The 144179-nt window shown below is 33.9% G+C and overlaps 1 protein-coding gene across 1 annotated transcript; it reads right to left on the reverse strand.

Moving 5' to 3' along the window:
* Nucleotides 1–20392: 20392 nt before the first annotated feature.
* LOC139874384 (uncharacterized) lies at nt 20393–20860 on the reverse strand. The gene has a single exon (XM_071861827.1). The coding sequence runs from the start codon at nt 20858–20860 to the stop codon at nt 20393–20395; it is 468 nt and encodes a 155-aa protein (XP_071717928.1).
* Nucleotides 20861–144179: the final 123319 nt, after the last annotated feature.

Genomic DNA, 144179 nt, shown 5'->3' on the forward strand with positions numbered 1-144179 from the left:
GAACTCGTTTATTTGGTTCTTTCCCCTTTTATTATAGTTTTGTTGGAGGTTTCATATGTTTGTTTAGATTCTTTTGTGCATTTTCTTTTTGTTTTATTGTGTTGGTTGGTATTTGATCTCGTAGTGTTTCTGTTTAGTTAGTGTTTTTTGTATGCTTTGGTGTTCTTTCATCTTTTGGTGAAAGGCTCCTTTGTGATATATATATACATATATTGTAGGATTAATGTGCAAGGTACAACATATAACTATATGGCTAAATTTATTTGAGCCTTCGGGGTCACACACATATACACCTAGACGTCAAATGAAATATATATATATGATGTATATATATATTACTCAAGTAACGAAACAAGTTAAAATAATTAATTATGAATTGATTAATCAATATGAATTAATTATTAATTAAATTAGAGATTTAATATCTTAATCGATAAAATCATACTCCATATCCTATTTGTTTTTAAAATGCAACATGACCATCTAGAGATAATATAACATATATGTATTTATTACTTTCTGCCTATTGCACTTGTTTTAGTCACAAAAAGAAAGAAACTTCTTGAGTGGGTGTGCACTTGTAAAGAAAAAGAATAAGAAATAATTATTTATACGCATTTTCTTTCTTCACTTTTTAGTGAGTCAGTTTATTAAGCATTATATATATTGAGCTAGAGTTGAGAGTTGCATACTACTGAAAAGAACTTAAAAGGAATTCTTTCATGTTTACGCACGAATACCAAAAACAGTCCATGTTCTCTTAGGAGAACAAACATAAAACATATCGGGAGTATTATTAATTACTTCACTCAATTAATCAAGGGTTGATTAATTTGTTACTTGGGTATTGGACTAGCATCCATTGGCGGTCGTTTGAAGTGTAGTGTGGACTATCCAAAGAGACGGTCATACCTTTGATCGTAGGTTTCTCTCTGTTCATCAGTTTCTTCAAGAAAGGTATATCGTTAACTCACTTTGTGAATTTATATATTTTGACAATTATTAGTGGTGTAATTGGATCTAATGGAACCGTTAATCGTGTGTATGTTTTGTAATGTAAAATAAGTTTATTTTAACTATCCGCTGCGTTAATCTCCGTTAATCTCATTGAAAAGTACACACGGTTTTCCATCAGTGGTATCCGAGCCGCTTTTACACCATTTTAATTGTCACGTGATTTTCTCAGATCTAGTTTTGTGAGATGGTAAAAAGTAAAAACTTTTTTTTTATAATTTCAACATGTTTGTTTTAAATTAAATCTCATGACGCACAAATAAGATCTGAAAAATATCACTGTTATAAATTTTGAATTTATTTATTATGGCTTGAATAATTGTTGTTTATTTCATTCCATGGTTGTACACATGCATTGTAACCATGGACAAGCCATATGTAGTTTTTAATAATGTAGTTATTAGAATTGTGATTGCACACATAGCCCATAATGCCCCGGCCTATGTATGATTGTTGTGATTGTTGATTACAGCAATATTGTGTCATGTTGATTATTTGTATTATAAGGCCATTTTGAAGCCAAAATTGTATTATATTTATTTTCCATTTTCATAGTATTGTATTTAAGTTTATTTCAATTTGTAAAAGTACTAGTTTAGTTGTATTTTCAAATTTAAATAAATGTAACAAGATGAAGATTGAAGATAAAATACAACATGCTTTTGGCTTAGAAGATGGCGAACAGGTCAAGTTGACAACAATGGCGTTTGTCAAGTTTTCACTTGATTCTTGAATCAAGTGGGAGCTACGATATTACCCTTAGTTTGACCTCTTGATCCCATGTCGGCTCATGGGATCAAGCATAGGATTTTTGGACTAGGCTATGTGTGTGTGATGCATGGTATGGTTGTGTTTTATTTTTACGCATTTATATTTAATTGTTGATTATAATATATGCTAAATGTTTTTTGATGAAAACATCAAATAAAACTAGTAACGAGTTTCAAAGGTTAAAATTGATGATTTTAAAAAGTTAAACTCTAACGAGTTTAAAGTTAAATATTTTTTGAAACTCAAATAATATATATGAGCAACATCTTTTAAAAATGTTTTAAAATGATACACAGTGTGTATTTGTTATTTTTTTTATATAAAATAAAATAACAAACTTGACGCATAAACACGATCGACATATATAAAATTGGTTAAAATGTTTTTTAACAAATTGTAGCGAATCTTGTGTGCATGCATTATTCGTTAACACAAACATTTTTAAAATACCCGTCAAATTTAAGTCATGCCATCCAATGAGCTTGCAAACACTCCTCGTTATTTTTTGATTACGGTGAGACCTAATCGAATTATAGCCACGAGGTGAATTTTCAGTTACGAGTGAGACTAGGCTGAATTTCCACTGTTTCCAAATTGGACGACTTAATCGTATTCACGGTGAGACCTGAGATCGAGGCAAGGATGGGACAAACATGCCAATAGATAATAGTGGTTTGTTAGACTACACATATCTTAGGGTCCCATAAAGATCTAAGAGTTGCATCAGTGATGCAATTGGTACTCGCTACCTACCAGTAGACTCTATAACTGCTAGCTGATCAACAGATGTAGTTATGGAACCTCTATGTGGATCTTAGACTTTCGTAAATTAATTGTTTTTAAATATATTAAAACTTGGGTAATTAATTTATTAAAGTACAATATCGAAAATACTAAAATTGAATCTTGTTCTCTTGTAGATGTCAAACAATCAAAACGTAAACCAAATCAACCTCCGTTCTTTGTTGGAGAAGGAGAAACTTAATGGTTCAAACTTTCTCGATTGGCACCGCAACCTGAGAATTGTTCTCAAATTTGAAGGGAAGTTGAACAAAATTGAAGAACCCTTACCCGAAGCTCCTCCTGAGACAGCTACTGCTGCTCAAAAGAATGCTTATCAGAAGTTGTTTGATGAGCAAGAGAAGATAGCTTTAATCATGCTTGCTAGTATGACTTCTGACCTCCAAAAGGAAATGGAAGATCGTACAGCATATGATATGATGACTGAGCTGAAAAATATGTTTCAGAAACAGGCTAGTCAAGAGTTATATGAAACTTATAAGCTTCTTCAAACATGCAAAATGGAGGAGGGTCAATCAGTGAGTTCTCATGTCTTAAAAATGAAAAGCTACATTAACCGATTGGAAAAACTTGGAACTACCTTGCCGCCTAACTTGGCCGTGAACACGGTTTTGGTTTCACTACCAAAATCGTATCACCAATTTGTGAGGAATTACAATATGCAAGGTTGGGAGAAATCTCTGGCAGAGGTGCACTCGATGCTCAAAACTGCTGAACAGGATATTCCATATAAGGTTTCCAATCCAGGTGTCCTTATGATTAGGGAAGGTAGAGTGAGAAAGAATAAGCCAAAAACTTGGGGAAAAGGAAAAGGTAAGTCAATTGCTAAGAAAAAGATTCCACCACCTCCCAAGAAAGAAAACCCAGCGAAAGACGCCGAATGTTTCCACTGTGGAAAAGTTGGCCAATGGAGGAGGAACTGTCCTTCCTACCTATCTGAGTTGAGAAAAGGCAAAGATGGCCAGACTAGCAAATCAGGTATATTTCATATACAGTTATATACTTTTTCTAGTGATTCCTGGATTTTTGATACTGGTTGTGGTACTCACATCTGTAACAATATGCAGGGAATGAGAAGAAGTAAGAGACTGAAGAACAACACACTAGACTTAAGAGTGGGCAATGGGGCTCGAGCTGCAGTCGAAGCTATTGGCACCTATGAGCTTACTCTACCTAGTGGTCTTATTGTTTTGTTGGAACAATGTCATTATGCTCCTAGTATTACGAGCAATGTAATTTCAGTTTCTCTTTTGAAAAATGTTGGTTTTGAACTTACATTTACGCACTTTGGTATTTCAGTTTCTAAGAATAATGTATTTTATTTTAATGCTATTCCACGTGATGGTATTTTTGAAATTGATATGCATGGTGTAATTTCAAATAATAATTCTGTATATACATGTACTGCCAAACGAGTCAAGAAAGACTTGAATAATACCTATCTATGGCATTGTCGTCTTGGTCATATAAACAAACAACGCATTTCAAAACTCCAATCTGATGGGATTTTGGAATCAACTGGCTCTGGGTCATTTGATGTATGCGAGTCATGTTTATGTGGAAAGATGACAAAGGCTCCTTTCTCCGGTTTAGGTGAAAGAGCTAAAGATCTTTTAGGACTAATACATACTGATGTATGTGGCCCTTTTAGAACTATGTCTAGAAATGGTGAAACATACTTCGTTACATTTACTGATGATTATAGTAGATATGGTTATGTTTACTTGCTGAAACATAAACATGAAGTTTTTGAAACGTTCAAAATCTTCCAAAATGAAGTAGAGAATCAACTTGGAAAGACCATTAAAGCCCTTCGTTCTGATCGGGGAGGGGAATATATGAGTCAAGAGTTTTTGGACCACCTGAAGAATTGTGGGATTGTCTCACAATTCACTCCACCTTATACACCACAGCACAATGGTGTGTCGGAGCGGAGGAATCGAACTTTACTTGATATGGTTCGATCTATGATGAGTCTAACTACTCTACCGATGTCTTTTTGGGGTTATGCATTAGAGTCTGCTGCACGCATACTCAATATGGTTCCAACCAAGAAGGTAGATAAGACACCATATGAGTTATGGCATGGAAAGAGTCCTAAGTTGTCTTATTTGAAAGTCTGGGGTTGTGAAGCGTATGTGAAACGTGACACTTCAAACAAGTTAGAACCCAGAGGTATCAAATGTCACTTTGTGGGATACCCAAAGGAAACAATGGGTTACTACTTTTACTACCAAGCTGAAAACAAAGTGTTTACTGCTCGGTTTGCTGAATTTTTTGAAAGAGATCTTCTCTTACAAGAAGTCAGTGGGAGTAAAGTAGATCTTGAAGAAATTCAAGAATCACAAGGTAACATACCTTTTGAAGGCACTAGTTATCCATACGTTGAAGCTGAGCACATTGTTGATGAGCCAGAACGTGTTGCACCTATAATTCGTAGATCTAGTAGAACTCCTCATCGACCTGAGAAGTTAAATCTTCTGATTAATTCAGATGAATCTCATCTAGGGGATTATGATGAACCCTCTAGCTACCGTGAGGCCATATCAGGTTTAGAATCTGAAAAATGGGGAGATGCTATGAATACAGAGATGCAGTCCATGAAAGAAAATCAAGTATGGGACTTGATTGATCTTCCACCCAATTGTAAACCAGTTGGGTGTAAATGGGTCTACAAGAAGAAGGCTGACATGGACGGTAATGTAAACACTTTTAAGGCTCGATTGGTGGCAAAAGGTTATACTCAAACTCAAGGAATTGATTATGAGGAAACTTATTGACCAGTTGCGAGCATTAAGTCAATTAGGATACTTATTGCCATAGCAGCTTTTCATAATTATGAAATATGGCAAATGGATGTGAAAACCGCTTTCCTAAATGGCGACCTAAGTGAGGACGTATATATGGTTCAGCCGGAAGGGTTTATAAATCCAAAGCATCCTAATAAAGTATGCAAGCTTCTAAAATCCATTTATGGATTAAAGCAAGCATCCAGGAGCTGGAATCTTAAGTTTGATCAGAAAATCAAAGAGTTTGGTTTTTCTCAAAACCAAGATGAGCCCTGTGTTTACATTAGAGCTAGTGGGAGCAAAGTTGTCTTCTTGATCTTGTATGTTGATGACATACTACTTATTGGAAATGACATTCCAACTTTGCAAGATGTCAAATCTTGGCTTGGAAAATGTTTTGCCATGAAAGATCTTGGAGAAGCTAAGTATATTTTAGGAATCAGGATCTATAGAAATAGATCCAAAAGGCTTATTGGTTTGAGTCAAAGTACATACATTGACAAAATCTTACGAAGATTTAACATGCAAAACTCCAAGCGCGGAGCATTGCCCATGCAAAAGGGCATAACCTTGAGCAAGTCTCAAAGTCCTATCACACCTGATGAGATAAGACGAATGAAATGTGTTCCTTATGCTTCGGCTATAGGATCCATTATGTATGCTATGTTATATACTAGACCTGATGTCTCGTTAGCTTTGAGTTTGACGAGTCGTTATCAACAGAATCCAGGTGAAGAACATTGGATTGCTGTTAAGAGCATTCTTAAGTATTTGCGGAGAACTAAAGATATGTTCTTGGTTTACGGTGGTTTGGAAGAAGAGTTGAGTATTAGATGTTATACAGATGCTAGCTTCCAAACTGATCGAGATGATTCCCGATCCCAGTCAGGGTATGTCTTTGTCATGAATGGCGGGGCAGTTGATTGGAGAAGCTCAAAGCAGACCACAGTTGCACAGTCTACAACGGAAGCAGAATACATTGCTGCCTCAGAAGCTGCTCAAGAAGCTGTCTGGATTAGGAAGTTTATTGCTGAACTCGGAGTAGTTCCCAGCATTGAATCCCCTATGAAAATGTACCGTGATAATTCAAGTGCTATTATACTTGCGAAAGAATCACGTGTACGTAAAGGTAGCAGACATATTCTTCGAAAGTTTGACTACATTCAAGAAGTCGTTGAGAGGAATGATATTAGTATTCTTAAGGTTCATACAGATGATAATGTGGCTGACCCGTTCACGAAGCCCATGACACACAACAAGCATGATGATCATGCTAGTAGTATTGGACTTCGTTATGCTGCTGATCTTTTTAATTTGTAATTTAGTATTTGGATATTTTTGGAACATTAAACAGTTTTATCATAATGAATTGATATATTGATGGTATGATCATTTTCATTTATATCACTATGTTCTATATTAGCATGTTTAATCCATGAGTAATTGTTGATTATTCAAAATCTCCATAATCGATCATGTTATGGGAATAACATGAATTAAGATTAATATGAAGTTTTGGTTTATATTTATTGATGATAAATAGTTAACTTGTAGAGACCAAAATTCATATGTATTCATTGATGATGAATATTGGAATGACCCAACCGAGATATCACTACATGGATGGTTGTCAGTAGTGAATCTTTTAGTGATTATGTTTTTATGTCCTTAGACTTGAGATGCACGCCGGTTTTGATGTGTGAAATATTGTACTTTGATATGGTTAAATGCTGTCCTGAATAAGGCTGTAATAAAGGCCATTATTGGGTATAATGTAAAGCTCGTGAGAGACACGTGTATGCAATATAGGATTTGTTCCTCCAAAATATTTGGAGTTAGATACTTTTGAGCTCCTCGATGAATGAATAAGATATTTGTGTGGCCGCACCCAGATATAATTAAGATGATAATTAATTAATTTGGTGATCTAATTCAGTTCTAAGATCGAGAAATAAAATTGTTAAATGAATGAGAATGACCGATGATCCATATCTCAAGTTTAACTAAAGTATCTGAAACAAAAGGACGAATGACATTTAACACTTACTATAAGCAGTTCTGAGAAACTATCCTCACGTGAATTTAGGGACAATGGCGTGTTGCTAGACGCCATCCATTGTTTGTATAGTTACCTGGGGTTGTACCATGCACAAGTGGGAGTCTGTAGGATTAATGTGCAAGGTACAACATATAACTATATGGCTAAATTTATTTGAGCCTTCGGGGTCACACACATATACACCTAGACGTCAAATGAAATATATATATATGATGTATATATATATTACTCAAGTAACGAAACAAGTTAAAATAATTAATTATGAATTGATTAATCAATATGAATTAATTATTAATTAAATTAGAGATTTAATATCTTAATCGATAAAATCATACTCCATATCCTATTTGTTTTTAAAATGCAACATGACCATCTAGAGATAATATAACATATATGTATTTATTACTTTCTGCCTATTGCACTTGTTTTAGTCACAAAAAGAAAGAAACTTCTTGAGTGGGTGTGCACTTGTAAAGAAAAAGAATAAGAAATAATTATTTATACGCATTTTCTTTCTTCACTTTTTAGTGAGTCAGTTTATTAAGCATTATATATATTGAGCTAGAGTTGAGAGTTGCATACTACTGAAAAGAACTTAAAAGGAATTCTTTCATGTTTACGCACGAATACCAAAAACAGTCCATGTTCTCTTAGGAGAACAAACATAAAACATATCGGGAGTATTATTAATTACTTCACTCAATTAATCAAAGGTTGATTAATTTGTTACTTGGGTATTGGACTAGCATCCATTGGCGGTCGTTTGAAGTGTAGTGTGGACTATCCAAAGAGACGGTCATACCTTTGATCTTAGGTTTCTCTCTGTTCATCAGTTTCTTCAAGAAAGGTATATCGTTAACTCACTTTGTGAATTTATATATTTTGACAATTATTAGTGGTGTAATTGGATCTAATGGAACCGTTAATCGTGTGTATGTTTTGTAATGTAAAATAAGTTTATTTTAACTATCCGCTGCGTTAATCTCCGTTAATCTCATTGAAAAGTACACACGGTTTTTCATCATATATATATATATATATATATACACACACACATACACACACACACACACACACGTGTAAGAAGTGATTCACATCAGTTTCACATCGATTTATACATGTTTGTTACGTGTGTAAGGGTGCGTTTGTTTTTCTTTTAATTGAAAGGTTCAACATTGAATGATGAACCATTTAGAGGTGAAATTCTCTCTTAACTATTAGGCACTTGAATTTTATGTAATATTTTTTTTAAATTTTATCAATAACACTTATTAAACAATTAGGTTGTAGTTTTTATTGATTTTAAAGGTTAATAAGATAATTTTATATCACTCATATTATTCGTTCAAAATAATTATCAAACATGTTATTGTCATTTAGAAACAACTTTATTCGTGACTTTTCAATTATTTAGATTATGCATCATTCAACGTTGAATCGTTCAATTTATTAAACGCACTCTAATAATACTCTGTATGGATATAGTGAGTTATCTCGGTAGAAAGTTGTGTAAATATGTATTTAATATTTGTACGTACACTTGCACCAACACAAACCTTATTTAATTTATTGCTCTTTTAGCGTACCTGAAGTTCGTCTTTTTTATATTGAAACCGGTTTTCAAACATTTGTTTACATCATGTCTTACAACCAATACCACAGTTCCTTTGTAATACTAAATTTCAACATTAAATTTACCTGGCTGTATTATATTGACAGGTTCAACTACTTGAATCACATTTAACATTTTATTTGACATTTTTTCTTTCCAAAACTACGAGAATTAACTTAAATAGTACGTACTCCCTAAAAGACTTCATCCAAAAAATAAAGAATTCAAGGTTACAGATACACTCATAAGACATTTTCAGGTTACATTGTTTGGTAGGAAAAAAGCTTAATTACAGAACATAACAAAGAAAATATTAGTATAAAATTAGAGTAATACTTTATACTTATCGACTCTTTTTGAATCCCCTATATTTATGCACTATTATTTGTAAAATATATAAACTATTAATGCATAAATATGAGTAGATCCATAAAATAACACGAGTGTCAGTTCCAATATTTTATTTTTGAATTTCCTCACTCAATTTTCTTATCATTACCAAATTTATAATTATCATTTATCAATATTTTTTGTTGGTGATTTTAGTATCATCCAACATGCATTTTAGTTAGTTGCGATATACTTGAATGCAAGAGTTAACTAGTTTTACTTAACAACGGGATCGGAGAGTGTGGAGTACACGTCCGTAAGAGTTGACTACTAACTGATGCGTAAATGCGGGGGTCAAGGGGGTTGCGCCCCCTGGCGGGGCCCAAGGGGCAGCGCCCCTGGCTGGGGACCGAAATTGCACTATTTGTTACTTAGAAAAGTTGCATTCCAAAAGTTTCAGCGAATAGTTATACATTTTCGGTATAACAGATTTTCCCGTAAAAAATGAAGGGATTCACCCTTTTATTTCATAACTGTTTTCTATAACAGTTTTATGAACGTTTTTGTTCATTTCTGCATTCATTTCTAACCAACAGAAAACACATAATCTCTGAGATAATTTGATTAGTAATTTCATTGTCAAAAACACTAATTGCGTTCTTTTCTTATCCCTATAAAGATTTCATGAAATCGAGGCAATCATTGGGTCGCAATACTTTATAGAGAAAGTGAACACACGATTCAAGAATCAATCCGGACAGTCAATTCATACCCATTTTCTAACATTTTTACTCCTGAAATCCACTTTAATGGTTCAGTGGTTCACCCATTTGCACTTATGCATTAGAATGGGGGTGCGAAGGTCTCAAGTTCGAGTCCCTTTCCTGAAAAATGTCCGTGAGATTTATTTTTGAAAGTCTGATTGCCCCGAGATGGTTTTACCGACCCGTATTCAGGACCAGGTCCGACCACCTGCCCCTCGGGATGGTTTAAGGTTCGGATCTCTGTAATGTGGTTCGGTTTTCCTGCCTGAAAGCATGTGCATGCATGACAAATGAGAGTATTAGATGTCAATAAATTATGTTTAAAAAAATATTTTTTTACTCCTCTGAAGCGGGACCCACCATGCTTTTCTAAGGAGTACCAAATTTAACAAAAGATAGAAAATAAAAAAAGTTAATTAATGTGCTAAATAGGTCTTGTAGATCTAAGTTAATTTAGGGTTTGACTAAAGGTTAATAGGTCAGCTGGTGAAGGATCTTTAGGCTTCTTACCATATCTTATTTACAGACTTCTCAGATTCTTTTGTCATATCACCACTCTGTTTTACAACTGTCCTTTTCAACCCGTTTATTCTTCATATAATTATCTCATTATTGAATTTTAATTCTTTAATCATTTCTAGTAGTAAAATATTACTCCGTACTACCCAGTTTTGTTTTACAAATACGGAGTACTACAATTTAAATGGATTTAATTTCACACATACAAACAATCAATAATCAATTAGCAATGAAAATATGAGATATTTAAATGGATTTAACTTTACACATACATATAATCAATTAGCAATGAAAATATGAAATACATGTCTTTTAAAGTCAGTAGAGCGACGTTAAACTCAGAGTTAATTCAATCTTAACAAAATATATACAATATTAATTTAAATAATTTGAAGTGGTTGCAAATTAATTATGAGTAATTAACCAATTTGTCCAAATTTTTTGATGTTAAAGACAAATTTGCCAAAAAATGAAATTACTAATTTGCCCACACTTGTGCATGGGCGTTCACAAGGGATTTGCGACCGGGTGTATGGGGATTAGCAACAAATTTTCAACTCGAGCGGATAACCTGAATCAAGTCAACATTTGAACTTTGAAACGTCATACTTTTTATCTGTAGTTTCAATTTAGTCAACATTTTTCTTTCTTTCTGAAACCATATATTTATGTTTGAAATCTATCTGTTGATAAGTCCCAATTTGTTTGAACACAAATCGCGACTTTTATATGTCTTGCGCTCATGGTACAAATGTACAACTTGTGAATATGTATTTTATGGTAAAGAAAATAGTTAGTAAATAAATGTGGTTGAGTTGTATGCAACAAATAATGGAATAAAGTGTATGCAACAAAATATGTAGGTAACCAAACAAGATCAAAGATACTTCCCGGACATAAAGTAGTTATTGACCTAACATGTAAACTCGTAATAGTACAAGAAGATTAAACAAATATTCTTATACGGAGTAATATTATATACTCCGTAACATATACTGTATTATAAGAAAAATAATGTGAGTAACAGCCAAATAGAGTAAAACATTACTCCGTACCTTTTAGGAGTGAAGAGTTAGTATATAGGGCTTTAATTAAATAGATAAACAGAGAAACAAAAAGGACAACAGTTGAGAAGGAAAGGGACAACACCATATGAGTTATGACCATATCTCCAATATCTTTACATGCTTCAATGAATTTGATATTTATACAAGTTACTAATAAATTATTCAGTTCAGTATATTATATCCTTTAGAAGGTACTTTTTATATTAATAGAAGTATGTAACTGTTAAAAGGTATGTTTGATATCCAATCTTTTCCTTGGAATTGCTATGGTTTAGTTTGTTTCTTTGTGCTGGAAGGTTTGGTTGGTTTAGCATGTTGGTGGAAGATCAGGGGATATTTGTGTCATATAATTTTTTCTTGGAGGTCTCTAGTGTAACTTCTATTTTACTTTTCTTTTTATGTAGTTTTATTTAGGTTTTTTTGTATTTTTATCTTTTTCTGTTTTTTTCCTTCGTTCAATAGATCAAATCAGGGTTTCATTCTTAAATTTTATTTTGTTCATTCTTGAATAAAATTATGAAAAATAAAAAGATACTACTGTTTTGATGTGTACTGTATTTAGATTTATAAATAAATAAAATATACTCGTAATTATTTAGTCCGTAGTACAGTGTTTGGTATTTTAGTATTTTGATGATAGGAAAGGGTTATGGGCGCGAGGGCAATGATAGGATAGGAGTAGAGGGGGTCATGTGTTAAACAGAAAGGGAAAAGAGGGTGCACCACTACAAGGGGACAAATTCCGCCGATACAATCATTCCCACCAATCCCATCAATTTACTACACCACCCCCTCTCACGTGATTTCCCCCCTCTTCATCTATTTTTTTTTTTAAATAAAATTATATTACAATATACTATTTATTCTACCACTACTACACTCTACTTCTCATTACAAGTGTCTATCTACATATTACACAAAATATTTGAAAATTTTAATTGGCTATATTAATCGGGTGAACAACAAAGCGTCGATTTATTGTGACTTGACTGTCGTGTAGACCGTTTTTAACCCTGAGGGGCGTGTTGACGTGTTGCTGCGTGGGGGTGGGATGCTTGATGAGCGTGCTGCCAGACTGCTATGTAATGGGTGGCGTGCTGAGTGGCGTGTTGGGATATTTTTTATTTCTTTTTCATTTTTTCTTTCATTTTTATTGATTTTAATTGCTTTTATATTATTATTTTGTAAATTATAAAAACAAAAATAAATTTAATAAAATACACTAAAATTCAAATTAAAAAAAAAGGCGATTACCTTAAAAATTAAAGAGCCCTAAATTACTTTTTTTAAAATATCTAAAAATAAAAAATACATTAATAAAGACGATACGATTAAAAAAAGTCCTAAACTAATAAATAGAATTCTGACTCACGTAACTTTCTTCAAGGCTACTCGAATCGGAGGGTTCCGGATTAACCGGAGAATACGTATGGTGTTTCTTTTTCGAGAAACTTTGACAGATTCGTCCAATCTTCAATATCGGAAACGTCGACATCTTCAAATGATTTTTTTCCCCGTTTACGTACGACTTCCAGTCGTACTTAGCTCGGCCCCCGTGGTGAACGTCAAGAGAAACTTTGTTCGAATTCATTGTGTTTAAAAATGCAGAGGTGTATGTGTGTATTGTGTGTGTGATTGTGTATGTGTATATGTCTGTATATATAGAAGAAATAGAAAAGAAACGTTGCAATATATCTGTTGATTATCATGCAACGTACACAAACTCGAACAACACGCGGCTTGATCTCCGGTGCTAGCTTGAAGCACGCCTGCCAAATCACCACCCAACACGCCGCGTTAGGCCGTGCCCGGAGGCGTGTTGGTTCCAAAACCGGCCCAGCACGCCGGCGTTAAAGAAGGTCTTAGAGCCTAAATTGAATTCAAGACAGGATTTAAAACCATGAAAATTTGATTCTATCATTTTCATGGCGTCTCATTTTTTATTTTATTTTTATTTTTCAAAAATTTTCATACTTATAGGCCGGAGGTCCTTTTGAAAGCAATTGCTCTATCCAAATTCCATAGAACATTGAGAGGGATGACTTTCTCTACTCTTGGGAGTGTTTCACTTCGGGTAGTGAAATGACTTGTCTTTATTCTAGGATAGAGGAAGGATAGTCTACATCTCACCTCCCTCATACCTCGCATATGCGAGATTGAGTTTTGTTGTTCTTGTATTTGAAAATTTCACTAGCTTTATTCTTTATCAATCAGAAACCTTCTCTCTAACATAACCTCTTTAAATTGGTTAGCGTATAACGTGAACATTTCAAATAAAATGGTCGAAATATTTATGTGAAGATGTTTGGTGGGACAGATAGGGTATGGCTATACCATGAGACGAAAAACTTGATCAACTAGCGTGGTTCCAATTAAGAATGAGCAATGCTACTAGAATTCTTGTTATTGTACGCGTACCTTACGGATAACGAATCGTCTTTGTATCTCTTCGATCACTAAGATATTCAGTACTTATATATTCAAAATTTATGAATTATAAATGCGTATTTTCAGTAAGGTACCCGCAGTATTTACCTGTTATTGGATACCGCATTAGATATAATAGTCACATATTATATTCACCCTTTTGAATTACAACTTGTTAACTAAGCTTATACATTTGTTGCAAAACATGTTACCTTGTGTTGTATTCCATCCGACTCATATTAATAGTCCACATACAAAAAATACACAGTATAAGAAATATCATCATTACACTGTAATTTTTTTTACTTTACAGTTTTACACATTACTTTTTACTTAAGGCATAAATGAACTTCACCTTATTATTCGTATCTATTTATGAAAGTAGACTGTTAATTCGAGACAAGTCAAAATTAAAATATTGAACTATCAATATGAGACGGAAGGAATATTGATTTCGTAGGTTGGCGTAAACTTTACTTACTTGATATCTCCCCTGTTCATTATTTGAGTTCGCATTAACATTTCCCATTACCACTGTTAAATAACGCCCTCTTTTCTTACTAAAGTAAGCTGGCGGGCTTCTCGTCTTCACTCCAAGCTTCAGACGCCTATGGAGAACTATGATACAGGGTTAGACTAGAATGACATGTTTTAGGATGCGAATCACCCTTACAATAATCGGCTTAACACGTGAGGGAGAGGTTGAAATTAATTGAGCTAAGGTAAGAAAAAAAAAAAAGAGTGTAAAGATGGAGGCATTACACTAATTATGTCGTAATTTTGTTCTATGATCAAACCAAACGGAGGACAACAGAAAAATAGAGCCGTATTGTTTCCGGTACAGTCTATAATACCAATTTTGTTTGGTACTGCTCTTTTTCTTTACCTTAAGTTAATTAATAATACCGTAGCGATAAAATTGATTTGGTACCAGTACGATTTATTAATTTGAATCTGAGTGGGGTTATACAACTACGTTACTGAAATATTATGTATTAATAGTTTGAATTCGGTTTTTTTTTTTTTTTTTTACGGCAAAGAAAGTATGTATTATATATATCAACATGAAAATTACAATAATGTCACACTTACAAAAACGGAACTACATCTAGGAAAACAAAACGACAAATATATAACTGAGATAGTAAGAATCCACAAGTGTGCAGGAAAACGCCGTAGTCCGTTCGTTATCATTAAGGTCGAGATTGGACTTGAGAAGAATTAACTAAACAAGCTGGAGTGGGGACAGAGCACAGTGTTGGCAATTCAACGACAAAGCACCCTGATCCACCCCAAATTCTCTCGACCAAAACGACTACTCCAGGAGTGGGGCAAAAAACCTGCGTGGAGAACAATTAATTAACCTATCCCGGATCTCCTAGACGATAAAGCTAGCGAATCATAAACTCGTGGATTTGCAAGCCAGACATCCCATTCAATATTGGTACCTTTGATCCTATTAGAGAACCATTCGAAGCACTTAAGTTGGATGTCTTTGAAAACCATTGCGCATGTCGGTTTTATCTTAGTGAAAGTGAAAGCGTTCTTACTTTTCCAAATCATGTATCCCGTAACCCATTCCGTAGCTTGTCATAACTATTTTCCCAAGTCGGAGGTGAAGTTATATCCATTCCCAAGAAAAGATTCATTAATACCCAAGTTTGTAAAAGGGCCGAGCTTCCACCAATCATAGACTCGATTCCAAATGTCAGAAGCAAACGTGCATGAGATGATGGAGTGCTCTACTGATTCCAAACCATTGTCACAAACCGGACAACGTACCGTACCCAGGTCCATACCTCTCTTATCAAGTTCAACTCTTGTGGGTAACCTTTTGTGTCGAGTACGCCAAATAAACAACTCAACTTTGAGGGGGACCAGTTTGTTGCGGAGCGACTTTATGCTCACGGGTGCGATGTCAGGGCTGCTCTGGACCAGAATATCTGTAAGCTTATGAACCGAAAACGAGCCATCCTTACTCCAAGGCCATGACCATTCTTCTCGACCTGAGCTGCACGGGACAAAACTGAATAAAAGATTAGTAAGAGTGGTGAGGTCCCCGGCCAATCTCCCCAAGATATCGCGGGACCAACACCACGTGGCATGAAAGTTCCCACCCTCCCATCGAGCTTGGTCAAGAATTGTGGCAAATTTATTTGTGTCAAGTCTATAAAGCCTATTAAATTTGTCTTTAAGAACCATTTCCCCAAGCCATAATTCATCCCAAAAACGTGTACTAGACCCATCTACGACTCTTTTTTTTGAAAGAATTAGCGAAAACGGAGTTTGCATTAAAGATATTTTTACCCACCTTAAGGATACCCGCCCACGTGGAAGAAGCTCGTGAGGAAGGTGGAGAAAAAGAAGTGCTAAGACCCCCGTCCTCACCGTATATATTTTTAATAATAGACACCCAAAGTGAGTCATTCTCATGTTTAAACCGCCACCACCATTTTGCAAGTAAGGCACAATTTTTAAAAGCAAGAGGGGCAATATCTAACCCACAAAATTCACGAGGCTTAAGACAAGTATCCCATTTAACGCATGCCATTTTTGAGACCTCGGAAGATCCTCCCCAAAAAAACTGACGTCTCAAACCCTCAAGTTTATCAATAACACAAGACGGGGATAAGTAAAGCGAAAAGAAATAAAGAGGTAGACTAGATAATACCGATTTAATTAGTGTAAGTCTACCACCATACGAGAGGGATCTAGCTTTCCAATCCGCCAGCTTCTTACCAAACTTGTCAAATACCGGATCCCATGACTTCGAGAGTTTCATCGACGATCCAAGTGGAAGCCCAAGGTAGGTAATAGGGAGTGTACCTGCTGCGCACCCAAGCCAGGCCGCCATATTTTCCGTTTCTACTTTTGAGACCCCAAGTCCATAAACACAATTTTTATGAAAATTGATTTTTAATCCCGATGTCAATTCAAAGCACTTAAGAATTTTAGTAAGATTTTGCACATTACGCCTATCCCATTCACCAAAAAATATAGTGTCGTATGCGTATTTCAAATGCGTGACCCGTAAGTCCCTCCGCCCAATTGGGATCCCAGAAAAGCGGCTATGAAGTGCAGCAGATTTAATTAGATGGTTCAAACCTTCGGCTACCATGATAAAAAGATAAGGGGAGAGGGGATCCCCTTGCCTCACGCCTTTCTGAAGAGAAAATTCTTTAGTTGGGGAACCGTTGACCAAAATTGAAATGGAAGCGGATGAAAGACATGCGAGGATCCATTGTCTCCATCGGAGACCGAATCCCATTAACTCCATGATTTCCATTAGAAAGTCTCAACTAATGCTATCAAAAGCCTTCTCAAAGTCAACTTTAAATAGGAAGCCTTTTCTTTTGGTTACTTTGATATCATGAAGGACTTCATTCGCAATTAACACGCCATCAAGAATATATCGATTCTTAATATATGCACTTTGTTCGAAATCGATAACCGAAGAAATAACCCTTTGTAGCCTTTTGGTCAAAACTTTAGATAGAATTTTATAAAGGCTCCCAATTAGACTGATAGGACGATAATCCCCAAATCCTTGTGGGTCATTATTTTTCGAGAGTAATGCAACAAAAGAGGAATTACAACCTTTAGAGATCTCACCAACCTCCCAAAAACGAGTGAATACCGCGAGAAGGTCTTCTTTGACAATGACCCAGTATTTTGAAAAAAATTCATGTTAAAACCGTCGGGTCCTGGGGCCTTTTCACCACCACATTCTAATATGGCATCATGGATTTCGGAGAGTGTAAAAGGAGATTCAAGGTTCGACGCCTCCACATTATTAAGTCGTTTGCTCAGGGGGCCACGAATTTTGAAGGTACGAGAATTATGTTCACTAAAACGATTTTTGAAGTATGTGAATGCAGCCATTTTGATGTCCTCTGGGTTCTCGATCCATAAGCCATTTGAATTTATACCCCTTATGTTGTTTTTGTTTTGCCTCCTTTTAATACACGAATGAAAAAATTTGCTATTTTCATCCCCTTCCGTAACCCATTTAATCCTTGCCTTTTGTTTCAATATATCGACTTTTTCCCTATCTTTTTCAAACCACTTTTTTTTCGAATCTAACTAGGATGCAATTTTGACTTTCGAAAGGTCACGAGTACCGATGATGTTTTCCCACTCAGAAATTTCTTTATGAAGTGAGTCGATTTCGGCATTTAGACTATTATATTTAGGATTGCATTTTTCCTTCAACACCCCTTTTACGTTCTTAAGTTTATCACGAAATACACAATCGGCCCTTGGTGTAACACTCGCGTTTTGGGCCTAGTTGAAATGACCATTTTACCCTTGAGTATGGCGTAATTAGTGATTTTAGTAATTATATGTTTATAATTATTTGGTGTTTTAGTTGAGACCAGTTTGTGATAAGGGTCACAGAACAGGTTTGTTTATTTAATTTGGACTCTGTTAGGGCCGCCTAACGAGGTACGAAAGATTTTAGATAACTGGTAAATACCCGTGTGTTGTGGGGTATGGGGTTTTAACCCTAAATAAGTGTATTGTGCTGCCCTTTCCTCTCATTTTCTCCATCTCTCTAGAAATTTCCCAAAAAAACACACACCGTACCTTCATCCCTCCCATCTACCAAACCCTAATCCTTAAACATTGATCTTGAGCTCATATTGGTGTTAGAATCGTGTTTGTTATCGTTTACTGAGTCTATCAAGGTAAGTAACATGTGTTTTTGTGTTCAATTCGTTGTTAAATTCATGGTTTTGTGTGAGTTTTGTACAAAGCTTGAATTTGTGTCAAAACAAGTGATTTAAGTGTTGTTATGGTCAAATTGTTGTGGGTTTTGAGTCTATAATAAGTAGTGAACAAGTTGTGGTCGATTTTGATGTTTAAAACGAGCTCTAGATCGAGATTTGAGGATTTCATCGTGAAGTCCGTAGCCTTTGTTCAGTTTCTGAGGAAGATACCGACTGAGGGTGAACCGACCGATTGTTGAGTGAACCGACTTTCTGAGATTTACCTTCGGCCGATTGATGTAATACCAAGTGAATCGACCGACTGGTAAGGTCAGTCGACCGGTTGTGTCGACAGTCGACCAACTGTCAGTGTCAGTCGATCGACTGAGTGTCCAGGGCAGAATATTTTACTAAGTGTTGAATTTTCTAGCTGTTATGCTGCCCGTTTGTATTTTGGTGTTCATAATGTAAATTTTGAAAGTGCATAAGTGTTAAGTAGAATTTTTTGTGGCGCTTTTGATACTGATTTGCTGTATTGTGTTGTTTTGTGTTAACGGATGGAAACTAACTTGATTTGCCTTAGGTTCAGGTAATAAGGATAAGGAAGAAGCTCAGTGATAGTTTAACTGAGCTAGTTGCTGGTAATCGGTGAGTGGGATTATCTCTGGGTGTAGAATAGAGTAGCAAGTTGCGCTACTATGTTTATATTGTTGATAGTTGCCATGATTAGTAGTTATGTTGTATAGTTGATCGCAGTTAAGGTTGCCATGCTTTTAGTAGTATTAGTTGCCTGTAGTAGTAGTAGTAGTAGTAGTAGTAGTAGTAGTAGTAGTAGTAGTTGACTGGTTGTATGTGCACAAGTTGTTGTTGTTGTTGTTGTTGTTGTTGTTGTTGTTGTTGGAACCTATTGTTGTTAGGTTCAGCTCAAAGAGGTCAACCTAGTTGTGGTTGGGTCTAGTTGGCTACTGTTTGTTGAGTATAGTGCTGAATGACGCATCACCTGCGTGTGGATGACTATACTGGGAATTCAGTAGTAAAGACTATCGGTAGACGCTAGACTGATCAGCTAGTGGTCGTGTGCCCGTACAAGCCGCCGATACTCTAGTTGGAGCACAGTTGCTAGTTGTTGTTTGTTGTACGTGGTTGCATATAGCTGTTGATATAGGAGTACAAGTTGGTACTGTATGCTAGACCTTTTGATAGTTCCATTCACTTAGCCTTGTGCTAACCCCCTCACCTCCTCCCTTGCAGGTTTTGGATCTTAGTGCTGGTAGGGACGGGAGTCGGGCTGACGATATGTTTGACAGGACGAACTCTGATGTTTTAAGTTTTGTAAATATGTAACTAGTCGTTTAACGTAACACCTATGGTTTGTAATAAATTATTTAACTTATGATTTGTGATAATCATGTTTGTAACTAACTAAGGGTATTTATGTAAATTAAGTCTTCCGCTGTATTGTATAAAAAAAAAATAAATCTAGGGTGTTACACTTGGATTACAAATGGTAACTTTCCAAGCATCTTTTATCTAATCGTCACATTTTTCATCTTCGAACCAATTGTTGAAAATCCTAATAGGTTTCGGCCCGAAGTCATTATTCTTGTCCTTCAAAATGATGGGGCAATGGTCGGAGTAATCCCTATCGAGAGTACATGCAGAAATTCCATCCCATGATGCATAACACGCTTCCGAGATTAAGAACCTGTCAAGTTTACTATATTTCAAACCGTCGTCACTAATCCTAGTAAACTTCATTCCCCCCAATGGAATTTCAATGAGATTAACCTTCTCAATGAAATTGTTGAACATCTTTGCTCTACTTTCGATATATTCGCAATTTTTCCTTTCCGCTCTTCGCCTTACTTCATTAAAATCGCCACAGATAACCCAATCGTCAATATCCACCTGCATAATATTGTCAAGACTATCCCAAAATTTGTGTTTCAATTGATCATTATGTGGCCCATAAACGTTTAATATAATAGAGTCCACCATTTTGCCCACCCATCGACCACGTATTCCCAAAAAAAATCTCTTTCAATCGCACCGGACACACAAAATCTAGTAGGGTTCCAAATTAAAATTGACCCGCCCGATAACCCCACCAATGGTTTAAAGATATATTCAAAATTTTTATTACCCTATAACAACTCAATCATAAAATCAGTAACACGTTTTATTTTGGATTCTTGAAATGCAAAAATGTCCGGATTATGAAAACGAATTAATTTTTAAATCCAATTAAATTTTTCTTTTTCAAGTTTCCCGAGCCCGCATACGTTTAACGATATTATCTTCATTTTAAATACATAAATAAAGAGAAAACGAAAGAAGGGTAAAGTTACTTCCCTGACGGAGCTCCGATCCACTCAAGCCCAATATCGTGGCTAAATTCTTTTAAGCCCAAGCTACAATTCGATAGCGATTGTTCGTTACTAGAAGCAAGATTGTTTGGAGCTCTGATCTTTGAAACCTTACATTCCTTCTCAGAATTAATTGAACCGGTCCTATTGGAACACCCATTACAGTCCTTTGCTAGATTTTGATCAACAGGACCCATGACAGAAACATTCGGCTTAGCCTGGGCTGGAACACAATTAATATCAGTTGGAGTGTTGGTATCGACATCTTTATTATTCATGGTGTCAATGATCTCGTTGTCACTTTCTTTATCTCGTTGCGCCGGGAGCAACTTATGTAATTCGTGCGTATATCGCGGGGTCGGTTGAAAACCCGGAGGTCAGTCAACATCCACATGTCCCACAGCATTACCATGAATGTTATCGTTATCACCTGTAGGATTAGGAATAGAAGTGTCCTTTTTTTCAACGTACGACACATATGGTGAGTCGGGTGTGAACTTAGGAATGGGAGAAGGCCCGTCTTTAAGTTCAGGCTCGTGTGAACTGTTGGGCTGGACAGTTGCGATATTCTCACCACCTTTTGGAACATTATCGAATATTATTTTTTCCAACACAAAATTATCGTTGACAGTAACATTACCCGAACCTGTAACATCACCGCAAGCCCTCTGGGCCAGCCCTTCAGCAGACATTTGGGCTAATCCAATATCATTCATTTTTTGATCCACCTCATTTAAATGTTCATTAACAGAATCCTTTACATGATTATCGATATTGTTAACAGAAGATGTACCATTCACCTTTTCTTTATTAGAACCAACAAATGAGCTTTCAGTCACCCAACATTTTGAATTGTTGTCACCTGGTTCAACCTCATTAGACTTTAAATTCGGGTTATGACCAAAGAAGTCATCGGAGAAATCAGATTTTGAATCATCATCTAAATTTGCATATTCGACATTACCCGGTAACTCAGACTCCGATATCCCGTCACTCCCATCACTTTCCACGTGATCTGGGTTAACATTAACTTCGAAAATCCCATTGGTTTCTTCCATTACATAAGTAAAAAAGATGGAACTATCGGATGTGACACGCACAATGTCATGTACCAAATGTGCATCACGTAACTTAACTAATACTTTTGCTACAACGAGATTTTGGTTACCTTTTAAAGAGAAATTTGAGAAGTCAATAGGTTCGCCCCACCATTTTGCGATGGCAGTAAATGTGTTTTCGTTCCAAAACTGGACAGGAATACCCGTGATATTTAACCATGTAATTCGACCTTGGTATGAGTGGTTTTCATCTCATTTACGAATGTTGGACATCCATTTGTGGATACAATGGTGTTTTTATGCAAGTTTCTTGAAATTTTTTTGTTTGTTAATTACTTTCAGCAACATTAATTTTTATGACAACCCATTTTATATCTCGAACAAAAGTTTTTAAAGTTAACATCAGGAGGAAAGCACTTTTTGGACGGAAGAGGGAAATATTTTTTTTTCCGTATTTAAAAAAAAATCACAAAGATTAAGATTATGCGAAAATATGAACATTTAGAAAAGACACTTTTGGATAAATGTTATTATTTTAACCAGAAAACGCTCGAAGAAATAACATTCATCGTTAAATGTTATTCTTGATAACATTCATCGTAATGCATGTTATTTTCTTCGAGTATTTTTCTTACATCTTCTGTGAAGTTATTTTTTTAAAATTTAGCCCGATTTTAAGTTTAGGGTTTAGGGTTTTTTGTTTTGGGTTTAGTCCCTAACTCAAAATCCCAAACCCTAAACTCTAAACCGTTCGTGTTAAAAACTCAATCTAAACCCTAAACCTTAATTTATAAACCCTAAAAAGTGTTTTTCATTAGTCATTAATCATTTTTTCATTAATTTTGGTTATCATACATGAATGTTATTATCCAAGCGTTTTTCTCATAAAAATAATATAATTAATCACAAAGTGTCTTTTTTAAATGTTCATATTTTTTTCTGATATTAATGCTTGTGAAAAAATATTTCAAAAAAGAAAAAAAAATTATTTCCTCTTTCTCGCCTAAAGACTTATGGTTCGAATGGAATTAGATAAGCGTGGTTTGGACTTACGATCTATAAGATGTCCTAGTTGTAATGACGGTCTAGAAAGTGTGGATCATGCACTTATCTTTTGTAAAGCGGCCTATGATGTTTTGACACGAGTATATAATTGGTGGCATCTTGGTGCTCCAGCTAATTTAAGGTTTGCCGAATCTTCCCTAGGTAATGGATATCCGTTCTCCTCACCACTTGGTAAAAGATTATTGCAAGCGGTTGAATGGGTAACCATGTAGTCAATTTGAAAATTAGGAACGAGTTCGTCTTTGGAAACAAAATTTATCTAGTGCAATGATTGTTAACGAAATACAGTTGAAGAGTTTTGAGTGGATTTCCAATAGAATGAAAAGTTCTACTATCGATTGGCATTCTTTGGATCATTAATCCCATATCCTTTGATGTATCTGTAGCTATCAGACAAGGCATTGATTGACCACCTTTGACTCTATTTGCTTCTCATCAAATGGAAACGGTCCATAATTATAACCTATGTGCTATTAATACTGTTGATATACTTTTAGTTGTCACTGTTTTGATAGGTTTTTCTCGTGCCTCAAATGGTCTTCTCGGTTAGGGGTTAATTGGGGCAATTCAGGCTACTTTGTCGCTGAAAATCAGCAATGTGTCAACTTCTGTGCTAGCTTGTTTCATCAAATTTCGCCTCTAGCTAGGTCCCTATTTGTGTGCACCGAGTTTTCTCTTTTATTGTTTGGCCCTCGTGTAGTCACACTAGTAGATATTTGTATAGTCCATATATGTTCTTGTAATGGTTTCTGGTCTTCCTTTGGAGCCATGTACTTTGTAATGTTTGAGTTATTTTAATAAAATTATATGGCTTTTAATATATTCCATAGTCCCAATCTAAAAGTCTTTAGACAAAAAACACACATTTTAAGAAATGTCATTATCACCTTATGTTTTTTTGTTTTTTTTTGTTTTTTTGTTTTCATGTTTTACCCTTTACGTTTTATCTATTTTTTATTTTATATACATGAAGCAAGAATATAAATTTTTTTTTACCTTAATATTTTCATTACTTTTAGAAATTAAGTATTAAACTGGGACTACCTAAAAAAAGATAAACAAAAATTGAGATGGAGGGAATATATATGTACATAAAATACCATAAATATCATATTGTAATTAGTTAGACCATACACTATGGGTAACAACAACGGACAATTGTTGTGCTACAACAATGACAATAGCCCCTATGCTACAACAATGGACTTCATTGTTATGGTGTGGTGATGAAAAACCACGAAGGCCACAACGCTACAACAATGGACTTCATTGTTGTGGTGTGGTGATGAAAAACCACGAAGGCCACAACGGATATTAAACCAATCACTTTTTTTTTCTTCTTTTAAATATAATATATTAATTAACTAATATTAATTATATTTTACCTACAACATCAAAACACCACGACAATACCTTTAACATAGCGTTTTCTTCATTTTACAACAATGTCACGTCAGAAAAAAAAATATTTTCACAACACCATAACACAACAACAATAATCCCCCTGCGTAGAGAATCGTCTTATACGAGAAATTTTGTTACACGAGAAATTTTGGTATAGTAAGGCCGTAAGGGTGAGGAGGTACGTGGTTGGTGGTGGCGTCAATGTTTGGTTTGCTTTTGGTTTGTATGATACTTGCCTCATCATTAAAGCAAGCATGACTTCAATTATTGCAATGATCCCAAAAGCGTGACATATCTGACCACCATTCCCCTTTCAATATTTCATTTTCAAACACAACCCTTCTCTCTTTTAATTTTATCCCATGCGTGTGGGTCCCTTGTTTTTTCACTCATTTAACAATTATCTATCTCCTCTCAAAACAAACTACTTCGTAAAAGTCTACTGGTGTCCTTATTCGGTTTTCCATATATTTGTAGTTCTCAAGTATAATAAAATATTGTTAATTAATTTCATACTCATATATATATATATATATATATATATATATATATATATATATATATATATATATATATATATATATATATATATATATATATATATATATATATATATATATATTGTTGAAAAGCAAGCTTTATTACTGAATAATGAAATACAGTACACACGAAACATGGAGCATGTTTACAGACTAAAGCTCCTTATACACTATATCAATACTCGTATTTTTCGTGACACGAATTATATTACCATTTCGACTATAAGATGTGCTGATAGTAATTTTTAAATATAATATCTCTTATTAGAATAAAACAAAGTCTATTCTAACAAAGTCTTCTTCTCAGGGCCGTCTTGTTACTTTTGAAGACCATGTACGAGATATAAAACGAGCATTCATAAAAATTAAAATTTTCAACATCCTCATTATCACGTTCTATCAAATGCCCCAGTTTTCGTGTCCGTTTAATAGAAAACAGTGATTACACGCCCCAGTTTTTTTTATCCCGTTTTACAAAACAGTATGTTTTCCAAAATTTTGGCCCCTTTCGAAATTTTGTGCCCTGTACGATTGTCCCACTCGCACGCCCTCTGAGACGCCCCTGCTTCTTGTGAAGATTTCCCTTTCTGGAGAAGTCAATGTGTGATGTGCTTTTGTGGATCTTTGTTGCGATTTTTACACCGAAGGTTATCATTATGAAATACGAGTCTTTTTGTTAAAATGTACAGAGTTTAATGACAGCAACAACAACAAAACTCAATCCCACAAAAGTGGGGTACAGGGAGGTAACATTTAGACAATCATTTTTCTATCCTAGAATAAAGAAAAATCATTTCTCCACCTAGAGTGAAACACCCCAAAAGTAGAGAAAGTTCTCCCTCTAAATGTTATACGGATAGAGAGATTGCTTCCGAATGGACCTCCAACCAATAAGTAGGTTAAAAAAAGAAAAAAAAAGTGTTGGACGTCATGAAAATAGTAGAATCAAATTGTTTTTATTTTCCTCTCCTTCACGGCTCAAGATCTCCAACCGCACTCCGACGAATCTGCTCCTTCTCATCCTTAATCTTCAATCTTGGTAAGATTAATCCATGAATCCCTTTCATTCAATTGTGTTGGTATGATGAATTCTTCAAACATTGCTTGAAGAAACCCTAATTCGAAAATCCTACTCAAATTGATGCTAATAGTGTTCATGAAAACATCTAAAACCTTTGAAATCATGATTAACATTGCATCAATTTAAGATTAAGAATTCTAGGGTTCATCATACAACTAAATTAGGTTTTCATAAGTTCATTGTTCACATAATTCAAACACATTGTCACTAATGAAGAGTAATAATGTAGAAATTGGTAACATCAAAACATTTGTGTTGATGAAAATCAAGTTTACAATTGTGTATTGATGAGACTCAAATTTGCAAAACACGAATCCATGTGAACATTATGAAAACCACGAATAATCTAAAGTGCAAATGCTTTGTCACCAAAAGAGGGTGACAATGTGAAGAATGTTAACATTAAAATACTAGGTATTGATGATAACTAAGGTTGCAAATCATTGTGTTATATGAATATTGTGAGAACAAAAGCAAAAGCATGGAGCTTCGAAATGTTAATGAAAATATAAGCACGAAAACAACATAAAAATTACAAACAATGTATATCAATGCGTATAGCAATGTAAAGACACGAAAGAATGATAAATACAATAATCTCTAGAGCATAGTAGAAGTAAACAGATTCCTCTGGTGGTAGTTGAAAATGAAGGATGATTGTGGCAATAGTCAGGATAATGTCAAGAACCATAGCTGGATTGAGAATTTTCACAATCTTTTGAATAATAATCGAGGAAGAGAATAAAGGAGTTGAGAAAAATAAGGAAACGAAGGAGGTGAATTTATAGTGAAATATCAGACATAGCAATCGAGGCAGATTACTGCATTTAATTAAAGAGGATCCTAATTTCCTTAATTACCGAAGAATTAAATCTTATATAGATTACGAAGATTTTCTTTAAATTCGTTGAATTTCGAAATCAACCGTGACTACGTCAAAAGTTAAGACAAACCTTTATTTTCCTCATTTCACTCTTTTGCGATAGCTTCACTCATACCTTTCGCGTAATCGAATTGTTTTATTCATATTACCCAATGATGATAAACTCTATTTTTATTCCACTCGTATTTTTATGAAAATATTCACGAACAGTAGTTTATAATTAGATGTATGTATATATAGATAGATATCTATCGAAAAACTATTGAGTTTTCTTGCTTGAATCACATGATTTCGTTTTGTACAACTTTAGTTATGCTCGTTTGAAGTTTCGGTATGTAATTATGCTATATTTCAAAAACTGCAATTTTTGTAATTTGAATTAGCTTATGAACTGATGCTAGATGGATAAATAATTGAAAAACACATAAAATGGACTAGGATATCATAGTAATTGGATTTGTAAAAGTCGTTTTATGTCTACTTGAATGTTTGCAGTAAAACGTGTTGACTAGCAATTTGTTCATGAACCAAACGACCATTTAACATGCTTTTTACTAACCAAGCTTTTGTATACTGTAAAGTGCATGATTATTACTTGATGTTTCATGTAGACTTCACATGCTAATTGTTTCTAGATGTTTGTATTTTCGACCCCGAAAATGACTACTTAAATTGGATCGAATCTGTCTAGTTTTCACAAATAATTGTCTAGCATGAAGTAGAAGTGGAATTGGACCTTGTGTTTTTGGTATGATGTTAAATGTATCTTTCTTAGCATATCTTGTTTATATGTCTAGCCCTGAATGCTTTGTTTGCTATGTGTTGTATGCATTCCAAAACCGAAGGTCTGAATTCTGTCTAAATCAGAAAATCTGACTTGTTGGTCAAAACTGTACAAATTGGTTACATGGTTTTCTTTGATATTTTTACCACTGATATTTTGAGGTGTTAATAACCATCTCCGATTAGCCGTTTGTTAATTTCTATTTTCTAGATTAAATGAGAATTAAAATGAAACTGATGCGCAACCAGAAACTGAACTTGAATGTTTTGCATGCTACGTGAGTTCTAGGAATCGTATGATAGTGTGCTTTGTCTTTTTAGAAATCTTATGACATGAAATTATGATATGGATCTTATCATATCTGTTTGATGTGTCATTGTGAAATATGCTTCTTCGATTGCATGACCGATGCGAAAACGTACGATAGCTAAACTAGTAAATGTTAATTGGCTAAACGAATGTGTGAAACTCATGAGTTGGCCTTGGTTTGAATTTTTGACATCATTGACATGATCTACTTATCTAGTTCACTTAGGTTGACCAAATTGACTAAGTTTGACTTTTGTTGACTTTCTTGACTAGTTGACTTCTGTGTTGACTTTTACTATACAATGGCATCGGTCTGAGCAATAGGACAACTGTACAGTGAGTCTGTATTTTAAAACAAAAGTGTGTAACTATATAATGGTACATTTAGGTTCCATTACTCGGTCGTTGTAATTCGACTACTCTTTGCTTGTGAATTGTCAAGTGCACTCAAGGTGAGTTTATAGTCTCCCTTTTTAATTGCTTTTACAATATATATTTTTGAGTTGAGAATACCCGAAATGTTTTATAAGTGTTTTACAAAATAGACACAAGTACTAAACTTAATTCTACATGGGTTAGAATCACAAATATTCCCCTAGCTTGGTAACATTAATCTATTGGTTTATGAACTGGTAGGCACGAATCTTAAAGATAAATCTATCAGGTTTAACATCCCCACCCAAGATGCTGCACTAGACATTAGAGCTAGTGTACGGGTATTTAGTACTTCGAGGTTAACGGAACGCACTTGATTTGGTGCAGATATTATTATACATCGGGGGTATTCATCATTATTATTGTTAAGGCTTGTTACCTGGTGCCCATGGTTGTAGAATATTTTTATTACAGTGCAGTGTAAGGATATTTATGGAAATTTTGTGGTCTATTACTATTACTGAAATCATTATTTATGATAAACCTATGAACTCACCAACCTTTGTGTTGACGCTTTAGCATGTTTATTCTCAGGTCCTAGAAGTCTTCCGTTGTGTATTTGCTAATTGAAAAAGACATTACATGGACTCATTCATGGCATATTATCAAAAGACGTTTCATTCAAAATCATCACCACGTATCATATTTAGATTGTAATGGGTGTATTATTGTAAATTATTATTTACGGTGATTGTCTATACGTAGAAATCATCAGATGTCAAAACCTTAGATTTATATATTTGTTGACGTTGTGTCTTTTAAAAGAATGCAATATTTACAAAACGTATCATATAGAGGTCAATACCTCGCAGTGGGACCGATGAATAACGTACCTAGACAATGGAGATTTTGGTGAGTCGTTATAACAATCCTCCTCCAAACACAAAGAGATTGGTGTATAATCGTGAATTCATAAGCACATGAAAAATTGCATAAGGAAGAATGATCAAATGTGAAGATTTTCCTGAAACAGTTCATGCATTTACAAATCTGGTTTGGAATGCATTCCTCAATCTAGAAGGTCTCGTATGCACCTCCTTGATTCGTGAATTATATGCTTCCTTCACCTTTGATGAAGGATTAATTTCATTCAGAATTGGAGACCAACAATATACACTTTCACTTGAAGACTTTGGAAACATACTGGAAGTTCCAACGGATGGAAAGTGTTTCTTTCACACAGCCCACAGTCTTGCTCATCTTCCATTCTTCATAATTGTCGATCAAGCAATTAAGAAACTATGTTTAAGGAACGTGTCAAGAAGTAACTTACTTGAGCATGGGGTTCTTGGGAGACATTTACGTCAAAAGTATGACATTTAGAACAAAGTGATTGATTACAACATCTACTGTAAACTAGGAAATCACTCAAATGTTCATGCCACTCAATTTACTCTTCTCTGGTGTCTAGAAAAAGGAGTACGTGTTAACATGGCTTATCTCATGGCAACGAGAATGATCGATGTTCCCAAAGATACTTCTAGAGCACTTCCGTATGGAATGCATCTCAACAAGTTATTTGATTACTTTGAGATCACCAATAATGATCAACATCCTCCATCTCTTCAGCCACTTAGCATAAGTACAATCACATAAATGGGGTATGAATCAGAAGGACACATTGAATATAATGATTCTGATATAATTGAACAAGTGTATGAAGAAATGGTGAATGCTCGTGTTAACTTAAACAATATGTCAGACAGTGATGAAGAAAAATCTTAGAAGAATCAAGAGATCCTTTCTATGGTTTAGACCCCGATTCAAAAATGGAGAGAATTTATTTGAATCAACTCAAGGGTGAAAGATACCAATCCAAGATCAAGAAGTTGATAAAGAAGGTCATGAAAGCTATATCATGCCAAAGGAATGATGATGTAAGCTATTCAAGGCATGTTGGAGAGGGAAGCCGAAAACGTAGATAGTAAAATCATGATGTAGTGACTAATTGTTTCTTTAAACATTCAGTGGTTTGTCTTAATAAATAGTTGTTACTTAAATGGGTGATTTAAAAAATTAACAGATATTGTGTGTTTAACCCAGCGGTCGACCGCAGTCTCGACCGCAGACTATCTGTCATTTTACTTTGGAAGAGAATTTAATGCATAATAAATTTTTTAAACAAAGATTTGTGTGCATTCAGTAGGCAGAATCATAATGAACATAATCTATCATTCTTAACTATGACTCATTTTCTTAAAAGATTCAATTACTTCAAAATGGAAAAATGCTTGAATGACTCTTCTCTTTATAAAGAAGGTATCAACATGCAAGTTCTTCACATTTCTATCATTTACAATGAATCATTCAAACAAATCACCCAATGATCATTTTCTAATCGACTTAACCTCGTCGATTTCCGATTCATTCGACAACCTTCCTTTGTCTTCTCCCGAAGATGTTAAGAATTTGGTTAACCAAAATAGGCTATTAGTTTGCTCATCACCAATAACCGAAGGTAGCCACGTCATAGTTGACCACTTTCCTGAAGTTCTCATCGAAAACTTCGCAACAATTCAATGGATGTATTCTTAACCCTCAATGGTCCCGTTAACTCTATCATTGTTCGCGAATTTTATGCTAACTATGAACTAACTCCTACAAACGAAATCAAGTTTCTTTTGTTTCATAGGTAATACTCCATGATTCTTCAAGAGTTTGGAAAAATAATGTGTGTTCCCTGTGAAGGAGTTGAATTCTTTAACCATAGCCCAAACCTTAATCTTCTTCCCATATTTGTGTCAAAAGGTGACATCGTAAGAACCTTTTGCCAACCTCCCATCAACCACATCTCAATTCAAAATGAGGGTCTTCAAGCTTACCATCTTGCACCCAAATATGACATCTGGTTACAAGTCATAAGCAAGAATGTGTACTGTAAAGCCGAAAGTCTCTTTCCTCAAATACATGCCGGTGAAGCTACTCTCCTATGGTGTCTCAAGCACCATATTCCTGTCAATATGGCATTCTTCATTACAAGTAGGATAAATGGACTTGTGCATGATGATTCTCTTCCTCTTCCGTATGGAGCTCATCTCAACAAATTCTTCAGGTACTTGAAAGTTCAAGCACTACACTTTGACGGTCTAATCACCTCTCCAATCAACTATGATTCGCTTAGACCATTCAATGAAGTGACGTAGGACGAAAACACACCGACATGGAGCACAACCGGGTCTGAATAAAGCATGAAAGAAGATGAGTTCATCTCCCATTGATATGGCCGAAACAGACGATTTTATTTGTGCGGTGTCGTTAGGTCGCAACACGTCATAATCAACCACCAAGAGGGGGTACTGTTTTAAATTTATATTTAGCGGAGCCTAAATCGTACTACTCCTTAGTATGAGTAAGGAAAGTATGACCTAGAGTCGTATTTTTGAGATATTAGTAGAATCGAACCTATATTTAAGCCTAAGATAGTTATGAAGGAGTAGTGGTTACTTAATTTTTGGGATTTTCTAATTTATAAGACAGATAAAGTAAATGCGATAAAATTTGTAATTCAGATAAGGTTAAAGTAAGTGCATACTATGATTTCATCAGTTACTTTGCAGAGATTATGGAATGCTGGCTCATGAATAGGCAGAGGCCTTGTATTCATTACACTGGTCCTATACGCCCCTGTCATAAGACATGTCACTGGGTAGTGCGCTAGGCTTGAAGATTCTGAATAGACAGCAACGTCCCTTACCCTCGACGCCAGTGCAGTCTGACTACAGGCATACACGTTCAGACGACTCATCCAATTGAGCGACTCGGTTGGGTGACGTATTAACATTCCACAAAGGTCTAAACTTTCTTAAGCATAATAGAATACATGGTTTACCATATCCGAGAGACGTGATGTGTTTCAATGGTTTCGTTAATGATTGGTTTTAAAAGATAGTTAGGCCCTTAAAAAGAGTTAAACCATAAAGAACACCATGGCCAAGTCAAGCTGACTTCCATGAACACGTTTAGTTATCCTAACGGTCCAATCCTTTATGTGTCTAAACAAACAGTTCCTTAATTAACTAAGAATCCCTCAAGCAGGGTGCAATGCTTGAGATCGTGTTATGGTGCAGTGTACTAATCAACACTGACCGGGTTCCATGGCCTTACTTAGCAGAGGTACAACTTACAACAACCGCTTTGCTTCAGCGTGTACGTACAAAGTTTATATGCTTGGTGACTACACTAGCATGGTCTGGGACCGACAATGTATTAAGGGTCTAGTCAGATGTTTCACTACGAAAGAGTCCTCAGTTGGAATCCAAAGCTCGATAGATTTACTACAACCAGTGTGACTCAGTCGATCTTACGTTGTATCCGATAGACTTCTCTTACCAAGGGGTGACACAGATAGTGTACTCTGAATCGGGGTTCGCGACTTCCCAATAACAGAGCCAATAACTACGTTCTATTAGTTGGAAAAGCGATTGAGTTTAAAGCATAATCGAAAAGCATTGCAACGACATACACAAACCATAACATTATTTCGGCATTATAACTGCTTACATCATAGCATACACTAAAGATAACTACTCGCTAATCATGACAACAATATCACAGAACATAATGATATTATACATTATATAAAGATAAAGGATAGAAGTACCAGTAGATTAAACGAGTTCCGAATACAAAAGTGACAACTTCAAGACTCCAGACCGCTCCTAATACAATCTTCAGCGTTCTTCTCCGGGTACTAGGTTTCCCTCACGGAGTCGAAGACCTTGAAAGTATGACTAATATTGTACAAGAGAGAGAAAGAAGTGAGTTGAAGTGTGTGTTGGAATGAATGACCAAGATGAAATGTCCCGTTCTTATTGATTAAAAACGTTCCATATTAATTGATTTCGTTGCGAGGTTTTGACCTCTATATGAGACGCTTTTCAAAGACTGCATTCATTTTTAAAACAAACCATAACCTTTATTTCATAAATAAAGGTTTAAAAAGCTTTACGTAGATTATCAAATAATGATAATCTAAAATATCCTGTTTACACACGACCATTACATAATGGTTTACAATACAAATATGTTACATCGAAATCAGTTTCTTTAATGCAGTTTTTACACAATATCATACAAACATGGACTCCAAATCTTGTCCTTATTTTAGTATGCAACAGCGGAAGCTCTTAGTATTCACCTGAGAATAAACATGCTTTAAACGTCAACAAAAATGTTGGTGAGTTATAGGTTTAACCTATATATATCAAATCGTAACAATAGACCACAAGATTTCATATTTCAATACACATCCCATACAAAGAGATAAAAATCATTCATATGGTGAACACCTAGTAACCGACATTAATAAGATGCATATATAAGAATATCCCCATCATTCCGGGACACCCTTCGGATATGATATAAATTTCGAAGTACGAAAGCATCCGGTACTTTAGATGGGGTTTGTTAGGCCCAATAGATCTATCTTTAGGATTCGCGTCAATTAGGGTGTCTGTTCCCTAATTCTTAGATTACCAGACTTAATAAAAAGGGGTATATTCGATTTCAATAATTCAACTATAGAATGTAGTTTCACGTACTTGTGTCTATTTTGTAAATCATTTATAAAACCTGCATGTATTCTCATCCCAAAATATTAGATTTTAAAAGTGGGACTGTAACTCACTTTCACAGATTTTTACTTCGTCGGGAAGTAAGACTTGGCCACTGGTTGATTCACGAACCTATAACAATATATACATATATATCAAAGTATGTTCAAAATATATTTACGACACTTTTAATATATTTTAATGTTTTAAGTTTATTAAGTCAGCTGTCCTCGTTAGTAACCTACAACTAGTTGTCCACAATTAGATGTACAGAAATAAATCTATAAATATTATCTTGAATCAATCCACGACCCAGTGTATACGTATCTCAGTATTGATCACAACTCAAACTATATATATTTTGGAATCAACCTCAACCCTGTATAGCTAACTCCAACATTCACATATAGAGTGTCTATGGTTGTTCCGAAATATATATAGATGTGTTGACATGATAGGTCGAAACATTGTATACGTGTCTATGGTATCTCAAGATTACATAATATACAATACAATTTGATTAAGTTATGGTTGGAATAGATTTGTTACCAATTTTCACGTAGCTAAAATGAGAAAAATTATCCAATCTTGTTTTACCCATAACTTCTTCATTTTAAATCCGTTTTGAGTGAATCAAATTGCTATGGTTTCATATTGAACTCTATTTTATGAATCTAAACAGAAAAAGTATAGGTTTATAGTTGGAAAAATAAGTTACAAGTCATTTTTGTAAAGGTAGTCATTTCAGTCGAAAGAACGACGTCTGGATGACCATTTTAGAAAACATACTTCCACTTTGAGTTTAAACATAATTTTTGGATATAGTTTCATGTTCATAATAAAAATCATTTTCCCAGAATAACAACTTTTAAATCAAAGTTTATCATAGTTTTTAATTAACTAACCCAAAACAGCCCGCGGTGTTACTACGACGGCGTAAATCCGGTTTTACGGTGTTTTTCGTGTTTCCAGGTTTTAAATCATTAAGTTAGCATATCATATAGATATAGAACATGTGTTTAGTTGATTTTAAAAGTCAAGTTAGAAGGATTAACTTTTATTTGCGAACAAGTTTAGAATTAACTAAACTATGTTCTAGTGATTACAAGTTTAAACCTTCGAATAAGATAGCTTTATATGTATGAATAGAATGATGTTATGAACATCATTACTACCTCAAGTTCCTTGGATAAACCTACCGGAAATGAGAAAAATAGATCTAGCTTCAAAGGATCCTTGGATGGCTTGAAAGTTCTTGAAGCAGAATCATGACACGAAAACAATTTCAAGTAAGATTTCCACTCGAAATAAGATTGTTATAGTTATAGAAATTGAATTAAAGTTTGAATATGATTATTACCTTGTATTATAAAGATAACCTACTGTAAGTAACAAAGGTTTCTTGATCTTGGATGATTACTTGGAATGGATTTGGAAAACTTGGAAGTAAACTTGCAATCTTGGAAGTATTCTTGATTTTATGAAACTAGAACTTTTGGAATTTATGAAGAACACTTAGAACTTGAAGATAGAACTTGAGAGAGATTAATTAGATGAAGAAAATTGAAGAATGAAAGTGTTTGTAGGTTTTTTTGGTCGTTGGTTTATGGATTAGATATAAAGGATATGTAATTTTGTTTTCATGTAAATAAGTCATGAATGATTACTCATATTTTTGTAATTTTATGAGATATTTTATGCTAGTTGCCAAATGATGGTTCCCACATGTATTAGGTGACTCACATGGGCTGCTAAGAGCTGATCATTGGAGTGTATATACCAATAGTACATACATCTAAAAGCTGTGTATTGTACGAGTACGAATACGGGTGCATACGAGTAGAATTGTTGATGAAACTGAACGAGGATGTAATTGTAAGCATTTTTGTTAAGTAGAAGTATTTTGATAAGTGTCTTGAAGTCTTTCAAAAGTGTATGAATACATATTAAAACACTACATGTATATACATTTTAACTGAGTCGTTAAGTCATCGTTAGTCGTTACATGTAAATGTTGTTTTGAAACCTTTAGGTTAACGATCTTGTTGAATGTTGTTAACCCATTATTTATTATAAAAAATGAGATGTTAAATTGTTATATTATCATGATATTATGATATATAATATATCTTAGTATGATATATATACAGTTAAATGTCGTTACAACGATAATCGTTACATATATGTCTCGTTTCGAAATCATTAAGTTAGTAGTCTTATTTTTACATATGTATTTCATTGTTAATACACTTAATAATATATTTACTTATAATTTAACATAATTAACCAAGTGTATCAATATCTTAATATGATTCATATGTACCTAGTAAGACGTTGTTATAACGATAATCGTTATATATATCGTTTTCGAGTTTCTTAAATTAATAGTCTCATTTTTATGTATGTAACTCATTGTTAAAATACCTAATGAGATACATACTTATAATAAAATCATGTTAACTATATATATAACCATATATATGTCATCGTATAGTTTTTACAAGTTTTAACGTTCGTGAATCACCGGTCAACTTGGGTGGTCAATTGTCTATATGAAACCTATTTCAATTAATCAAGTCTTAACAAGTTTGATTGCTTAACATGTTGGAAACACTTAATCATGTAAATAATAATTTCATTTAATATATATATAAACATGGAAAAGTTCGGGTCACTACACAAGACCCTTTAAATAAGCTAAATTTTTCCCTGCAAACGGCTGGTAGGCCGTTTGGCAGGCCGTTTGCAGGGGCCGTTTGCAGGGGCCGTTTGCCAAGCCAAGCCGTTTGCAAGGGCCGTTTGCCCTGGACACTTGGCAGTCCGTTTGTGAGCCAGGAAAGCCGTTTGGCAGGCCATTTGGCAGGCCGTTTGGCAGGCCTGGTCAGCTTGATTCCCTAGATCATAACTTTATTTCTTGTCTTTGACTGTTTTCGCTCTAGAATCTTCGGAGACCTGCACTTTCTACCATAAAGTGATTCAAACGGCGCCATCTCAATGCTTGAATGGTAGCTGTTGTTGTAGGAAAATTCTGCTAATGGTAGATGTCGATCCCAACTGTTTCCGAAATCAATAACACAAGCTCGTAGCATGTCTTCAAACGTTTGTATCGTCCTTTCGCTCTGCCCATCAGTTTGTGGATGATAGAAAGTACTCATGTCTAGACGAGTTCCCAATGCTTGCTGTAATGTCTGCCAGAATCTTGAAATAAATCTGCCATCCCTATCAGAGATAATAGAGATTGGTATTCCATGTCTGGAGAAAACTTCCTTCAAATACAGTCGTGCTAACTTCTCCATCTTGTCATCTTCTCTTATTGGCAGGAAGTGTGCTGACTTGGTGAGACGATCAACTATTACCCAAATAGTATCATAACCACTTGCAGTCCTTGGCAATTTAGTAATGAAATCCATGGTAATGTTTTCCCATTTCCATTCCGGGATTTCAGGTTGTTGTAGTAGACCTGATGGTTTCTGATGTTCAGCTTTGACCTTAGAACACGTCAAACATTCTCCTACATATTTAGCAATATCGGCTTTCATACCTGGCCACCAAAAATGTTTCTTAAGATCCTTGTACATCTTCCCCGTTCCAGGATGTATTGAGTATCTGGTTTTATGAGCTTCTCTAAGTACCATTTCTCTCATATCTCCAAATTTTGGTACCCAAATTCTTTCAGCCCTATACTGGGTTCCGTCTTCCCGAATATTAAGATGCTTCTCCGATCCTTTGGGTATTTCATCCTTTAAATTTCCCTTTTTTAAAACTCCTTGTTGCGCCTCCTTTATTTGAGTAGTAAGGTTAGTGTGAATCATTATATTCATAGATTTTACTCGAATGGGTTCTCTGTCCTTTCTGCTCAAGGTGTCGGCTACCACATTTGCCTTCCCCGGATGGTAACGAATCTCAAAGTTGTACTCATTCAACAATTCAATCCACCTACGCTGCCTCATATTCAGTTGTTTCTGATTAAATATGTGTTGAAGACTTTTGTGGTCGGTATATATAATACTTTTGACCCCATATAAGTATTGCCTCCAAGTCTTTAATGCAAAAACAACCGCGCCTAATTCCAAATCATGCGTCGTATAATTTTGCTCGTGAATCTTCAATTGTCTAGACGCATAAGCAATCACCTTCGTCCGTTGCATTAATACACAACCGAGACCTTGCTTTGATGCGTCACAATAAATCACAAAATCATCATTCCCTTCAGGCAATGACAATATAGGTGCCGTAGTTAGCTTTTTCTTCAATAATTGAAACGCCTTCTCTTGTTCATCCTTCTATTCAAATTTCTTCCCTTTATGCGTTAATGCAGTCAAGGGTTTTGCTATTTTGGAGAAATCTTGGATGAATCTTCTGTAGTAACCAGCCAATCCTAAAAATTGACATATATGCTTCAGAGTTTTTGGGGTTTCCCACTTTTCATCGGTTTCGATCTTTGCCGGGTCCACCAGGATACCTTCTTTGTTCACTATGTGACCGAGGAATTGAACTTCTTCCAACCAAAATGCACACTTTGAAATCTTAGCGTACAATTTTTCTTTCCTTAATACTTCTAGCACTTTTCTCAAATGTTCTTCGTGCTCTTGATCATTCTTTGAGTAAATAAGTATGTCATCGATGAAAACAATGACAAACTTGTCAAGATATGGCCCACACACTCGGTTCATAAGGTCCATGAACACAGCTGGTGCGTTAGTCAATCCAAATGGCATAACCATAAACTCGTAATGACCATAACGCGTCCTAAAAGCAGTTTTTGGAATATCATCCTCCTTTACTCGCATTTGATGATATCCAGAACGTAAATCGATCTTCGAATAAACCGATGAGCCTTGTAGTTGATCAAATAAGTCGTCAATTCTCGGCAGTGGATAACGGTTTTTGATGGTAAGTTTGTTCAACTCTCTGTAGTCAATACACAACCTAAATGTACCATCCTTCTTCTTGACAAACAAAACAGGAACTCCCCATGGTGATGTGCTTGGTCGAATGAAACCACATTCTAATAGTTCTTGCAGTTGGCTTTGCAGTTCTTTCATCTCGCTGGGTACGAGTCTATAAGGAGCACGAGCTATTGGTTCAGCTCCTGGTACAAGATCTATTTGAAATTCAACAGATCGATGTGGAGGTAGTCCCGGTAATTCTTTCGAAAATACATCGGGAAATTCTTTTGCGACGGGAACATCATTGATGCTCTTTTCTTCAGTTTTTACTTTCTCGACGTGTGCTAGAACAGCATAGCAACCTTTTCTTATTAGTTTTTGTGCCTTCAAATTACTAATAAGATGTAGCTTCATGTTGCCCTTTTCTCCGTACACCATTAATGGTTCTCCTTCTTCTCGTACAATGCGAATTGCATTTTTATAACATACGATCTCTGCTTTCACCTTCTTCAGCCAGTCCATGCCAACTATTACATCAAAACTCCCTAACTCTACTGGTATCAAATCAATCTTAAATATTTCGCTACCTAGTTTAATTTCTCGATTCCGGCATATATTATCTGCTGAAATTAATTTACCGTTTGCTAATTCGAGTAAAAATTTACTATCCAACGGCATCAATGGATAACTTAATTTAGCACAAAAATCTCTACTCATATAGCTTCTATCCGCACCCGAATCAAATAAAACGTAAGCAGATTTATTGTCAATAAGAAACGTACCCGTAACAAGCTCTGGGTCTTCCTGTGCCTCTGTCGCATTAATATTGAAAACTCTTCCGCGGCCTTGTCCATTCGTGTTCTCCTGGTTCGGGCAATTTCTAATAATGTGGCCCGGTTTTCCACATTTATAACAAACTACATTGGCATAACTTGCTCCGACACTACTTGCTCCGCCATTACTCGTTCCGACACCATTTGTTCCATTCGTTCTGTTAACCCCTGGTCCGTAGACCTCACACTTCGCCACGCTATGACCATTTCTTTTACGCTTGTTGCAAAATTTGGTGCAGAACCCCGAGTGATACTTTTCACACCTTTGGCATAGCTGCTTCTGATTGTTGTTGTTGTTGTTGTTGTTGTTGCGGTTGTTATTGTTGTTGGGATGATTGTTGTAGTTGTTGTTGTTGTTGTTGTTGTTGTTGTTGTTGTTGTTGTTGTTGTTGTTGTTGTTGTTGTTGTTGTTGTTGTTGTTGTTGTTGTTGTTGTTGTTGTTGTTTTTGTTGTTGTTGTTGGGCCATTTGTTGTAGTTACGATTGATGTTGCGATTGTTGGGATAATTGTTGCGATTATTATTGTAATTGCTGTTGTTGTTGTATTGGTGATTCTTATCACCGTTTTCCTCCCACTTTCTTTTGACTTGCTTCACATTGGCCTCTTCAGCCGTCTGTTCTTTAATTCTTTCCTCAATCTGGTTCACTAGTTTGTGAGCCATTCTACATGCCTGTTGTATGGAGGCGGGCTCGTGTGAACTTATATCTTCTTGGATTCTTTCCGCTAATCCTTTCACAAACGCGTTGATCTTCTCTTCCTCATCTTCGAACGCTCCCGGACACAATAGGCACAATTCTGTGAATCGCCTTTCGTACGTGGTAATATCAAATCCTTGGGTTCGTAACCCTCTAAGTTCTGTCTTGAGCTTATTGACCTCGGTTCTGGGACGGTACTTCTCGTTCATTAAGTGCTTGAATGCTGACCACGGTAGTGCGTACGCATCATCTTGTCCCACTTGCTCTAGATAGGTATTCCACCATGTTAACGCAGAACCTGTGAAGGTATGCGTAGCGTACTTCACTTTGTCCTCTTCAGTACACTTACTTATGGCAAACACCGATTCGACCTTCTCGGTCCACCGTTTCAATCCGATCGGTCCTTCGGTTCCATCAAATTCCAAAGGTTTGCAGGCAGTGAATTCTTTGTAGGTGCATCCTACACGATTTCCTGTACTGCTAGATCCAAGGTTATTGTTGGTATGTAGCGTAGCCTGTACTGCGGCTATGTTTGAAGCTAGAAAAGTACGGAATTCCTCTTCATTCATATTCACGGTGTGTCGAGTAGTCGGTGCCATTTCCTTCAAAATAGTCAAATGGAACAAGTTAATCATACAGAATATTAAGAGTAGTTAATAGTATTTCGTAGCATAATATGAACTCATTTATAAAAGCTTTTTCTTCATATTAGCATTTTATAAGTTTAAATTCGGGTAGTACCTACCCGTTAAGTTCATACTTAGTAGCTAATATACAATTCAACTACTACAATTCTATATGAAAAACTGATTATAATAATATTTCGCGTTCAAACTTTTATACAATATTTTACAAACTTACAATACCGCTTATTTTACATAAAGCATGAAATATAGCACACAATAACTTTGATACAAGATAGTTGTGAAGATAATTCTAGCTAGTACACAAGTCGTTCAGCAAAGGCAATAAAGACACGTAATTCATACGTCCAGAAACAAGTCATGCATTCTGGTTTTACTAGGACTACTTCCCATCCTTGGTCTTGTGGAACATAACCGTTATGGCAGTTGATAAGACAGCGTGTTGTAACGTCGTCAAAGGGAAGAGGGTTACGTAATGACCAACAGTCTCGTAATAACCTAAAAACCTCATTTCTTACCCCAATTACCGACTCCGTCACTTGTGGGAACGTTTTGTTTAATAGTTGTAGCCCGATGTTCTTTTTCTCACTTTGGTGAGAAGCGAACATTACTAACCCGTAAGCATAGCATGCTTCTTTATGTTGCATGTTAGCCGCTTTTTCTAAATCATGAAGTCCTATATTCGGATACATTGAGTCAAAATAATTTCTTAACCCGTTGCGTAAAATAGCATTTGGGTTCCCCGCAATATATGCGTCAAAGTAAACACATCGTAACCTATGGGTTTCCCAATGTGATATCCCCCATCTTTCAAACGAAAGTCTCTTATAAACCAAGACATTCTTGGAACGTTCTTCGAATGTCTTACAAACTGATTTTGCCGTAAAGTTGTGCCGAAGAATTCTGACCGACTCTAGACAAGATTTCATCAATCATGTCTCCGGGTAGGTCTCTTAAAATATTGGATTGTCTATCCATTTTGTGTTTTTATACTGTAAAATAGACAAGAGTTAGATTCATAAAAAAAATACTTATTAATACAAGCAATTTTTACATATATCATAAAGCATAAGCACACTATATTACATATATTACACCACACGAATACAACTATCTTATTCCGACTCGCTCGTTTCTTCTTCTTCGGTTTTGGTTCGTTTTGAAAAGTTTCTAGGGATATATGATGTTCCCCTAATACGAGCTGTCGTTTTCCACAACGGTTTAGAAAAACCTGGTGGTTTAGAGGTTCCCGGGTCATTGTTACAACTTAAGGGCTTCGGGGGTTGACGATACATATAAAGTTCATCGGGGTTGGAATTAGATTTCTCTATTTTTATGCCCTTTCCCTTATTATTTTCTTTTGCCTTTTTAAATTCTGTGATGACCCGAAAATTTCTGACCAAATTTAAACTTAATCTTGTATAATTAACGTTTCCGACACGATAAACAAAGTCTATGAAGTTAAATCTCAAACTTTTGAAATATTCAATTACCCTTCGTTTATTCACGATGATGCACAAACAATTATATGTAAATAGATATATATACTATAACTTGAAAACGTAACAAAGTGTTATGAAAATGATACTGTGCATTAACCTTATTGGTTTGATTATCTGATTGATATATTTAACTACGGAGTAAAAGATTATGCCAAACGATTGAATGAAAAGATATTTATTAAGTCTCTTAATGATTATGATATTGTTACGGGTCTCTGTTGTGAGGACCACGCTGATTTGAGAAATTATTCCTTTTTAATGGTATTCGGAATAAATGATAAAGTGTTTGTTTAAATAACGTAATTTTGACACATACAATAATTAGAATATTAATTGTTAAGAATTAATTATATGAATAACTTGCGATATGTATTTTAAAACGTGTTTATAAATATTGAGAATAGATATTAACTTGGTTATGAAACGTTTGATAAATATTATTATATTAATAAATAACGAGACACTGATTTATAGAAGTAAATGACCAAAACACTCAAATGTATAAATTATATTTCGAGTGATATAGTTTAGGGATAATTTAAGGCTATATTTTGACAAAGGTACGTATCCCAAAACGTAAAATGCAAGTTTTCTCAGCGTATGAAAGGACGTTCGAAAAACCGGAAACGGGACATAAGTCGAGTGACGACATACGACTTATCGAAACAAAAATTACAAGTCAACTATGCACATGAATTTAATATAATATATAATTAATTATTTAAATTATATATATTATATATATTATTATTATTTATGTCGACAAACAAAACAACAAAAATTTGTGAGCTGCATTTTGGGGCCATGCGATCGCATGAGAAATAGGCATAAAACCCATGCGATCGCATGGCACTCAGGATTCAGAAAGATTCTATAAATTGGCCAGTTTGCTCGACACTCTCACACACTTCCACATTTCTTTTTCTTTTCTCTGTAACTTATAATTTATATTATTATTATTATTATTATTATTATTATTATTATTATTATTATTATTACTATTATTATTTATATTATTAAGATTAATATTATTATTAATCCTAATATTATTATTAGTAGTATATATACATAAAATACTACGACGAGGTCATGAGCGTGTCATTTTAAAAATGAGTTTTACGAGCGGGATAGAGCTAAGGAAATTATGGGTTATTGCCAAGGAGGTTATGGGTAATGTTCGGGGGTATATTTATGAATCAAACCTAGTGTTTATCATCTCCGTTATGTCTACGTACTTTCCTACAATATTGAATCTCAATATTAATACGTAAGTACTTATATTTTATCTATTATATATTAATAGTGTATCCATGTCTAGTACTCGAGTATATATATTTATACATGCTTGTATGCTAAATTTCGTCGTTAAACAGTTTATAATGAATCACGAATTAAATCCATATATTACTGGTAAAAGGTATATGATATACATGTTTTTGGAAAGCTGGCGAAAAATCGATAACTTTTCATTTAGACACCGAATAGTTTCGATGAACGGATTAAAAGATATGATCAACTGAATTATGATTGACGTTAATTGAAATTGCTTTTGAATCTACAATTAAGATTTAAACAACTTGTTTACGAGATTTATAAAGTGAATTTTTAAATATTACCAACCGAGTAAATGAATCTTTATATAAGGCACGTCTCATTTTGTTAAACTATTGTCAAAATTGACTTTTTGAAACGACTTTGGATAACTTTTATATGTCGATCTCGAGCATTAGGATTGTGATACACTATGACCTGACCTAGCTTGATAGACATTTATTGACCAACATATGTTCTCTAGGTTGAGATCTACGATTCTTTGATATACCGAGTTTCGGTCACATTACGATGAACAACTGTATGTGCTGCTGATAATGCTAAAAACGAACATATATTTCATAGCATTATTCCTCAAGAAAGACAAGCTTTTAGTTGCAATTGTTCTATTTACAAGAGATATTCGTTTAAATAATAAAAGGTGAAGACAAAAGACAGATTCGACGATTTGAAGACGCAAACGACCAAAAAGCTCAAAAGAACAAAAGACAATCAAAAAGGTTCCAATTATTGATAAGAAACGTCTCGAAATCACAAGAGTACAAGATTCAAAACGCAAAGTACAAGATATTAAATTGTACGCGAGGACGTTCGAAAATCCGGAACCGGGACCAGAGTCAACTCTTAACGCTCGACGCAACGGACTAAAAATTACAAGTTAACTATGTATATAAATATAATATAATATATAATTAATTATATTAATTATATATATATTATATATATATATTATTAAAACCGTCGGCAGCCAGAAACTCCAAGGGTGTGAAATGAAAATACCTCTCCGCGACTCGCGGAGTTTGAAGGGCTTTTTGCCGCGAGTCGCGGAGCCCCAAAATTCATTTCTGGCTATAAAGCCAACCGAATTCTGATCGAATTGATATCCTTTTTTCTCAATCTCTCTCTCAATATATACGAAGTAATATATATTTATATTTATAATTTATATTTTAATTTTAATTATAATTCTAATAATAAGGGTATGTTAGCGAATGTTGTAAGGGTGTAAGTCGAAATTCTGTCCGTGTAACGCTACGCTATTTTTAATCATTGTAAGTTATGTTCAACCTTTTTATATTAATGTCTCGTAGCTAAGTTATTATTATGCTTATTTAAAACGAAGTAATCATGATGTTGGGCTAATTACTAAAATTGGGTAATTGGGCTTTGTACCATAATTGGGGTTTGGATAAAAGAACGACACTTGTGGAAACTAGACTATGGGCTATTAATGGGCTTTATATTTGTTTAACTAAATGAAAGTTTGTTAATGTTAATATAAAGATTTACAATTGGGCGTCCCTATAAATTACCATATACACTCGATCGGACACGATGGGCGGGGTATTTATATGTACGAATAATCGTTCATTTAACCGGACACGGGAATGGATTAATAGCCACTAGAATAATTAAAACAGGGGTGAAATTACATTCAAGGGTAATTGGTGTAATTGTTAACAAAGTAGTAAAACCTTGGTTTACACGCAGTCGATAACCTGGTGTATTCATTAAACAAAGTATTAAAACCTTGTTACAATTCGAATCCCCAATTAGTTGGAATATTTATCTTCGGGTATAATAATAATTTGACAAGGACACTTGCAATTTATATAAATGACTGATGGACTGTTATGGACAAAAACCAGACGGACATATTGAATAATCCAGGACAAAGGACAATTAACCCAAGGGCATAAAACTAAAATCAACACGTCAAACATCATGATTACGGAAGTTTAAATAAGCATAATTCTTTTATTTCATATTTAATTTCCTTTATTTTATATTTAATTGCACTTCTAATTATCGCACTTTTATTTATTGTTATTTCATTTTATCGTACTTTTAATTATCGTACTTTTTAATTATCGCAATTTAATTTTTATCGCATTTTTATTATTCGCAATTTCATTATCGTTATTTACTTTACGCTTTAATTTAAAGTCTTGTATTTATTTTATATTTTACATTAGGTTTTAACTGCGACTAAAGTTTTAAAATCGACAAACCGGTCATTAAACGGTAAAAACCCCCTTTATAATAATAATATTACTTATATATATATTTGTATTTTTATAAAAATAAACTAATATAGCGTTGAGCTTTGCTTAAAGATCTCCCTGTGGAACGAACCGGACTTACTAAAAACTACACTACTGTACGATTAGGTACACTGCCTATAAGTGTTGTAGCAAGGTTTAAGTATATCCATTCTATAAATAAATAAATATCTTGTGTAAAATTGTATCGTATTTAATAGTATTTTCTGCTAAAATTTAATAACTATTTTATATACACCTCGCGAAACATCAAGTATTTTTGGCGCCGCTGCCGGGGAATATCTTAAAAGCCGGAAGCGCAACGCTAATATAAAAAAAAAAAAAAGATTTTTTTTTTTTAGTTTAATTTTATTAAAATTCGTTTTTGTAAAAATACGTTTTAATTATTGAAAAATATAAAAAGAAAAACAAAAATATTAGTATTTTTAGGATTTTGTTAAATATTTAAGTTTTATAAGTTTCTTTATCTTTATTTTAATTTATAAAAATATAAATTTTATTAAAAATCGTTTATTTAAATTAAAAACAGAAAATAAGAAAAAAAAAAAAAAAATAAATAAAGAAAACGCGTAAAAGTGAAACCTGTCAACTGTTTTTCTGAACCCCGCGACTCGCGGGGTTTTCCTCTTTATTCACCGCAACTCGCGGAGGTCTTCTGACACACGGACAAAACCCTAATCACGGGTTTTAATTTATTATTATTATTATTAATTACTTAATTATTATTATTATTATTAATTTTAGTTTTATTTTTACTTTTTACTTTATATTTATGTATTTTGTTTAATTAGTTTTATTAAAATTGTAAAATTAGTAGTTTTAATTAAATAAATAATATAAAAATAATATTTTTATAAAAATTGTACTTTTTACAACTTTTTGTATATTTTTATATTTTGTACCTTTTTAATCGTTGTAGCGTAACTTTTGTATTTTTAGCTCATATTTAATTTTAAACTTAGTTTTTGCTATAGTTATTTTTACTCCTAGATTTTTAGGCTTTGCCGTAGAATTCCTTAAGTGCTTTTTCTTTAGACTAAGATTTAGGTGCTTTAGAATTTTGCGACGCCTTTTTAAGTTTTAGTTTCTTTTTAAGTTATTTCCATTTGGGATTTAGTTTTTCCCTGTAAGCTTTAATATTTTTAGACCTTATACTATGTATCAATTATCATTCCAATTAGTAATTTCAATTTGCGATTATAATTTTAAGTTAGTTGTAGTAATAAGGTTAAATTAGTTAAGTATTTTTAAGTTTTTATAAGTTTCTTTTATTTTTCCGTCACCTTTTATTTTTCAACCATTTTTCTTTTTCGACCTTTTGCGACGCGCAATCTTTTTCTTTCTTATTTCTCGCCATTCTAGTTTTTAGGACTTAGAATTTTATTCTACTTCTTATCTAAATTTCTTAAAATTACGAAAATTTATTTTAAGTGGTTAAATTAATAGACATCAAAATTTTCTGGTTCGTAGTAATAGTTGGATTTGTACGTGGACCGGGTTATTGGAGCCAAACAGTCCTCAATTATATTGAGACCAAACGAATCCTGCCCCTCTGCTGCATCTTTTGGCTATTCGAAACGTGGGCAAAATCAGAAAAGTCTATTGATTGGATAACTTATTATAATTTTTCTTTCCTTTTTAAAACTAATAGGATATTCTGTGAATGCACCGAGCAAGACGTTCATCACCTTTTGTACGTTCACCACCTGTAACTCGATCAAGACATCGTTTAACAAATATAACCGCCGTTGATTTTTCTTTAGAATCGTCATCCAGTCGACCAAGTACTTCAGTTCAAATTTCCGATAATCCATTTTTTGAACCCGACCTCACAATTGAGAATCCAGAAAATATTCAGGAACGGTTCATAGATCCTGAACCATTAAACTTTCCTCCGGAACCACCAATCATTCAAACAGAGATTGTTGAGGAACGAACTATTAAATCAGAATCATCTAGTGATACCGAGTCAACAAATTCAATTATGGAGAATCTGGAACCTTTAAGTATGGAAGACCGAATGAGAGCTAAACGCACTGGCCAAGGTCACGCAATTACTCATCCAGACATTAATGCGCCAGATTATGAAATCAAAGGACAAATTCTACACATGGTGACTAATCAATGCCAATTTAGTGGTGCGCCGAAGGAAGATCCAAATGAACATCTACGTACCTTTAATAGGATCTGCACACTATTTAAAATCCGAGAAGTGGAGGATGAACAGATATATCTCATGTTATTTCCCTGGACTTTAAAGGGAGAAGCAAAAGATTGGTTGGAATCGTTACCTGAAGGGGCGATTGATACATGGGATGTTTTAATTGATAAATTTCTTAAACAATTTTTTCCTGCATCTAAAGCAGTAAGACTTCAAGCAGAAATTGTTACGTTCACACAAAAGCCAAATGAAACTCTATATGAGGCGTGGACAAGATATGGAAAGTTATTACGAGGATGTCCGCAACATGGTTTAGACACCTGTCAAATAGTACAAATATTCTACCAAGGATGCGACATCACTACAAGAAAAGATATAGATATAGCAGCTGGTGGTTCTATTATGAAGAAAACCGAAACTGATGCTTACAAAATTATTGATAATACTGCTTCCCACTCGCATGAGTGGCACCAAGAAAAAGACATCATTAGATCATCTAAAGCAGCTAGAGCCGATTCTAGCCATGACTTAGATTCCATTTCCGCAAAGATAGATGCTGTGGAGAGACGAATGGAAAAGATGACTAAGGATATTCATGCTATACGAATTAGTTGTGAGCAGTGTGGAGGACCACATTTGACAAAAGATTGTCTCAGTATTGAATTAACAATGGAACAAAGAGAGAATATTTCATACATAAACCAAAGGCCTGGAAATAATTATCAGAATAATTATCAACCGCCAAGACCGATTTACAATCAAAACCAGAATTATAACCGAAATATTCCATACAACAACCAACAAGGTCCTAGCAATCCACAATTATCCAATAATACTTACAATCAGCAAAGACCGAATTTTCAAAACAAACCACCACAACAAACCGATGATAAAAAGCCGAATTTAGAAGATATGATGACGAAGCTAGTTGAAACTCAAACGCAGTTTTTCACATCTCAAAAACAAACAAATGAACAAAATGCTCAAGCATTTAGAAATCAACAAGCTTCTATTCAAAATCTGGAACAAGAAGTAAGTAACCTAGCAAGGTTAATAGGTGAAAGAAAACCGGGAAGTCTACCAAGCGATACAAATGCTAACCCCCGGAATGAAACAGCTAAAGCTATTACCACAAGAAGTGGTACAACACTTAAACCACCTGAAATACCTGTAACTTCTGATAAAACTATTCCTACTCCACAAGAACCACAACCTGATCAAGATAAGGAAAAAGAACCGGTAGTTGAAAAGGTTAATGAAGATAATAAAGTTAAGGATAAACCTTATGTTAAACCATACCAACCACCACTTCCTTACCCGAGTAAAATGAAGAAAGAAAAACTTGAAGCCGAGCAATCCAAATTCTTGGATATGTTTAAACAGATAAATGTAAATCTTCCTTTCATTGATGTGATTTCAGGAATGCCAAGATATGCTAAATTCTTGAAAGATCTAATCACGAATAGAAAGAAAATGGAAGAACTCTCGGCTGTTACTATGAATGCTAATTGTTCAGCAGTGCTGTTGAATAAGATACCAGAAAAACTATCTGATCCAGGAAGTTTCACAATTCCATGTTTTCTGGGTAGTCTTAGTTCAATAGAAGCATTAGCAGATTTAGGTGCTAGTATAAATCTAATGCCGTATTCACTATACGCTAAACTAGACCTTGGAGAATTGAAACCAACCAGAATAAGCATACAACTAGCCGATAGATCAATAAAATATCCTAGAGGGATAATGGAGAACATGCTAGTTAAAGTTGGTACTTTAGTATTTCCAGTAGATTTTGTTGTTTTGGACATGGAAGAAGATTCTCAAGTTCCTCTCATATTAGGAAGACCATTCTTAAACACGGCTAAAGCAATGATAGACGTGTTCGGTAAGAAACTGACCCTAAGTATAGAGGATGAGAGTGTTACCTTTTCAGTGGATAGAGCCATGCAACAACCACAATCTGCAGATGATACGTGTTATTATATTCAAACTATAGATGCACATGCAGAATTATTAGAAGAATTTCCAGAATTACAAGGAACAGGAGAATGTTCTTTAGGAGAAAGTAATGAACCAATTGATGAAGCTGAAATGTTAGCTACACTTATAGCTAATGGATATGAACCAACAACAGAAGAAATTCAAATGCTAAAAGAAGAAGACAGATATCGATATAAATCATCGATAGAAGAACCTCCGAAATTAGAATTAAAGCCACTTCCAAACCATTTGGAATACGCTTATTTACATGGTGAATCTGAATTACCTGTAATAATATCATCTTCTCTTACTGAAAATGAGAAATCACAACTCATTTCTGTGTTGAAAGCTCATAAACCAGCCATTGCATGGAAGATTCATGATATTAAAGGAATAAGTCCTTCGTATTGCACACATAAAATCCTTATGGAAGAAGGTCATAAAACGTATGTGCAACGCCAACGAAGACTAAATCCTAATATGCAAGATGTAGTTAAGAAAGAGATTATTAAGCTGCTAGATGCAGGTTTGATATATCCAATTTCCGATAGTCCATGGGTAAGCCCAGTTCAATGCGTACCTAAAAAGGGTGGTATGACTGTCATTACAAATGAGAAAAATGAGCTTATTCCTACTAGGACTGTAACAGGATGGCGTGTATGTATTGATTATAGAAAATTAAATGACGCCACCAGAAAAGATCACTTTCCCTTACCTTTCATAGATCAAATGTTGGAAAGATTAGCCGGAAATAGTTACTATTGTTTTCTAGATGGATTTTCCGGATATTTTCAAATTCCAATAGCACCCGAGGATCAAGAGAAAACCACATTCACGTGCCCTTATGGTACTTTTGCTTACAAACGCATGCCATTTGGACTTTGTAACGCCCCTGCAACCTTTCAAAGGTGTATGATGGCGATTTTTCACGACATGATAGAAGAATGCATGGAAGTATTCATGGATGACTTTTCAGTCTTCGGTGATACATTTAAATCATGTCTAGTTAATCTGGAACGAATGCTAATTAGATGCGAAAAATCAAATCTAGTACTTAATTGGGAGAAATGCCATTTCATGGTTAAAGAAGGCATCGTTCTTGGACATAAAATTTCAAAAGAAGGAATTGAAGTGGATAGAGCTAAAGTAGATGTAATTGCTAAACTTCCACATCCCACCAATGTTAGAGGAATTAGGAGTTTTCTAGGGCATGCCGGTTTTTACCGACGTTTCATAAAAGATTTTTCTAAAATTGCCACTCCTATGAATAAACTCCTAGAAAAGGATGCGCCATTCATCTTTTCAGATGAATGTATCAAATCTTTTAATATTCTTAAAGAAAAACTCACTAATGCGCCGATCATGATAACACCAAATTGGAATCTACCATTTGAACTAATGTGCGATGCAAGTGATTTTGCAATGGGAGCCGTTTTAGGACAAAGGATTGAAAAACGATTTCAACCTATATATTATGCTAGTAAGACATTACAAGGAGCACAAACGAACTATACAACTACTGAAAAAGAACTCCTTGCTATTGTCTTTGCTTTTGACAAATTTCGATCATATCTAGTTCTAGCAAAAACGGTGGTCTATACCGACCATTCTGCTCTTAGATACCTATTTTCAAAACAAGATGCTAAACCAAGATTAATCCGTTGGATTTTACTCTTACAAGAGTTTGATATTGAAATCCGAGATAAAAAAGGAGCAGAAAATCTCGCCGCTGATCATCTTTCTCGTCTTGAAAATCCCGAATTAGAAGTTCTGAATGAATCGGCCATACAAGACAACTTTCCTGATGAATATCTATTGAAAATAGATTATAAAGAAATCCCATGGTTTGCAGACTATGCAAACTACTTAGTTTGTGGATTCCTTGAAAAAGGATTATCGTACCAAAGACGAAAGAAATTCTTCAGTGATATAAAACACTATTTCTGGGAAGATCCACATCTGTTTAAAAGTTGTCCCGATGGAATAATACGCCGATGTGTATTTGGAAATGAAGCTAGTAAAATTTTAAACCATTGTCACACAGGACCAACAGGAGGGCATTATGGGCCTCAACTAACAGCAAGAAAAGTTTATGAAGCTGGATTCTATTGGCCTACAATTTACAAAGACGCACACCTTCTTTGCAAATCCTGTGATGCATGTCAAAAGGCCGGAAAAATAAGTCAACGTGATGAAATGCCACAAAATGTCATCCAAGTATGTGAAGTATTTGACATTTGGGGTATTGACTTTATGGGTCCATTTCCAAAATCTCATAATAATCTATATATACTCGTAGCCATTGATTATGTATCTAAATGGGCGGAAGCACAAGCTCTCCCAACTAACGATGCACGAGTTGTAGTCAACTTTTTAAAACGTCTTTTTGCAAGGTTTGGAACACCGAAAGCTTTAATAAGTGATCGGGGTACTCATTTCTGTAATAATCAACTTGAGAAAGTTCTTAAAAGATATGGAGTAACTCATAAAATCTCCACCGCATATCATCCACAAACAAGTGGACAAGTTGAAAATACAAACCGAGCTTTAAAACGTATTCTAGAGAAAACTGTAGGATCAAATCCGAAGGAATGGTCCATTAAATTGGAGGATGCACTCTGGGCTTTTAGAACAGCCTACAAAACTCCAATTGGAACCACACCTTTTAGACTTGTGTATGGAAAAGCATGTCATCTTCCAGTAGAAATTGAACACAAAGCATTTTGGGCTTTGAAGACATGTAATCTTGATTTACATGAAGCCGGACGTCTACGATTAAGTCAACTAAACGAATTAGAAGAATTAAGACATGAAGCATACGAAAATTCGTTAATCTATAAAGAAAGAACGAAGAAATGGCATGATAAAAGAATCAGAAGTTCAAAAGAATTTAAAGAAGGAGACAAAGTTCTTCTTTTCAATTCACGATTCAAGCTATTTCCTGGAAAATTAAAATCAAGATGGTCTGGACCATTCATAGTCAAAAGAGTTTTCCCATACGGAACGATAGAATTAATAAATTCAAATGGGATTGAATTTAAAGTTAATGGTCACAGAGTTAAACATTACATACAGGGTCCGATGGAAGTCGACAACGAAGTTAATCACAATTTCGACACCACAGCTAACTAAGTGTGGGGAGAATCAAGTCTTTAAAGGATAATATGTATTTCTGTTAGAGTTAGATTGTCTGTTTTCGTGTAGTTCTCGAAAATGGAACACGTATGGTCTTTCCCTAGCAGACCCTAAAGAACTAGTCTTCTCCCCCCATTCTGAATTTTTATTTTTTTTAGGTTTTTACGAAATGAAGACTGCCTGTGAACTAAACCATGGTCTAATGCTACACGCTTTGATCACTAAACGTAATAATGACATACTCCCGAGTGAATTAGTATCAGTAATCAGAGAAAGAATGGACGGAGTTAGAAAAGGATCCAGATGCGAAGATAATAAGTTACAATTTGGTAAAGGAAAATCAAAATCCGCAGCAAAAAGAAGAGCACGACACCTAGAAAAATGTCACAAATGCGGAAAATGGTCACATGGAGGTAAATGTTCAAATAATCAAACCTATTCAAATACCGAATTTGTTACTTTATGCAGAGACGGACCGTTCATATGTTTAGAAGAAAAGACAATGAATGCTCGAGGTTACGCCTATGCAGCCATGGAAAACCAATTAAACCGACTATCTTATGAATATAATAGATCATATAACTAAGAAATCTATTTCACAGGTATGTCTGTATAGTTTTTATTTTTATTTTTATTTTTAACCTTTTGATAATAAACGCTACTTTGTTCGCTAAAAAGTATTAAATTGGTATTAAATAAAATTAGGTTTGGCGACCGAAATTATTGATATCGTCCAAAAATTTATTACATCACTGCGAAATTTAACGTTTATTCTTAAGGTATAAATATCTTTAAACAATCAACCCAAAATATTTCAAAAATTCGTCATGAGTTAAATTAGGTCTTGGAACCGAAATTACTTTACCGAAAAGAGGGGCGCATATTTTTGATAATATTTGATTGATTAAAGTGGGATAAAAAGACAAAAAGATTTTTAATTTTATTTTTTACCATGTTTTTAAAATTAATATTTAAATCTTAAATTAATATTGTAAACTTTGTAAAAACAATATTTTTAATATAAGTTTGGTATGAATTTATGAATTTTTAAATTAAGTTTGGTGTGAATTTTTAATTTTTAAAATATGAAATTTTAATTTTATGCATTTTAAATTTTGAGTTTGGTGTGAATTTTTAATTTTAATTTTGAATTTTATATTTAAGTTGTGTGAATTTAAAAACAAAAATTTACTTTATCTCATTAAGTTAAGAATATGATTTTTAAAATTCGTCGTAAGTTGAAGACTAGGTCTCTGAACCGAAATTGCTTTACCCGAGGGAGGGACGAGAACTTTTATTATCATTATTTTTAATCTTATTGATTTAAAGTATGCCAAAAAACATTAAAAAACCCAAAAATCTTAGCTTTTAAAACAATCGCTACAAAAAGACAAATTTTAAAATTTTGTCGAGGGACGGACTAGGACATCGATCCGAAACGACCTCGTCCTAAATAACAAGGGAAACAAAATTTTAAAATTAATTTCTTAATTGTTTTATAAGTTAATGGTTAAAAAAAAAAAAAAAAAAAAAAAAAAAAAAAAAAAAAAAAAAAAAATAACTCCGCGACTCGCGGAGTTTTAAGTGAAAACCTCCGCGACTCGCGGAGGGACCAAATTACAGAAAAAAAAAATATAACCAGCTGCACGATCTGTACACACCACACACAAAAACACTGCAATTTTAACAGCGAAAAAACCCCCGAAAACCCACGAATTTCACCCCCAAAAATCTCAATTTTTAACCGTTAATCACCAAATTTTTTGCTAAAATCATGTTGAGAAGGATGATATCTAGGAACTACTCAAGAAAACAGGTACAATTACACCCCAAATCACCTTTAAATCCGAATTTTAGTGTGTTCTTGAGCATATTTTCATAATTTGAATTTTGTTAATTTTTAGTGTAATTAGTGTTAAATTGTTAGTATATTATGCATGTATAACCTAGATTGATGCTTGTTAACATGATTTGAAGCCAAAAACTTCAAAATCTTTAGAATCTAGGATTTGTGTTCTTGAGCAATTTGGGGCTTTTTGATATAAACAGGTTATGGCCGATTTTTGTCATGAATTGTTGCTAAATTGAGTAGTGTAACATGTCTAGGTAGTTAAATGATCCAAACTTTGAGCCTAAACATGATTTTGAGAATTAAAGTGGACTTTTTCAAGTCCAAAATTCATGAACTTGATTTTTGAAAGATAATGCCATTTGAGACTTGTTTATTTGCTAGTAATGATTATTTTGACATGTTATTTGAGTTGAATGCTTATGAACTTGGCGAAAATTTTCGTATATGCTTATTTGAAAAAGTGTAGATTTGATAAAAATGTGAAAATAAGCTTAAGTTTGATATAAATTGATAATGTCATTGTAATTATTTTGATTGATGATTTTGCTGACACTAATGCATATTTGGATGCACAAAATTTGTGTTTGATGTGTTTTGCAGACTGAAAGGGGTGAATCTTCATCCCAAGCCCGCCATGCTCCTGCTGAGAACTTGGAACAACAGGAGGTAGATAACTACTACAAGCAGGATGTACCTCATCCAGTCATGACCTTTTCAGATATGCACTTGGAACAGTTGCACCCGAACCTGCGATTTGACAGACTTTGGATAGATTATCCAAAATATCAACGGGGTTTGCATACTCTTCACTCTAAGGTTGTTGAGGTACCGAGGGTCATAGAATGGGGACCCTTGGAAGCTGTAGAATTGGCCGGGCCAATTAGGGAATTACTGGTACAGAGGTATGGTAATTCTTCTTTTAATGACTGGATATGTTTATTCACCATACGCAGACCTGTATATAAAGTATGGTGTGAAGAGTTGTTATGTAGTATAGAGTTGAATGATCGGGTAGCTAGTTTAACCGATCGTTCTTTTATTAGATTTTTGTTAGGCGGTTCGATGCGCCACATGTCTTTACTGGACATGGCTCAGGCTTTACGTATATATACGCCTGAGGAATTAGCGTCTGCCGATTGTAGAGGATTGATACTAAACGGTAGGAAAATAGATGAGAATTTTGATACACACGGTGTGTGGAGTCAAATGACAAGCCACCACCGTTTTAAAGGGGGAAACTACTCTTATTTGGATATAGATAGAGCCGAATTAAGAGTAATACATAGATTTTTAGCTAACTCGATTACACAAAGGGGTAAAAACAAAGAAAAGGTAAATGAACAAGATTTGTTTTACCATATGTGTATTCGAGACCCACACAGCGCTGTAAGTATACCATATTGTGTGGGTTATTATTTATCAGCTATGGTTCGAGGGATGCGTCCACATAGCATAATAGGGGGTGGTATTTTTATTACTTTGATTGGTGAATATCTCGGTGTGGATATAAGTCGGGGGGGATTATTAGTAGAAGAGCCGGAACCCCGCGACACTATAGGTTTAAATGTGTACCATGGTGCGAAAGTTTTGAAGCGGCGAAATAACGCCGCAGTACGATACAATGGTAGACATCCACAGGTAGAGAGAAACCAGGAACAAGGTAATGTAGGAGGGGGGAACCAGATGCAAGAAATGCAAAGGTTTATAGCTTCTCAGGAATACGAAAATGCTAGACAGAGAGCATTTGAAGATTGGCAAGTTCATCAGAACCAGATCATAGCGCATTGCCAACACATAGGTAGAAACTATATTCCTACACCGAAACCCGTCTTCCCTCCTTGGTCGATAGAGATGCAGCCACCATATCCTACGTATGACCCTGCCGAGGCATTCTATAGCACTTATGGTTATGCGTGGAACCCCTATTGGTACCAATATCATCCTTAGTTTACTTATTTTTATTTTTATTTTGTAATTTGTAATTATTGATATGTTTAATATTTTTTGTTAATATTGTAATCATTTTTATATTTATCTAACTTTTATTCTTAGATTTTAATAATTTTTGAATGTGGGGTAATAAACCAAACTTCAAAAACATGTATATATGTTTGCAGTTTATCTTATGTACACAACAGGGTAAAACAACGCATTTTCAAAGACTGGCATTAAGTTCAGCAAAAGCAAGTAATTTTGACGACAATGATGCAAAATACATGTGAAATAACAACAAGACGGAATGAACAAATGACGTGCACCATTTATCATTCAGCAAACAAACGCCAATATATTTGGAAACTTTGGTAAAAATTTAATCATTTTCACACAAATCACCCTCAATAATTTAAATTGTTACTGATTTCTTGCAAATGAGGACATTGCAAGATCTTAAGTGTGGGAAGGGATTAAATTCTTTCGGATTTTAAAATTTTTATATTAAACACTTGGTTACCATTAAAAATACTAGTAAAGCAGTAGTTGTATTAGAATCTAGTGCTCTCTGATAATAAAGAACAGCCCTAGTCTTATATACTGACTACCCAATTCTAGTAAAATTTTTCGAAATTTTCAATTAAATGAATTAAAATCATGTTTATACATATTTATGAACGATAAAACTAGGTTTTAACACCGAAATTATTGTTACCTCGGAAAGGACATAAATTGAGAAACAAACTAAAATGTTAAAATTCATTTAAAATGGAATAGAGGACGATAAAAAGAAAAATAAAAAGCCAAGTGTGGGAAAATTTACCAAGTTATTTTAAACATATGCCACATATATTTGTAACAAATAACTGAAAATACTTTTGCTTTGAACTAAACTAAACTGTTTTACCCAATGAAAGAAAAGAAGAGATGGATCTACACGATGAATCAATTCCATCATTAAAAGGAAGTAAAGTCTTCCGAAAAAGACACGCGCTTTTTGATTTAGGTCATGAAGTTGTCGTCCAGACCAGCTGTAGGTTGACGAAAAATCTAGAAAAGTCATCACTAAAATCAGCAGGAAATCCACGGACCTCAGCATTAAACAGGGTCGCCAAGTGGTCAGATTTATCCTAACCATGAGAAGGATTTATCAAGTACAATGGGGGGGCACCGTGCAAATTAGCTGGATAAGACTAATGAATCAGATCCCCAGAAAGGATAATCTCCTTAAAGATTAAAAATCAGCTTTTAAGACTGATATTACTCAATCCTTGAGATTGACCTTAAAGATTGAGAATTACAAACTCATGGAATTCAATGATATCTAAACTCGAGCTTAAACGAGAAAATATTTTGATCAAAATTACAAACCGATTTGTTTTCTGAAAACCCTATTTTCAATGCGTTCATTACCATTGAACGTAAAATCCTAGGAATTCACCTGGAATTCATTAGGTCACCTGAACTAAATCGGGTGTCAACCGTAAGAACGGTGGTTGCATAGCATGGTCAAAGACAGGACCTTGTGCCAGACCGACAAATTATAAGGGTGAGCTTTACTATTGCTCCTACCAAGGATAGTAATTGCGTCCGACACGTTATAGACCATAATCAAAAGCATGTCACGGGACATTGCCTTAAACAGTTGCTTGTTCAACGCTTTCCTTTACAACCGGACGGTAGTTTGCCGAAAGGTAATATACGGAACAAGTAAACTGGACGTGTTGCTTTCCAAATACAAGGTTAGCAAGTGGGTGACACAAAACCGCAAGTTTTGAGCTAAAATTTTCAAATCTGAAACCCACCAAACCCACAAAAATATTTTGCAAACACCGGTAAAGGGTTATTCCGGAAAACTTATCTAGGGTAAAAACTAGATTTAATTTTCAAAAGATCAAATGTTTTCATAAAGATCCAATTTCCTTAATGGATCTAAATTTTTATAGTCATGTGGGACTGTAAACCATATCGTTACTACCATTGTTTATACCGCCGTATAGAAATCACTGATGTACAAAGTGTGAAGAATAAAAAAGTGATTCTAGTATTTCAAGACGATATTGCTTGAGGACAAGCAACGCTCAAGTGTGGGAATATTTGATAATGCTAAAAACGAACATATATTTCATAGCATTATTCCTCAAGAAAGACAAGCTTTTAGTTGCAATTGTTCTATTTACAAGAGATATTCGTTTAAATAATAAAAGGTGAAGACAAAAGACAGATTCGACGATTTGAAGACGCAAACGACCAAAAAGCTCAAAAGAACAAAAGACAATCAAAAAGGTTCCAATTATTGATAAGAAACGTCTCGAAATCACAAGAGTACAAGATTCAAAACGCAAAGTACAAGATATTAAATTGTACGCGAGGACGTTCGAAAATCCGGAACCGGGACCAGAGTCAACTCTTAACGCTCGACGCAACGGACTAAAAATTACAAGTTAACTATGTATATAAATATAATATAATATATAATTAATTATATTAATTATATATATATTATATATATATATTATTAAAACCGTCGGCAGCCAGAAACTCCAAGGGTGTGAAATGAAAATACCTCTCCGCGACTCGCGGAGTTTGAAGGGCTTTTTGCCGCGAGTCGCGGAGCCCCAAAATTCATTTCTGGCTATAAAGCCAACCGAATTCTGATCGAATTGATATCCTTTTTTCTCAATCTCTCTCTCAATATATACGAAGTAATATATATTTATATTTATAATTTATATTTTAATTTTAATTATAATTCTAATAATAAGGGTATGTTAGCGAATGTTGTAAGGGTGTAAGTCGAAATTCTGTCCGTGTAACGCTACGCTATTTTTAATCATTGTAAGTTATGTTCAACCTTTTTATATTAATGTCTCGTAGCTAAGTTATTATTATGCTTATTTAAAACGAAGTAATCATGATGTTGGGCTAATTACTAAAATTGGGTAATTGGGCTTTGTACCATAATTGGGGTTTGGATAAAAGAACGACACTTGTGGAAACTAGACTATGGGCTATTAATGGGCTTTATATTTGTTTAACTAAATGAAAGTTTGTTAATGTTAATATAAAGATTTACAATTGGGCGTCCCTATAAATTACCATATACACTCGATCGGACACGATGGGCGGGGTATTTATATGTACGAATAATCGTTCATTTAACCGGACACGGGAATGGATTAATAGCCACTAGAATAATTAAAACAGGGGTGAAATTACATTCAAGGGTAATTGGTGTAATTGTTAACAAAGTAGTAAAACCTTGGTTTACACGCAGTCGATAACCTGGTGTATTCATTAAACAAAGTATTAAAACCTTGTTACAATTCGAATCCCCAATTAGTTGGAATATTTATCTTCGGGTATAATAATAATTTGACAAGGACACTTGCAATTTATATAAATGACTGATGGACTGTTATGGACAAAAACCAGACGGACATATTGAATAATCCAGGACAAAGGACAATTAACCCAAGGGCATAAAACTAAAATCAACACGTCAAACATCATGATTACGGAAGTTTAAATAAGCATAATTCTTTTATTTCATATTTAATTTCCTTTATTTTATATTTAATTGCACTTCTAATTATCGCACTTTTATTTATTGTTATTTCATTTTATCGTACTTTTAATTATCGTACTTTTTAATTATCGCAATTTAATTTTTATCGCATTTTTATTATTCGCAATTTCATTATCGTTATTTACTTTACGCTTTAATTTAAAGTCTTGTATTTATTTTATATTTTACATTAGGTTTTAACTGCGACTAAAGTTTTAAAATCGACAAACCGGTCATTAAACGGTAAAAACCCCCCTTTATAATAATAATATTACTTATATATATATTTGTATTTTTATAAAAATAAACTAATATAGCGTTGAGCTTTGCTTAAAGATCTCCCTGTGGAACGAACCGGACTTACTAAAAACTACACTACTGTACGATTAGGTACACTGCCTATAAGTGTTGTAGCAAGGTTTAAGTATATCCATTCTATAAATAAATAAATATCTTGTGTAAAATTGTATCGTATTTAATAGTATTTTCTGCTAAAATTTAATAACTATTTTATATACACCTCGCGAAACATCAGCTGCTAAGGTGAGTTTCATATGATCCCTTTTACTCAATATATTTTTGGGCTGAGAATACATGCAACTGTTTATACATACTGAAAATACTAGATTTATATGCGTGAGTTTCATATGCTCCCATTTTAATTGCTTTTGCAATATATATTTTTGGGCTGAGAATACATGCACTTTATTTTAAAAACGCAATGGATACAAGTACATACTTAATTCTACACTGAGTTTGAACCGAAAATCCCTTAGCTTTGGTAACTAGTAACTGCCAGTTATAAGAACTGGTGGGCGCGAGTAGTAGTATATGGATCCATAGGGCTTGATATCCCCGTCCGAGCTAGAGCACTAGCCTTTTAACGGACGTATGCTATTTGAGAAGCGTACACGTTGGTTTGCGTGTATTATTAAGATGATTATACAAAGGGTATAAATTATATATACGTTAAGTTTAGTTACCAGGGTGCTCAATTTCGTAGAATATTCTGATAAACGTTTCTGGATGAAACAACTGAAATCTTGTGATCCACCTTTATATACAGATTATGCGCAACATTAAAACTATGAACTCACCAACTTTTGTGTTGACACTTGTTAGCATGTTTATTCTCAGGTTTCCTAGAAGTCTTCCGCTGTTTGCTTATATGATAGACAAGCTATGTGCATGGAGTCTTATATGGCATATTTTTCAAGAAAACGTTGCATTCACCAATTCATCATCATGTACCTTATTTTGACTGCATTGTCAACGGAAGTATTATTGTAAACTATTATATACGGTGATTGTCTATATGTAGAAATCATCAAATGTCGAAAACCTTTGATTTAAATATTCATTTATGGTGTGCCTTTTCAAAAGAATGCAATGTTTACAAAACGTATCATATAGAGGTCAAATACCTCGCAATGAAATCAATGAATGACGTGTTCGTCCATATAGATTTGGAGCGATCGTCACAGTTGGTATCAGAGCGTTGGTCCTAGCGAACCAGGTCTTGCATGAGTGTGTCTAACTGATAGTTGTTAGGATGCATTAGTAAGTCTGGACTTCGACCGTGTTTGCATGTCAAAAGTTTTGCTTATCATTTTTGTCGAAAATTGCCTGCTTATCATTCCTAGTCTAGACATGTTTTACTGCATTGATTGCATGAATAGTGTATAGACAAAATTCATATCTTAGCGTATCTTTTACTGTAAACTTTTCCTGACATCTTCTCAAAATTTCTCCGTGATTTATGGAATTTGGTATTATGTATACATATGTAAATTATGTATTGAAGAATACCAAACTAAATTCTATAATCTAATTCATATAAAAAAAATCATCTCCCTAATTATACAAGATGGATCCCGTATCTAGTTCAAACTCTGACAGCTATTCCGATATGGATATTCACCTGAATTCCGAAGACAGTGTAACCGGAATGGATCAACCAATTAGCCATCATCTATTCTGGATGAATTGGGGATGGGTTCGTAGCCTACTTAATTATTGGAGACAAGAAGAAGGCGATCCCTTTCACCCACCACATTGCCCTCTTGGCGAAGAACCTGAAGCACTTACCGGCGAACCTGTTCGAGATACTATTTTCTCTCTCATTTCCAGAGTATCTCGTCACGATAATATATTATCTCAAATTCTGGATCTTATTCATCCGCTCATCCGAACCGCCAATCATCCCGGTGTAGTAGAAGAAGTCAACGAGCTTCGTGCTCGGGTAGTGGCTTTGGAGAATATGGTGCAAAGGTTACAAACACCAGCAGCATCACCGACATCAACAGTACCACCGACAACAACACCAACAGTACCATTACCACCACCAACAACATCCGCATCGCAAACTTCAACTTCACAATCTGTTCCACGAGCATCAACGTCATACGCACCGTAGTTACCAAGAAATACCAGCAACAATAATCGATGAAGTATTAACTCATTTCCCCTGAAGAAATTTTATGTATATTTAATATATATGAATTTTGAAATCAAAATAAATATTTTCCTACTAAGCTATTACGTGTGAATCTTAACTGGTAGGTACTACTCGGTTAGTTCATATTACTAATATGCAATGATGTACATCCTTCGTTAACGGCTTAATCATCGATAACTACAATCTCTGTTTCAATTCAATGAATTTCATTTCATAATAAACCAAGTGTATTATTCAATAACATGGTTGATTTTACACTTTCATCTTCGATGCACTCGAAACTTTCTAGAAAACATCATTTGCACCTTGCGAAGTTTGCAAGAATTCCACGAATATCAACACCCTTCACCAAGGAATATCAATAAGAATAAATAATGAAGTATTGATTTTATTAGTGAAACACTCCTCGAAGATTATGTGATCTCTAATGTTTTAGAGATTATTCATTTCTAATTCAAGTTAAAAATCAAATGAGCTTAATATGATATTAACTCATTAACTATGTATTACATCTGAAGAAATATACATACATATAATTTCATAAAGACTGTAATGAAAATTCTTTTGTACAAAATATTAATTGTGAAATCTTTAACGGGTAGGTAATACTCGGGAATATATAAGTTCACAATTAATATGTTACACTGTACATTCTTCAACTTTGATTCAAAAATCATTAACTATACTCACTATCTTCACAATGATACACAATCATTCTCATACAAAATCAATTACATATTCTGATATTGACAGATCAGAATCCAAGTCATAACTCTGAATCAGTGACATCATCCATAGATCTCTACATCTTTCAAAGCTATACTTTGACTTCAAAACTGTGAAAGATCTTTTAGCGTTGTTAATATCGAAAATAATCTTGCCATCCTTTTCAAAGTATCCAGTTTTATCACACTTTCAACCAGTCAACTTCGACTTTTCAGATTAACCTTATTGTAACCTTGACATATACGTTTTTGTTACCGGGGAACCTTTTATGTTCCACCACATTAGCAGTAAATTTACCAACAACTTCATTAATCCTTGACCTTCTGAAAAATCATTATACTCATTAAAACCCTATCATGTACTCATCCACATCTTCTAACAATAATTGCCATACCAACTACCGGGAATTAGCAACCAGTATTTTGAATTTCGCAGCAATTCTACGCCAACAGTTATATATATACATATAATGTCTATCTTCTAGACTTACATACTTCGAATGTGAAGTTTCTGAAAAACACCCCAAACTACGAAACTAGTTCTACGAATTTTAGAAAAATGCTGATGAAGCAACAAAAACTATAAATGACTTTAACAGTCAAAAGTTTGATGATAAAGAGTAGTGTGTTGGAAAAGCACAGAAAAAGAGAAGGTTTGAAACTGGAAAACGGGTTGAGCAAAGTATGAAGGAAGCTGTAGACAAATCACAAGGACGAAATCTACCTTCAAAGAATCCAAATGATTCAGTGTCTGCTGAAACCATTAGTAAGAATCTCACTTCTTATTCTAAACCTTCACAGACAGATTTTCCGCATCATCCTCTGATATTAGAAATTCTAAGATATCATCGTATCTTCCATTATAAATATCCTCCATATTTCTGAAGATATTTTCATAACTATTCTTATCTGAAATCATTTATCTCTTCACGCTATCTGTGTTACATCATAAAAGAAACTATTTTAGTTTCTAATTTCTGAAAATTTCAAAAAATGGATGTTTTTGAAGTAGTGTTAGGAATTGAAGCACGAGTTAGTATAACATAATGACACTTGATCAACGTGATTATATTACAGTAAGTCATGCTGAGTTTCTAATGGAACGTGATAAAGGTTCACAGATCATACCCTAATCATGAACCATGTTACATAACTCTTTCATTCTATATAATCTCTAAAAATATCAAGAAAATATTTTTCTTGATGATTCGGTCTTTTCTAGATATTATGGTAATTTGACAAATAAAATCTTGTTATTACCTTTCCTTTCTACTTTGTATATTATGATCATTCGAAACTCCATACCTACGAATTCTGGACCATTATTCGCTTGACTTGAAGTCGGGAAGAGAAAACGAAAACATGAAGCTCCGAAATATAAAGGAGAATATAGGCCCAATAACAACCCCGAAATTTACAAACCGTGTATATCAATACGTATTGCAATGTAAAGACACGGGAAAATTAATAACACTATAACCCCAAGATAAAAGTAAAAGTAAATAAAATCCTCCGGTGGTAAATAAAAGAGAAGAATAACAGATATGAATGTTAGGAGTATATCAAGAATTAGAACTGGATGAAGCATTTCATAATCTTTTGAAGGTATGAAATGAGGAAGAAGATGTAGGAGTGGTGAAAATAATGAAACGGAAGTGGTTAATTTATAACAAAATATCAGACATAGCAATCGAGGCAGATTACGCATTTAATCAAAGGAAATCTTAATTTCCTTAATTCCCGAAGAATCAAATATTATTTGGATTATGAAGATTTTCTATTCCTTAAATTCCAGAAACCAATTGTTACTACGTCAAAAGATAAGACGAATCTCCATTTCACTTTATTACGATTGCTTCCCTCATACGCTTCAAGTAACTGGATTTTTTTATCCATATTATTCAACGATGATAAAATTCTATTTATCAACTTACATACGTCATGAAAACATTTTTATTGTTAGCCATGACGACCTCACTCAAATTTCGGGACAAAATTTCTTTAACGGGTAGGTACTGTGATGACCCGAAAATTTCTGACCAAATTTAAACTTAATCTTGTATGATTAACGTTTCCGACACGATAAACAAAGTCTATGAAGTTAAATCTCAAACTTTTGAAATATTCAATTACCCTTCGTTTATTCACGATGATGCACGAACAATTATATGTAAATAGATATATATACTATAACTTGAAAACGTAACAAAGTGTTATGAAAACGATACTGTGCATTAACCTTATTGGTTTGATTATCTGATTGATATATTTAACTACGGAGTAAAAGATTATGCCAAACGATTGAATGAAAAGATATTTATTAAGTCTCTTAATGTTTATGATATTGTTACGGGTCTCTGTTGTGAGGACCACACTGATTTGAGAAATTATTCCTTTTTAACGGTATTCGGAATAAATGATAAAGTGTTTGTTTAAATAACGTAATTTTGACACATACAATAATTAGAATATTAATTGTTAAGAATTAATTATATGAATAACTTGCGATATGTATTTTAAAACGTGTTTATAAATATTGAGAATAGATATTAACTTGGTTATGAAACGTTTGATAAATATTATTATATTAATAAATAACGAGACACTGATTTATAGAAGTAAATGACCAAAACACTCAAATGTATAAATTATATTTCGAGTGATATAGTTTAGGGATAATTTAAGGCTATATTTTGACAAAGGTACGTATCCCAAAACGTAAAATGCAAGTTTTCTCAGCGTATGAAAGGACGTTCGAAAAACCGGAAATGGGACATAAGTCGAGTGACGACATACGAATTATCGGAACAAAAATTACAAGTCAACTATGCACATGAATTTAATATAATATATAATTAATTATTTAAATTATATACATTATATATATTATTATTAATTATGTCGACAAACAAAACAACAAAAATTTGTGAGCTGGATTTTGAGGCCATGCGATCGCATGAGAAATAGGCATAAAACCCATGCGATCGCATGGCAGTCAGGATTCAGAAAGATTCTATAAATTGGCCAATTTGCTCGACACTCTCACACACTTCCACATTTCTTTTTCTTTTCTCTGTAACTTATAATTTATATTATTATTATTATTATTATTATTATTATTATTATTATTATTATTATTATTATTATTATTATTATTATTATTATTATTATTATTATTATTATTATTATTATTACTATTATTATTTATATTATTAAGATTAATATTATTATTAATCCTAATATTATTATTAGTAGTATATATACATAAAATACTACGACGAGGTCATGAGCGTGTCATTTTAAAAATGAGTTTTACGAGCGGGATAGAGCTAAGGAAATTATGGGTTATTGCCAAGGAGGTTATGGGTAACGTTCGGGGGTATATTTATGAATCAAACCTAGAGTTTATCATCTCCGTTACGTCTACGTACTTTCCTACAATATTGAATCTCAATATTAATACGTAAGTACTTATATTTTATCTATTATATATTAATAGTGTATCCATGTCTAGTACTCGAGTATATATATTTATACATGCTTGTATGCTAAATTTCGTCATTAAACAGTTTATAATGAATCACGAATTAAATCCATATATTACTGGTAAAAGGTATATGATATACATGTTTTTGGAAAGCTGGCGAAAAATCGATAACTTTTCATTTAGACACCGAATAGTTTCGATGAACGGATTAAAAGATATGATCAACTGAATTATGATTGACGTTAATTGAAATTGCTTTTGAATCTACAATTAAGATTTAAACAACTTGTTTACGAGATTGATAAAGTGAATTTTTAAATATTACCAACCGAGTAAATGAATCTTTATATAAGGCACGTCCCATTTTGTTAAACTATTGTCAAAATTGACTTTTTGAAACGACTTTGGATAACTTTTATATGTCGATCTCGAGCATTAGGATTGTGATACACTATGACCTGACCTAGCTTGATAGACATTTATTGACCAACATATGTTCTCTAGGTTGAGATCTACGATTCTTTGATATACCGAGTTTCGGTCACATTACGATGAACAACTGTATGTGCTGCTAAGGTGAGTTTCATATGATCCCTTTTACTCAATATATTTTTGGGCTGAGAATACATGCAACTGTTTATACATACTGAAAATACTAGATTTATATGCGTGAGTTTCATATGCTCCCTTTTTAATTGTTTTTGCAATATATATTTTTGGGCTGAGAATACATGCACTTTATTTTAAAAACGCAATGGATACAAGTACATACTTAATTCTACACTGAGTTTAAACCGAAAATCCCTTAGCTTTGGTAACTAGTAACTGCCAGTTATAAGAACTGGTGGGCGCGAGTAGTAGTATATGGATCCATAGGGCTTGATATCCCCGTCCGAGCTAGAGCACTAGCCTTTTAACGGACGTATGCTATTTGAGAAGCGTACACGTTGGTTTGCGTGTATTATTAAGATGATTATACAAAGGGTATAAATTATATATATGTTAAGTTTAGTTACCAGGGTGCTCAATTTCGTAGAATATTCTGATAAACGTTTCTGGATGAAACAACTGAAATCTTGTGATCCACCTTTATATACAGATTATGCGCAACATTAAAACTATGAACTCACCAACTTTTGTGTTGACACTTGTTAGCATGTTTATTCTCAGGTTTCCTAGAATTCTTCCGCTGTTTGCTTATATGATAGACAAGCTATGTGCATGGAGTCTTATATGGCATATTTTTCAAGAAAACGTTGCATTCACCAATTCATCATCATGTACCTTATTTTGACTGCATTGTCAACGGAAGTATTATTGTAAACTATTATATACGGTGATTGTCTATATGTAGAAATCATCAAATGTCGAAAACCTTTGATTTAAATATTCATTTATGGTGTGCCTTTTCAAAAGAATGCAATGTTTACAAAACGTATCATATAGAGGTTAAATACCTCGCAATGAAATCAATGAATGACGTGTTCGTCCATATAGATTTGGAGCGATCGTCACAGTTGGTATCAGAGCGTTGGTACTAGCGAACCAGGTCTTGCATGAGTGTGTCTAACTGATAGTTGTTAGGATGCATTAGTAAGTCTGGACTTCGACCGTGTTTGCATGTCAAAAGTTTTGCTTATCATTTTTGTCGAAAATTACCTGTTTATCATTCCTAGTCTAGACATGTTTTACTGCATTGATTGCATGAAGAGTGTATAGACAAAATTCATATCTTAGCGTATCTTTTACTGTAAACTTTTCCTGACATCTTCTGAAAATTTCTCCGTGATTTATGGAATTTGGTATTATGTATACATATGTAAATTATGTATTGAAGAATACCAAACTAAATTCTATAATCTAATTCATATAAAAAAAATCATCTCCCTAATTATACAAGATGGATCCCGTATCTAGTTCAAACTCTGACAGCTATTCCGATATGGATATTCACCTGAATTCCGAAGACAGTGTAACCGGAATGGATCAACCAATTAGCCATCATCTATTCTGGATGAATTGGGGATGGGTTCGTAGCCTACTTAATTATTGGAGATAAGAAGAAGGCGATACCTTTCACCCACCACATTGCCCTCTTGGCGAAGAACCTGAAGCACTTACCGGCGAACCTGTTCGAGATACTATTTTCTCTCTCATTTCCAGAGTATCTCGTCATGATAATATATTATCTCAAATTCTGGATCTTATTCATCCGCTCATCCGAACCTCCAATCATCTCGGTGTAGTAGAAGAAGTCAACGAGCTTCGTGCTCGGGTAGTGGCTTTGGAGAATATGGTGCAAAGGTTACAAACACCAGCAGCATCACCGACATCAACAGTACCACCGACAACAACACCAACAGTACCATTACCACCACCAACAACATCCGCATCGCAAACTTCAACTTCACAATCTGTTCCACGAGCATCAACGTCATACGCACCGTAGTTACCAAGAAATACCAGCAACAATAATCGATGAAGTATTAACTCATTTCCCCTGAAGAAATTTTATGTATATTTAATATATATGAATTTTGAAATCAAAATAAATATTTTCCTACTAAGCTATTACGTGTGAATCTTAACTGGTAGGTACTACTCGGTTAGTTCATATTACTAATATGCAATGATGTACATCCTTCGTTAACGGCTTAATCATCGATAACTACAATCTCTGTTTCAATTCAATGAATTTCATTTCATAATAAACCAAGTGTATTATTCAATAACATGGTTGATTTTACACTTTCATCTTCGATGCACTCGAAACTTTCTAGAAAACATCATTTGCACCTTGCGAAGTTTGCAAGAATTCCACGAATATCAACACCCTTCACCAAGGAATATCAATAAGAATAAATAATGAAGTATTGATTTTATTAGTGAAATACTCCTCGAAGATTATGTGATCTCTAATGTTTTAGAGATTATTCATTTCTAATTCAAGTTAAAAATCAAATGAGCTTAATATGATATTAACTCATTAACTATGTATTACATCTGAAGAAATATACATACATATAATTTCATAAAGACTGTAATGAAAATTCTTTTGTACAAAATATTAATTGTGAAATCTTTAACGGGTAGGTAATACTCGGGAATATATAAGTTCACAATTAATATGTTACACTGTACATTCTTCAACTTTGATTCAAAAATCATTAACTATACTCACTATCTTCACAATGATACACAATCATTCTCATACAAAATCAATTACACATTCTGATATTGACAGATCAGAATCCAAGTCATAACTCTGAATCAGTGACATCATCCATAGATCTCTACATCTTTCAAAGCTATACTTTGACTTCAAAACTGTGAAAGATCTTTTAGCGTTGTTAATATCGAAAATAATCTTGCCATCCTTTTCAAAGTATCCAGTTTTATCACACTTTCAACCAGTCAACTTCGACTTTTCAGATTAACCTTATTGTAACCTTGACATATACGTTTTTGTTACCGGGGAACCTTTTATGTTCCACCACATTAGCAGTAAATTTACCAATAACTTCATTAATCCTTGACCTTCTGAAAAATCATTATACTCATTAAAACCCTATCATGTACTCATCCACATCTTGTAACAATAATTGCCATACCAACTACCGGGAATTAGCAACCAGTATTTTGAATTTCGCAGCAATTCTACGCCAACAGTTATATATATACATATAATGTCTATCTTCTAGACTTACATACTTCGAATGTGAAGTTTCTGAAAAACACCCCAAACTACGAAACTAGTTCTACGAATTTTAGAAAAATGCTGATGAAGCAACAAAAACTATAAATGACTTTAACAGTCAAAAGTTTGATGATAAAGAGTAGTGTGTTGGAAAAGCACAGAAAAAGAGAAGGTTTGAAACTGGAAAACGGGTTGAGCAAAGTATGAAGGAAGCTGTAGACAAATCACAAGGACGAAATCTACCTTCAAAGAATCCAAATAATTCAGTGTCTGCTGAAACCATTAGTAAGAATCTCACTTCTTATTCTAAACCCTCACAGACAGATTTTCCGCATCATCCTCTGATATTAGAAATTCTAAGATATCATCGTATCTTCCATTATAAATATCCTCCATATTTCTGAAGATATTTTCATAACTATTCTTATCTGAAATCATTTATCTCTTCACGCTATCTGTGTTACATCATAAAAGAAACTATTTTAGTTTCTAATTTCTAAAAATTTCGAAAAATGGATGTTTTTGAAGTAGTGTTAGGAATTGAAGCATGAGTTAGTATAATATAATGACACCTGATCAACGTGATTATATTACAGTAAGTCATGCTGAGTTTCTAATGGAACGTGATAAAGGTTCACAGATCATACCCTCATCATGAACCATGTTACATAACTCTTTCATTCTATATAATCTCTAAAAATATCAAGAAAATATTTTTCTTGATGATTCGGTTTTTTCTAGATATTATGGTAATTTGACAAATCAAATCTTGTTATTACCTTTCCTTTCTACTTTGTATATTATGATCATTCGAAACTCCATACCTACGAATTCTGGACCATTATTCGCTTGACTTGAAGTCGGGAAGAGAAAACGAAAACATGAAGCTCCGAAATATAAAGGAGAATATAGGCCCAATAACAACCCCGAAATTTACAAACCGTGTATATCAATACGTATTGCAATGTAAAGACACGGGAAAATTAATAACACTATAACCCCAAGATAAAAGTAAAAGTAAATAAAATCCTCCGGTGGTAAATGAAAGAGAAGAATAACAGATATGAATGTTAGGAGTATATCAAGAATTAGAACTGGATGAAGCATTTCATAATCTTTTGAAGGTATGAAATGAGGAAGAAGATGTAGGAGTGGTGAAAATAATGAAACGGAAGTGGTTAATTTATAACAAAATATCAGACATAGCAACCGAGGCAGATTACGCATTTAATCAAAGGAAATCTTAATTTCCTTAATTCCCGAAGAATCAAATCTTATTTGGATTATGAAGATTTTCTATTCCTTAAATTCCAGAAACCAATTGTTACTACGTCAAAAGATAAGACGAATCTCCATTTCACTTTATTACGATTGCTTCCCTCATACGCTTCAAGTAACTGGATTTTTTTATCCATATTATTCAACGATGATAAAATTCTATTTATCAACTTACATACGTCATGAAAACATTTTTATTGTTAGCCATGACGACCTCACTCAAATTTCGGGACGAAATTTCTTTAACGGGTAGGTACTGTGATGACCCGAAAATTTCTGACCAAATTTAAACTTAATCTTGTATGATTAACGTTTCCGACACGATAAACAAAGTCTATGAAGTTAAATCTCAATCTTTTGAAATATTCAATTACCCTTCGTTTATTCACGATGATGCACGAACAATTATATGTAAATAGATATATATACTATAACTTGAAAATGTAACAAAGTGTTATGAAAACGATACTGTGCATTAACCTTATTGGTTTGATTATCTGATTGATATATTTAACTACGGAGTAAAAGATTATGCCAAACGATTGAATGAAAAGATATTTATTAAGTCTCTTAATGATTATGATATTGTTACGGGTCTCTGTTGTGAGGACCACACTGATTTGAGAAATTATTCCTTTTTAACTGTATTCGGAATAAATGATAAAGTGTTTGTTTAAATAACGTAATTTTGACACATACAATAATTAGAATATTAATTGTTAAGAATTAATTATATGAATAACTTGCGATATGTATTTTAAAACGTGTTTATAAATATTGAGAATATATATTAACTTGGTTATGAAATGTTTGATAAATATTATTATATTAATAAATAACGAGACACTGATTTATAGAAGTAAATGACCAAAACACTCAAATGTATAAATTATATTTCGAGTGATATAGTTTAGGGATAATTTAAGACTATATTTTGACAAAGGTACGTATCTTAAAACGTAAAATGCAAGTTTTCTCAGCGTATGAAAGGACGTTCGAAAAACCGGAAACGGGACATAAGTCGAGTGATGACATACGACTTATCGGAACAAAAATTACAAGTCAACTATGCACATGAATTTAATATAATATATAATTAATTATTTAAATTATATATATTATTATTAATTATGTCGACAAACAAAACAACAAAAATTTGTGAGCTGGATTTTGGGGCCATGCGATCGCATGAGAAATAGGCATAAAACCCATGCGATCGCATGGCAGTCAGGATTCAGAAAGATTCTATAAATTGGCCAGTTTGCTCGACACTCTCACACACTTCCACATTTCTTTTTCTTTTCTCTGTAACTTATAATTTATATTATTATTATTATTATTATTATTATTATTATTATTATTATTATTATTATTATTATTATTATTATTATTATTATTATTATTACTATTATTATTTATATTATTAAGATTAATATTATTATTAATCCTAATATTATTATTAGTAGTATATATACATAAAATACTACGACGAGGTCATGAGCGTGTCATTTTAAAAATGAGTTTTACGAGCGGGATAGAGCTAAGGAAATTATGAGTTATTGCCAAGGAGGTTATGGGTAATGTTCGGGGGTATATTTATGAATCAAACCTAGTGTTTATCATCTCCGTTACGTCTACGTACTTTCCTACAATATTGAATCTCAATATTAATACGTAAGTACTTATATTTTATCTATTATATATTAATAGTGTATCCATGTCTAGTACTCGAGTATATATATTTATACATGCTTGTATGCTAAATTTTGTCGTTAAACAGTTTATAATGAATCACGAATTAAATCCATATATTACTGGTAAAAGGTATATGATATACATGTTTTTACAAAGCTGGCAAAAAATCGATAACTTTTCATTTAGACACCGAATAGTTTCGATGAACGGATTAAAAGATATGATCAACTGAATTATGATTGATGTTAATTGAAATTGCTTTTGAATCTACAATTAAGATTTAAACAACTTGTTTACGAGATTGATAAAGTGAATTTTTAAATATTACCAACCGAGTAAATGAATCTTTATATAAGGCACGTCCCATTTTGTTAAACTATTGTCAAAATTGACTTTTTGAAACGACTTTGGATAACTTTTATATGTCGATCTCGAGCATTAGGATTGTGATAGACTATGACCTGACCTAGCTTGATAGACATTTATTGACCAACATATGTTCTCTAGGTTGAGATCTACGATTCTTTGATATACCGAGTTTCGGTCACATTACGATGAACAACTGTATGTGCTGCTAAGGTGAGTTTCATATGATCCCTTTTACTCAATATATTTTTGGGCTGAGAATACATGCAACTGTTTATACATACTGAAAATACTAGATTTATATGCGTGAGTTTCATATGCTCCCTTTTTAATTGTTTTTGCAATATATATTTTTGGGCTGAGAATACATGCACTTTATTTTAAAAACGCAATGGATACAAGTACATACTTAATTCTACACTGAGTTTGAACCGAAAATCCCTTAGCTTTGGTAACTAGTAACTGCCAGTTATAAGAACTGGTGGGCGCGAGTAGTAGTATATGGATCCATAGGGCTTGATATCCCCGTCCGAGCTAGAGCACTAGCCTTTTAACGGACGTATGCTATTTGAGAAGCGTACACATTGGTTTGCATGTATTATTAAGATGATTATACAAAGGGTATAAATTATATATACGTTAAGTTTAGTTACCAGGGTGCTCAATTTCGTAGAATATTCTGATAAACGTTTCTGGATGAAACAACTGAAATCTTGTGATCCACCTTTTTATACAGATTATGCGCAACATTAAAACTATGAACTCACCAACTTTTGTGTTGACACTTGTTAGCATGTTTATTCTCAGGTTTCCTAGAAGTCTTCCGCTGTTTGCTTATATGATAGACAAGCTATGTGCATGGAGTCTTATATGGCATATTTTTCAAGAAAACGTTGCATTCACCAATTCATCATCATGTACCTTATTTTGACTGCATTGTCAACGGAAGTACTATTGTAAACTATTATATACGGTGATTGTCTATATGTAGAAATCATCAAATGTCGAAAACCTTTGATTTAAATATTCATTTATGGTGTGCCTTTTCAAAAGAATGCAATGTTTACAAAACGTATCATATAGAGGTCAAATACCTCGCAATGAAATCAATGAATGACGTGTTCGTCCATATAGATTTGGAGCGATCGTCACAAATTCAGTTGGGGTAATTTCTATAACATCATCGGAATTCTCGTCGGAATCCGATTCATCGGAGAATTGGTAATCCTCCCAATATTTTGCTTCCTTGGCGGAAACACCATTGACCATAATTAACCTTGGTCGGTTGGTTGAGGATTTTCTTTTACTTAACTGTTTTATTATTTCCCCCACCGGTTCTATTTCCTCCTCCAGTTCCTCCTCTTCCGGTTCTGATTCTTCTTCCGGTTCTGATTCTTCTTCCGGTTCTTCTTCGAGAACTTGTGAATCAGTCCAATATATATTCGACTCTTCGTTATTATTAGGTGAGTCAATGGGATTTGTGCTAGAGGTAGACATCTATCACACAATATCAAACATGTTAAGAGATTAATATATCACATAATATATACATGTTAATAATATATAGTTTCCAACAAAAATGTTAAGCAATCAATTTTAAAGAAAACACGGTCGAAGTCCAGACTCACTAATGCATCCTAACAAACTCGATAAGACACACTAATGCAAATTTTCTAGTTCTCTAAGACCAACGCTCGGATACCAACTGAAATGTCCCGTTCTTATTGATTAAAAACGTTCCATATTAATTGATTTCGTTGCGAGGTTTTGACCTCTATATGAGACGTTTTTCAAAGACTGCATTCATTTTTAAAACAAACCATAATCTTTATTTCATAAATAAAGGTTTAAAAAGCTTTACGTGGATTATCAAATAATGATAATCTAAAATATCCTGTTTACACACGACCATTACATAATGGTTTACAATACAAATATGTTACATCGAAATCAGTTTCTTTAATGCAGTTTTTACACAATATCATACAAACATGGACTCCAAATCTTGTCCTTATATTAGTATGCAACAGCGGAAGCTCTTAGTATTCACCTGAGAATAAACATGCTTTAAACGTCAACAAAAATGTTGGTGAGTTATAGGTTTAACCTATATATATCAAATCGTAACAATAGACCACAAGATTTCATATTTCAATACACATCCCATACAAAGAGATAAAAATCATTCATATGGTGAACACCTGGTAACCGACATTAATAAGATGCATATATAAGAATATCCCCATCATTCCGGGACACCCTTCGGATATGATATAAATTTCGAAGTACTAAAGCATCCGGTACTTTGGATGGGGTTTGTTAGGCCCAATAGATCTATCTTTAGGATTCGCGTCAATTAGGGTGTCTGTTCCCTAATTCTTAGATTACCAGACTTAATAAAAAGGGGCATATTCGATTTCGATAATTCAACCATAGAATGTAGTTTCACGTACTTGTGTCTATTTTGTAAATCATTTATAAAACCTGCATGTATTCTCATCCCAAAAATATTAGATTTTAAAAGTGGGACTATAACTCACTTTCACAGATTTTTACTTCGTCGGGAAGTAAGACTTGGCCACTGGTTGATTCACGAACCTATAACAATATATACATATATATCAAAGTATGTTCAAAATATATTTACAACACTTTTAATATATTTTGATGTTTTAAGTTTATTAAGTCAGCTGTCCTCGTTAGTAACCTACAACTAGTTGTCCACAGTTAGATGTACAGAAATAAATCGATAAATATTATCTTGAATAAATCCACAACCCAGTGTATACGTATCTCAGTATTGATCACAACTCAAACTATATATATTTTGGAATCAACCTCAACCCTGTATAGCTAACTCCAACATTCACATATAGAGTGTCTATGGTTGTTCCGAAATATATATAGATGTGCCGACATGATAGGTCGAAACATTGTATACGTGTCTATGGTATCTCAAGATTACATAATATACAATACAAGTTGATTAAGTTATGGTTGGAGTAGATTTGTTACCAATTTTCACGTAGCTAAAATGAGAAAAATTATCCAATCTTGTTTTACCCATAACTTCTTCATTTTAAATTCGTTTTGAGTGAATCAAATTGTTATGGTTTCATATTGAACTATATTTTATGAATCTGAACAGAAAAAGTATAGGTTTATAGTCAGAAAAATAAGTTACAAGTCGTTTTTGTAAAGGTAGTCATTTCAGTCGAAAGAACGACGTCTAGATGACCATTTTAGAAAACATACTTCCACTTTGAGTTTAACCATAATTTTTGGATATAGTTTCATGTTCATAATAAAAATAATTTTCCCAGAATAAAAAATTTTAAATCAAAGTTTATCATAGTTTTTAATTAACTAACCCAAAACAGCCCGCGGTGTTACTACGACGGCGTAAATCCGATTTTACGGTGTTTTCGTGTTTCCAGGTTTTAAATCATCAAGTTAGCATATCATATAGATATAGAACATGTATTTAGTTGATTTTAAAAGTCAAGTTAGAAGGATTAACTTTTATTTGCGAACAAGTTTAGAATTAACTAAACTATGTTCTAGTGATTACAAGTTTAAACCTTCGAATAAGATAGCTTTATATGTATGAATAGAATGATGTTATAAACATAATTACTACCTCAAGTTCCTTGGATAAACCTAATGGAAATGAGAAAAATAGATCTAGCTTCAAAGGATCCTTGGATGGCTTGAAAGTTCTTGAAGCAGAATCATGACACGAAAACAATTTCAAGTAAGATTTCCACTCGAAATAAGATTGTTATAGTTATAGAAATTGAATTAAAGTTTGAATATGATTATTACCTTGTATTAGAAAGATAACCTACTATAATTAACAAAGGTTTCTTGATCTTGGATGATTACTTGGAATGGATTTGGAAAACTTGGAAGTAAACTTGCAATCTTGGAAGTATTCTTGATTTTATGAAACTAGAACTTTTGGAATTTATGAAGAACACTTAGAACTTGAAGATAGAACTTGAGAGAGATTAATTAGATGAAGAAAATTGAAGAATGAAAGTGTTTGTAGGTGTTTTTGGTCGTTGGTGTATGGATTAGATATAAAGGATATGTAATTTTGTTTTCATGTAAATAAGTCATGAATGATTACTCATATTTTTGTAATTTTATGAGATATTTTATGCTAGTTGCCAAATGATGGTTCCCACATGTATTAGGTGACTCACATGGGCTGCTAAGAGCTGATCATTAGAGTGTATATACCAATAGTACATACATCTAAAAGCTGTGTATTGTACGAGTACGAATACGGGTGCATACGAGTAGAATTGTTGATGAAACTGAACGAGGATGTAATTGTAAGCATTTTTGTTAAGTAGAAGTATTTTGATAAGTGTCTTGAAGTCTTTCAAAAGTGTATGAATACATATTAAAACACTACATGTATATACATTTTAACTGAGTCGTTAAGTCATCGTTAGTCGTTACATGTAAATGTTGTTTTGAAACCTTTAGGTTAACGATCTTGTTGAATGTTGTTAACCCATTATTTATTATAACAAATGAGATGTTAAATTGTTATATTATCATGATATTATGATATATAATATATCTTAGTATGATATATATACAGTTAAATGTCGTTACAACGATAATCGTTACATATGTGTCTCGTTTCGAAATCATTAAGTTAGTAGTCTTATTTTTACATATGTATTTCATTGTTAATACACTTAATAATATATTTACTTATCATTTAACATAATTAACCAAGTGTATCAATATCTTAATATGATTCATATGTACCTAGTAAGACGTTGTTATAACGATAATCGTTATATATATTGTTTTCGAGTTTCTTAAATTAATAGTCTCATTTTTATGTATGTAACTCATTGTTAAAATACCTAATGAGATACATACTTATAATAAAATCCTGTTAACTATATATATAACCATATATATGTCATCGTATAGTTTTTACAAGTTTTAACGTTCGTGAATCACCGGTCAACTTGGGTGGTCAATTGTCTATATGAAACCTATTTCAATTAATCAAGTCTTAACAAGTTTGATTGCTTAACATGTTGGAAACACTTAATCATGTAAATAACAATTTCATTTAATATATATATAAACATGGAAAAGTTCGGGTCACTACACAAGACCCTTTAAATAAGCTAAATTTTTCCCTGCAAACGGCTGGTAGGCCGTTTGGCAGGCCGTTTGCAGGGGCCGTTTTCCAAGCCAAGCCGTTTGCAAGGGCCGTTTGCCCTGGCCGCTTGGCAGTCCATTTGTGAGCCAGGAAAGCCATTTGGCAGGCCGTTTGGCTTGCCTGGTCAGCTGGATTCCCTGGATCATAACTTGATTTCTTGTCTTTGACTGTTTTCGCTCTAGAATCTTCGTTTTAGCTCCAATTCTTTGATTCTTTTTGCACCGTCTTCGTAATTACTTGCTCTTCAATTCTAACTGATGAAGTGGGTATTTTGCCTACAAAGTTCGAATCTTTCTTGTTTTTGAGCCTTAATACCGGGGTGAAAATGTGACTTTTTAGCCAATATCACCCTTCCATCGCCAATCCAACGGGCCATGCATCATCGTCATAATCGGCGAACCCACAAGCTACTAAGAAAGTTCTTAGCAAAATTCACTTGTGGAGGAAGCACTTCGCATCCTTATGATCGACCCTAAAACAATCTTTATGTACTTCTCATGCATATCTCATGTGAGATATTACGCATGTATCATATGTTTTTTTGAATAAGAGTACTTGCTCTATGTGTTCTTCTTTATTTGTTCCCACCATGTTTGGTGCTTGTGTGTGCACTCTTATGAATGAATAAAATTTGTGTGTTGTGTGTTATGTTGTGGTTGTTATTCTTTCCACCATGTACGATTCAAGGGGGAACATTTGTCTTAGGGCGGGCTTAGTTTCAGGGGGAGCTAACCTTTTTGCTTTGACAAAAGGGGGAGAAAGGTGGATAAGCGATGTTAACACTTGAGCATATTTATAGATAAATGTCCACCATCACTTATGTGTTTGTCATTATAAAAAAGGGGGAGAATGTTGGTGGAGAATGTGGGTTAACATGGGATTATGCTTGATCGAACATAAATCTGTCGCAGAGGACTGATCATATGTTGAGTGCCATGTGGGAGTGTTTAAGAACATTATAGTGTTAATCTTCGGTCAATGGTTACCGTGGATAACCCTTATTGAGATGTTGATCTTCGAAAGGGTGATTAACGACTTAGTTCACCATTAATGGCTTAGCCGCAATAATGGCCACTTGGGTAGTTTCGTAGGGTTACATTTCATAATGAACATACCTGTTACCGAAAAGTGTTTTCTGGATGCAATCGTTAATCGAGTAATACAGAAAACGGTGATTGTTATTCGATTCTGCTGAGCTAGCTTTAGGGTTATATTTATAGCTAAACCCTAACCCTAGATGTATCCTTAAACGACTCTAGATCCTCCCATATCAATCCCATAAATATAGGTATTATAGTTAGGAACAAGATTTCAGTTATTTTTGGATAAGATATGCTTCGTTGGCCGTCTTACTTATTTGCTAAGCAAGAGTTTACCGAATGCGCGCAATAGACACAATGCGGGACATGTTATACTTGCAACCAACACGTGATATGCACGATGCGCTAGGCGCAGGGGTACACGTATCATTAATGCTTAATGACTATACTATTCTTAACCCATAACAATAAGTGTTTTGATGATGACATAAGCACATAACTAAAGGTGATGGTAGACATCTTGACATAAATATACAAGTTCACTAATCCACACTTACTCTAGTAAAAGACCAAACCAAATAAAGCTTAAAACGGAAAACGTAAACTACACGGCTAGGACCACGGTCGACCGTAGGTCAGACTGTGGAGACTTGCACCCAGATTTATGAAATCAGGGTTGCACGGTCGACTCCACGGCCGACCGTGGATCGACCGTAGAAGCTTTTGTCCCAAAATCCATCGATTTTGGTTCGACTACTTTGGGGTATATATAATTCATGAAAACTGTTCGAACATGCTTAGGATAGTTTCCTCCTTCATTCCCAAAGGAGTTTTGGTCACTAGAACACTAATATTGGTTAATAACGCCTAATGACACCTTAATGACGATTAATCCTTGATTAAGGAAAGCACATAAGTGTTTTAGGAAAACATGTACATCTAAAATGTATCTAGACATTCTTAGGGTGGTCACCAAGTCCCAATCAAGAATTGCTCTTTCCTTGTACATGTGTTGGATATTAATGTATACTTATACATTAATCTTGCAAATGCCAATTTGCAAGTAAAACTTACATAGCCTTAGTTTAATGCTATGTTATCACTATATGCTTAATTCTAAGATTATTTAGTAATCTCTTGCTAGTTATTACATGAATATTACTTGACTACTTGCTATTAGTACATGTGTATTATTTGACTACGTGTTAAGTGCTAAATGATAAGTAGTTATTTAATATATGTATGTATGAACCATGTCTTGCTATGTGTTACAAGTTGGATTCTATCAACTAGTATTTGGACTACTTCGTTATATGCTTGTGCTACTTGGATAATGCTTAAAATGTTATAGTCTAATTATCTTAAAAGACAATGAATAATTAACACACATAGGTTTGCCTAAGTCTAAAATTAAGTTTATAACTTAATTTAACTTGATGTCATGCAACATGCTTAATTGTTATTACTTACTTAAATTGTCAAGACATCACAAGTTCAAATTTTAATACTAGCATACTTTGTGATTAAAGTGGGCTTGTGTCATCAATGACATGTTGACCAACCAACAGAGATTTAGCAATTGTGTTAATTACAAATAAAGATTTATGACAAAACTGAGATTGTCACAAATGATTATCATGACTTGTATCCAAGAATGTTAGACTTTCCACTTTGAGCATGATAAGTCACTATCAAGGCAATACAACCAAGGTAAATGGACATTTAATGCAGATAGTACTTGTATAGGATGTTGGGTATCTTTTGCAAATATTAAATGAAGTAAAGTGTCCAAAGAGTGATGTCCAAAACTGATTTAAATGGTTATACAATGGATACATATATTGGACTGAACCGTGTGCGTTCGACACACGGTCAACCGTAGGTCAACCCGCATACATGGCTGACTTTTTTATCTCTTCATATAAATAGCAAGGCTTGGAGAACTTTGAAGACTTGGACCTCTTATATGCTACAACTCAAAATCTTCAGAGAATCACAAGAACATAACATTTATACATATATTTGTGATTAGCAAGAGAAGTTTTATAATCTCGTAGATTATAAAATGGGAGCTTGTAAACTTACTTTCAAATTCTTATCTTTGTGAGTTTACATAGTGTTGTATTAATCCTTAGAATTGTCTTAGGATTGTCATCACTGAAAAGGGTGAGTCTTTGTACTTTGTAATTAAAAGCATATGCTAGCTTAGCTATCATCTTCCTTAAAGGAAACTAGGGAGTTGATTAATCTCATTGGGGATTAATTGTTATCCAAGGTGAAGACAAGTTGATCCAAGTTGGAGGTAATCTTTCAAAGGGATAGAAGGATTAGGTTTGTTGTCTAAGGAGAAGTACAAGTCTTGTAAATCAGATCTCCACTGGATTTGGAGAAAAGTGCTTAGTGAAGCAAAAATCCCGATTAGCGAATCGGGGAGTGGATTAAGGTGGATTAGTTAACATCTACCCGAACCACTATAAATCTATGTGTTTATATTCTTTACTTTTCGCATTATTACAAACATAAACGCACCACACATTGGTTTGAGTTGATTGACGTGATCAAGTATTGTTCAAATCTTATTGATCATCGAAAAAAATTTAAAATTCGTGTTAAGTAACTATTCACCCCCTCTAGTTACTTACAGTGTTAGATGGTGATTTTTGGTATTATGAGGTGTTCATAGGTGTTTAAAGGGTTGTGATTTGTGTTAAACAAATTATGTAAACTTGTTGTCTCGATGTCTTGACATAAAGTGTAATTAAATCTTGAGCTTTTGTAATTGGAAATGGGTAAGAAGAGGTTTAATGTATGTCATGTGTCTTCGTCATTGTTAGAAATTGATGAACATATGAATATGTGATTTGGGGCTATTGAATTTGATGAGTTAAACTTGTCAAATGAGGTTTGTGTTAATTAAAAGACTTTTAGTTGATTGTATTTGCAAGTATTATGTATGATAGTGAAAGACTTTTAGTTGATTGTATTTGCAAGTATTATGTATGATAGTGTGGGTTTGAATTACCACTCAAAGCAGTAATGGGTTGTATCCATTTGGTGTCTAATGGGCTTGTTTTGGTGAACGAGGCGACATCCTCGGTTAAGGGATTGCGGTGATGAATTCTCTCATAGAGAATGGTCTTGATGTTTGTATATGTGTTATATAGGTTGATTACTTGCCCGGATATGTTGACGGAGGTCGTGCTTTCATGTCACTTATTGCGCATTATTGATGTGATTGTAATAATTGCATGTATGTGTGCATAGATTGTATGTGTAATAATTGCTTCGGTTCACTGAACGTCGTTCGCCAACGGTTCCTGGTGATTATGGTTAACCATAGGTGTCGTGATTGAACTAACATTTAATTAGCGTGATATTGCGTGCTTGTAATGTATTTCATGTTCATGGCGGCATTACATGATGGCTTGATTGCATGCTTGGTGATATAGGTGACATGTATGGTTTATGTGCACACATATACGATTATTATTCTCAATAAGCTTTGGCTTATTTTTTCGTTGTTTAGTTTTTTTTAGGTACCAGATGTGATGAGATGTGAAGATATCTAGTTTTTAGGCTAGATGCTTAGAAGTTGTTTGAGCTCATGGCGGGATTGCTCTTTGCTTAATGGACTTGGGTAGGGGATGGATAGTCTCCGGGATCATGCTCTTGATATTGGTTTGGGGTATTGAGTCTTAAACCAGTTGATTGTAATTTTGGGTCATAATTACGCATCATTTCTAGTAACGGGTCATGGATCACCCGAGAGATATTTAAACTCGTTCACGTGATTTGTCATGTTACTTTGTTGTAAGTTTGATTTTAAACAAGTTGCAAATGGATGAAAATGGATGACAGTATTCTGGGTTAAATTTTGAGATGTTTTAGAATGGGTCAAAGTGTTTTTAAAGTGCAGGAATTGGTGCAAGGTTATTGTGCGCCGTACAGTATTGTTGTGCGCTGCGCAGTAAAGTGCAAAGTGGAAGCATTCGAGATTCTTTTGTGTTGTGCACTGTGTAAGTGTATTGCGCGTCGTGTTGTAAGCTGTAAAAATTTCATTTTCTGAAAACGGGTCGAGGTCGTCAGAATAATAAAATGTATGATGTTTACAATATTTTTGAATTAAGAGAGTGTGAATAAATAATACTGTAGTTTCTAAGAGAGTGTGAATTAAGAGAATGTTGATGAAAGTTTCGAGTTTCACAACAAGTATGGTCTATGAGATATTTAATAAAGTATAATTATCTTAAAAATAATCTTAAACATCATGTTTTTTATTACTTTTTTATAAAGAGTTTTACCCGATAAATATAATCAAAAAATAATAAAAAAAATAATGATCACAAACGCACCGTCCAGCATCACAAAGAGCCAAATAACCTACCTAAACCCTAAACACAAAAAACAAGCCTTGCCAACCAAGCACACCTGCCACACACACACTTCCTAACTACAGCCATCTCGTTTTCATACCAAACGGAGATGTTTTCGTAGAAGCGTTTTTCTTTGCTATAAACTTGGCAGTTTCATCTTCACCCGGTTCTACATCACCCAGCTCATCCACCAAGTTAAAATCATTAAGCCCTCCAGATGATTTTTGAACCTTCATTTAGAAGCCCTAACACCCAAGTTATCCTTCTTCACATTACCATCAAAAATTGGATTAGGGATAAACCTTCAAAGAAAACATTTCCATGACCTCTGTTATTATTACTTTTACAAAACCGATATTCATATCCATCGTTTGACTGTTAGTGTTGATAAAAGCGACACCGAATTATAGCAAACCTGCTAGTAATACTTGAAATAATGACAATAAAGAAACACCAAGATTTAACGTGGAAAACCCCAATAGGGTAAAAACCACGGGAAAGGAAAGAAACGTTTCACTAATATGAATAATAGGAATTACACTTCGCTCTAATTACAAGGATAAGTACCAAGTTTTATATCTCTTGTAATTAGGAGATATATCTCACAAACTCTCTATTAGACTACTAGAACACATGAAGGAAGAATGTGTTGGGATGCATTTTGAAGCTTGCAAGATCATGTATTTATAGTAGAAGAGAATGGCATCATGGTAAATAATTTGTGCACAAAAGTCTTCAAAACACAACTTTGCATGTGTTTGTTGACTATAGAACTCACCTAATATTGCCTCCCATATTTGACCTTATTATTTCAACAATCTCCCACTTGAAGATTTGATTGAAGCTCAATCAATCTTCACACGATAATCCTTCCTTGCCAATGATGTTGCTTACGTTTCCGCTAGGCCGCATGAGGAACGGCACCAAATAAACTTGTCACGATTGATTGACTTTGTTAGAAAATCAGCCACATTTTTATCAGTATGAATTTTCTGCATATCCACGGTTCCTTCTTCCACTTTCTCACGAACGAAGTGATACTGAACTCGTATATGCTTTGTCTTTGAATGAAATGCCGGATTCCTTGCAAGATGCAAGGCACTCTGGTTGTCATAGAATAGAGTGATATTCTCTTGTTTGTGCCCGAGTTCCTCCAACAACATTTTCAACCATACTTCCTCTTTAGTAGCTTGAGTAGCTGCTACATATTCTGCCTCTGTTGTTGACGTCGCCACAACTGACTGCAGTTTTGAAACCCAGCTTACTATTCCACCACAAATTGTAAAAACATATGCAGTGGTAGATTTACTTTTATCGATATCACCTGCATAATCTGAATCAACATACCCTTTGACAATAAATTTCGGTTCCCCATAACATAATGCAACATCTAAGGTTCCCTTGATGTATTTAAGGATCCTCTTTACCGCATTCCAATGCTCTTTACCAGGATTCGCCATGTACCGACTAACTACTCCCACTGCATGTGCAATGTCTGGTCTTGTACATATCATTGCGAACATTAAACTTTCCACTGCTGATGCATACGGTACTCGAGACATCTCCTTCCTCTCTTCTTCACTGCTAGGACACATAACGGAGGATAACTTGAGATTAGTAGGAAGTGGGGTTGAGATTGGCTTACTATCTTGCATATTGAAACGCTCCAAGATTTTCCTCAAATAATTCTTTTGAGAAAGCCAAATCTTCCTATTATCTCTGTCTCGGTGAATTTGCATCCCTAGAATCTTGTTTGCGGCACCCAAGTCTTTCATTTCAAAATCCCTAGCCAATTGAGCCTTCAGCTTATTAATACGATCTTTGTTGGGGCCTGCAACCAACATGTCGTCTACATATAACAGCAAAATGACAAAATCTTTGTCCCCAAACCTCTTGAAATATGCACAAGGGTCTGCATAAAGTCTGTTATATTCAAGGCTTATTATGAAAGAATCAAATCTCTTGTACCAACATCTCGGCGCCTGTTTGAGACCATACAGAGATTTCTTTAACCTGCAAACCAAGTTCTTTTTTCCTTGTAGTTCAAAACCTTCTGGTTGAAGCATATAAATTTCTTCTTCAAGATTTCCATGAAGAAATGCAGTTTTCACATCTAGCTGCTCTAGATGCAAATCAAACGTAGCACACATCGCTAGAACTACTCAAATTGTTGTAAGTCGAACCACAGGAGAAAATATTTCATTAAAGTCCGTACCTTCTTTCTGAGCATATCCTTTAACCACCAGTCTTGCACGATACCGCTCCACTTGATCATCGCCATTTCGCTTGATCTTATACACCCATTTATTTCCAATAGGTTTTCTACCTTTTGGCAATGGCATAAGTTCCCATGTTTTATTTTTATGAAGAGCTTCAATTTCTTCCTGCATAACCGTCATCCACTGAGATGCATCTGAATGATTCAGTGCCTCGCGAAGAGTTGTTGGCTCTCCTTCCTCTGTTAGAAGACAATATGCAACATTGCTTTCCATAATAAAATCCGAGTGCCACCCTGGACGTTTCCTTTCCCGATTAGAAATACGAGTCACTGGAGCTTCATCAACGACTACTTGATTTTCATCGTGCTCTGGTACTGCTTCAGAAGAATCTTTATGAAATTCATTACTCACTTGTATCGGTATAGTTTCTTTTGAAGTGCTAACATCTTCAAGATCTTTGCCTTCTGTAAAGACAACATCTCTGCTGATGACTACTTTGTAGGCAGTGGGGTCCCACAAGCGATACCCCTTAACTCCATCAGCATACCCCAAGAACAAACACTTTCTGGACTTCGGATCCAACTTTGTCGTTTCTTGAGAATTGTACATTGCGTACACAGGACTTCCAAATATATGAAGCTCTGAATAATCAACTGGTTTTCCAGTCCACATCTCCATCGGTGACTTCAACTCAATTGCAGTTGACGGTGACCGATTTATCACGTAACAGGCAGTATTGACCGCTTCTGCCCAGAATGATTTCTCCAAGCTTGCAGTTGCCAACATCGCCCTTGTTCTATCTAACAAGGTTCTGTTCATCCGCTCTGCCACTCCGTTTTGTTGAGGAGTGTATGCCGTTGTGAACTGTCTTTTGATACCTTCTTGTTTGCAGAACTTATCAAATTCATCACCAGTGTATTCTCCTCCATTATCCGTCCTTAAACACTTGATCTTTTTACCAGAATCAAGTTCAACCCGCGCTTTGTAAACTTTAAAAACTTCAAACACATCTGCTTTCCTCTTAATTGGGTACACCCAACATCTCCTAGTGTAATCATCAATAAATGATACAAAATACTTTGCTCCTCCTAGGGATTGAACTGGTGCTTGCCACACATCAGAATGAACCAATTCTAGAATCAATTTACTTCTAGAATTTGATGTGTTAAACTTCAGGCGATGTTGCTTGCTGATTACACAATGCTCACAGAAAGGTAGCGATACCTTTGTAAGACCAGGAATAAGATTTCTTTCAACAAGAATCTTCATACCTTGCTCAGACATGTGTCCAAACTTTTGATGCCATGTCATAGCAACTTTATCACTTGAACTATTCGAAGCAACAGATGCTTCCGATTCCTGTACCGTCTCGCCTTTCAGAATGTATAAATTAGCACCCACCTTTTCTCCTTTCATAAGTACAACCGCGCCTTTCTTGATTATCATGATCTTCTCATGTATCACCATTTTACAACCAAGATCATCCAATTGTCCTAAAGACAATAAGTTCTTCTTCAAACCCTCCACGTGTCGTACACCTTGAATAGTACGAACTGTACCATCGTGCATCTTCAGAATGATATCTCCAATTCCAATGATCTTTAGTTCATGATCATTGCAACTGTATACAGATCCTCCTGAAATACGTTCATATTGTTTGAACCATTCTCTTCTAGGGGTCATGTGAAAAGTAGCTCCCGAGTCAAATAACCAGACATCAACAAATGTCTTTCTGCCTTCATTTGCTACACTGCTTCACTAACCAAAGCAGTCCCATCATCTGAAGTGCTTACAATATTTCCTTGAGGATTTGAGTTATTTAAACTCCTGCAATCCTTCTTTAGGTGACCTTTCTTGCCACAATTGTAGCATGTATAGGTCTTCTTCTTTTTAGACTTCAGTTTACCATGATTGTGACTCCCACTTGGGCCACGTTCCGTTGATCTCCCTCCTGACATCACCAAGGCCTCCACTTGTCGTGAACCGGCCTGTTTGTCCTCCTTGTTATTGCGCCTATTTTCTTCTTCTAGAATAGCAGCCGCAACTTCATCATAGACTAGATACTCCGAGAGAAAATTATTGGTTAAGTTAATAATGAGTTGATCATACGAGTCAGGTAGACTCTGAAGTAAAAGTTCAGCACGTTTTTTTGGCTCTATATTGCAACTTAACGAAGCGAGTTGAGAAAATAGAGTATTCAAAGAATTAATGTGCTCATTAACTGAAGTAGATTCATTCATGCGTAGCGCATAAAGTTTCCTCTTAAGAAATATCTTGTTGTGGAGTGATTTGGTCTCGTACAATTTTACGAGGTGATCCCAAATCTCTTTCGCCGTCTTCTTTTCTTCTATGCTAGACAAAACGCCATCTGCTAGTGCCAGATGAAGATTTGCGATAGCCTGGCCGTCTATCTCTTCCCATTTTTCATCAGTAACTTCAGCGGAACGTCCACTGATGGCCGCCAAACACTTATCCTTTCTCAGGATAGCTTTCATCTTTAATTTCCATAACGAGAAATTACTCCCGTTAAATTTTTCAATTTCAAATTTCGTAGACATTGCTATAACTACAATCTTCTTTTCGACAATACTATTTTTCTTGAAATAACACCCAAGGACTTTTACCGAGTGAAAATAATCTTACTTATTTTCTGATGTGGACGATCCACTCCCGTGGCAACCACAGAGCATACGATAAGTAGATTAATACACACTAGATATTAGACCTTAGCTCTTGATACCACTTGTTGATAAAAGCGACACCGAATTATAGCAAACCTGCTAGTAATACTTGAAATAATGACAATAAAGAAACACCAAGATTTAATGTGGAAAACCCCAATAGGGTAAAAACCACGGGCAAGGAAAGAAACGTTTCACTAATATGAATAATAGGAATTACACTTCGCTCTAATTACAAGGATAAGTACCAAGTTTTATATCTCTTGTAATTAGGAGATATATCTCACAAACTCTCTATTAGACTACTAGAACACATGAAGGAAGAATGTGTTGGGATGCATTTTGAAGCTTGCAAGATCATGTATTTATAGTAGAAGAGAATGGCATCATGGTAAATAATTTGTGCACAAAAGTCTTCAAAACACAACTTTGCATGTGTTTGTTGACTATAGAACTCATTTAATATTGCCTCCCATATTTGACCTTATTATTTCAACAATCTCCCACTTGAAGATTTGATTGAAGCTCAATCAATCTTCACACGATAATCCTTCCTTGCCAATGATGTTGCTTACGTTTCCGCTAGGCCGCATGAGGAACGACACCAAATAAACTTGTCATGATTGATTGACTTTGTTAGAAAATCAGCCACATTTTTATCAGTATGAATTTTCTGCATATCCACGGTTCCTTCTTCCACTTTCTCACGAACGAAGTGATACTGAACTCGTATATGCTTTGTCTTTGAATGAAATGCCGGATTCCTTGCAAGATGCAAGGCACTCTGGTTGTCACAGAATAGAGTGATATTCTCTTGTTTGTGCCCGAGTTCCTCCAACAACATTTTCAACCATACTTCCTCTTTAGTAGCTTGAGTAGCTGCTACATATTCTGCCTCTGTTGTTGACGTCGCCACAACTGACTGCAGTTTTGAAACCCAGCTTACTATTCCACCACAAAGTGTAAAAACATATGCAGTGGTAGATTTACTTTTATCGATATCACCTGCATAATCTGAATCAACATACCCTTTGACAATAAATTTCGGTTCCCCATAACATAATGCAACATCTAAGGTTCCCTTGATGTATTTAAGGATCCTCTTTACCGCATTCCAATGCTCTTTACCAGGATTCGCCATGTACCGACTAACTACTCCCACTGCATGTGCAATGTCTGGTCTTGTACATATCATTGCGAACATTAAACTTTCCACTGCTGATGCATACGGTACTCGAGACATCTCCTTCCTCTCTTCTTCACTGCTAGGACACATAACGGAGGATAACTTGAGATTAGTAGGAAGTGGGGTTGAGATTGGCTTACTATCTTGCATATTGAAACGCTCCAAGATTTTCCTCAAATAATTCTTTTGAGAAAGCCAAATCTTCCTATTATCTCTGTCTCGGTGAATTTGCATCCCTAGAATCTTGTTTGCGGCACCCAAGTCTTTCATTTCAAACTCCCTAGCCAATTGAGCCTTCAGCTTATTAATACGATCTTTGTTGGGGCCTGCAACCAACATGTCGTCTACATATAACAGCAAAATGACAAAATCATTGTCCCCAAACCTCTTGAAATATGCACAAGGGTCTGCATAAAGTCTGTTATATTCAAGGCTTATTATGAAAGAATCAAATCTCTTGTACCAACATCTCGGCGCCTGTTTGAGACCATACAGAGATTTCTTTAACCTGCAAACCAAGTTCTTTTTTCCTTGTAGTTCAAAACCTTCTGGTTGAAGCATATAAATTTCTTCTTCAAGATTTCCATGAAGAAATGCAGTTTTCACATCTAGCTGCTCTAGATGCAAATCAAACGTAGCACACATCGCTAGAACTACTCGAATTGTTGTAAGTCGAACCACGGGAGAAAATATTTCATTAAAGTCCGTACCTTCTTTCTGAGCATATCCTTTAACCACCAGTCTTGCACGATACCGCTCCACTTGATCATCGCCATTTCGCTTGATCTTATACACCCATTTATTTCCAATAGGTTTTCTACCTTTTGACAATGGCACAAGTTCCCATGTTTTATTTTTATGAAGAGCTTCAATTTCTTCCTGCATAACCGTCATCCACTGAGATGCATCTGAATGATTCAGTGCCTCTCGAAGAGTTGTTGGCTCTCCTTCCTCTGTTAGAAGACAATATGCAACATTGCTTTCCATAATAAAATCCGAGTGCCACCCTGGAAGTTTCCTTTCCCGATTAGAAATACGAGTCGCTGGAGCTTCATCAACAACTACTTGATTTTCATCGTGCTCTGGTACTGCTTCAGAAGAATCTTTATGAAATTCATTACTCACTTGTATCGGTATAGTTTCTTTTGAAGTGCTAACATCTTCAAGATCTTTGTCTTCTGTAAAGACAACATCTCTGCTGATGACTACTTTGTAGGCAGTGGGGTCCCACAAGCGATACCCCTTAACTCCATCAGCATACCCCAAGAACAAACACTTTCTGGACTTCGGATTCAACTTTGTCGTTTCTTGAGAATTGTACATTGCGTACACAGGACTTCCAAATATATGAAGGTCTGAATAATCAACTGGTTTTCCAGTCCACATCTCCATCGGTGACTTCAACTCAATTGCAGTTGACGGTGACCGATTTATCACGTAACAGGCAGTATTGACCGCTTCTGCCCAGAATGATTTCTCCAAACTATTCATTCTCTTAACATTCCACATCAGCACCACATCAACACTCAAATCCTATAGCTAACTCATAAAATTCTATAACTACACACTGCCTATAATGGCTAAAATATCTTCCTCTTAACTGCCACGTCATTAATTGTACATATAATCACATTTTTTTTAAAACAACACTTTTGTTAATAAACACAAATACGGTTAAATATATATGAATGCTTGTACAATATGGATTAATGCTTGTACAATGCTCATTAAAAAAAGTTGTATAATATGCATTAATGCTTGTACATATCTTGAATGGGGTATTTTGTTACAAAAAGGTACTAGTAGACCCCACTAATGCCTATAATGAATTAAGAGGCACTAGTTAAATCCATGATGAAAGCGCTATAACTAATGTCTATAATGAATTGGTGTCTATGACATTATGCGGGTAATGAACAGGTGGTGATGGGTAACTACCGATAATGCTCCCATAGGGAGTGGTCTAATAGTAATTTGTTTGATCTAATGGTGGAGATTAAAAGCCAAATTTAGAGATATTTTCATTATCAATTTCTTGGATGTATTCGGGATGAAGTGAGCGATAGATTATGTTTAGACACCTAACTTCCTTATCTAATATTTATGCAAAAATTCCATTTCTGTTATAAAATATCTAGATTGTGTTATAAAATATCTAGATTGGATGTTAATTTTATTATTATTATATTTTTTGCATAGTAATATTTTATACTATAAATAGACATGTATGGTAACCATTTAAGGTGCACCATTTCTCTTGAAATATCAATATCAATATTTCTTCTCTCCTTCTTCTCTCTTTCTCTCTCTTTGTTCTTATAACCATTAAAGGTAGTTATAAGCCTACTGAATTATAACACGTTATCAGCACGAAAAGCTTAGTGTAATTAAAAGATATCTCAAACGATCACGAATCACTAATCAAGGTATGAAATTATTAATTATTTTCAGACTCGAATATATCAAATTTTGGACTACTAACATTTATATTTATGTTATTTAAGTTATATATGATCGGTTATACCACCTGAATATATATTTCTGTAATCTAACTTTTACTAACTTCACTAACATTTATATTTATGTTATTTAAGTTATATATGGTCGGTTATACCACCTGAATTATATTTCTGTAATCTAACTTTTACTAACTTCACTAACATTTATATTTATGTTATTTAAGTTATATATGGTCGGTTATACCACCTGAATTATATTTTCTGTAATCTAACTCTTATTAACTTCACTAACATTTATATTTATGTTAATAAGACCTCATGATTGTACGCAACACGTCATTTGACAACACGGTACTTTATGTACGCAACACGTCATTTGACAACACAGTACCATGGGTCGAGATTAATTCCGATCAATACGAATACGACGGGGTCTTTATATGTTATCTAACATTTATGATTACTTATGCAATTAATCATTATTTATTTCATGCATACTAATGTTTATTCTTAAATTTATAATTTTAAAAGTTAAAATAAAAAAATAGTTTGTATTTTTATTAAAAGTAAATCTTAAAAGTTAAAATAAGAAAAAGTAGTTTGTACTTTTATTAAAAGTAAATCTTAAAAGTTAAAATACAAAAAGTAGTTTGTATTTTTATTAAAAGTAAATCTTAAAAGTTAAAATAAGAAAAAGTAGTTTGTATTTTTATTAAAAGTATATCTTAAAAGTTAAAGTAAGAAAAAAAAGGGGATGGTAAAATGGAATAGTTTTTTTGTCAAAAATGAAGTGTTGAAAATGAAGTGGTCTCCTTCTATAACTAAAAAAAAATATATACTTTTATCAAATGAATTTTTTTGTGGCCGACAATTTCAAACACGAGTCCGTGTTTAGTTTATCAAGAATATCTCTTGCTTTGGTGAAAGGTCACGATCACGATATCAGGTGTTGTGAAAGAATTAAAAAATTGGTCAAGTGGCCTTTTAAAAACTAGAAAAAAAATTTAAACAAAAAGTTTTTTTTATATATTTATAATTTACGGGTAACGTAAAAAAAAGGAAGTTTTTTTTAAAAAAAAAAACAAAGAAAGTGTTTAAATGAGTTTTACAGAAAGGGGGAAAGCAAAGTAAAAAAAAAACTTTTTTCCAAACAAAGGTAAATGAAAGTAGGACTTAATACAAGAAAAAAGTAAACATCTCCTAGACGTGATAAAATCTATCAATGATAAGTATTAGACTTGATGAGCTAAATGTGACAAAAATGTTTCAACATGTCTTATGTTAATTTTCTAAAATAAGTTATTATTATTCCGAGTTTAACACATATACATATGTTAATTAAAAACAACCTTTTTGTTCTTATGTAGTGTTGGGTTGCAATTTTGGTTGTATGCCATAATTCCATCCAGTAGAGTGACAATAGAAAACTTTTGATGATAATCAATAAAAAACTTTTTCCAAACTTGTCAAATGTTTTGTTAAAAACGTGACTGTTGAAAAAAGGAGGTTGAATAATAAAACTTAAAAAACAAATTATTTTTTTAAGAGTGTGCATCAAAATGGCCCGTTTAATAATGGGGAGTAAAAATATAGTCAAATTGTTTCAACGAACAAGGGTTCAATTGGATGTCTCTTAAAAAAAAATCCGCGGGTACGGGTGATGGATCCAATGGATCCGCATCCACGACCCGCGGGTGCTATCCCTAATTGTGACAAGTACAAATCAACTAAAAGTCTAAAAAATAAATACTCTTATAGGGACCAAATGTTCACAATAATTGCCTAAGCTAGATATGAAACAAATAGTTCATAAAAAAAAAAAAAGGTCGTTGTGCGTTTTCGGGATGATAGCCGAAATATACTTACAAAAGTAGGTCAGCCGTCAATTCTTTATGGCCATATCAACGTAGATCAATAAAATCATTTATGGTTTTGATAAAAGATTAATTAAAAATTAATTGTTTTTTGGTCTTGGATTCTCGGTAACAAAAGCAAAGGTTGTTTTTGGTTGCCACAACAAACAAGACAGAGGTTGTTGACTTTTGTTGTTAAACATGGCACAAGTGAACAATAACAATAGATTATTGTTTTTGAAAAGAATAATGATGCGTTAATTTTATTGTATAAAATAAAATTAAAGAAAATGGTTTTCATTGATGACTATGAACAAACGCAAACAAAGTGTTTGTGGTATTTGGTGATTAAAAAAAAAAGTGCATCTAAAGCTTCTACTGAAAATAATATGCATCTAAAGCTTCTACTGAAAATTAATGTGCAAGGTACAACGTATAACTATATGGTCAAATTCATTTGAGCCTTCGGAGTCACAAGTATATGATGTATATATATATTACTCAATTAACAAAATAGTAAATCTAAATTAATTCATATGAATAGTAAAACGAAATTAATTAATTTACTATTCACATAAAAAAGCGCATATGATAAAAAGCGCATCGCATATGATAAGCGCATATGATAAAAAGCGAATATGATGAAAAGCACAACGCATATGATGAAAATCGCATATGATTAAAAGCGCATATGGTGAAAAACACAGCGCATATGATTAAAAGCGTATATGGTGAAAAGGATATATGATAAAAAAAAAACACATATGGTGATTTATAAAAAAAAAAAAAAAAAACACATATGGTGATTAATAGAAAGCACATATGGTGATTAATGAAAAGTATATTGTGAAAAAGAATCACAAATGTTTCTTGAAAGAATTCAAGGTAAGATATATGAACCAATTCATCCATCATGTGAACCATTTTGATATTTCATGGTTCTAATAGACGCATCTAGCGGATGGTCTCATATTTGTATGTTATCAAGCCGTAATATGGCATTTGCAAAGTTTCTTGCACAAATTATTAAATTGAGAACACATTATTCTGATTACACCATTAAAAGGATGAGACTTGATAATGCTGGTGAGTTAACATCTCAAGCATTTAATGATCATTATATATCTACAGGGATTGTTGTTGAACATCCAGTTGCTCATGTGCATACACAAAATTGGTTTAGCTGAATCAATAGATAAACGCTTACAGGTAATAACTAGACAATTGATAATGAGTACAAATCTCTCAATATTTATATGTGGACATGTAAATTTACATGCTGCGACATTAATTCGCATTATACCATGTGGAAGTCGTAAATATTTTCACTTAATACTTGATTTTGGCCAAGAGCCAAATATTTTCTACCTTAAAACATTGGTTGTGCAGTGTATGTTCCAATTGTATCACCACAACACAATAAAATGGTTCTTCAAAGAAAGATGATAATATATTTTGGATATAAAACATCTTCAATCATAAGATATATTGAATCCATGATGGGTGATGTTTTTACAGCACGTTTTGCTGATTGTCATTTTAATAAAACATTGTTCCCTAGATTAGGGGGAGAAATAAAAATAAAAAATAAAATGATGCTTCATGATGTGAACATCAATTAAGGTATATTGAACTCGCACAAAAGAATGTGAAACGAAAGTTCAAAAATAATGCATATGCAAGAACTTGCAAATTAATTACTTTATGCATTTACAGATATAAAAAAGTGACTAAATCATATATACCAGCGATAAATGATCCAGCTCGAACTGAAATTCCAAAAGCTGGCAATAATGTCACTGTTGAGTCTTTGCCACGCATCAAACGTGGAAGATCAATTGGTTCCGAAGATAAAAATCCTCGAAAAAGAAAATCAGCTGATAATGAGGTAAGAGAAAGTGTTCAAGAAGAACCACAAATCAATATTCCTTCTGCAGAGGATATTGATAAATGTAAATACTAAAATTGCGATAAATTATGCAATATTATGGAACTGAAATGAAACTAAAATCTCTATGAGATATTTTCATATAATGTTACAATGACATCATGGATAAAGATGATGATCTGGAACTAAAATCTGTCATTGAATATACAAAATGGACATGATTGAGCTCAATGGAAAGGAGCAATAAGAGCTGAATTAGAATCGCTCGATAAAAGAAAAGTTTTCGGATCAATCGTTATCACTTTTAAAGATGTGAAACGTATAGGATACAAATGAATTTTTATCCGAAAAGAAATGTGCAAATGAAGTTACAAGGCAAAACTAGACTTGTAACTCAATATTTTCCACAAAGACCAGAAATGAATTAGGAGGAAAAATTATCCTCCTGTAATGGATACAATTACTTATTAGATACTTAATCAACCTGGTAGTTATTTAAATGCATCTCATGAATGTTGTTACTACTTATCTGTATGGATCACTTAATAGTGATATATATGAATATACCTAAAGGGTTAAGGTATCATAAGCATCTAATGTAAAACCCAAGGGAATATATTCCATTAAATCACAAAGATTTCTAAGTGGGTTTATACAAACGGGACGTATGTGGTATAACCGATTAAATGACTACTTGATAAAAAAAAGGGTATAAATATAAACTTATTTTGCACGTATGTTTTATAAAAACAATGTTCGAATATGAGATCGTAGTTGTTTATGTCAATGTTCTTAACATCATATGAACAAATAAAGAGATCTATGAAATCATTCAACTTCTAAAGAATTATTTTGAAATGAAAGATCTTGAAAAAACCAAGTATTACCTTGGATTGCAAATTGAGCATATGCCTAATGGTTTACTTGTACATCAAACAACTTATACCGAAAAGATTTTAAAACATTTTTTTAAAGACAAACTCATTGTTGTTAGATCACTCAATATTGACACTGATCTATTTCATCCCTGCGAAGATCATGAAAATTTTAACAGATCGGAAGTTCTATATTTTAGTGCAATTGAGGTTCTTATGTATCTTATAGATTATACAAGATCTGACATTTCTTTTGCAGTTAATTTGTTGACAAGGTTCAGCTCAGCCCCTACCAAAAGACATTGGAATGGGATCAAACAAATAGTTTGATACCTTCGGGGAACTACTGATTTATAATTATTTTATTCTAACAACTCGAAACAAGATTTGTTTGGTTATACAGATGCAGATTATTTATCCGATCTACATAAAGCTAAATCTCAAACTGGATATGTATTCCTAAATGGAGGCACCGCAATATCATGACGTTCTCAAAATAAACACTTGTTGCAACATCATCAAATCATGCCGAAGTGATTGCATTACATGAAGCTACTCGGGAATGATTTTAGTTAAGATCAATGATACAAATCATTATTGATTCTTGTGGACTAGAACGCTATAAAAGCGTAACAACTATCTATGAAGATAATACAGCTTACATAATACAAATGAAAGAAGAGTATCAAAAATGACAGAACAAAACATAAATGCTGACGAGGCGCTAAAGCTATAAACGGTCTTAACGGTCATAAGTTTGATGGAAAAGAATGGTATATTGGTAAGGCTCAGAAAAAGACTGAAAGGGAATAGGAACTGAAACAACGGTTTGAACAAACCATGAAGGAGACTGTAGACAAATCACGAGGGCCAAACTTGTACATAAAAGATTTAGATGATACAGTTTCAGATGAAAACCTCAGATTTTTCTCATATACTCAAGATATCGTAAAAGACAACCAGATTAAAATGAGATACGTTCAATCAACAACTCTGCTGATCTTTATACCAAAGCACTGCTAACTGCTATTTTCAGAACACACGTTCATAATATTGGCATGAGGCATGTTCAGAAGATGTAACAACTCAGGCGTTGCCTACTTGAGGGGGAGTCAACTTTATGCTGCACTCTTTTTCCCTTAGCTAAAGTTTTATCCCAATGAGTTTTCTTTAGCAAGGTTTTTAACGAGGCAGTACTAGTTATTCTCTAATAAAATTGTCATCCAAGGGGGAGTGTTATAAAATATCTAGATTGTGTTATAAAATATCTAGATTGGATGTTAATTTTATTATTATTATATTTCTTGCATAGTAATATTTTATACTATAAATAGACATGTATGGTAAACATTTAAGGTGCACCATTTCTCTTGAAATATCAATATCAATATTTCTTCTCTCCTTCTTCTCTCTTTTTCTCTCTTTGTTCTTATAACCATTAAAGGTAGTTATAAGCCTACTGAATTATAACAATTTCATAATAATCTATTTATTACGAAGGTTGACTACAATTTTCAGTATACATCATCATAATAATCATCATAATAATCATCATCATGATGTTACAACACAAATTGGTATTTGGATCTGATAATAATAAGTTTCACACATGTTAATTATCATTGATTATGATAAAGTGAAAGCATTTTAATTCTTTGATTCTCACCATCCATTCTCCAATCATATTAATTCTTGGGTTTTTCAACTTTTGGCTAATTGGAATGCCTCTCATTTGACTCACTTATCTTTGGAGGAAAAAAAAAAAAAAAAAAAAGCAAAACTAACCAAAATACATTTATATTTTTATATTGAATCAATGAAAGAAAGAAACTTACTCTACACTTGGACTAATAACGTAATTTTACATTTACGTTTTTTTTTAAATACTCGAATTTTTTAAGGCAATATTATATCAACTCCATTGCCCGAGGGTTTGAAAACAAAAAGATAGGCTTTCGATTCTTATCTATTTTTTTTTTTTGTGTTTCCTTTCTAATTTCACTCCTTTCACTCTCCCACTCCATTTAATTTGTTTTTTTTTTTTTTAAATATCCTCACTTTTTTATTATGTAATTCATCCCCAAATTTTTTTACAATCTTTCTTTTATAATATTTTTATTATATCCTTACAATTTTATATATATATCCCCACATTCTACTATTAACAAACAAAGATATTTAAATTACGTTAGTTTTAATTAGTCTAATTATTGAATATTAAATGATGTGTGTTTAGTGTTTTGAAACGGATTATTGTCTTTTTGATTATCTTGGACTCATTATCATCAAAATATTTTAATCAAAAACATATATAATTATGTATAACAAAAAACTTCATGCCAACGCAGAGCGCGTTGACCGCTAATTTGTTATTTAATAATAATAATAAAAACAAATATTAAATGCATTTTTTTTTTCAAACAAAACAAATTACAAATGATAACTTAATTAACCTAACAACAACTAATAATTAGTTTAGAACGTTAATAACAATCATTAATAGAAAATAAACATAAACAAATTGAGTTATATTCACAAACAATAAAGAGATAAAATAAACAAGATAAGGTAAAAACCAACAATCACAAAAACCTAACTTTAAGATACTACTGACTTGTTCTTTTATATATCGTTAAGTCAATTCTTAATAATTCCTCACTTGAAAATTAACGAACTCTAAAAAATAGTATCCTTTCACGGATGTTCCGTCCTCTATATCACCTTTCATAACCAGCATGGCTACATGTAAATTCGAGATACCATCAAAGAGATACTTCCCTTACTCACATAGTCTGAATACTAAACACCTATACTGAAATGACACAACTCTTTAATCGTCCTCTTTTATACCCAAAAAAGTACATTAAAGCGCGCAATGAGTTAACCGTATACGATTAAATGTTTTCATGTGCGTGAGATCGTAACTTAATTCTATGACGTAGCTCTAAATGTTAACGATATTAAACCTAATCATAACTTGGTTACCGACTTAATCATAACTTGGTTTTTCGTTGTTGCTCTATATGTTAACGACTTAGACCGTATACGATAAATTGATTCACAAGTCTCATTCTTGGTCTCCCCTGTGATGACCCGGGAATTTTCGACCAAATTTAAACCTGAATCTTATTTGATTTCGATACGATAAGCAAAATATGTAATGATTGAGTCTTAAAACTTTGAACTATTTCATACATTCAACTAACCCTCGACTATTTCCGACGATTCACGATCAATTGTGTGTAATTGAATATGTAAATATAAATGAAAGTATACATATAATACTAAATAGAAATAATACAATATAATTTAAACATTTAAAATTAAATATGTAAAATAAAATATAAAATAATTAAGTCACTATTAAAATAAATATATATATAAATATATGAATTCTATATATAATTATATGTATATTGTAATACATGTTAAGTTATATAAAAATTTAGTACTCAAAATAAGTTATTATATAATATATATTATATTACATAACCAATAATATGTAATACTATTATATTAAATTTAATTATAAAATAGTGTTATAATAATATCATTATTAATATCAGTAATAGTGTTATTAATATTATTACTTAAAATATATAATCTAGATACGAATTTGATATATATAAAATTATTATTACTAATATTATTATTATCATTAATATTATTGTAATTGGTATTATTGTTGTTATATCAATATTATTAAAAGTACCAATTGTATTTTTATTTGAATTATATAATTTATTATTATATTTAGTATTATAAGTAAGGATATTATCATTATTATTTTTATGTTACAACTATTATTGTTTCTATTATTATTAGTTATATTAGTATCCTTATTAAAATAAATGTTAATAATACATTGAAATTTATTAATATTAGTTAGATTTGAATTATTTATGACTACATATATATAAATACATACACATATATAGAATACAGGTTTATATATATAGATTGATATACAGATGTAGATATAAATATATTTATACGGATAAATACATAAATACATATACGGTGGTTTATACAATTATACATATACTCAATTAAATAATGGCGTATTCTGTCTCACTTCACAATCAACTTAATTTGTTTTTTTTTCTGTGTTACCCATCGATCTCAGCTCTCCATATGAAACCAAAATCTGTTTTAAGTCGCCATCTGTGATATTTCTTTATTTATTTTCCTTTCTATTTAACAAGATTCTGTCGACCCTAACAGCTCAATAAATCAATTCATTTATCCTTTGATTCCTGCCACAATTATTCTGAAACCACAACAAATCATTCAATATAATTTATCTCACTGCAATTGAGAATTAAAATGGAAAACAGGAAGAAACTCAGGTCATCCTCTGTACGTGTCACTTTTTATCAATAGTTCGATTGCGTATAAAAATTCAAAATCTATAAATGTAGAGTTGTTAGGATTGATCTATTTAAACTTTCTGTAAAGTCTCGAGTTCCAATTTTTATTATCGAATTCGTATTCTCGAGTCAAAGTTCTGGATTTCAAAAGTCAAACTTTTTTCTTCAATTGAATTCAGGTAATCTGTTAAGATTAAGGTTCAACAAACGATACTAGTGTATTCCAATAATCATAAGTAAGATATTTCATGAAGACATCGGGGTCTCAAAACGATTCCAAAATAAAAATCAAATTTTTTTTTTCTTTTTTTTTTTATCTTTAATTTTTTTTTCGTTTAAATGATCCATAACAACAACCACTACTAGTTGTTTCCGCTTCATTTATACATCCTAACTCAAATCCAAAACTCACAGATGTGATTTGAATTGTCTCTGGTCGATTAGTTATTAAGGAAGAAGGAGAAGAAGAAATAGAAATAGAAACAGACGGGTTAAATGTATACAGGGTGAGAATAAATCAGATAAAACCGAGATGGTGTGATGGTTATGAGTGTTTGCGGGTGAGCGGGAGGTCGCGGGTTCGAGTCCGGTTCAGGACAACTATTTTTTTTAAGTGGTTTTTGAGGTAGTTCTCTTCATTAAAATTTATTATTATTATTTTTATTGTTATTATTATTATTATTACTATTATGTTAATAATTATTATAGCTAGTACTATTATTGTTATTGTTATGTTATTGTTATTGTTATTATTAGTACTAGTGTTATCATTTTAAAAAGATTAGTAGTATTATCATTTGTAACATTATCATTATAGTATTATTATTGATATTATTATTAACAGAATTATGAACATATTAATAACCTTTATATTACAAAATTTATAATAAAAGTTGACACGACAAAAATTATAAATATGGTTATAATTTTAAGTTATAGGAACTATGGATACAAGTTTAGAAACTAAACATGATGTTTATGATAAATCCGATTATTATTATTATCACTACTATTATTTTTATTATTATCACTATATTATTAAGGGAACTCATCACTTTTATTAAAACTATTATGCTTACTAAAATTAACATTTTTTTAAGTTAATATCTTATTTGAGATTATCGTTATTAAAATTAACATTATTATTAATAATATTATTATCAATATTATAACTATCACGAGTATTATTATTATGTAATTACTAAGATTAGTATCATAACTATTATTAAGAGTAAAATTAATATTTTTACAAGTATTATTATCAATGTCACTATTATCATTAATAGAGTTTTTATTTACATTATTACTTTTACTAGTTATATTAAGTATTATCATTATTAACATTTTTACATGACAAATATTATTTAACTATTATTATAATTACTAATTTCAACAGACAAATGCTATATATACAAAAATATATTTAATATACATACAACCTAACTATATTAATATTTCTATATATAAAATGAAATCATATATAATGAAACTTATTAATTTATTATATATAAAATTACATCACTAATAATAACAATATATATATATATATATATATATATATATATATATATATATATATATATATATATATATATATATATATATATTGTTCAGTAACAATTATATGTATTAATAAATACACAAATGATATAGGTTCGTGAATCCGAGGCCTACCCTGCATTGTTCAATGTCGTCATATATATTTTTACTACAAAATACAGTACAGTGAGTTTCATTTGCTCCCTTTTTAAATGCTTTTGCAATATATATTTTTGGAACTGAGAATACATGCGCTATTTTTATAACTGTTTTCCGAAATAGACACAAGTAATTGAAACTACATTATATGGTTGAATGATCGAAGCCGAATATGCCCCTTTTTGCTTGGTAGCCTAAGAATTAGTAAACCAATCTACTAATTGACGCGAATCCTAAAGATAGATCTATTGGGCCTAACGAACCCCATCCAAAGTACCGGATGCTTTAGTACTTCGAATTCATTTTTATCATGTCCGAAGGATTTTCCAGAATGATAGGGGATATTCTTATATGCATCTTGTTAATGTCGGTTACCAGGTGTTCAATCCATATGAATGAATTTTATCTCTATGTATGGGATGTATATTGAAATATAAAATCTTGTGGTCTATTAAAATGATGGAAATGATTATTTATGTTAAACTAATGAACTCACCAACCTTTTGGTTGACACTTTAAAGCATGTTTATTCTCAGGTATGAAAGAAATCTTCTGCTGTGCATTTGCTCATTTTAAAGATATTACTTGGAGTCATTCATGACATATTTCAAAAGACGTTGCATTCGAGTCTTTGAGTTCATCAAGATTATTATTAAGTCAATTATAGTTGGATATATTATGAAATGGTATGCATGCCATCAACTTTCGATGTAATGGAAGTTTGTCTTTTAAAAAGGAATGCAATGTTTGTAAAATGTATCATATAGAGGTCAAGTACCTCGCGATGTAACCAAATGTAATGTATTCGTCCAGATGGATTAGGACGGGTCCCTTCAGTTGGTATCAGAGCGGTGGTCTTAGCGAACCAGGTCTGCATTAGTGTGTATAACTGATAAGTCGTTAGGATGCATTAGTGAGTCTGAACTTTGACCGTGTCTGCATGTCAAAAGTTTTGCTTATCATTTCTAGTCGGAAATTATCTGCTTATCATCATTAGTAAATTACCTGCTTATCATTCTTAGTCTAGACACGTTTTACTGTATTGACTGCATGAATAGTGTATAGACAAATCCATATCTTAGCGTATCTGTTACTGTGGACTTTATCTGACACGTTTCCTTAATTTCCTCCGTAATCTACGAGATCTTCTGTACTATATTAGCTATTCTATATAATTAGAATATTATCCGATAACCGAAAATCATTTCATAGTGAAAATTCTCTAACTGATCATGAGAGATGGATCCTACACCTAGCTTGGATTCCATTAGTTCCGGAAGCGATTTCGAGGTGTATATTGAAGCAGACTCCGAAGTTAATGAACCAGAAGTGCCTCAACCATTTAGTTATTTTTCTTTCTAGAGGAGATGGGGGTGGGTCCGAGACTTACTCACTCGATGGAGAAATGAAGAAGGCGAGCCCTACCGCGAACTAAACTTACCTCCTAACATCGAAGAAAACGATGTACTCACCGGTGAACGTATGCGCAACACAGTATTCACCCTTCTTGCTAAAGTTTTCCACCTCGAAGGTCGCGTTACTGCAATTTCAGAAAATATTCAACCTCTACTTCCGAATATCAATCGAAGGGGAATATTATAAGAAGTTAGGGAACTTCGAATTGATAATCAAGATCTATCGAATCAGATGAGTAGATGGATAGAAATGATAGAAGGTAGGATAGAAACCCTGACAAGGATGGTGCGTGATCTACAAGCTATACTTACTACACCAACATCATCACCAACCTCAGCACCAACAATACTTGTAGCACCGACAGCAACAGTACCACCATCAGCAGCACCAACAGCATAACCAGTACCAATAACAACATCATCACAAGTCTCAACCTCGCAATCTATACCTCAAGCATAATCATCGTTCTACGAATCATTCTACATAAACTATCTTCGTCCTTCACGGCGATTACGTAATCTCTAATATTTTAGAGATTATGTACTCTAGTTCTAACCGTAAATCTGATGAGTTTAATATCACATTGACTCATCAAATCCATGATTACTTCTGAAGAAAATATATACGTATATATGTTTTCATAAAGATTGTAATTAAAAGTTTTATTGTACAAACTGTTAATGGTGAAAATATTTTAACGGGTAGGTAATACCCGAAAAATATTTGGATTTCACTTTAATAAGTTACACTGTACATTCTTCGAATCTAATTCAACAGTCATTTACTATCTTATTTACATCCACAGATATACGAATCCGTTCACCACAGAATAACCATTTTTATTCAAATTTCATATTTGGATTTTGACCTATCAGAATCCAATAAGTGGCATAATGAAGAAAACAGTTGACAAAATAAAATTTGTTAGAAACAAACAAATTAACTATGAGAAATTTTATTAAGAAACCACGCTAACAAAATCCTGGCTAACTGTTCCTAGCTAACTGTTAATTCCATATTACATTTTAATTATCGCAATTTAATTATCGCAATTTATTTATCGCAATTTAAATTCTCGCAATTTTATTTATCGTCATTTAATTTCTGCACTTTAAATATCGGGACACGTATACAAGGTTTTGACATATCATATCGACGCATATATATATATTATTTGGAATAACCATAGACACTCTATATGATGTAATGATCGAGTTCTCTATACAGGGTTGAGGTTGATTCTATAATAATATATATACTTTGAGTTGTGATCGAGTCTGAGACATGTACAGGGTCACGATACGTATTAATTAATTCGAATATTATATATTAAATTATATATGAATTATTGGACTGTTAACTGTAGATTATCGACTGTGGACTAATGACGTTGGATAATTAAAATGAATTAAAATATTGATTATAATATATGAAACTAAATAATTCTTCAAGTTTTCCACTTTATTTCATCTTAAACCTCATTTGTATCTTGACGATTACAATCTGCGATTCAAACCTTTCATAATTCTTGAAAACACTTCAATCGATAGGATGAACCAACCGCACTTCATCTACGGAAGGAAAGATTTATGCATATAGTTATACACCTGAAAATACTCGGAACCTGAGTAAACGTTTAACATGTATCTGTGCTAGCTCCTTTGACGTTGTTATTACCGAAAATAACTTTACAATCCCTCTTCAAATTAGCCAATTTTGTCACAGCTCCAACAAGTTAATTTTGACTTTTTGTTCGAAACAACCTTATTATAATCTTGATATATATGCGTGCTCTTTTATTGTTACCGGGGAACCTTCCATATTCCACCATGTTACCATCAGCGTTTAATCATCTAAAAACACAATTCTCTTGAAACCACTTCGGGATGATAACCGATGATTCAGATATCGTAGCATTAAATGCAGAGGAAACAGAAAAATTGTAGATGGTCTAAACGGTCAAAAGTTTGATGATAAAGAAGAGAGTGTTAGGAACGCTCGATAGAAAATTTGGTACTGAAAAATAGATTGAGCAAACCATGAAGGAGACCAAGGCCAAATATCAGGACCATACCATATATTCAAAGAATCTAGGTAATTCTGGATCCGATGAAACTTTCAACGAATATATTGCTCCGTACTCATGTTAAAATCTTGCGTAAAATTTTGCGTAAAATCTTTCTTCATCAATCATCGAACTTAGAAATCCCAAAATATCATCATAAATATCTTCGATATTTCTGAGGATATTTTCATAACTCTTCTTGTCCGAAATTAGTTATCTCTTCGTGCTATCTGTATTACATCATAAAGGAAACCATTTTAGTTTCTAAATTTCTTTAAAATTTGAGTTTAAATTATGAATGACTTCTGGAGTAGTGTTGGAAATTGATGCATGAGTTAGTATAATATAATGACACTTGATCAACGTGATTATATTACAGTAAGTCATGCTGAGTTTCTTATGGGACGTGATGATTCAAAAACCATAACGTCATCACTTGCCATGTTACATAACTCTTTCATTCTGCTTAACTTCTGAACATATCAAGAAAGTATGTGCTTGATAGTTCTATTCTCAGTGACTCAGGTAATTTGACAAATCAAATCGTGCTATCACGTTCTTTCTTGTTTAGAACATTAAGTTCATTTAAAACTCCATACTTACGAATTCTAGACCGTTACTTTCTTTATTAGAGGTCGAGAAGACAATAAAAAGGCAAAGAGATCCAAAATATAAGAGAAAATATAAAGCCCAATAACAACCCGAAGGTTACAAACCGTGGATATTAATACGAATAGCAATATAAAGACACGGTAGAATTAAGAATAGTATCACCCCAAGGTAATTGTAGGAGTAAATAGATTTTTTTGGTGGAAGATTGAAAAGAAGAATGACAGAAATGATAATTAGAAAAATATCAAGGATTAGAACTGGATTAAGCATTGTCACAATCTTTTAGATGTATGAACAAAGAAAGAAAATATAGGAATGGTGAGAATAATGGAACGGAAGAGCTAATTTATAATGAAAAAATCAATCAGAGTAATCGAGGTGGATCACCGTAATTAATTATAGAGTTATTAATTTCCTTACTCGCCGAAGAATCAAATCTTTTAGATTTTGAAGATTTTCTTTAAATCCCTTGAATTCCGGAATTCAACCAAGTCAACGTCAGAAGCTAAGACGCACCTTATTTTTTAAATTCAACCCTGACTATGTCAAAAGCTAAGGCAAATCTTATTTTCCTCATTTCAATCTTTTGTGATAGCTTCATTCGTGCTCTTCGAATAATCGAATTATTTTATCTGTATCATTCAATAATGATAAAACTCTATTTATCAGCTCATACTCGTCAGGGAAACATACTTATTGTTAGCCATGACGACCTCACTCAAATTTCGGGACGAAATTTTTTTAACGGGTAGGTACTGTGATGACCCGAGAATTTCCGACCAAATTTAAACCTGAATCTTATTTGATTTCGATACGATAAGCAAAGTATGTAATGATTGAGTCTTAAAACTTTGAACTATTTCATACATTCAACTAACCCTCGACTATTTCCGACGATTCACGATCAATTGTGTGTAATTAAATATGTAAATATAAATGAAAGTATACATATAATACTAAATAGAAATAATACAATATAATTTAAACATTTAAAATTAAATATGTAAAATAAAATATAAAATAATTAAGTCGTTATTAAAATAAATTTATATACAAATATATGAATTCTATATATAATTATATGTACATTGTAATACATGTTAAGTTATATAAAAATTTAGTACTCAAAATAAGTTATTATATAATATATATTATATTACATAACCAATAATATGTAATACTATTATATTAAGTTTAATTATAAAATAGTGTTATAATAATATCGTTATTAATATCAGTAATAGTGTTATTAATATTATTACTTAAAATATATAATCTAGATACGAATTTGATATATATAAAATTGTTATTACTAATATTATTATTATCATTAATATTATTGTAATTGGTATTATTGTTGTTATATCAATATTATTAAAAGTACCAATTGTATCTTTATTTGAATTATATAATTTATTATTATATTTAGTATTATAAGTAAGGATATTATCATTATTATTTTTATGTTACAACTATTATTGTTTCTATTATTATTAGTTATATTAGTATCCTTATTAAAATAAATGTTAATAATACATTGAAATTTATTAATATTAGTTAGATTTGAATTATTTATGACTACATATATATAAATACATACACACATATATAATACAGGTTTATATATATAGATTGATATACAGATGTAGATATATATATATTTATACGGATAAATACATAATTACATATACGGTGGTTTATACAATTATACATATACTCAATTAAATAATGGCGTATTCTGTCTCACTTCACAATTAACTTTATTTGATTTTTGTTTCTGTGTTACCCATCGATCTCAGCTCTCCATATGAAACCAAAATCTGTTTTAAGTCGCCATCTGTGATATTTCTTTATTTATTTTCCTGTCTGTTTAACAAGATTCTGTCGACCCTAACAGCTCAATAAATCAATTCATTTGTCCTTTGATTCCTGCCACAATTATTCTGAAACCATAACAAATCATTCAATATAATTTATCTCACTGCAATTGAGAATTAAAACGGAAAAACAGGAAGAAACTCAGGTCATCCTCTGTACGTGTCACTTTTTATCAATAGTTCGATTGCGTATAAAAATTCAAAATCTATAAATATAGAGTTGTTAGGATTGATCTATTTAAACTTTCTGTAAAGTCTCGAGTTCCAATTTTTATTATCGAATTCGTATTCTCGAGTCAAAGTTCTGGATTTCAAAAGTCAAACTTTTTTCTTTAATTGAATTCAGGTAATCTGTTAAGATTAAGGTTCAACAAACGATACTAGTGTATTCCAATAATCATAAGTAAGATATTTCATGAAGACATCGGGGTCTCAAAACGATTTAAAAATAACAATCAAAATTTTTTTTTCTTTTGTTCTTCGTGAACTGCAGTACAGCAGTTTTTTTTTTATCTTTATTTTTTTTCGTTTAAATGATCCATAACAACAACCACTACTAGTTGTTTCCGCTTCATTTATACATCCTAACTCAAACCCAAAACTCACAGATGTGATTTGAATTGTCTCTGGTCGATTAGTTATTAAGGAAGAAGGAGAAGAAGAAATAGAAATAGAAACAGACGGGTTAAATGTATAAAGGGTGAGAATAAATTAGATAAAACTGAGATGGCATGATGGTTATGAGTCTTTGCGGGTGAGCGGGAGGTCGCGAGTTCGAGTTCGGTTCGCGACAACTATTTTTTTTAAGTGGTTTTTGAGGTAGTTCTCTTCATTAAAATTTATTATTATTATTTTTATTGTTATTATTATTATTATTATTATTATTATTATTATTATTATTATTATTATTATTATTATGTTAATACTTATTATAGCTAGTACTATTATTGTTATTGTTATGTTATTGTTATTGTTATTATTAGTACTAGTGTTATCATTTTAAAAAAATTAGTAGTATTATCATTTGTAACATTATCATTATAGTATTATTATTATTGATATTATTATTAACAGAATTATGAACATATTAATAACCTTTATATTACAAAATTTATAATAAAAGTTGACACGGCAAAAATTATAAATATGGTTATAATTTTAAGTTATAGGAACTATGGATACAAGTTTAGAAACTAAACATGATGTTTATGATAAATCCGATTATTATTATTATCACTATATTATTAAGGGAACTCATCACTTTTATTAAAACTATTATGCTTACTAAAATTAACATTTTTTTAAGTTAATATCTTATTTGAGATTATCGTTATTAAAATTAACATTATTATTAATAATATTATTATCAATATTATAAATATCACGAGTATTATTATTATGTAATTACTAAGATTAGTATCATAACTATTATTAAGAGTAAAATTAATATTTTTACAAGTATTATTATCAATGTCACTATTATCATTAATAAAGTTTTTATTTACATTATTACCTTTACTAGTTATATTAAGTATTATCAATATTAACATTTTTACATGACAAATATTATTTAACTATTATTATAATTACTAATTTCAACAGACAAATGCTATATATACAAAAAAATATTTAATATACATACAACCTAACTATATTAATATTTCTATATATAAAATGAAATCATATATAATGAAACTTATTAATTTATTATATATAAAATTACATCACTAATGATAACAATATATATATATTTGTTCAGTAACAATTATATGTATTAATAAATACACAAATGATATAGGTTCGTGAATCCGAGGCCTACCCTGCATTGTTCAATGTCGTCATATGTATTTTTACTACAAAATACAGTACAGTGAGTTTCATTTGCTCCCTTTTTAAATGCTATTGCAATATATATTTTTGGGACTGAGAATACATGCGCTATTTTTATAATTGTTTTACGAAATAGACACAAGTAATTGAAACTACATTATATGGTTGAATGATCGAATCTGAATATGCCCATTTTTGCTTGGTAGCCTAAGAATTAGTAAACCAATCTACTAATTGACGCGAATCCTAAAGATAGATCTATTGGGCCTAACGAACCCCATCCAAAGTACCGGATGCTTTAGTACTTCGATTTCGTTTTTATCATGTCCGAAGGATTTCCCGGAATGATAGGGGATATTCTTATATGCATATTGTTAATATCGGTTACCAGGTGTTCAATCCATATGAATGAATTTTATCTCTATGTATGGGATGTATATTGAAATATAAAATCTTGTGGTCTATTAAAATGATGGAAATGATTATTTATGTTAAACTAATGAACTCACCAACCTTTTGGTTGACACTTTAAAGCATGTTTATTCTCAGGTATGAAAGAAATCTTCCGCTGTGCATTTGCTCATTTTAAAGATATTACTTGGAGTCATTCATGACATATTTCAAAAGACGTTGCATTCGAGTCTTTGAGTTCATCAAGATTATTATTAAGTCAACTATAGTTGGATATATTATGAAATGGTATGCATGCCATCAACTTTCGATGTAATGGAAGTTTGTCTTTTAAAAACGAATGCAATGTTTGTAAAATGTATCATATAGAGGTCAAGTACCTCGCGATGTAACCAAATGTAATGTATTCGTCCAGATGGATTAGGACGGGTCCCTTCATCCCCGCGGCTATTGAATATTCCTTCATCATCTCCTAACTGTAAATTGTGTGATGAAGCTCATTCGAAATAATTGTGAGGCTCTGTCACCTTTAGAACATGTCCCGCCATCACCACTTCCTGATAATTCGCTGCCTAACCGACGTGCTACCACTTCTACTCATCTTATGGTTACACGTGAAAAATCTAGTATTTTCAAGCCTCGACACTTGTTGATATTGCTTAGTTAACGCACACTCCTCTTTATCATGTGTTACTTGCTGCCAAGGAACCTCGAAAGTTCAAATCAACTTCAAAGGATCCCGCATGGTTGAGTGCAATGCGTGATGAGATGGAAGCCTTGTTATGAAATCATACTTGGTAGCTTGTTCCTAGACCCAAGCTAACGAACTTGGTAGGCTCCAAGTGGGTTCTGTATGAAATATAATACATACGGTTTTGTTGATCGCTTAAAAGCTCGTTTAGTCGCTCAAGGATTCACCCAATTACCAGTCATTGACTACTCGACCAATTTTAGCCCTGTGGTGAAATCATCCATTGTTCGCATCGTCAGTTCACTTACCACTCTTAAGAAGTGGCATATTCATTAACTTGAAGTAAAAATGCATTCCAAAATGGTTATCTTACTAGCAATGTTCTTAATGTGTAGCCCCTATTTTTGTCGATTCGTTTTTTCCAGGTCATGTGTGTAAGTTAAAGAAAGAACTTTACGGGAACAAAAAAGCGTCGTGTGCTTGATTCAAGTATAAATGTACAAGTAGTCAAGCAAGTCCTACTTCAAGTCTATATGTCGGTTGTAGTCTAGACTCACTAATGCACCCTATGACTCAGGGTTGACACTAATGAATTCTAAATCCCTACAACCAATGCTCTAATACCATCTGTGACGACCCGCCCAAATCGCTATTGACGGCTCCGTTAACTTAGGTCCCGTTACGTGGTCATAAGTCTTTAAAACAAAGTTTGACCAAAATATGTCGCATTCATTTCAAATGTAAGGATGTTTCAAAGTTTACAAAAGTAGTTCGACAACTAGTTACGTTACAACGTTTAAGTACAAATGAAACCTATGCGACACAATTTAAGTAAAGTCAAAAGACGCTCCATGTATGCATGTATACTCGACATCCAAGCAAGTATCAAAATAGTGTGTGGAAGCATGTACCACTTAGAATTCAAGGACCTGAGAGAAACATAGAAAATCTGTCAACGAAAGCATTGGTGAAATCATAGGTTTAGTAAGCATGTTATATCGAACCACAAGATTTATAACGTTGAAATAATAGGAAACCATTCTAAAAGTTATTGTATCACGAGCACCCAATTATCAAGGCTTAACTGTATATAAACCTCATTATCATAGTGTTAGAACTACACTATACTCAAAATTACATTTCTTCTGCCAACGGTAGCTAACCGTCCTAATGAGGGTTTGTCAAACCCGTATGGATCCACACAACATAAGTTCTCACTCACATCTACAAGTGTAACTAATGATAATTGAATTGAGGCTTTTTGTTCTAACTCGTACGTAGAATGTTTGTTTTCGTACTTGTGTTCACTTAGTAAAATGAAATGTTTATGTTTTCTCATCCCAAGTATAAGTGTAAAAGAGTAAAAGTGGGACTATGATCTCACCTTGAGTGCACGAGTAAAAAGGTACTTCACAAAGTAAACGTGTGCAAGAACGAATGCTAGTCTTGACATAAACAAGTAGGTTGTATTAATACCGGTAAAATACGAGGTCGATCAAAGTTGTTCAATTAGTCCTATGGCTCGTTACGACTCGATTATATAGCATGTGAGTCAAGTTGTCAAGTTTCATGCAAGATACAAGTATAAAAGAAGGTTAGAACGATTACGTAAGTGTTTGGTTAAGTTTGACTAAAAGTCAAACTTGGTCAAAGTCAACATCGACGGGGTCGGGTCGGGTATCCGACTATTGTTCATAAAAACGTAGTCATATATAAGCATGTTGGCCAAGTTTCATGTTAATCGGAGTTGCGAGTAAGTCGGAATGAATTTGGAAAACAAAAAAAAAAAATTGGACAGCCCTTTTCTCTCGATCGTGAAGTTTTAGGCACTCCAGGGCTCGCGATCGCGAGGCCCTGGTTTCCTGGTGCTGGATTGCTGAAATTTGTCAAGTTTCGAACCAAACTTCTTTCAAACACAATTAATGAACCGAAATCACTAAAAACGCATACCATACATCGTTGGAAAGGTATTTTAACAAGGAATACAACTAGATACATATCATCAATCAAATCCATCATTTACAACAACCAAATAAAAATTGAATGATCAGTGAATGTTCATCATTAATGCTTCAAGTTCATAATTTCAATTTGATGATTCGGGAATTAAATGCTATGATATTCCGTTTCGAAGGTAATTACACATACATTGCCACTAAACACTTACCAATAACACTACAAAGCATTTAATGCATCAAGAGTTCATTTTAAATTCTATCAAACCCTAACCAAAAATCACAAATTCAATAATCATGTTAGTGAAGTTTTCCAAGTCAACCTACACATCAAATTGAAGCTAATGATGCTAGTAACGCATTTAATACATGAACTTTAACATATAACAATATTTAATCAACCAAAACTCGAGATTAAACTAGTCACTTTTCAAGTTCATGCTAGTTACACCAAAATGACAAGAACAAGTAAAATTCATGTTAGACTTGAGCCATAGACACTAACTAACACTTTTATAAGTCAAGAACACCAAGAACAGAAATCTAGAGTTTTAGAAAAGCTTACCCCAAGTAATAAGATTGGTACCAAATTAAAGGTCTTGAGTAGTAGATCACAAATATGTAATTAGATTTGTTGTGAGCTTCCTAGATTTGAAATGGATGATGAATATTTGATTATGAAGAAATGGAGAAAAAGTGAAAGTAAGAAAATGGTGGGAGGTGGAATGAATGGTGGGGAGGTGGGATTGACTAGTTGACCTAGTCACTAGTTTGGTCCCTTGGCAACATTAGTCCCTCGGGTTTGAAAGCGGGTGCATGAATTAACCATACGAATTATCTTAAATACGCTAGAGTAAACAAGAGATGTTATAATTAAATAACGGACGTTAAAATAAATAAACGAAAGGTAAACGGAAAAAGACGGGTTATTACAGAAATGCTCCTTTATCTTTTTGAAAAAGTCTTTCTTGTTTCCAAAGGAGTATCCTTTTGTCTCTGATCTCACAAGGGCATCTGTCCCCAAGGAGTATAAATATCTTGTTCCCTTGATTTATGATGAAGATGCTTTATTTAAGCGAATTTGTAAACACCCTATCATTCTTTCTACGTACCCCGATGCTATACTTTTTAAGTTAGGGATGGCACCTGGATGGGATGAGGGTACTGCTAATCCTGTGTTCTTGTGTGGGGAACAGGGTATGTTGCATTGTGTTGGGTTTTGTTATTATGGGTGTTTGTTTTTCTAACTCCTTACATTTATTTGCTGTATTTTTTGCAGAGATGTCTTTGAGGAATGTTGTCAAGGCTCAGGGTTGAAAGAATATACTGTTGATGTTCAAGCTAGGTCAAACATTGTGAAAGATGTTGGTTCTCCTACTTGTTCTGGTTTTATGGAGATATCAAGCAAACCGGAGGCTGATCATGGTGAAGTGAGTTCATCTAAGGCGAAAACGAAAGAGAGAACGAAGAAAGTTGAGGCTCCCATCGATGTTGATACTCAGGATGACCAACCTATTGCATCTCTTGCTACTGGTGTTGGGGCGAGGGTGGCACGATGCTACAAAGCTAAGGGCGTGTTGAAGCAAAAGGCATATCCTGATCTTTCCTCTATGAAGAAGCAAAAGTTTGGTCACCTCCGGGACGAAGCAAGTGATGACTTTATAGGTGATGTTGACAACTCTCTTTTTGATATGTACTTTTTTTGCTTGTATCTTCTTTGGAATAACCTTGTTTGTCTTTTGCAGACTTGCCTGTGTTATTCGAAGTTCCTGCTCCGGCTGATTACTTTGACCTTGTTGATAGTCTTGTTTCTGATAACTGGGGAAACTCCTCCGCTGATGACATGAAGAGGTTTCATGATGCCTTTTCAGTTATTAACTTTCAGGCTGTTTCTATGGGGTACATCGCTTCTTCCCTTTTGCAGAAGCGTGATGCAGAGTTTGAATCTTTGAAGGGGCACCATGCTGTGATGAGTGAGCGAGTCAAAAAGCTTGAGAAGAAAGTGTTGATGGCTCTCAGTTATGAGGAATAGTTGAAAGCTGCTCATGATGAGATAAAAAGTTTGCAGAGGCAGGTGAAGCTAGGCGAAGTTCAGAAGTTAGTGATAATGGTGGCGTGCGCAACGTGATACGTACATCTTTTACCCTCTAAATTTATATATGATTCAAACACTATAATTAAGCACACACAACTAACGAGCACTTAGAACCCGATTATTATAGCACTTTAATGTAAGTTTTCTTATCAAGTTCGTCCCAAGAGAGCGGTCTAAGTCGGATATTTGAAACTATGAATTGTCCTAGGGTTTGTTTGATTGGGGGATTTCGATTGATATTAATTAATAACTAAAACTTTCACAACTAAACAAACTTAAACTAACAAATGAACTAGTAGCAAGAAACAAGTAACGAAGTATTAAGACTTATATCAAATTAACTAAGAAGTGTTCACTTATCTAATCTTCTTTATGCTTGGTTTGCCCCGTTTTGCCTATTTTGCTATCTCATTAGTTGTTGAACTATTAAATGTTTAGCATCACTACTAAACCTCAAATCAAATAACACTCCGCGAATTCACATAAGCATTGTGTTCTAAGATCGAGTTAAGCATGATTTGAGCTTGGCTTGAAATCACTTAAAACCCCCAACTATCGAAATCACTTAAGATAATTGGCACAACTATGTTGACTAAAAGCCAACTGAAAACCAACCTAGATCAAGAACACAATCACTTGCAATTCCCTAGCTAGTTGTCTAGATCACCAAAGGTGTTGAAACACACATTGATTCACTTCTCAAATCACTAAGAGAGCTACTCAACATATGTAATCAAATTCAAGCCTAAAACAAACTCATAGCAATGGATCTTTAGCTAACTCAACAACACATGATCATGTAATTCATTTAAACAACAATATTCAATTGATTTGGGGCAAACACTAGCATTAAAGATTCATAGATAAGCAAACACAAGAGATTTAGCCAATCATAGCTAAAATCAAACTAATAATAAGCATAGAAACATAAACAATCATCATCTTCAAGTTATTACAAGTAATCAATGCAAAATATGTAAAGTAAAATGAAGATTACAACCCAAAATGTAAAGAAGATGAAGATCTAAGCTAAACAATGATGGATCTTGAGCTAGCTTCCTTGAATCCACCCTTAAACACCAATGGATGATGAAATTAGGGTTTTGTATGTGAAATTCGGACCTAAGGCAGCTGTTCTCTAAAGATGCATATGAAAAATGACCTAATCTCGTTCCTTTTATAGTGCTGAAAATCTGGGCTGAAACAGCGACACGAGCGCCGCTTTTGGCTCAGGAGCGACGCTTTTGGCTTAAGTGAGGAGCGGCGCTTTTGATCAGGAACGCCGCTTTTGGCTCCGATCAGGGGCGACGCTTTTGTTGTAGGAGCGATGCTTTTGGCTGGACAGGAGCAACGCTTTTAGTATTAAGAATGGTGCTTTTGCTCACTGATGAAGAATGGAGCTGAAATGTGCATAAGAATGTCGCTTTTGCAGTAGGTGTGACGCTTTTCCTCCACAGGAGCGGCGCTTTTTGAGCTGATTCTGTACTTTCCAATTCCTTAGCCACTTTTACCCAAGATTTGGTTAATTTTACACCAAATCAAGTCCTTAGCCCCCAATTTACCATTTAGCTCAATAGCACACAAAATAGGCTCCAAGATAGTCAAAAACCGAACAAAGTGAGGTAGATATCGCGAGATAAAACATATATAAATGGAGCGATATCAAACCCCCTACATTTGAATCTTTGCTTGTCCTCAAGCAAACAATCGAAAAAACAAGCTTTGGAGATAGAGAACGAATAATTGATCAATGACAAAGCGTAAAAAGTTTGGGCACAAGTTGATACCTTCCATGAATATGCACTTGATGGCTAGAGTGTTCTCCAAAAACATGCACTTGTTAGGACCAAGCACAAACATCCTCTTCTTCCACTAACACAAGCTCAAAACAAACTCAAACAATCTCTTCACTAGCACAAGCTCAAAGCAAGCTTCAAATCTTCAATCCTCAAATGCTAACACAAACATAATTCAAGCCTAAATCTACTCGAACCAATCATGCCCCCGCCCAAAGTCAACTTCATCTACGAGAAGGTCATCAAACACCAATCAATAAGAATCAAATCTTTACAAACTCAAACTAGACCTCCTTGACCTTGACCAAATATGTAGGATTCACGGGATAGCCATAAACTCATCAAGCTAATCAATCATATCAAATCTCCAAATCAATCATAATTTAACACAAATCTACTCCAATATACTCAACGTGTACTCAAAAGATGTAAAATGCACCCAAAATGAATAAGGGCCATGAATATCGTACAAATCATCACCAATCATGAAATACATTGTGCAAAGAATACGCTTCCAAAAAGAATGCTCACCTCATTAACTCGCGATGGCTATCCCTCTTTGTAACACCCCGCCAAAGTTCCATCTAACGGAATGTTAATTCTGGTCCCAGTGCTTGGCTTGACTTCTATGTAACAGCAATATTCTACAGCGAAAGCGATTAATACCTGAGAATGAAACATGCAAAACGGATCAACAATAATGCTGAGTGAATCTACAGGTTTTAGGTAATCAATATAGTATATTTAAGAAATAAGATTTTGAAAACGTTTATTAGTGGAAGACCACCAAGGTTTAAAGTTAAAAGTTTGTAGACAACTCCGTGTCCCGTTTTAAAAGTTTGCTGACACTACCATGTCAAGTTTCAAATATCTGTAGACAATACCATGTCAAGTTTTATCTCATTTGTTCGTAACCACAGTTTTACATAACGTTGTATAGTATCTGAAAACAGTTATCAGAAAATAGTTTAAGTTCCTTGACCACGAGATTTTACAAGTACAACTCCAAGTTGCGAAATGTTTGCCTAATCTATGAGCACCTGAATACTAGCAATGACCCGAGTATAGAACCTACTATAGCCGCCTTTACCTCATAAAATGTTATACACTTGTTCGAGTGTGTCTAATCCAACCCGGCAGAAGTCGATCGAAAGTTTACGGGTCGCCCTCGTTCCGTATATAAGTTCTCTCGAATTTCTCGTCTCGTTTGTTCAAAGTAAATGCACCACAGTTAATAATGTAGGGTGAGGTTGTCAACCTAACGGATCCGTCCATCTAAATTGTGCTTACACCGAAGGTATTAAAAGTATTCAAGCTAGAGGCTTTGTGAACAAACTCAATATGCATATATAGTACTCGTGTCAATACAAAATTATTTGATAATATAAGTATAACAGCGTGTATTCTCATCCCTGAAAACATATAAAAAGCGGGACTGTAGACTCACCTTTGAATAAAGCTCGGGTTGAAAAGTGGACAAATACTTGTACGGTTTATAGCCGAGTAATGTAACCTAAGTATACGTATTTAGGTTGGTCAATAAATATGTCTTAAACAAGTTTAGTTTCATTGTATAAGTTGTCTTATTGCTCGACTCAACGCGTTTCAAAGTAAAAGTCAACATATAGTCAACTAGTTCATGCAAGTCAAACAAAGTCAACCCAAGTAAAACCAATAGTCAAACTTGGTCAAAGTAGTCAACTAAGGTCAACATCAGTAGGTACATGTAAAATGTTGGTCAACATGTCAAACCTAAGTCAAACAACTCATTTTGGTTCATAAATGGTAAATTTCACAATCACAGTTTATCGTTATGCATACCGTTTATGTACATGCAGCAGACTTCGTCAAATAACACATAGCACAAAATTCAAGTGATCATGGCAAGATCCAGATCATAATAGGACTCAAAATCGATTCCAAAAAGTTCGGCCAGGGTCTCATACGATATTTAAAAGTCAGGAATCAGAAGGGGTACATTTATAGTTTGTCAAATCAATTTCTGACCGCACACTTATTTGGTTTTGGCTATAACTGGAGCTAGGGAGATGCAATTGATACAATACCAATGGCCATGGTTCAAGGACAAGTCAAACTAACACTTATTAAAAGTTGAGCAATTTTTGTTTAGCCAATTTGTACAGTTTATTCGTGCTATTTGAATGTTCATTTTTCAGCTCAATTCAGAATTTACACAATCTATGGCCCTATTGTGCCCAATGCATAAGGTGTTAGAGATTGCTATTAAATAACCATATGTCAAATATCATATTAAGATTCATTTTCCAGAAGAATACTTGCTAATTCAATAAGCACAAACCACAGAGTATAAAACAGGGAGCAAGTTGTTGTTTCGATCCTAGTTTAGCTAGTCACATTCGCACGCCATTATCCGAAGATATATATACAATTAGACTATGATATCTACATGAAAAGTGAAGTACGTTTTGTGTACATTTCAAATATGCAAAGATTTAAACCCAAAAGTTAACACATTTTATCATATAAGGCTGTTTTCACGCAAGTGCTGTATAATTCCACGTTTTCATTCGTTTTAGCATATCTCAAGTTATACATAAGCAAACGACATGATATCCTAGTGTAAACTGAGTATTTTTGAATTACATATCCAATGGTATTAAATTCACAACATTAATTTCAATTGGCCATAACTTGATCATCCGGAAAAGAAATCAAGCGAATCCAAAGCCTAAAATCAATAGTTTTTCACAAAGATCCTAATTATCACATAATATCATGCAATTGAAAAATTAAAATTACTGTACATGCAATAAACAATTTCGGTTTTCACATCAAACTATGAAAACGAGTAATTTATTGCATCTAGCATTCATCAAACATCAAGACTTGAGCAATAGACAACCTAAATCATGAAACCTTAACAAAAATCTGATTTTAAAGATTAGGGTTTATGCAAATATACCTTTGATCGCGAAAAGAATTATATCAATGCGTAGAGGATGAAGGGAATTGCAAGTTTGATGTTGAACACTTAAGATAAAAAGCAAAAATTGATGGTGGATTAGTGGTGATGGATGTCGACATGAGAGAGGAGAAGGGAGGGGAGAAGCTGTGTAATTTTTTTATTAGGTTTAGGGATGTGTAGTGTTTTGTTACTAGTTACTTACTATTAAAACCCTAGATTTCCACAAGTTACACTTAAGTCCACAAGTTAATAAAAATTAGGGGAGGGGGCATGGGGTTCGGCCGAATATGGCCCACCATGGTGTCCCGGGTTCGTTTTTTGCAATTCCTTGTATTCGTGGCTCGTTTCAAGTGCCGTTTAGACGTACCGAAGGCTCAGAACGCTAAACCGATAGTTAAAATGCAACCAAATATTTAATTTATTAAAAACCCAATAAATTAAATATTTTTAAAAAGTTAATAATTATTAAAATAAACCCGAGCGTTTCGTTGCTCAAAAAAGCAGTTATCAAAACCGTATTGTTTTTATCGTATTTCTTTATCTGAAATATTTATTCGAATTAATATTAACCCGTATTAATTATTGTAACCCTCCAAGGATCAAGTATGTATTTATTACACATAAACACATAAACGTCAAGTAATCGCCGTTAAATAAACTAACAGAAGGTTAACGGAAGTGACGGAAAAAGCCGGGTTGTTACATTACCCACCTGTTATTGAAAATTTCATCCTAAAATTTTAGTGAACGTTCGCTGAAGTAGTTCCTTCCGGAAACAGTTGCGGGTACTTTATGTCCCATTTGATCTTCACGCTCCCACGTGAATTCTGGTCCTTTTCTCGCGTTCCACCGAACCTTAACGATATGAATGTTACTTTGTTTTAAGCGTTTGACATCGCGGTCCATGATCTTGACAGGTTCCTCGATGAAATGAAGTTTGTCATCGATACGCAGTTCCTCTAAAGGAATAATCAAATTCTCGTAGGCTAAGCATTTCTTCAGGTTGGTTATGTGGAAAGTGTCGTGTATGCCACTGAGTGCTTGTGGCAATTTCAATCTGTATGCCACCGGTCCAACCCTTTCAGTTATCTCGAACGGTCCAACATATCTAGGACTCAGTTTACCTCGTTTCCCGAACCGTATAACACCCTTCCAAGTTGATACTTTAAGCATGACTTTGTCACCAACCTGGAATTCTATATCCTTCTGTCTAACATCGGCGTAACTCTTTTGACGACTCCGAGCCGTTCTCAATCGTTCCTGAATCTGTAGGACTTTCTCCGTTATCTCCTGAATAATCTCAGGACCTGTCAACCATCTATCCCCCAATTCGCTCCAACATACGGGAGATCTACACTTCCTTCCGTACAACGCTTCGAAAGGTGCAGCTCTAATGCTCGCATGGTAGCTGTTATTGTATGAGAACTCAGCTAGTGGTAAGTACTTATCCCATCCGTTTTCGAAATCAATGACACATGCTCGTAACATGTCTTCAAAAGTTTGAATAGTTCGTTCGCTCTGGCCATCTGTCTGGGGGTGATATGCTGTACTCATACTTAAACGGATCCCCATTGCTTTCTGTAATGACTGCCAAAATCTGGAAGTGAATCTGCTGTTGCGATCGGATATAATAGATATAGGCACTCCATGCCTAGAGACGACTTCCTTAATGTAAACTTGAGCCAACTTCTCCATTTTATTAGTTTCCCGTATCGGTAAGAAGTGTACAGACTTAGTGAGACGATCCATGATAACCTAAATAGTATCGTAACCTCCCACCGTTCTCGGCAGTTTCATGATGAAGTCCATGGAAATACCTTCCTATTTCCACTGGGGAATCTCTGGTTGGGTTAATAATCCTGATGGCTTCTGATGTTCAGCCTTGACCTTAGCGCAAGTCAAGCACTTTCCACCATAGGTAGCAATGTCAGCTTTCAAATTCGGCCACCAATAAAATGCCTTCAAATTTTGGTACATTTTATTTGATCCCGAATGAATTGAGTACCTGAACTTGTGTGCTTCCTTCAACACTAGTTCTCTCAATCCCCCAAACTTTGGTACCCAGATTCGATTAGCAAAGTACCGTGTTCCGTCCTCCTTGATGTCAAATTTCTTATTCATTCCTCTGAGAATTTTAACATCGACATTTTATTGCTTCACAGCCTCCCGTTGTGCTTCACGGATCTGTGATGTGAGATTTGTACAGACAACTATGTTAAGAGCTTTAACCCTGAGAGGTTTCTCTCACTATTTTCTGCTTAAAGCATTCGCCACAACATTCGCTTTGCCTGGATGGTATTGAAGTTCGCTGTTATAATCGTTAAGTAGTTCCATCCAACGTCGTTGTCTCCTGTTGAGCTGTTTCTGATCAAATATGTGCTGTAAACTCTTATGCTCAGTGATGATAGTAAACTTGGTTCCATACAGGTAGTGTCTCCACATTTTAAGTGCAAAGACAACAACTCCTAATTCAAGGTCGTGCGTAGTGTAGTTCTGCTCGTGAATCTTTAACTGACGTGATCCATAAGCAATAACCTTATTTCATTGCATAAGCACGCAACCCATTCCTTGACGTGAGGCATCACAATAAACAACAAAATCTTCACTTTCCTCGGGTAGAGACAATACCGGTGCAGTTGTTAACTTCTCATTCAACAACTGAAATGCAGTTTCTTGTGGTTCTGACCACTCATACTTCTTGCCCTTATGAGTCAACGCGGTTAATGGTCAGGCAATCTTAGAGAATCCTTCGATGAATCTCCGGTAATAATTAGCTAGACCCAAAAATTTTCGAATCTGAGTTGGCGTCTTTGGAATTTCTCAATTCTTAACCGACTCAATCTTTGCTGGGTCGACCTGTATTCCATTAGCCCCTACAACATGGCCAAGAAATTGTACCTCTGGTAACCAAAAGTCACACTTAGAGAACTTTGCATACAACTGCTCTTTTCTAAGCATGGTCAATATCGATCGTAGGTGCTGTTCGTGCTCTTCCTTGTTCTTGGAGTACACCAATATATCATCAATAAACACAATGACAAATTTATCTAGGTATGGCTTACACACACGTTTCATGAGGTCCATAAACATTGTCGGTGCGTTCGTCAAACTAAACGGCATCACTGTAAACTCATAATGTCCATAACTTGTTCTAAACGCCGTCTTCGGGACATCCGCTTCTTTGACCCTCAATTGGTGATACCCGGATCTCAAATCAATTTTCGAATAACAACTAGATCCCTGTAGTTGGTCAAATAAGTCATCAATCCTCGGTAGCGGATACCGATTCTTGATTGTCAACTTGTTCAATTCTCTGTAGTCGATAAACAATCTCATCGACCCGTCCTTCTTTTTAACAAACAAGACCGGAGCTCGAACTATGAACTCCTCGGTCGTAAAGTTCACCTGGTTGCACTAGACATGGATCAAAGTATTACAACCCTGATGTTCTTCACCATGGGGAGTTCTTATTCAATGTGAGCACCTTGCTCCTCAGCTTGGCATTCATAGCCAATAACTCTTATAGCTCTAGGGGTAAGGTCTAAATGGTGCGCGTGCCACTGGGGCTGCTCCTGGCACTAGATCAACCTGAAATTCGTCTCCCGGTGAGGTGGAAGACCAGGTACTCCTCCGGGAGGACCTTAAGGAAAATTTTCTAGCGGTTAGGATATCTCCGGGTCCCTTAAATGTTGATTCAATTTTACTCACATGTGCCTAAATTGCGAGACATTCTCATCTCAGGTACTTCTGGACCTTCAAGTAATTAGTGTAACATGACAGTGTACTGATCTCCTCTCCGTACACCATTATTATCGGTGAAAGGAATTCGAGTAGCCTTCTGGTCGGGGCTGCCTCGATTGGATCGTTAGATAACTTGTTTGTTTCAACCACGAGGTTAAAACTTCCCAGCTTAATAGTTCTATAGGGTACACGTTGTCTAATGAAGGTACAGGATTATAGACGTTGTGACCAAATTCTCTAGCGTTAAAACTTCTATCAGTACGGGTGTTAACAATATATATAAACGTTATGATCGATGAGTAAGAACAAACTCGTGACGAATTTCATGAAGAAAGATACTGCACAATGTGTAATGGCAACTCAACTAAAATTTGATATCTAATCAACGAAGTCGGTGCTAATTTCCAAACGTATGCGTCTCGCGAAAAACAGATGAAGTGTAGTTCACGTCAATGCATTCAAAGTCGGTTGGCGGTGTTCTTAGGTATAAGGAAATGATTGCTGCTTAAGGAAAGCACGTTAGAACAGATTGAGGAGAGATACGGTAACAAGTTTTACTTACTAGTAGCAATGAGTGGCGGTGTTAGCGATAAGCAGCGACAGGTTGTGATGTGCAATGATGATAGTAGTGACGAATACCTTATTAGGTAGTATACTCGTATCATAAGTACACACATATATTTACGCACCCAATAATGCATAATAGTTATCAGTCGGTAGACTCGTGTTGGGAAACAAAAGCGTGAAACTGCGGGTGGCTGAATGATAGGTAAGTTGGAAGTCAAGTAGACAACACTACTACATATTGTGCGGGCTGTTACCAGGAATTCCTCCTCTAAGGACGTATCAGAAATGAGTTGTGATGCACGGTGGTGTGTAGTAAAACATGGAGGTGTTAGTAGTGACAAGTAGTACTTTGTAGTGGTAAGTGGTAATGAGTAGTATTTAGTGGTGGCAAGTAGCAAGGGGTAGCATTAAGTAGTAATGACAAGCAGTGAGAAGTAGTGATCAGTCGTGACTAGCAGTGAGAGGCGACGTTGAGTAGTAGTTAGCATCGATAAACAGTACCGAGTAGTGGCATGAGATGACAGGTGTGTCCAAGTAGTGTCTTTATAGTGACAAGTAGTGATCGGTGGTGACAGACGGTGTCGCGCAGTGACGAGTTGTGTCATGATTACAAGTTACTTACAAGTTATATTAGCAAATAATTTGCACCGTGTAAGTTTCTTCTCACATTTGAGATTACACGATTTGTTCTCTTAAACGTTGTTTATCCAAGTAACCTACTTGACTCGGCCCCAATTCCTTATTTTGCGATGTCGGAACTTCTATATGAGTTACCGTAATGTAATCCCAATCATTACATTACGCTATCTCACATTTCCATTCTACATCACTCCATAAGTTCATGATGGCATAGTCAACTTAATTCAGTTAAATCTCACGTCGCTTGTATGTATGTGATTCGTGATGCAGTATTTAGTCTAAGTCCATATCGTATGGGTATAAGGTGTATATGTATGTGATGTATTGTGTTGCCCTACATGCAGTATAGTGACACATACAATGCAAGTATGGTGCATAAAAGTCATCCAAGACACATGGCTATAGACTAGACTTCACTAATGTGCCCTACGGTTAGACACACTAATGTATCCTAGTTCCCTATTGCCAAAGCTCTGATACCATATGTAAAACCCGAAAAATTTCCATCTAACGGAATGTTAACTCTGGTCCCAGTGCTTGGTTTGACTTCTATGTAACAGTAATATTCTACAGCGGAAGCGATTAATACCTGAGAATGAAACACGCAAAACGGATCAACAATAATGTTGAGTGAATCTACAGGTTTTAGGTAATCAATACATTATGTTTAAGAAATAAGATTTCAAAAACGTTTATTAGTGGAAGACCACCAAGGTTTAATGTTAAAAGTTTGTAGACAACTCCGTATCCCGTTTCAAAATTTTGTTGACACTACCATGTCAAGTTTCAAATATCTGTAGACAATACCATGTCAAGTTTTATCTCATTTGTTCGTAACCACAGTTTTACATAACGTTGTATAGTATCTGAAAATAGATATCAGAAAATAGTTTAAGTTCCTTGACCACGAGATTTTACAAGTACAACTCCAAGTTGCGAAACGTTTGCATAATCTATGAGCACCTGAATACTAGCAATGACCTAAGTATAGAACCTACTATACCCGCCTTTACCTCATAAAATGTTATACACTTGTTCGAGTGTATCTAATGTTCAAAGTAAATGCACCATAGTTAATAATGTAGGGTGAGATTGTCAACCTAACGGATCCGTCCATCTAAATTGTGCTTACACGGAAGGTAATATAAGTATTCAAGCTAGAGGCTTTGTGAACAAACTCAATATGAATATATAGTACTCGTATCAATACAAAAGCATTTGATAATGTAAGTATAACAGCATGTATTCTCATCCCTGAAAACATGTAAAAAGCGGGACTGTAGACTCACCTTTGAATAAAGCTCGGGTTGAAAAGTGGACAAATACTTGTACGGTTTATAGCCGAGTAATGCAACCTAAGTATATGTATTTAGGTTGGTCAATAAATATGTCTTAAACAAGTGTGGTTTCATAGTATAAGTTGTCTTATTGCTCGACTCGACGCGTTTCAAAGTAAAAGTCAACATATAGTCAACTAGTTCATGCAAGTCAAACAAAGTCAACCCAAGTCAAACCAAAAGTCAAACTTGGTCAAAGTAGTCAACTAAGGTCAACATCAGTAGGTACATATCAAATGTTGGTCAACATGTGAAACCTAAGTCAAACAACTCATTTTGGTTCATAAATGGTAAATTTCACAATCACATTTTATCGTTATGCATACCGTTTATGTACATGCAGCAGACTTCGTCAAATAACACATAGCACAAAATTTAAGTGATCATGGAAAGCTCCAGATCATAATAGGACTCAAAATCAATTCCAAAAAGTCCAGCCAGGGTCTCATACGATGTTTAAAAGTCAGGAATCAGAAGGGTACATTTATAGTTTATCAAATCAATTTCTGACGCACTGATTTGGTTTTAGCTATAAACGGAGCTAAGGACATGAAATTGATACAATACCAGTGGCCATGGTTCAAGTACAAGTCAAACTAACACATATGAAAATTTGAGCAATTTTTGTTTAGCTAATTTGTACAGTTTATTCGTGCAAGTTGAATGTTCAGTTTTTAGCTCAATTCAGAATTTACACAATCTATGGCCCTATTGTGCCCAATGCATAAGGTTTCAGAGATTGATATTAACTAAACATATATCACATATCATATTAAGATTCATTTTCCAGAAGCATACTTTCTAATTCAATAAACACAAACCACAGAGTATAAAACAGAGAGCAAGTTGCTGTTTCGATCCAAGTTTACCTAGTCACATTCGCATACTATTATCCGAAGATATATATACAATTGGACTATGATATCTACATGAAAAGTGAAGTAATTTTTGTGTATATTTCAAATATGCAAAGCTTTAAACCCAGAAGTTAACACATTTTATCATACAAGGCTATTTTCATGCAAGTGTTGTATAATTCTACGTTTTCATTCGTTTTAGCATATCTCAAGTTATACATAAGCAAACAACATGATATCCTAGTGTAAACTGAGTATTTTTGAATTACCTATCCAATGGTATTAAATTCACAAACCAATTCGTGGTCTATCAATCCCAGATTTCTGATTACACAACAAAAACACAACGTTAATTTCAATTGGCCATAACTTGATCATCCGGAAACGAAATCAAGCGAATCCAAAGCCTAAAATCAATAGTTTTTCACAAAGATCCTAATTATCACATAATATCATGCAATTGAAAAATTAAAATTACTGTACATGCAATAAACAATTTCGGTTTTCGCATCAAACTATCAAAACGAGTAATTTATCTCATCTAGCATTCATCAAACATCAAGACTTGAGCAATAGACAACCTAAATCATGAAACCTTAACAAAAATCTGATTTTAAAGATTAGGGTTTATGCAAATATACCTTTGATAGCAAAAAGAATTATATCAATGCGTAGAGGATGAAGGGAATTGCAAGTTTGATGTTGAACACTTAAGCTAAAAAGCAAAAATTGATGGTGGATTGGTGGTGATGGATGTCGACGTGAGAGAGGAGAAGGGAGGGGAGAAGCTGCGTGATTTTTGATTAGGTTTAGGGATGTGCAGTGTTTTGTTACTAGTTACTTACTATTAAAACCCTAGATTTCCACAAGTTACACTTAAGTCCACAAGTTAATAAAAATTAGGGAGGGGGGCATGGGTTCGGCCGAATATGGCCCACCATGGTGTCCCGGGTTCGTGTTTTGCAATTCCTTGTATTCATGGCTCGTTTCAAGTGCTGTTTAGATGTACCGAAGGCCCGGAACGCTAAACCGATCGTTAAAACGCAACCAAACGTTTAATTTATTAAAAACCCAATAAATTAAATATTTTTAAAACGTTAATAATTATTAAAATATTTATTATAATAAACCCGAGCGTTTCGTTGCTCAAAAAAGCAGTTATCAAAACCGTATTGTTTTTATCGTATTTCTTTATCTGAAATATTTATTCGAATTAATATTAACCCGTATTAATTATTGTAACCCTCCAAGGATCTAGTATGTATTTATTACACATAAACACATAAACGTCAAGTAATCACCGTTAAATAAACTAACAGAAGGTTAACGGAAGTGACGGAAAAAGCAAGGTTGTTACACTCTTCCACCTCCATGCCCCCCAAAACACCTATTTTCGTCAATTCCAAAAATGAAAATTGTCAATTCGTAGTATAGGGTTAAGGTGGGTGTGCCAAAGGTAAGGGACTGGGTACCCCACCTTTATTGGTTACCCCGGGCTCGGGATGACCGGCACTCATCAAGCTTTCTATCACAACTCTATGGTTTCTCTCATAGTAGGGCGAAAGCATTGATGGAGGTTCGTGGAATTAGGGCCCCACGTGGCTAAATAAGAGAGTCCGTTAATTCCAAATTTTTGAATCACTGGGAACACTTTAACTTCCTTTCAAATGATCGAGCTTGACTTGGGAGACTTTACTCCTAAGCTTGGAACACACATAACTTGGAAGACTTTACTTCCAAGTTTGGAAGACTTGACTTCCAAAATGAGACAATGGGAGGACTTGACTCTCCCGGAAGTGTCAAAGCTCGAAGCTTTTATTCACTTATCTACTTCTCACATAACAAGCTTTTATGCTTATATTGAGAAAAGGTAGGAAGTAGGTACTTCCTTTCCATAATTGATTGAACAAGGGTGTCATAGCTTTTGGCTATGGGTTGTGTTGTCTAGAAACACTAGCACGAAGCCATTGCTCTTCATCAAGAAGATAGCACACGTTGAAGCTCGGTGGCTCCTCTTCCCATGGTATGATACATCTGTTGAAACATCGTGAAATGATGAGACAACCAATGTCAATATGAAATGGTTGGATTAGAAAGTCTCCCACACCAAGTAAAACGAAATTCGGGACACTTGACTCCCTACAATGGATGGGCTCGATTTATCCAAAAGTGTTAAAGCATAAAGCTTTAAACACTTGGTTTTGGTGCACATGCATGAAAGACTTTAACTTTCAAGCACAAGTTTGATTTTCCTCAAAATTTTATCATTTAAGCTCAAAATCATATGAAAAAGTGAAAATCTTTACTTTCACTTGGTGAAATTCAAGAATGAAACAAAAGGAAGACTTTACTTCCTTAAGTTTTGAAAAACAAGGAAAGACTTTACCTTTTCAAAAGTTTTAAAATTTTTACAAGTTTTCACCATTTTAGTGTTTATGATAATGAATTAATGTAATAGTTAAAAATTTGTTCCAAAAATTATTCGACAATGCAAGCTTGAAACTTTGTAATGTATGTGATACGTTCACCCAAAAAAGTTCAAAATGGCTCGATAGTTTTTCTCTCCCCCTACATTTAGCGTATGTAATGCCCTTATTGCATTAAGCGATAGAATAAGTGGAAATGGGGGGAATTTTGAAATCGAAAAGTTGAGAGAAAAGAAAGTTAAAACCGGCTAAGATCAAACGATCTTTGTTGTCACCATTCGAGAAACATAATCACCAAAGAATGCAAGTCGATGAGCTTGACGCCTGAACTTAATGCCGGGCTTGGATCAATTATCAATAAGGTGTATCCTGCCACTAAGAACCACAACAAGCAAGAAAATACAAACAACCACAAGAATATCAACACACGCCCATTGTCAAATTATTACAGACATCGAAATGATCATGTGTGAGAGTAGAAATATAAGTCTACTACCTCACACCGAATCGAAAATTCCAAGTTTCACACACACAATTACCAAATTTAGTTAAGTTACATGCCAAATCATAAGATAAATTGTTCACAAACCATGATGAAAATTTATTACCAAATTCCCATTGAGTGCCGGCTTGACATCTAGATGTGCCTCGAAATGCACTCATGATAACCCAACTGCTCCATGGGCATCTCTTCCGACTCATTGAAATTGACTTTTAAAAACTTCGCAACTCGAGTCACGTAATGTCCACCAATACTTGGAAGCTCCGACTTCTCTCCACTTGCGTCGAATAGATAACTTGCGATAAGGTTGGGAATGTGAATGTGCTTTTTCTTGTGAATAGCATGAATCAACTAAATATCAAACATTGTCATCTTATCAACATCTTCCGTACGGTGGAAGACCGATTGGGCGAAAAACCTTTGGGCGCAACGAAGTATGGGGCTTTTGAGCGCAATAGGAACTCGGTTAGTGGGGTTTAACTTGACATGACTAATTTTACTCCATGCTTGTTTGGGATCAAACTCGTTTGGGTTGAAGGTTTCACATTTCGCCAAGTATGCGAAGGTAGAATAGGGATCAGAATCTGTGTAGAGACCAAGGCATGCTATGAATTGGCTCATGCTCATTTGCCATTCCACACCCCCTAGTCTGAATCTGAGGTAGTTGCGGATCCATGAAGAGGCGACCTTGAAATCAACCCTCAGAGTTGTTAGGAACTCACGGGTTAGGAATGGGTAGACACTTTCTTTCATGTAAAGGAGCAACTCCCATGGGCGCATAACCTTATTACCTTGTTCAACCGTGAACGTTTCCCTAATCTGATGACCTAACCCCACCATTTCAAAGTCAGTCCAATTGATGTAGTTAGCCGGGCACACCGACAAGTGAATCCTATTAATCACTTTATCTTGATTTGTTTCATCTGGTAAAACCACTTGCAACCACTCATGAGAATCGGTGGAGCATACATATCCTTCTCCTTTAGAAGTACTTCCCTAAAATAGACTCAACCAACAATACGTGCAAAAAAGTTTTCATGACATTAGCATCAATTAAATATATTGCATTCAACCATTGATGGGGTAACATGCCCCCTACATTTAATTTCAGGACAAGGGCTTCACAACATACAAACATGAATAATATGGCATAATTGCAAAATGTCAACTTCTAGTTAAAGTCAAAAGTCATATTAAGCTTAAAACTAGGAGCATGCATTTTAGTATAGCAATTAGCCAATCCAATCAGTATAATCATCAACAAGCAAGGTTCAATTGCAATCACACCCCAATTGGTCAAACTTAGTCAAAAGTCAAAGAATCAAGAACCCTAAATTCAATTTAATCGCATACAAGAATGAAAGTTGGCTTCTTTTTTATCTAGGCATAACATAGTAGCATAAAATGACCAATTGTATCACTACATTCTCAATTAAACAACATCTTTGAAAACCCCCAAATTGGGAAGAACCCTAAAAATTCAAAGTGTAAATTTCCAAAATCAAACATGCAAATCATGTTAGGAATCATGATAATAACAAGGATTCATCACCAATTTAGCATAAACATCATCAATTGCTTAGAGGTCTGGAAATAAGAAGAAACAAGAACATAGCAAGAATCATGCAAATAATTGAAAATAAGTGTTAATGAAGCATGGATCTTACTTGAATCGTGTTAGATGATGATAAGAATGCAAGAAATCTTCACAAAAGGTGTTAATTTGGTGCTAGGGGTCAAAGTGGCTGAGCTTTGGTCGCAATATGGGAGCATAAATGAAGTGGGTGGAGAAAATGAAGTATTTGAGTCGTATTTAAAACTTGACAGCCCAGGTCCAGGAGCCCCGCTCTTGATATAGGAGCGCCGTTCCTGAGGAGGTAAAAGCGCCGCTTTTCAGATAAGAGCGTCGCTCTTGAGAAAACTAAAGCGCCGCTTTTGAGTGAAAAAATGCCGTTCCTGGCTACTGTCCATTTCTGATCCAAAATCACATGTTAAAGCGTCACTGTTGAAAGAGAAGCGCCGCTCTTGAAGCTCCAAAAGCGCCGCTCCTAGGACAAAAGCACCGCTTTTGTACCTGGTGCAGTTTTGCAGTTTCAAAATCCATTTTAACTCATTCAAAAGCTATTTTTGCAGTTATTCCAATTTACCCAAATGCATGAAATGCAACTACATGCAAATGCAACCTATAAAAACATAATATCATACAATTCTATATGAAATGCAATTCTAAATGCACAAATATATACAAACTTGATTTTTTTGATCACGGGTCTATCACTTGACCCGTTTTAGTGCAAAGGTGTTATTTTAGGTAGAGCTTGATGTCATCAAGCTCAGTAGCATTGATGTCATCCCTATAAACCTTCAATCTATGACCGTTTACCTTGAAAGTGTTCCCATTCCCATATAACTCTACATAACCCGTAGGATATGCTCTCTTAACAATGTATGGACCCATCCATCTAGACTTCAACTTACCGGGTGAGAACTTAAAGCGGGAGTTGAAAACTAAGACCATGTCGTTTGGGTGAAATTCTTTAGGACCTTTGAGTCAGGCATCGTGCCAACGCTTAGTCTTCTCCTTGTATGCCAAAGAATTATCATATGCCTCTAACCTAAGATCCTCTAATTCGTGTAATTGTGTCACCCATTTTTCCTTAAATCTTTCTAGGTCTAGGTTTATCTCCTTAATTGCCCAAAATGCCTTGTGTTCTACCTCAACCGGGATCTGAAATGCCTTACCATACACTAGACGAAATGGTGTGGTCCCTATAGGTGTCTTGTAAGCGGTTCTAAATGACCATAATGCTTCATCTAGCTTGGTTGACCAAATCTTAGGGTTATTACTAACAGTCTTTTCCAAAATCCTTTTCAAAGCACGATTTATATTCTCAACTTGACCACTAGTTTGGAGATGGTAAGGGGTCGAAAAATGATGGTTTACACTATATTTTTCCATGACTCTTTCCATTAGACTATTAGCAAAATGTGTCCCTCGATCCAATATCAACGCCTTTGGCACACCAAACCTAGCAAACAACCCTTTTAAAAACTTAACAACCACTCTCACATCATTGGTTGGCAAGGCTTTGGCCTCGGCCCATTTCGAAACATAGTCTACCACCACCAAGATATAAACACACTTATTTGAGTTCGGGAATGGACCCTTGAAATCTATACCCCATACATCGAATACCTCGCATATTTGAATTACGATTTGGGGCATCTCATCTCTCTTGGAGATGGATCCTGACCTTTGACAAGAGTCGCATCACTTAACTAACTCGTGTGCATCCTTGAAGATTGTGGGCCAATAGAACCCGGAATCGAACACCTTTTTCGCGGTGTGATTTGGACCGAAGTGGCCTCCCGTTGGCCCACTATGACAACTTCTCAAATTATCCCAAGCCTCTTGCCCATAAACGTATCTCCTAATCACTTGATCCATCTTAATGCGGAACAAGTGTGGGTCATCCCAAAAGTAATACCTTAAATCGTTGAAAAACTTTTTCTTTTGTTGGTAAGACAAGCCTTTTCGTAAAACATTTGACGCTAAGTAGTTTGCATAGTCGGCAAACCAAGGGACTTCATCGACTAGGTCAATTCTCATTAAATGTTCATCCAGGAAGGTATCACGAATTTTGGACTCATCTAAGGGTTGAAGTCCGGGATTGTCTAACCTTGACAAATGGTCGGCCGCCACATTCTCGGCTCCCTTTTTATCCCTAATTTCTATGTCAAACTCTTGAAAAAGTAACACCCAACGAATCAAACGATGTTTTGACTCTTTCTTTTGAAAAAGGTACTTTAGCGCGGAATGATCTGTGTAGACGGTTGTCTTTGAAAGTACAAGATAAGACCGAAACTTATCAAAAGCGAATACTACCGCAAGAAGCTCCTTCTTGGTAGTAGTGTAGTTCAATTAGGCCTCATTTAGGGTTTTGCTTGCATAGTAAATTGGTCTAAAGTGTTGGTCAACTCTTTGACCAAGAACCGCAGCTAGTGCATAATCGCTCGCGTCACACATCAATTCAAAATCTTTGTCCCAATCGGGAGAGATAAGAATAGTTGGGTTAATTAGCTTTTCTTTCAACAAGTTGAATGCCTAAATGCATTCATCATCAAACAAGAAAGGTTGGTCCCTTTCTAACAATTTGGTCATAGGGCGGGCGATTTTTGAAAAATCTTTTATGAACCGGCGATAAAATCCCACGTGCCCAAGAAAACTTCAGATTTCTTTCACATCCGATGGTCTAGGTAACTCCTTTATCATGCTAGTTTTAGCCTTATCAACCTCAATTCCCGCCTTAGAGATTTTGTGTCCCAAAACTACCCCCTCGTTGACCATGAAGTGACATTTTTCCCAATTAAGAACCAAATTTTCATTTTCACAACGAGTTAACATTTTATCAAGATTTTTTAGACAATAATCAAAAGAGTCTCCAAAAACCAAAAAATCATCCATGAAAACCTCCATAGTATCCTCAACCATATCGGAAAAGATAGCAAGCATGCACCTTTGGAATGTCCCCGGGGCATTGCATAACCCGAAGGGCATTCTCCGATAAGCAAATGTACCATATGGGCATGTAAAGGTCGTCTTTTTTTGATCTTCGAGATCTATCGGGATTTGAAAGTAACCCAAAAACCCGTCAAGAAAGCAATAGAACTCTCTCCTGGCTAGACGTTCGATCATTTGATCAATGTAAGGGAGTGGGAAATGGTCTTTCCGTGTGGCACCGTTTAGACGCCTATAATCTATGCATACGCGCCATCCTGTGATGGTTCGTGTTGGGACAAGCTCATTTTGGTCGTTTAAGATCACCGTGGTCCCACCCTTTTTGGGTACCACTTGGACACGGCTCACCCATGGTGAGTCGAAAATTGGCTAAATACGACCAGCATCCAACAATTTGATCACTTCCTTTTTGACAACCTCCTTCATGTTTGGGTTAAGTCTTCGTTATCGTTGGACAACCGGTTTATAGTTCTCCTCCATGAGGATTTTGTGCGTGCAATATGATGGATTGATCCCCGGGATGTCTGTGGTCTTCCATGCTATGGCCTTATGATAAGGCTTAACTAATGAGACAAGTTGAGTCTTTGGTCTTGGGTGAGTTTCGAAGAAATAATCACCGGAAGTTGGTTTTCTTCCTTAATATAAGCATATTCAAGAAGTTCTGGGAGCTCTTTAAGCTCAAGAGTGGGAGGCTCCTCCCATGAAGACAAATCTATCTTCATGAGGGATTGACTCAAATGAATCCTCCCGAATGGTCTCATTTTCACTTTCAAATTCATCAACATTAACATTCCTCAATTCCTTAAAATCGGCTTCTAAATCCCCAATTTCATGATCACAAGTTTGATCGAACCCCGAGGTGTCAACCTTTAAAAGATTTTCAAGTTCGTTATGCACATAAAGGTCAATGTGGTCAAAGGCATAACACTCATCATCATCGGTGTTACTCGGTTGCTTCATAGCTTCTTGGATATTTGTGATGACCCGGAAATTTCTGACCAAATTTAAAATTAATCTTTGTATGATTAACATTTCTGACACGATAAGCAAAGTCTGTAAAACTGAATCTCAAAATTTTTGAACTATTTTTATATATTTAAATACCCTTTGGTTGTTTTCGACGATTCGCGAACAATTATATGTAAATAGATACATATATACTATAACTTGAAAAGGTAACAATGTATTAATTATTTGATACCGTACATTAAACTTATTGGTTTAAATATCTATTTGAATATATATGATAAGTTGAAATATTTATTATTAAAATTTATTTATAAATAACTTCCAATGTGTATTTAAAAACTGATTTATGTATATATATACATATATATAATTTCAAGTTATTTAGTAAACGATAGTAACAATCGTTTATTGATTCGATTGATATTTAGATAAGTTAACTAAAGCGTTTAAGATGAACCAGTAAAACACTAATTTGCTGCAGTATTTTCAAATTGCTATAGTACCCAAAATGCTACAGTGTTTTCGAAAATCACTATTTGCTACAGTGAATTGCTACAGTAAAACACTATTTCAAAATAAATAAAAAAATATATATGTGTATGTATATACTATGAGACGATGATTTATAGAAGCAAATAACCAAAACACTTAATTGATTAAAGCTACACTTAGAGTGACATAGTTATCAATGATTAAGTTTATATTTTGACAAATGTACGAGTCACGAAACGAAAAGTACTAGTTTTCTCAGCGTACGAAAGTGCGTTCGAAAAACCGAAAGTGGTATGTGAGTCGAGTGACAACGACCGTATCATTTGAGTAAAAATTATATTTTTACTATGCACGTAAATATAATATATTATATAATTAATTATATAAATTAAATAATAATTAATAATAATTAAAATTATGTCGACAGCCTTAAAAAGAAATGGGTTCCAGCTGTATGAGTGTGCCATGCGATCGTATGGCATAACCACACCAAGCCCATGCGATCGCATGGCTAGGTGGGGAGGGTCAGGTCTTTAAATATCCGCTGATTCTCATTTTGATTCATTTTCATTTAAACACTCGCACACATACACTTATACATTATTATTATTATTATTATTATTATTATTATTATTATTATTATTATTATTATTATTATTATTATTATTATTATTATTATTAAGATTAATATTATTATTAATCTTAATTAGTGATATTGGTATTACTAAATATATTATACATAAAATATTACGACGAGGTTATGGGAGTGTCACTTTCAAAATGGTTTTCAAGCGGGATAAAGCTAAGGAAATTATGGGTTATTGTCAAGGAGGTTATGGGTAATGTTCGGGGGTATATTTGTGAATCAAACCTAGTGTTTATCATCTCCGTTGCGTCTACGTAATTTTCTACAATATTGAATCTCAATATTGATACGTTGAGATCTACGATTATTTGGTAATCCGAGTTTCGATCACATTTTGGTGAACGACTTTATATGCTGCTAAGGTGAGTTTCATTTGCTCCCTTTTACTCAATATATTTTTGGGCTGAGAATACATGCTACTGTTTATAAATACTGAAAATACTATATTTATATGCGTGAGTTTCATTTGCCCCTTTTACTCTTTACATTTTTGGGCTGAGAATACATGCAAATGCTTTATTAACTGTTTTACAATATTTATATGCGTGAGTTTCATTGATCCCTTTTTAATTGCTTTTGCAATATATATTTTTAGGCTGAGAATACATGCACTTTATTTTAAACGCAATGGATACAAGTACACACTAAATTCTACACTGAGTTTGAACCGAAAATCCCTTAGCTTTGGTAACTGTTAACTGCCAGTTATAAGAACTGGTGGGCGCGAGTAGTAGTATATGGATCCATAGGGCTTGACATCCCCGTCTGTTCCAGGTATAGAAACCCTAGCCTGAACTATAAAACAGACGTATGCTATTTGAGTTTAGTACATGTTGGTTTGCGTGTATTGTACATGTTGGTTGCATGTATGTTAAAACAGGGGTACTTATTATAACGTTAAAGTTTAGTTACCAGGGTGCTCAATCTTGTAGAATGATTTGATAAACGTTTCTGGATGAAACAACTGAAATCTTGTGATCCACTTTTATATACAGATTATGCGAAATACTAAAACTATGAACTCACCAACCTTTGTGTTGACACTTGTTAGCAAGTTTATTCTCAGGTTTCCTAGAAGTCTTCCGCTGTTTGCTTATATGATAGACAAGCTATGTGCATGGAGTCTTACATGGCATATTTTTCAAGAAAACGTTGCATTCACCCAATCATCACCATGTATCTTATTTTGACTGCATTGTCAACGGAAGTACTGTTGTAAACTATTATTTACAGTGATTGTCTATATGTAGAAATCATCAGATGTCGAAAACCTTTGACTTAAATATTCATTTATGGTGTGCCTTTTCAAAAGAATGCAATGTTTACAAAACGTATAATATAGAGGTCAAATACCTCGCAATGAAATCAATGAATGACGTGTTCGTCCATATGGATTTGGAGCGATCGTCACAATATTTATGGTCACACGTTCTTCACCAACTCCAATGGTGAGTTGATTGCATTGCACTAAGATAATGGTGTCGGCGGTCTCCAAAAATGGTCTACCTAAGATGAGGGGAAGGTGAAGGTCCTCCTTCATCTCCATTTTAACAAAATCATCCGGGAACACCAAGGTATCAATGCTAACCAATATGTCCTCGGCGATGCCAATAGTGGTATCAAATGAATGGTTGGCCAATCTTATCCTAATTCGAGTTGGTTTAAGAGGTCCAAGACCAAGTCTCTCATAAAGTGAATGGGGCATTAGGTTAATGCTTGCACCCAAGTCGGCTAGTGCATTGAACACTTCCGATCCACCGAACTTACAAGGGAAAACAAATTTTCCCGGATCTCCTAACTTCTTAGGAATCCTTGGCCTTGATACAAGAATCTTGTTGCATTCCTCTTCAATAAAGAAAGAAGTCTCGTCATGATATTTACCCCTTTGAGATATTAGCTCCTTGATGAACCGACCGTAGTTTGGCATTCCTTTACGCACATCGGTTATTGGCAAGTTAACCGAGACATTTTTTTATCATTTCTTGAAACTTTTTGTATTGAGCCGCTAACTTGTCCTTCATTAAATCTCTTGGATATGGCACCGGTCTCGTAATCTTTGAAGACTCATCACCCTTTTTCTTACCCGATTCATCATTACCCGTACCCTCGGTTGAGTTGACCTTTTCTTTACACTTCTCCTTACTAACCCCGATTTCCTCTTCAAGAAAACTTGGTAGTGGTTCATGGGTTATAAAGGGTTGTGGATGGGGATCTTCACTCCCTTGAGTGGTTAAACCACTTTGAGTTGTTATGGCGTTGACATTTTCGTTTCGGTTTGGGTAATTAGGGATTTGGTTGGTGCTCTCCATAGGTATCACTTTTTATGTTATTTTGGTGGTTTTGTTAGTTGTTTCAGTTGATGTAGTTGTTGTTTGGGTTAAATTGAGTGTTTGAAGGTAAAGTTCCTTGTGTTCTCTCGACAACTTGGTTTGAAAGTCTCCCAACGGTGCTCTCAAGGTTTTGGAATGAGGCTTGTTGGTTTTATATTTGTTGCTTCAAAAGTTCATTTTCTTTAGTTAGGAAAGTTTCGGTTGATTCTACCTTCTTGATATAGTTTTGCATGATTTCTTCCAAACTCTTCGAAGGTTTGGATTGCTGAATGTTTTGTTGAGGTTGTTGATTGTAACCTTGGTTATTTTCATTATTCCTGCTTTTAGCAGGCCATCCACCTCTTTACAGGCCGCTTCATCTCTTTCGGGTGCCAGATTTCTATTCTTCTGATGTACTGGTCCGAGATGTTTGTATGAGACGACCCGTCCTAATCAATAAGGACGAATACAATAACATATGATTACATTGTGAGGTATTGGACCTCTATATGATACATTTTACAAACATTGCATTCGTTTTAAAAGACAAACTTTCATTACATCGAAAGTTGACAGACATGCATACCATTTCATAATATCCAACTATAAATGACTTAATCTGTCATTTACTTAATCATAATCTTTATTGAACTCAACGACTTGAATGCAACGTCTTTTGAAATATGCCATGAATGACTCCAAGTAATATCTTTAAAATGAGCAAATGCACAGCGAAAGATTTCTTTCAATCCTGAGAATAAACATGCTTTAAATTGTCAACCAAAAGGTTGGTGAGTTCATTAGTTTATCATCAATATTCATTTCCATCAGTTTAATAGACCACAAGATTTTCATTTCCATTTCTCATAAATATACATCCCATACATAGAGATAAAAATCATTCATATGGTGAACACCTGGTAATCGACCTTAACAAGATGCATATAGAATATCCCCATCATTCCGGGACTCCCTTCGGACATGATAAATTCGAAGTACTAAAGCAGTTCAAATTCTCTGACTGGGGCTTGTTAGTGCCCATAGATCTATCTTTAGAATTCGCGTCAATTAGGGGCCAGTTCCCTAATTCTTAGATTACCAGACTAAAAAGGGGCATATTCAATTTCGATAATTCAACCATATAATGTAGTTTCAATTACTTGTGTCTATTTCATAAAACATTTATAAAAGCAGCGCATGTATTCTCAGTCCCAAAAATATATATTGCAAAAGCATTTAAAAAGGAGCAAATGAAACTCACAATACTGTATTTTGTAGTAAAAATACATATGACGATATTGAACAATGCAAGGTTGGCCTCGGATTTACGAACCTATATTAAGTATATATATATTTATATGCTGGTCAATATTTGTCTAATAAACTAAGTCAGGTCATAGTGTATCACAATCCTAATGCTCGAGACCGATATGCAAAAGTCATTAAAAATCACTTTGACCCAAAATAACCTCCAAAATCTATACATGTTTAATATATAATTTAAATATCGTCATTTTATATATTTAAATATATTTATCAAATTTTATTAGAGCAAATAATATGAATCATTTATAAAAATTTATATATGATAGGAATATACTTTTCTATATCTCGAGTAATAAAATTTATATAATTCACTCAAAATCATAAAAATATAATGGTATTTATTATTACTATAATTATATTACGTGTGGTAAAAAGAATATATTTGCAGCACATATTTATAAAATAATATCGATAATAATAATAATGAGTAAAAGTTGTATTATTTTGTATTTATAATATAAATTAAAAATATTTATATTTACTAATGATAATATTAATTTTGTTAATAAATAATAATCTTTTGTAATAATATTAATATAATAATAATATCATTACTGATAATGATAAAAATATTATAGTCATGTTAATGATAATAATACTGATAATAATATGGTTGTTATCAATAATAAAAAAAATGATAATGAAAATATAAGTTTTAAGATTTAAAATAATATTTTCTAACAAACCTGATATTTTTAATAATAACGATTTTCAATATTAACGATATCAATAATAATATTATTTTAAAATAATACTTCTATGATAATTTTTAATAATAATAATGATATTTTATAATAATAATGATATTTCTATTAAAAATGATAATTTAAATAAAATGATAATTTTATTATTAATGATACTTTTAATAATAATAATAACGATAAAAATAATAAAATGATAGTTTTGATAAAAATATTAATTATTTTAATAATAATAATAATAATAATAATAATAATAATAATAATAATAATAATAATAATAATAATAAACTTAATGATAATAACGATTGTAATACTAATAAAAATGACAATTTTTAATAATAACACTTATAACGATGATGTTAATAATAATAATAATAATAATTAGATAATAATAATAACGACGATAATAACGACGATGGTAATAATAATAATAATCATTTTTAATAATAATATCAAGATTAATGATCATTCAGTTGACTATATCTTTTAAACCGTTCATCGAAACCATACGCTTTCTAAATGAAAAATTATAAATTTTTCGTCAGCTTTCCAACGACATGCATATCATATACCTTATCTCAATCGCATATGTATCAATTTCGTGGTTTATCATAAACTATTTAATGACAAAATTAAACATACAAGAATGCATAATCATATATACTCGAGCACTAGTCAGGGATACACTATTAATATATAAAAGTTAAGTTATGAGTGCTCACGTATCAATATTGTGATTCAATATTGCAGGAAAGTACGTAGACGCAA

This window comes from Rutidosis leptorrhynchoides, chromosome 11 (assembly GCF_046630445.1).
Source record: "Rutidosis leptorrhynchoides isolate AG116_Rl617_1_P2 chromosome 11, CSIRO_AGI_Rlap_v1, whole genome shotgun sequence".
NCBI classification, from domain to species: Eukaryota; Viridiplantae; Streptophyta; class Magnoliopsida; order Asterales; family Asteraceae; genus Rutidosis; species Rutidosis leptorrhynchoides.

Coding starts and splice junctions, on each gene's coding strand:
- LOC139874384 (XM_071861827.1), bottom strand. CDS start 20,860: ATGGTGGACTCTATTATATTAAACGTTTATGGGCCACATAATGATCAA.